Source organism: Delphinus delphis, chromosome X, assembly GCF_949987515.2.
Source record: "Delphinus delphis chromosome X, mDelDel1.2, whole genome shotgun sequence".
In the NCBI taxonomy this organism is placed as follows: Eukaryota; Metazoa; Chordata; class Mammalia; order Artiodactyla; family Delphinidae; genus Delphinus; species Delphinus delphis.
Window position 1 is genome coordinate 40,979,061 of NC_082704.1, and position 144,179 is coordinate 41,123,239.

Sequence of the window (144,179 nt, forward strand, 5' to 3'; positions counted from 1 at the left end):
TAAAATTATAGATGATACATTTCATAAAAATCACGTAGATGGTACTTAATGAGTAAAATGCAGCAAGTAAAAGATGGTGTTTACATTTGTGAGGGATTTAAATATTGCTTGAGAGATGGTTAAAGGGGTGATATATATATATTTTTTCTTATATAATAGCCATTTCTTTCCTCTCATTTCAGCACTTTCAGGTTTGCTCTACAAGACACTATGTCTGAGAGACAGCAACAACAAAAATGTTTTTATCCATCGAAGAAATATGGGACATACAAAAATGAAGGTAAAAAGGATTTCTATATTGTCATATTTTTAAGATAATATGCCACTTGAATCTCAAAGAATAGGGTAGTGTCTTAGCTTGTTCAGGCTGCTGTAGTAGAACACCATGGACCGGGTGGATTACAAATTACAAAAATTTATTCTTCACGGTTCTGGAGTCTGTGAAATCCAAAATCAAGGCACCAGTAGGTTCAGTGTCTGGTGAGAGCCTGCTTCCTGGTTCATAAAGGGCTGTCTTCACGCTGTATCTTCACATGGCAGAAAGGGCAAGGGAGCTCTCTGGGTCCTCTTTTATAAAGGCACTAATCCCATTCATGACGGCATCTCCCTCGTGACCTAATCACCTACCAAAGACTCTACCTGCAGATACTGTCACCTTGGAGACTAGGTTGGTACATAAACATTCAGTCTGTAGCAGGTAGTTTCCTCAAGCTATATGGGAAAGGAACATTTTTCCACAGACCACTGGAAGTACTAGTGTTCCTCAGAAAACCTTTTGGGAAAGCCTGTTCAAAGTAAATCTCTTCTGCCGCATTAATACCTTGTACCTTTGTTTACTAAGAAGAATGTATGCTTACTAATAATTAAAATCTGTTCTTCTCATTAAGAACTACTTATTGCTAACTCATTTTATCTTATGTCATTAGTCATTCTCTCTTTTGCTTAATCTTTCCACTTTTTCATTCTTTACATATAACCTCAATTTATGTTTCTGATATCATGACGGCAAGAAATAAGTGCATAAGTGCTAGTCATTAGGAAGTCTTAAAAATAAAATAAAATGCCCCACTCTTGAAAAGATGATACAACTTACCCGTAAGGATGAGTGGATGAAATAGCTCTCATTTTATACCAATTTTCCACACTTTTCAAAACTAGTTTGTTATTATTATTTAATCATTATAGCTGCCATTTTTGAGTTCCTGTTATATGTCAAGCACTGTGGCAACCTTGTCATACCAGTTTTCTCATTTAATCCTCAGAAAAATCCTGAGAGGATGTTATTTTAATTCACAGATAAGATACAAGAGTCAAGATAGGCTAGATTATGCTGTGGTAATAGACAGTCCCCGTATCTCAGGGGCTTATTCCTCACTTCGACTACATGTCCATGGCAGGTGCATGCCACTCACAGGATGGTGGACTTTGGGGGTCTGAGCCATTCTTACTGGAATGACTTGGAGACCCAAACTGACAGAGCAGCCATCATCTAGAAAGTTGTCAGTCTCTGTGCCTGAGGGGAAGAGGACCCTGCAAGGTCTCAATCCAACAAGCATATGTTCTGGCCCAGAAATAGCACATGTCACTCACAACCCATTTGCCAGAACCAGTCACATACACAGCCCTGTCCAAACAAAGGAGGTCAAGAAGTACAGCTCTTCCAGGTGGCCGGAACAGGGACAAATGGAAACACATGGCAAACAGCACTACCGCACGATGGAATTGAGACTCAGAGAGGTAAAATACTCGCCGAAAATCACATACGCAGTAAGTGACAGAGCTTCACTGGATTATTCTATCAAATACTTGACAAGTCGATGTCTGAGATTGCTTGTGTCTGAATCACCTTGATGAGGGAGGTCTCTAGCCCTGTTCAGGCACCCGACGTAGTTGGTCAGCCGGGGGACTGCGGTAGCTGTCATATAGCTCCCTTTTACGCTTTCCCCTCGGCAACGTTATTTCGGAAGGAATTTGGGTTCTTGCAAATGACTCTGACTCTTCCTATACACCGTACATAGACCACATGCCCTTACTGCTCCCTTTAAAATGTGAATTTTTCCCTTGCATTGCTGGATTTTCCTGAAAACGAGTTGGTTGCCCGGCATTCTCCAAAGGTCACCAATAAGGTTTCTCTTTGTTTTTGTTATTGTTGATGAGTGTCATTATGAACTCCTGGCTTTTGAACATGTTGGTGGGCTTCAAACCATCGTTATGTGGTGTTGAGCAGAGGAGTGAAATGATTTGACTTGCGCTCTGCTGCTGGGTTGAAAAGAGACAGGTAAGGGAGCCAGGATGAAAGCAGAGGGGCCAGCTGGACAGCAGTACAGTCCAGGAGGTAGCTGTTGGTATCTTGGCCAGGGTGGTGGTAATGAAGGTGGTGAGAAGTGGCTGGCTTCTGGACATACTTTGAGAGAGGGGCCGAGAGAATCTCCTGACCAGTTGGATGTGGAGTGTGGGAGAAAGAGAGCACGCCTGGCCCTCTCCGAGGTTTGGGGACTGAGCAAGTGGCATTTGTGGGTCAAATGCCCTATCTGTGTTTCCTTTCACTTCCAGTTCCACACAGGGAAAGTCCCAAGGTTGTGAGTAGCAGGATTGTCCTGACAGCGGGCCACACAGGGAAAGCAAGGGCTCCCCAGAGGAGTTCATGTGAGGCCTGGTCGTAATCACTCCATCGTGGAGTGATCAGCAGTGGGCGGATCTTTACTCATAAGCGTGCCCTGAGACAACATGGAATAGTTAATGTACAAAAGGCACAGCACACAAACCTAGAGAACCTTAAGTATTACAACCCAACGGAAGCTGGCTTCTAACAGTGTAATTACCATAATCCTCCCTCCCCACAAGCCACTAGTATGATTATCTGCTGGTTCACTGTTTCAGTGGAATGCATTAAAAATAAAATACCCTTAGTGAATCCACCCATGGGAGAGAGAATTGACACGATCTTATTTCTGCAGGTGCGGAAAAACTTCCAAATCTTTTGACATGGTGAATTAGATATGCTGGAGGGGAGAATTTGTGGGTGGAGGGGTGAACAGCAACACAACTGCTAGGAGTGAATACAAGGTGAGGTATACCCAGGACACTTTCTAAGCGTGGCTGTAGCTTCAGTATCCAGTACAGTAGATGTCAGAGTAAAGAAAATGAACAAGAGCCAAAGAGAGGCCTTACAGAATGGTGAAAGGATCAGTACACCAGGGAGACATAAAGATCCTAAATGTGTACGCACCAAACAATGGAGCCTCAAGGTACATGAAGCAAAAACTGATGGAGATGAAAGGAGAAAGTGCCAGATCTATAATTATAGTGGGGGCTTTCCACACCCACCTCCCCCTTAGCAAGTGACAGAATTGCTAGAGAGAAAATCAGCAAGGATATAGGAGACCTGAATAACACAGTAAACTAATGAGATCTGCATGACATAAATAGAACAGTCTGCGCAACAACAGCAGAGTACAGTTTATTTCTCCGAGGGTCTCTGTAACATTCACCAAGTTAGACCATCTCCTCGACCATCAGACAAACCTCAATAAATTCAGAAAGAATTGAGGGACTTCCCTGGTGGCGCAGTGGTTAAGAATCCGCCTGCCAGTGCAGGGAACACAGGTTCGAGCCCTGGTCAGGAAGATCCCACATGCCGCGGAGCAGCTAAGCCTGTGCGCCGCAACTATTGATCCTGCGCTCTAGAGCCCGCGTGCCACAACTACTGAAGCCCGCATGACTAGAGCCTGTGCTCCGCAATAAGATAAGCCGCCACAACAAGAAGCCCGTGCACCGCAACGAAGAGTAGCCCCCGCTGCCGCAAGTAGGGAAAGCCCATGTGCAGCAACAAAGACCCAATGCAGCCATAAATAAAGAAATAAATTTATTTAAAAAAAATAAAAATAAAAAAATGATTTCAAATCTCCCAGAGTGTGTTCCCTGGCCATGATGGAATCAAATTAGAAAACAGTAATGGAAAGCAAAAAGAAGAATCCCTAAACACTGGGAAATGGTGGTTGACACATCATTCCAGGTTATCATTCACACCCTTGTTATAGAAGGGCTGAAATTAGGAAGAGTTGCCTGCTGAGCTGAAAGGCATTTCAGGCTGGCCCAATAGAGAGCTCACTCTGGCTCTTTCAAACAGAGTATTGTTCAGGGCAAGGCTGGAGGGAGGGAGACAGTTCAGGAGGCCGTTACATCAGTGCCACCTGACATTAAAGCTCCAAGTGCACTGGCAAAGGAAGTCCAGCTAGCTTGCTGGTTGTTAGTGGAATCGGTTTGGCGGCTCCTTGGACTTGGGAAGCATGAGAGAGGTATTGGTGTGGTTGCTGGAAAGTCCTGAGAGAAGGCAAGATTTGGGGGCCTTCCTGGTATCTCTATGACTGGTGTCCAGTCTAACCCATGGATGCATACACCTCGGTTCTTTATCAGTCCTGCTCCACTGTTTTTTTTTTTTTTTTTTTTTTAAAAAAATTATTTTATTGAAGTATGGTTGATTTACAGTGTTGTGTTAATTTCTGCTGTACAGGAAAGTGATTCAGTTATACATATATATGCATTCTTTTTCATATTATTTTCCGTTATGGTTTATCACAGGATATTGAATATAGTTCTCTGTGGTATACAGTAGGACCTTGTTGTTTATCTATTCTCTATATAATAGTTTGCATCTGCTAATCCCACACTTCCAATCCATCCCTCCCCCAACCCCCTTGGCAACCACAAGTCTGTTCTCTATGTTTGTGAGTCCTCACAATGCTCCACTGTTTTAAAGGTTTCAGCGCAGTTGTCCTCTCCTGCCTCCTCCCTCTTTGTCCTCCTTGTCGTCCTCTTCCTCATCCTGCTCCTCCTCGATTCTTCCCCTGATAGTGCCATCTGTTGGATAAGGCTGTCCTCTCTGCACAGGCAGAAGAGTGTCCTTTCTGAGGCTTGTGGGACTGGTCCCTTAGGCCAGGTTGGCACTTTGCCTGCCCTACCATGCTGTTAGCCTAAGACATGGAATGTGGTAAGTGGACCACAGATGTGTCTGCAAACTTGTATTTTTGTTCCTCTTTTCAGAATACAGTGATGGTGGTAGACCACCTCAAGGAAGAAAGAAAGGCTGGAGTTCTTTCCCAGGTAATTCTGGCGAGAGGAGCCCTCATTATGAACACGATAGATGTGAGCCTCAGCCCTCACAGCTCAAGGAGGATGATGGAAACGTGGTGAAGAGGGATGTCCAGGAGGACCCCGAAGTAAGACAGTAAGTGGACAGGCAGCAGGGTTTGTGCACAGCAGCCCCTGGGACTATGCACCTCTCTCACTCTCCGTGGACTTGTTTTTCTTCTCTCACTGCAAATCTGAGGCATGCTAGAAGTGAAATAATGGTTGAGCAATCCTAATTGTAGTGCTGGTGTCAAAGACACGAGGGTGTACAGAAGACTTTCTTAGCACTTATGGCCACTCACCCGCCTTCTCTCCACATCCCCCTGCAGCTCTCCCTGTACCATCCCAGGCAACAAGAGAGGAGTGAGATGGCACAGTGAAGGCCACATGGATACGATTGTGGGGAGAAACAGAAAACCTCTGGAGAGGGAAATGGGGGAGAACACACAAGATGGAACCCCAGGGAGCTGGTTCAGGGTCACAGTGAGTATCCTGTAAAATGTATGGAACGTGCAGGAGAGAAAAGCCCCGGGGGAGTTTTGTTGGTCTCATGTAGAGATGCTGGTTTATTTCACTTGGGACAGTTTGTAATCTGTCCCTTTTACTAGCGGGAGTTAACAGTCTTGTTCATCTAAGGGCAGATTCAGAGAAGCAATGTAAAGGGAACAGGCTGACCGTGAGGAGAACGGAGGAGCCTGTCTCAAAGCAAAGATGGAAACTACTGCCAAGGATATGGAGCAACTCCACATTGGAGGTCTCAGCTTGGCAAGCTGAGTGTGGGAGACAGAGGGTCGAGCCTCTGGAGACCTTGTCTGAGGGGCAAGCAGTGTCTGCACCGGGTAGGATCTCCTGCAAATTTATAAAAGGAACATCATCACTGACACCTTGATTATGTGGAAGAGAGTTTGACTGGAGAGAAAGAGTATTTAGGAAATCCATATTACGCACACCCATAAGAAATCATGCCAGTGGTCCCTTCTTTACAAGCCCTTTCAAGCTCAGTAGAAGGCCGGAAAAGAACAGGAAAAGATTCGTCCTCCAGCCTAAATTCCCTGTTGTCTGTCCTCTCTCCCATCGCTTCTTTTCATCCTTAGATTCCTTATGGGATAAAGTATAACAGGACATGGCTAACGAACTCAATCCAGAGACATTGCAGTGTCCCCTTCACTCCAGTGGACGTAAGAGAGGATGCCGAAGCCAGACGCGTGGGCACAGGGAAGAGGGAGAGAGAGACTTGATTCAGCAGGGTCTGCCGACTTCTGAAACTATTGCTGTTGCATTCAATCCCTGTAGTTCCACTTTGTGAAAAATGGGGCTCGGTTCTTTGTGCAGGAAGCTAGCACTGCCTCTGCATTGATGGATGTCAGCTACAAGATTCGTGACGAGGAGAGCCGAAAGGTGTGTGTCGAGGGCGTTACGTGTACCTCATCCTGAGGAAGGAGTACAGGCCAGGGGCTGGTTGTCTTCTTTGGAACTAGAGTTCCTGGTGCTTACCCCACCTCTTCTTCCTGCAGATACCTGTCTTTGTCAGGCCCTCCGCTGTTCCCTACTCTGTGCGGTATAAGTTGAAGCCAGAAGAAATGGAGCAGCTAAAGGTAATGCAGATGCAAGGCATGTTGTGTGCCAATGCTCAGACCCACCTCTCCTTCCTCCAGACCCCCGTCCCCCTCGCCCCCGATTTCCCTGCCACCACCACAGCCTCAGAGCGGCTCTCTCCATCTCTCACTCTGCAGCTGACTTTTATCAAACGATTTGATGTCTCCAAGCTAGCTCTTGACCTTCAGAGGCTCTACGTTGACCCAGGTATGGCTGACAGCAGTAATTCTAGGGCGGGTGAGGGCAGAGGGGTCTTCCCGGAGGGAGACTTAGGGATGGTAACGTGGGGAGACGCAGGTGCTGGCCCCACACCCCACTCAGCCATCTGATTCCCTCCCCTCTCCTTCCTGAAGACTTGGTGGGCTATGATATTGATATATTTCTGAATCGAAGAAGCTGCATGACTGCCACCCTGCAGGTCATCGAAAAGAATTTCCCTGAGGTGAGGCTGTAGGCCCAGTGCTGGTATTAGGGTAGGGGCTGGAAGAGATGGGGAGGAGGGCAGATTTGTCTCCAAGGTCCTAGATAGTAACCTTCACTCTACCTCTTCTTGCCCCAAAGCTGTTGTCCTTGAACTTGAGCAACAACAAACTGTACCAGCTGAATGGCCTGTCTGACATTATACAGATGGCCCTCACGGTCAAGATCCTGAACCTCTCCAAAAATGAGGTGAGAAGAGGGAGCCAGGTCAAAGTTGGGTTGAGAGTGGGGGGGGCATGTTAGTGGCCATCAGAGTGATGACAGGAGGCAGGTGAAGGTACCTGTGTGGGAGGGAGGGGTCTGGGGGTGCAGGGATCCAGATGTCCCTCTTTCCCTGGGATTCCTTTTCCCACTTCCGCGCCATATTTCTCAGCTGACGTCTGTGTGGGAGTTGAGCAAGATGCAAGGGCTGAAGCTTGAAGAGCTGTGGCTGCAAGGGAACCCATTGTGTGACACCTTCCCAGACCAGTCCACCTATGTAAGGTCAGTGTGAACACCCTGTCACCCTTCTTGGTGACCTTCACCCATGGGTGCCTAGACTATCTGTGACAGTGCCCCTTTGCCAAAGGTGGCAGCCCTGGTCTTCTGGGAGGATCACAGGCCCCAACTTCTGCTCTCTCTGTGCCTATCACCGGTGAGGAGTTTCCTTCCCCTGACCTGCTCACCTCTGCAGGCGCTCTGGGGTCTGTTTCCAGCTCTCTGCGCCCAGCTATATTCCAGCAAGGCCTCCCAAGAGTGTGCCCCAGGAAGCAGGGCTTCTCCTCCTCACCAGGACCAGGAGCGACCAGCCTTGATCCAGATGCTGGCGCCCTGGACTGAGAAGGGTCCTCCTGTCCAGGGCTTCTTGCTGAGAGAAGCCTTCTTTCTTCGTGCTGAGATGGGGTTTGCCTCCCCCATTCTGAGAGGGGCCCTCTTCCCATTCCTCCAAAGGGATCACCCCTCCTCTCCCAGGTTGACATGGGGGCTTTCCTGCGCCATGCTGAGGGCTGAGGCCATGGGTGGCTGCTGTCATGACATCCATTCTGCTGGCCCAGTGCCAGGAGCTGGACCCTCCTTGGGAAGAAGCAGGGCTCCCTGAGTCAAGGGGCCAGACGTGGGCTTACGCCAGTGATCAGAGGGCTTCCTGAGGCAGGGGTGGAAGGCAGAGGGCAGAGGTGGTAGAGGAGACAGAAGGACAGGGCTCTCAAGGGCACTTCCCATCCCTCCCTGCACACATCACATCATCCCGCCTGGTCCTTCACAGGAGCCCTGGGCAGCCTGAGTCAGGTATGATTCCTCAGATAAAGAACCAACTCAGAGAGGTGCAGGGGTCATCGGGAGAGAAGACGGTGATCATCAGAGGGGGCCATGGATCCTCAACCCCATACTGAGCTGGGACCTGACCCTTTCCTCCTTCTGAGGAAGATCTGCCCCCATGGCTGCTCGGTTTCCCATGCCCAAGTCTGGCTGAGCTCACACAGGTGACAAAGTTTCAGCCAGCATCCAGTGGGCCCCCAGCCCAACATGTGCATATTTTGCATTCCTACCTGGTGTGTCTGGGCAATTCTGGGGCAGGTGAAGAGCCGCAACAAGTGTGCCGTTTCCCCTTTCTTCTCTCTTCTTCCCTGACCCTGACCACGGGAGAGCTTCCTTCCCTTCCCTTTTTTGTCTCTCTCTCCCCTGTCTCTGTGCCCCTATGTCTCTCTCATCTCTCCCTTCCTACCTTCACTCCCTTTCTGTCTTCATCACCTCCATCTGCCTCCCTGAGCACCACCTCACTCACCTCGCTGGCCCAGCATCCTGGGCCATCCCTGGGGGGTGTTGGGGTCTTGCCAGAGTGCTGGACCCCCAGTGAGGTAGCAGAGCCCCGGGCTCCCACTCCATCCCCTCTTCGCCCCACAGCCTTCAGTGGGGCCCTGGAGGAAGGAAGGGAGGAGAAGGAAGCCCTGCAGCATGGGTTTGAAATGCTGGTCCCTGTGGCACTGGAGAAGGGAGTCCGAGTAGTCTGGGTGGGAGCTACCCAGGCGAAGGAGAGGAAGGGAGGGAGGGAAGGAATATTAAAGTGAAGGTACTGAGAGAGATGAGGAGACAGTGCCTTTCAGACAGTAAGATGACAGATGCTCAGTACTCAACAGGCAAGTGGACTGAAAACCCCTAAAATCAGGAGCAGAGGTGGGCAAAGGGTGCTGCTGGATTGGCCAGAACACACTGATCTCTGTTTATGGTATTACTGTTTTAACTCAAAGGAAGCATTGCAACCTTGAACTATCAACCACCTCTTCTCTATTTTTGGTTTTGGACAGGGCCATCAGAGAATGTTTCCCGAAGTTGTTACGCCTGGTAAGTGCCTACGTAAATCATTGTCTCTTACGAATGTCGGTGGCCTCTGCACCTGCCCTCAAGCCCTTTGGGTCTTGCCTACATCACATATTAGCATCAGAACCTTAACCATTTTGGGGGACATGGACTCCTGAAAATGACATGGATATACTTGCTGGAAAAATACCCATAAATACACACATGCACACACACAAGTTGAATATAACACTAGAGACTTTCAGGACCTCATGATGAAGACATCCACTGTAAGCTTTCCCATGGAATTTCCAGGGCCCTTTCACACCTGACCTCTGACCATCACCCGCCTGGGCCCATCCTTTTCCCGGATCATCCAGGGCCACTCCCCTGGTCTCCACTCCTGACTTCCTCTTCCCTTCTCCAGGATGGCCAGGAGTTACCGTCACCAGTGACCGTTGACGTTGACACTCCCTACATAGTAAGGCCTTGCAAGGTGAGGAAGAGGATCAAACAACATTTGGGGCGTTGCAGGGAGGCTTTATCTACTGCATAGTCTCAAGTGCCATTTGATTCCAGGGAAGCTACTTTGGATCTGATGAGCTGAAGAGCCTAGTCCTGCAATTCCTGAAGCAGTAAGTATCTCTGGGAAGGTGAGCAAGGGGGGCAGGTCTAGGACAGGTGAGGCCACCTGAGCACAGGTCTGCTCCGGGGAGTTTTCAAGTCTCATTTGAGGTCCAGACCACAGAGATAGACTGTCTTCATTGCTTCTCCTTAGGTACTACTTGATCCATGACTATGGAGACAGACAGGTTCTCGCGGGTGCTTATCACGAGGAGGCCTGCTTCTCCCTGACGATTCCCTTCCACCCCGAGGACCCAGCCCCGTGAGTATCACAGCACAGGCTGTGCTCCTGGGCCATGTGGCTCCCCAGCAGACACAGGCCAGCTCCTGCAAACACCCACCACCCACTGTTGCTCTTTGTCTCCTAGAAGCAGCTTGTGCGAGTATTTCAAGGACAGCAGGAATATGAAGAAGCTCAAGGACCCCTGTGAGTGTGTGATGGGAAGACTGGGTGGGAAAGGGCGGTGAAGGGGTCAATCACAGGGCCCAGGGCGTGGCAGCCCCTGACCTTCGCTCGCTTCCCCTCCCCTCACAGACCTGCGGGTCCAGCTGCTGAAGCACACAAAACGTGTCATTGTGCACACCCTCTGTGTGTTGCCCAAGACTCAGCATGCCTTCAGCTCCTTCGTGGTAGACACGTGGTTCCAGACGGTGAGCGCCTGCTTCCTCCCTCGCGTGGGCCCAGGAAGCCACAGGTGGGTGGGAGGTGGAGGTGGTGACTGGGCGCCTGGGCTCTTCCCTTTCAGGAATCGATGCTCTGCTTCTCCGTCTGCGGAGTGTTCAAGGCAGGTGAGTGTGTGTAGACCCCCAGCGCAGATGGCCCACTGCTGCCTCCCCCTGGCCAGGCTCACACCCAGAACCACCCAGCGTCCCTGACCCCTTCCCTGCCCTTCGCTTTCTTTCCCCTTCCCTTCCCTACCCTCCCCTTGTATTCCCTTCTGTTCCCTCCCCTCCCCTCCCCTCCCCCCGCCTCCCCTTCCCCACTGTGTTCTCCTGCCCTCAGGCTTCCCACAGACAACCCAGGTCTGAGCTGTGTCCATGCCTGTCTGCCCTGCACACCCTGGGCGTTGGGGACACAGGCTGTGGATTTTGGTGGCTCTCATCCCAGATCCTTACTCTGAGAACTTGGGCCGTTACTGAACCTCTCAGTTTCCTCATTTGCAAAATAGGGTAGTAGTATCCACCTCTTGGGCGGCTGTGAAAAATGCATCCCGTGAACTTGTGTAGTGGTCGTCAGGGGCCCTGTCACTGGGTGCAGACTGCTCCTATAGTTGCGCTCCCCATACCCAACACCCTGGCCCCCGTGAACAACTGCCCTCTCAGCATGAGTGTCCAGTCACACCCTGACTGGGGACCGCTGTGTGAGCGTGTACAGCACGTGCAGCTGTAAGGGATACTGTTGTTTGTTTGCTGTTGAAGTGGAAGGAAGTTCTCAGGGCTGTTTGCGTGCATTCACCCGGACCTTCATCGCTACCCCTGCCCGCGACTGCAGGTGAGAGCCCTGTTGTGGGAGGGAATGCCCATCCCCGCCTGGGCTCAGGGGCGAGGGAATGTGGTGGCAAAGACCTTAGGTTTACTCAGTATTGTGGAAAGCCAGCAGGGGGATCCCAGGAGCAGTGTAGCCTAGTGGTTAAGAAGAGTATGGGCCTGGAATCGGCCTATGCGTTCACTCCTTGACCCAACACTCACTCGCTGTGTGACCTTGGTCAATTCCCATGACCTCTGTGTGACTCAGTGTCTTCTTCTGAGAATGGGGATCAGACTGTCCACCCCTTGCACTGTGGTAAAGGGTAAATGCGAAATTGCCCCTGGTTTGGGGATGAACCTATAAATCAAGTGAAGGTGGTAGACAGTCTCTCCAAAGGTGGGCTCTGTGGGGAGGGGCAGAGGTACCAGTCAAGGAACCTGGGAGACAGACACAGGAGGGACGTGGAAGGAATCTGGTTGCTGAGTGCCAGTGGGAGCAGAGTCAGTATTGGGGGTGTGGGTGTCCATCCATCAGTTGTCTGAGGCCCCATTTTTCCTTCAGTCTGTGCATCGTGAATGACGAGCTGTATGTGAGGGATGCCGACCCCAGCGAGACCCAGAGTGTGTTCTCCATCCCACTGCCTACACCCACCTCCAGCTCCATGCACCCCCTCTCCCAGCAGCAGCAGGACATCATGCAGGCATCCTCCACCCCATCTGAGATGAACCGCTAGTGGTCTCAGAAGTGAGTGCTGGGGTTGCATGGGGATAGGAGGGAGCTGGGAGGAGTAGAGGAGTGATTAATGGGAATTTTCAGGTAATTATTTTAAATCTATTTTTCCTTACAAACGTTTACTTGTGAGAAATACCCTAATTTCATACTAATACATTTCCATGTATTATAAAATACAGGTATCCTATCTTATATACTGTTTTGAAACTTCTTTTATTATTAGTGCCAGCATAGTTTCTTCTCAGTATATGTGAAGCTACATTATTTTTTCTAAGATCAATATATTAAACAATTGAATTCCAGGAAGCCATAAGCTATTATTGATAGGCATTTAGCTTTTCGCCTCTTTTTCAGCATTACATGCAGTGGCATCTGCTCATTCTGGTACATACATGTTGGTAAACTTGAAGGCTTGCTCTTGTAGCATAGATGTAGCAGTGAAGTTGTGTGGTCAAGTGTCTCCCGTTTAGTACTAAGGGAGGTCATCTATCCTCCCCCACTAGAGGCGCTTTCAGTACCATGACTAGACTATACCAGAACTAAAAATTTCTTTACTCATCAAAAAGTGAATTCTGAGAATTCAGAGATAAGAAGAAATAGACGTCTAGGGTTTCAGGAAGGTGAAGGTGGACAGAAGTCAGGTGCCCGGGGGTTGACACTCACGGCTGCTGGCTCTGCTGACATCCCAATTCTTTCTCTTTACTTTCTTCAGTCCAAGGACAAAATTCCACATGTGACCCTCATCCACTGACCTGGGATCTTGAGAACAAAACTCTGCAAATGAGCCTTTAGATGTCATTTTCATCCTCATCATATTTGTCACCTCTCTTCTCTTAACTGAAGCCATATCCATGACTAAGCTTGCAGTCCAGCTAATCAGGAAGCCAAAGTTTACCGTGTAGGCCTGCCCGTTGTTTTATATTTTTCCCACACATGATCCTTGTTTATCTTTATATTAAAGAGTAACATTGCACATCATATGTTGTGTGTCTTGGATTGCTCTTCCCCTGACCCAACCATGAGTTAGTGGGGCCAGGACCAAAAAGTCCCCTCTCCCACATCATCCCTGGCAGTCTCTAACATTTATATCCGACCTACACAGTGCTTGAAAATTATAGAGTAAGGACTCCATTCCTGGACAACCCTAAAATCCAAGCTTTGCCTCCCGATAACCTTCTCTCCACCACTTCAGTACTCACAAGTTGTGACCGTTCTGATGTTCACTTCTATAAGCAAACATAAGGTATTTAGCAAGTAAAGTACCATATTTACTCCAATAATTATGGATTTCTTAATCATTTAACAGGTCTAAAACTGTGTTAACATTTTTATTAGGTTCTTAGGTTCTGTACCTAAGACGATTTTCCCCACAACTCCTGTGTTGTTTTTTTAACTTTTTTATTTTGAAATAATTATCGATTTACCAAAAGTTGCAAAAAAATGTGTACAGAGGTCATGTATACCCATCACTCACCTTCTCCTAATGATAACACCTTGTATTACTTTAGTACAGTATCGAAACTAAGAAATGGACATTGGTACAATCCACTGAGCTTACCACAATTTCGCCATTTTACATGCACTCATTTGTGTGTTAGAACACTTGTGCATAATACTTATATATATAATTCCATGCACTTTTACCAGCAGTGTAGGTGTTCTAACTATCACCACAAACAAGATCAAAAACTGTTTCATCACCACACGTTTCCCTCATGTTAGCCTTTATAGCCACACCCACCTTCTTCCTGATCCCACATCCCTAAACTCTGTCAAACACTATTATAATTTCCTAAATGTCATAGAAATGGAATCATATAGTACACTACCTTTAGGAATGGATTCCTTTCACTCAGCATAATTCTCCTGAGATCCATCCAAGTTGTAAAGTGTGTCTATCGTCTGTTCCTTTTTATTGCTGAATAGGATTCCACGGTGTGAATGTACCACAGTTTGCTTACCCATTCCCCCGCTGAAAGACATCTGGGCTATTTCCACTTTTTAACTATTGTGAGTAAAACTGTGATGAACTTCATGTAAAGGTTTTTGTGTAAACATAAATTTTCATTTCTCTGGGTAAATTGCCCAGAGTGCAACTGCTGTATCATTTGGTAATCGCATGTTTCCTTTTGAAAAACCTGCCAAATTGTTTTCCAGACGGCCTGTACCATTTTGCATTGCCTTTGGCAATGTGTGAGTGACTCAGTTTATCCAGTGTTGCCTGCATTTGGTTTTGTCACTGTTTTTTTCAGCCGTTCTGATAGGTGGGTTTAACATTTCATTGTGCTTTTAATTTGCATTTGCATGATGGCTAAAGATGTTGAATAGCTCTTCCTAAGCCTGTTTGCCCTCTGTTCATGTCTTTCATCCATTTTATAATTGGATTAAGAGGCAAGAAGTTACCTCTAGAGAGCTGCCCTGGCTCTGGCTAACAGGCAGAGTAAGAGAATGTGATGCCCCTCGAGACTCACTTTTCTTGACAGGGAGGGCAGAAGTGGGGCTGAAGCTATTAAATGTTCCTCAAATTAGGACTGAACTTGGATATGGAACAGGATTAAGAGATGGGGGCATCTCTGGGTCCATCTGTGGAGATCTAGATAGGGCAGAAGAAGAAGGGGGATATGGGGTAGAGGAAAAACAGTGGAAGGAGGGAGATATGGGGGGATGCCTTCTAAACGATGCTAGATTCATCACTCTCAGCCTGCTCAATGGAGTGCAAAAACTATTCTCCTAGACGTGTGGTTTTCAACTCTGGATATCCATTAGGATCCCCTCGAATGCTCAGATTCAACCAACTGAATCAGAGCCTGTAGGGATAAGCCCAGTCATCAGTATCTTTAAGGTTCACCCCTGTTGATTCTAATGAGCTGTCAAAATTGAAAACCTTATCTGATGGTGTATTAGTTTGCTATGGCTGCCATAACAAGACACCACAGGCTGAGTAGCTTAAACAACAGAAATTTATTTCTCACAGTTTTAAAGGTTGGAAGTCCAAGATCCAGGTGTCCACAGGTTTGGTTTCTTCTGAGGCCTCTCGCCTTGGCTTGCAAATGGCCTCCTTCTTACTCCTTCTTCACATGGTTGTCCGTCTGTGCATACACACCCTGGTATCTCTTTACGTGTCCTAAACTCCTCTTATAAGGAAACCAATCATATTGGATTAGTGTCTACCCTAACGGCCTCATTTTAATTTAATCACCTCTTTAAAGGCCCTATCTTCAAACACAGTCACATTCTGAGGTACTGGGGGTTAAAGCTTCAACGTATGAATTTGGGTAGGACACAGTTCGGTCCACAACAGATGGTATGAGAAACACCATGGTCTGAGAATTTCATCTCCCTTTTAGCCACCTTCCTGGAACTACTATACAACACTTCTGCCATCACCTCATTAGGTAGAAGTCGGTCATGTGACCATTTTTGGCTGCAAAGGAGGCTATAAATGTGGTCTTTTACTGGAAACATTACTGTCCCAAATAAATTTGGGATTCTTTTATTACGAAAGAAGGAGAATAGGTATAGAACATATGGTACACTTTCACACCCAAGGCAGCTAGAAGCACCACCTCAATTATCATGTCCTTTCTACCCAGTTTTCCAACCACAGTTTTCATGGGTTCAAACAAAACTGCTGCTTCAGAGACACCTGAGCTCACTCTCCCATCCTCCCAAATCCCATGTCCCAGACTATGCCTGAGTCCTCACAACTTAGCATGCTAAATCTACGTCATTCACTCACTCACTCATTCATTCAACAAATATTTATTGGTTACCAGTGATATGTGAGGCACTGTGATAGGCACTGGAGATAAATCAGAGCACCTGACAGACAGGGCCATGGTTCTCATGGAGCTCACATTCTACAGGGGTTGATACACTCAAGATTTGAGAGCCATTAAGAAAATAATTTGGGAAAATGTGACAGAGAATGACTAGGGTGGGGAAGGCAAGGAAGGATTTTCAGAAGACGTAACTTAGATTTAATATTCAAATAACAAGAAGTACACAGTCAGCAGTGGGAAGATATAGGAGCTGAGCCCTCGAGGCAGAGGGACGAGCAAGATGAAAGGCCCTAAGATATGGGCAAGCTTGGCAGTTTTAGGGAACAGCTTGTATGCCAGTGTGTAGTGGGAGGACAGTGTTAGAAAATGAGGTGAGAATGGTAGGAGGGGCCCAATAACAGAAGGTCCTGTGGGCCATGGTAAGGACTCTGGGTTTTGTTCTTATTATGATGGAGCCATTGGGTGCTTTCTGAAATGAAGGGAAATTATTATCAAAATCTGCTTTATTAAAGCTCATTCTAAATGTTCCTTGGAGGACAGACTGAAATAGAGCAACTGTAAGATCAAGAGACAAGATTAGGAGGCTACTACACACATGACAGTGAGAGGTTACAGTCTCGTAGACTACAGTCGTAGCAATGGAAGGGGTGAGATGGGGTTTGAGATGAGATGTATCTTGGAAGTACTGAACTTGTTGATGAAGTCCACGTTTGTGGTAAGGGATAGAGGAATTAAGTGTGTCTCTTGGAATGTGGGTTTTTGCAGCTGGGTTAGGGCGGTTTTCTTCGACGGGGAAATGAATGGAGGACCAGCTTCGGTGCAATGCCAGGAAACTGACAGTTCTGTTTTGACCATGTCGTTTGTGGAGCCTACGAATAATCTCGGTGGGGAGCATGTGGTTGGATGTATAAGTCAGGAGATCTGAGAACATTCTTGGCTGTGGCAAAAAAAAAAAAAAACCCAAAACAAAACAAAAATCAAGCATGCAAGCAAACACATGAAAAACCCAATTGTACAGTTCAATCTGAAAATACAGGTTGATTCCACATATGAGCATGACACAGCTCCAGATTCTGGAAGGGATACAAAGACATATTAAAAGCCAACTTCACTGAGCTATAATTTATGTTCAACATAATGCATCCATCTTTTTTTTTTTTTTTTTTTTTTGGCTGTGCTGCGTGGCTTGCCCGATCTTAGTTCCCCAACCGGGGATCGAACCTGGGCCCCTTGCAGTGAGAGCACCGAGGCTTAACCACTGGACTTAGCTATAAGGCTAAGGCTCTGGCCTGCCAGGGGCTATGAACTGTCAGAGAAGAAAGATATATGTGTGGCATATAACTATCATTCATCCACTTACTCATTCATTCATGCACCTAGTGCATGTCAAGCTTAGTGCTAAGAAGGGAAGATAGGACCATGAACAAATTCAGACAATGTCTCTGTCTTCCTGAAGATTAGGAGTTGAAATAGAGAACTGCAAGTGGCTCTGGTTGCTAAATAGTAAGGGAGGTATTTGGTGAGATAATTGGGCCCCCAAAAGGTCTAACCCCAGTGCACAGACGCAACTCTTCCCCTTCTGCATGTCTCATAGACAATGCTGTGGCATGACCTAGAACATAGAGCTGTTAGAATAGAATGAGCCTGAACATTCTGTGCATAAATGGCTGAGGAAACAGCTTTCCAAACCTTCCACCCAGCAATCAGCCCTGATTATGTGCAGAAGTAGATCTCAATTTCATTTAATTCTCACAGTTGGAGTTGTATGACTAATTATTTTGTCTCTGTATCTAATTAAGAAGCTGAGGTTAAGAAGGGTCAAGTGTCTTGGAAGAAAATAGCAGATCTATTGATAATAGGAAAGGGTTAGATTTTAAGCTGTGAGCTGTTAACTAGTGTGGAATACTAGTTCCCATCCTTTAGGTCCAGGCTGAGGTAGTAGCAATGGAAATTTCTCAGTCAAATGCCTGGGATTCATTGGCCATTCGAGAATTTTAGGAACTGGAGAAGCTATAGGAAAATGAAAGCCTAACATACCATCCTCCTGCTTGCTCCGCATCATTGCTCCTGCCTCTGCTCTCTTGTTTTCTATGATAACGTCATCTTAACATTAGGTTTTGTTATTGACTGAACTGTGTTCTCCCAAAATTCATATCCTGAAGCCCTAACTACCAGTGCCTCAGAATGTGACTGGATTTGGAGATAGGGCCTTTAAAAGGTGATTAAGTGAATTTAAGGCTGTTAGGGGATACGTTAATCCCATCTGACTGGTGTGCTTATAAGAAGAGGAGTTTAGGACACACAGAGAGACAGCAGAAGTGTGTATACAAAGAGGGACAACCATGTGAAAAAGCAGCAAGAAGATGGCCATCTTCAAGCCAAGGAGAGAGGCCTTAGAAGAAATCACCCCTGCTCACACCTTGATCTTGTACTTCCAGCCTCCAGCACTGTGAGAAACAAATTTCTGTTGTTAAGCCACTTAGTCTGTGGTATTTTTGTTGTGGCAGTCTGAACAGTCTAATACAGGCATTATGAACGTGTTTCAGTAGGTCATGAAGCAGGTAGAGTAGACTGTCAGAAAGGATGAAAATAAAGTGATGGTAAAAAATACCAATGATCAGTAAAACTGAAAGAAACGTGGTTAATTTGTATCACTATCAGGCAAAATAGACATCAAGCAATTGCAACCAAGAAGGCTACTATCAAACCATAAAAGAAAATGTATTGAGAAGATTACAAATTCTGAACTTACATTCACCCGATAACATATCTTCAAAAACATATATAGCAGTAAGTAACAAAGCTACAAGTAACAGAAAGTAAAATCCACTTTTGTGTATACGATAAGGAAAGATACTTGCTTATATAACTGAGAGCCCAGAGGTAGAGGAGACTTTAGGTTCGTTGATCCAGTGGCTCAAAGATATAAAGACTCAGGCCCAATCTTGAACCAATGACTGTGGCTAGGGACACAGGATTATTGCGTGAGATCTAGAGTAACTCTGGTCTCACCCTTGGAACTAGCAGGCAAATTCCCCCCAACATGTGACTGTACGAGGGAGGAAATGCACTAATGAAAATTTGAGACCACTTAGGAAGATGAGGAATGTATATTGCATAGGTAAACAAAAATACCACCTTCCGGCACCATTTGAAAGCACAATTATCAATATGAGCATAATACCCACAGTACTCAAGCTCAAATGGTTTTCAACTACTATGCCTTTCCAGGTAACAAATACTTCTATTCAGGAAATACCTACATTGAATCAGTGAATAGGTAGTTACAAAGCACTAGAGCTCTCACCCCTGCAGTAAGTTTAGGAAGGACCACAAAGGCATCCATGGTAGCGTACTTAAATCTCTTTTTCTTTCTCAAATTTTTGGCAAAGCTTTTTCTTTACTATCGTACTTTGATATTATTGTGTCAGGATAGTTTGACACAATGGATTCTTTACAGTTACAATTTCATCAAGTATTACCATTCTGTACACATACAACACAGAGTTCATAAAGACATGAAAGATGAGAAGCAAGAAAATTGTCAACATTTATGATCAGCAACAATTTTCTTTAAAGAGCACCATTAAAATTCAATATGGAATATCTTTAAAAGCTTCAAGCTTTTAGAAGAAATTCAGTCTCATGAAAATGTAATAAAATTAAAGAACATCTTCTGTTAATGTACATATTTGTAAATATGCAAAAAGGAATATTCCTCTGGGAACACTAGCCCAAGAACCACCACAGCCCTGCCGCCTGGCATACCAGGACCCAGCCCATACACCTACAGGCTGGCACCAGCTCTGGGACACATTGGGCCCCTCAACCAGCTGCTCCTGGATCTGGCCCCACTCACCAGTGGGATGACGCCAGCTTTGGGACACCCCAGACCCCATACCCAGCCATGTCAGGAACTGGACCCACACACCAGCAAATCGACACTAGCTTCAGGACTCCAAGGCCCTGCAGCCAGAGACCCAGGAACCTGGCTCTGCCCACCAGCGAGCCAGCACTAGCTCCAGGACTCGCTGGGCCACAGCCCCACCCACTAGCAGGCCAACACCAGTTCCAAGACCCCTCAGCCAGCTGCCCTGGGATCCAGCCCCACTCAACAGTGGGCCAACACCAGCTTTTGGACACCCCCAAACCCGGCAGCCAGCCATGTGGAACTGGCCCTGCCCACCAGCAGGCTGACACTAGATACAGGACCTCTAGCCCCACCACCACCCACTGCAGAGCCTAGCACCACCCACCAGTGGGCCAGCGCTAATCCCGGGACTTCCTGGGGCACTGCAGCCAGCAGCCTCATGACCCAGCCTCACTCGCCAGTGGCCACCAGCCTCTGCACAAGGCAGGGCCTGGCAACCCGCTGGACCAGGGGCCAGCCACACCTACCACAACATCCACAGTAGTGTGCCGGTCACAACAGAAGGACACATGCAGCCCTAACAGGGGGCACCCTTAGAGCATATAGCTCTGGTGACCAGAGAGGAGAGCTTGGCTGGGACACACAGCACGTCTCCTACAAAAAGCCACTTCTCTACGGTTGGGAAATGGAGCCAACCTAACAGACACAGAGAAATAAAATAGCAAATTGGACAAAATGAGGCAACAGAGGAATCTATTCCAAACAAAGGAACATGATAAAACCCCAGAAGAAGAACAAAGTGAAGTGGAGATAGGCGATCTACCTGATAAAGAGTTCAGGGTAATGATCATGAAGATGTTCAAAGAACTCAGGAGATGATTGGATGAACAGAGTGAGAAGTTTTTAACAAAGATTTAGAAAATATGAAGAAGAACCACACAGAGAAGAATACAATAATGGAAATGAAAAATACACTACACGGAATCAACAGTAAATGAAATGATGCAGAGGAATGGACGAGCAAGCTGGAAGACTGAGTAGTAGAAATAACTGAAGCAGAATAGAAAAAAGAATAAAAGAGAAAAAGAAATAGGACAGTTTAAGAGACCTCTGGGACAACAGCAAGTGTACTAACATTTGCATTATAGGGGTCTGAGAAGGAGAAGAGAAAGAGAAAGAGAAAGGAGCAGAGAACATATTTGAAGACATGATAGCTGAAAACATCCCTAACCTGGGAAAGGAAAGAGATATCCAGGTTTAGTAAGCACAGAGAGTCCCAAACAGGGTCAAGCCAAAGGAGACCACACCAAGACACACTGTAGTTAAAATGGCAAAAATTAAAGATAAAGAGAGAATATTAAAAGCAGCAAGGGAAAAGCAACAAATAACATACAAGGGAACTTCCATAAGGCTATCAGAGCAACTGGAATGAATCCAACTGGATCACGGTGTATGATCTCTTTTTTCTCTTGGTGAGTCTGGCTAGAAGTTTGTCGATTTTGTTTGTCTTTTCAAAAATCTAGCCCTTGGTTTTATTGATCTTTTGTATTTTTATCTCTATTTTATTTCTTTCCCTCTGATCTTTCCCAAAGAACTGACTGGGAATTTTTTGATTCTTCTTTTTTAATTCTTTTTCTCTTTCTGTTTATTTGAGATTTTTCTTGTTCCTTGAGGAAGGCCTGAATCGCTATGTACTTCCCTCTGAGAACTGCTTTTGCTGCATCACAGATTTTGGAAGGTTGTGTTTTCACTGTCACTTGTCTTGAGGTATTTCCTGATTTCTTTTTTGATTTCATCATTGACCCACTGGTTTTCTAGTAGCATGTTGTTCAGTCTCCATGTATTCGTTCTTTTCCCAGTTTTCTTTCTGTGGTTGATTTCTAGTTTCATGTCATTTTGGTGATAAATGATGCTTGAAGTCATTTCTATCCTCTTAAATGTGTTGAGGTTTGTTTTTTGACCTAGTATGTGGCCTCTCCTAGAGATCATTCCTTGAACGCTTGAAAAGAATGTGTATTCTGTTTATGCGGGTGAGGTAGTGTCCTGTAGATATAAATTAAGTGTCATTTAGGGCCTCTGTTGCTGTGTTGATTTTCTGTCTGGAAGATGTGTCCATTGATGTGGGTGAGGTGCTAAAGTCTCCTAGTATCATAGTATTCCTGTTAATTTCTCCCTTTATGTTTGTAACTATTTGTTTTATATATTTAGGCGCTCCTATATTGGCTGTATATATGCCAACTAGTGTAATATCCTCTTCTTTATTGATCCCTTTATCATTATATAATGTCCTTCTTTGTCTTTATGTACTTTAAGTCTATTTTGTCAGATATGTGTATTGCTAACCCCGCTTTCTTGTTGTTTCCAGTTGCATGAAAGAGCCTTCCATCTGCTCACTTTCAATCTGTCTGTGTCTTGTGCTCTGAAGTGAGTCTCTTATAGGCAGCATATTGTAGGTTCTTGGTTTGTTTTTTTTTTTATCCATTCAGCCACTCTGTCTTTTGATGGGAGCATTTAGTCCACTGATATTTAAAGTAATTATTGATAAGTATGTACTTACTGCCATTTTAAACCTTGTTTCCCAGTTGACTTTGTAGTTCTCTGTATCTTTCACTTTGGCCATTTTAATTATGCTACGTCTTGGTGTCACTCTATTTGGGTTCTTCTTGTGTGGGTCCCTCTGTGCTTCCTGTACCTGGATATCAGTTTTCTTCTTTAGGGTTGGGAAGTTTTCAGCCATAATTTCTTCAAATACATTTTCTATCTCCTTTTCTCTCTCCTCTTCTTCTGGTACCCCTATTATGCATATGACTGTGCACATTATGCATATGATTATGCATATTACACATGCTTTATATTATCCTATATAAAGGATAATATAATGTTTCATATGTTTCTTATATAATGTTATTATATTCTCAGTTCTCTCAGGTCACAGTTCCCGATTGAGGGCTCCTGAACCCTGAGGTCACCTGCATCCTTCTACTCTGTGGCCTCCGCCAGCCAAGCCCCTGGAAGTCAGGTAGGGCCCCACAGCGGCGCGTTGCGTTACGTTACGTTACGTAGGTCGCGCAGTCACGTGACGCCATAAGGTCGCGACCGAGGGGGGCGCCCTTTCAGCGTGTGGAGAGCCTGCCGAATGGTCGGTAGCTCGGCTTAGCCTTCTGAGGAGTCAGACCGAGAGGTGAAGAAGACCTTTAGAATTAAGGTACTTGTCCTGGCTGAGGGGGAACTTTGATGAGGCTCTGGCTCCGATGCCAACCTTTCCACCGGCTTTCATATTCTGCCACGGTAGGCGGTAGATGGTAGGCGGTAGTCGGGTAGGAGGGGCGCCCGCCGGTACTAGAGGTTTACTCAGAATTGGCGGGACAGCAGGCGGCAGGCGTTCATGGGCTGCTCTCGGCAGCTAGGCTCGGGAAACTGGGTGGACCCCTCCCTTTCCCCTTCCTTCCCAACCCCCACATTAAAGCCCTACTCTTGCTTATCTCTCTTCCATATTCGTATTCACTGCCTGCCATGTGATGGCGTCCTCTGCGCTCCTCCAACCACGTTTGTTATTAGGGACACCAGAGAACTCCTAGATGCCAGTTCGTATCGATGATTTCAAATCTGATCTGAATTTCTGTCTCTTAATTTGTTCTGTAGAGAGAGGCAAGGAGAGAGACTTTTTTTAATTTGATATTTTTTCAGTAAAAGTGTGAAAGTAGCCAGCACCTTAAGGTTCAGAATTTGTTTTCTGTATTTGCTTTGCGGATCAGTAGCTTTTCGAAGTGCGTGGGGGGTAGGATGCCATAATCTTTTTCTGCTTGGACTCTCTAAACGGCTTAAATTGGTCCAGCCAGACACTATTGGCTTCTGATTTTCCTCCTGACTTTCTAACCATTCCTTGTTACATTCCTTGAAAGCTCTCCCCTTTCCTTCGTGTGGGGAAAAAAAACAGTGAATTTATTTAAGAAAACCATATTAAGTAAAATTATAGATGATACATTTCATAAAAATCACGTAGATGGTACTTAATGAGTAAAATGCAGCAAGTAAAAGATGGTGTTTACATTTGTGAGGGATTTAAATATTGCTTGAGAGATGGTTAAAGGGGTGATATATATATTTTTTCTTATATAATAGCCATTTCTTTCCTCTCATTTCAGCACTTTCAGGTTTGCTCTACAAGACACTATGTCTGAGAGACAGCAACAACAAAAATGTTTTTATCCATCGAAGAAATATGGGACATACAAAAATGAAGGTAAAAAGGATTTCTATATTGTCATATTTTTAAGATAATATGCCACTTGAATCTCAAAGAATAGGGTAGTGTCTTAGCTTGTTCAGGCTGCTGTAGTAGAACACCATGGACCGGGTGGATTACAAATTACAAAAATTTATTCTTCACGGTTCTGGAGTCTGTGAAATCCAAAATCAAGGCACCAGTAGGTTCAGTGTCTGGTGAGAGCCTGCTTCCTGGTTCATAAAGGGCTGTCTTCACGCTGTATCTTCACATGGCAGAAAGGGCAAGGGAGCTCTCTGGGTCCTCTTTTATAAAGGCACTAATCCCATTCATGACGGCATCTCCCTCGTGACCTAATCACCTACCAAAGACTCTACCTGCAGATACTGTCACCTTGGAGACTAGGTTGGTACATAAACATTCAGTCTGTAGCAGGTAGTTTCCTCAAGCTATATGGGAAAGGAACATTTTTCCACAGACCACTGGAAGTACTAGTGTTCCTCAGAAAACCTTTTGGGAAAGCCTGTTCAAAGTAAATCTCTTCTGCCGCATTAATACCTTGTACCTTTGTTTACTAAGAAGAATGTATGCTTACTAATAATTAAAATCTGTTCTTCTCATTAAGAAACTACTTATTGCTAACTCATTTTATCTTATGTCATTAGTCATTCTCTCTTTTGCTTAATCTTTCCACTTTTTCATTCTTTACATATAACCTCAATTTATGTTTCTGATATCATGACGGCAAGAAATAAGTGCATAAGTGCTAGTCATTAGGAAGTCTTAAAAATAAAATAAAATGCCCCACTCTTCTTTTTTCTTTTTTTTTTAACATCTTTATTGGGGTATAATTGCTTTACAACGGTGTGTTAGTTTCTGCTTTATAACAAAGTGAATCAATTATACATATACATATGTTCCCATATCTCTTCCCTCTTGCGTCTCCCTCCCTCCCACCCTCCCTATCCTACCCCTCCAGGCAGTCACAAAGCACTGAGCCGATATCCCTGTGCCATGCGGCTGCTTCCCACTACCTATCTACCTTACGTTTATTAGTGTATATATGTCCATGACTCTCTCTCGCCCCGTCACAGCTCACCTTTCCCCGTCCCCGTATCCTCAAGTCTGTTCTCCAGTAGGTCTGTGTCTTTATTCCTGTCTTACCCCTAGGTTCTTCATGACATTTTTTTAAATTCCATATATATGTGTTAGCATACGGTGTTTGTCTTTTTATTTCTGACTTACTTCACTATGTATGACAGACTCTAGGTCTATCCACCTCATTACAAATAGCTCAGTTTTGTTTCTTTTTAGGGCTGAGTAATATTCCACTGTATATATGTGCCACATCTTCTTTATCCATTCATCCGATGATGGGTACTTAGGTTGTTTCCTTCTGAGGGTTGTCTTTTGGTCTTGTTTATGGTTTCCTTTGCTGTGGAAAAGCTTTGAAGTTTCATTAGGTCCCATTTGTTTATTTCTGTTTTTACTTCCATTTCTCTAGGAGGTGGGTCAGAAAGGATCTTGCTTTGATTTATGTCATAGAGTATTCTGCCTATGTTTTCCTCTAAGAGTTTGATAGTTTCTGGCCTTACATTTAGTCTTTAATCCATTTTTAGCTTATTTTTGTGTATGGTGTTAGGGAGTGATCTAATCTCATACTTTTACATGTACCTCTCCAGTTTTCCCAGAACCACTTATTGAAGAGGCTGTCCTTTCTCCACTGTATATTCCTGCCACCTTTATCAAAGATAAGGTGTCCATATGTGCGTGGCTTTATCTCTGGGCTTTCTATCCTGTTCCATTGATCTATATATCTGTTTTTGTGCCAGTACCATACTGTCTTGATTATTCTAGCTTTGTAGTATAGTCTGAAGTCAGGGAGCCTGATTCCTCCAGCTCCGCTTTTTTGTTCTAGTTCTGTGAAAAATGCCAGTGGTTGTTTGATAGGGATTGCATTGAATCTGTAGATTGCTTTGGGTAGTAAAGTCATTTTCACAATGTTGATTCTTCCAATCCAAGAACATGGTATATCTCTCCATCTATTTGTATCATCTTTAATTTCTTTCATCAGTGCCTTATAATGTTCTGCATATAGGTCTTTTGTCTCCTTAGGTAGGTTTATTTCTAGATATTTTATTCTTTTTGTTGCAATGGTAAATGGGAGTGTTTTCTTGATTTCACTTTCAGATTTTTCATCATTAGTATATAGGAATGCCAGAGATTTCTGTGCATTAATTTTGTTTCTGGCTGCTTTACCAGATTCATTGATTAGTTCTAGTAGTTTTCTGGTAGCATCTTTAGAATTCTCTATGTATAGTGTCATGTCATCTGCAAACAGTGACAGCTTTACTTCTTCTTTTCCGATTTGGACTCCTTTTATTTCCTTTTCTTCTCTGATTGCTGTCGCTAAAACTTCCAAAACTATGTTGAATAAGAGTGGTGAGAGTGGGCAACCTTGTTTTGTTCCTGATCTTAGTGGAAATGCTTTCAGTTTTTCACCATTGAGGATGATGTTGAAAATGCCCCACTCTTGAAAATATGATACAACTTACCCGTAAGGATGAGTGGATGAAATAGCTCTCATTTTATACCAATTTTCCACACTTTTTCAAAACTAGTTTGTTATAATTATTTAATCATTATAGCTGCCATTTTTTGCGTTCCTGTTATATGTCAAGCACTGTGGCAACCTTGTCATACCAGTTTTCTCATTTAATCCTCAGAAAAATCCTGAGAGGATGTTATTTTAATTTACAGATAAGATACAAGAATCAAGATAGGCTAGATTATGCTGTGGTAATAGACAGTCCCTGCATCTCAGGGGATTATTCCTCACTTCGACTACATGTCCATGGCGGGTGCATACCCCTCACAGGATGGTGGACTTTGGGGGTCTGAGCCATTCTTACTGGAATGACTTGGAGACCCAAACTGACAGAGCAGCCATCATCTAGAAAGTTGTCAGTCTCTGTGCCTGAGGGGAAGAGGACCCTGCAAGGTCTCAATCCAACAAGCATATGTTCTGGCCCAGAAATAGCACATGTCACTCACAACCCATTTGCCAGAACCAGTCACATACACAGCCCTGTCCAAACAAAGGAGGTCAAGAAGTACAGCTCTTCCAGGTGGCCGGAACAGGGACAAATGGAAACACATGGCAAACAGCACTACCGCACGATGGAATTGAGACTCAGAGAGGTAAAATACTCGCCGAAAATCACATACGCAGTAAGTGACAGAGCTTCACTGGATTATTCTATCAAATACTTGACAAGTCGATGTCTGAGATTGCTTGTGTCTGAATCACCTTGATGAGGGAGGTCTCTAGCCCTGTTCAGGCACCCGACGTAGTTGGTCAGCCGGGGGACTGCGGTAGCTGTCATATAGCTCCCTTTTACGCTTTCCCCTCGGCAACGTTATTTCGGAAGGAATTTGGGTTCTTGCAAATGACTCTGACTCTTCCTATACACCGTACATAGACCACATGCCCTTACCGCTCCCTTTAAAATGTGAATTTTTCCCTTTCATTGCTGGATTTTCCTGAAAACGAGTTGGTTGCCCGGCATTCTCCAAAGATCACCAATAAGGTTCCTCTTTGTTGTTGTTATTGTTGATGAGTGTCATTATGAACTCCTGGCTTTTGAACATGTTGGTGGGCTTCAAACCATCGTTATGTGGTGTTGAGCAGAGGAGTGAAATGATTTGACTTGCGCTCTGCTGCTGGGTTGAAAAGAGACAGGTAAGGGAGCCAGGATGAAAGCAGAGGGGCCAGCTGGACAGCAGTACAGTCCAGGAGGTAGCTGTTGGTATCTTGGCCAGGGTGGTGGTAATGAAGGTGGTGAGAAGTGGCCGGCATCTGGACATACTTTGAGAGAGGGGCCGAGAGAATCTCCTGACCAGTTGGATGTGGAGTGTGGGAGAAAGAGAGCACGCCAGGCCCCCTCCGAGGTTTGGGGACTGAGCAAGTGGCATTTGTGGGTCAAATGCCCTATCTGTGTTTCCTTTCACTTCCAGTTCCACACAGGGAAAGTCCCAAGGTTGTGAGTAGCAGGATTGTCCTGACAGCGGGACACACAGGGAAAGCAAGGGCTCCCCAGAGGAGTTCATCTGAGGCCTGGTCATAATCACTCCATCGTGGAGTGATCAGCAGTGGGCGGATCTTTACTCATAAGCGTGCCCTGAGACAACATGGAATAGTTAATGTACAAAAGGCACAGCACACAAACCTAGAGAACCTTAAGTATTACAACCCAACGGAAGCTGGTTTCTAACAGTGTAATTACCATAATCCTCCCTCCCCACAAGCCACTAGTATGATTATCTGCTGGTTCACTGTTTCAGTGGAATGCGTTAAAAATAAAATACCCTTAGTGAATCCACCCATGGGAGAGAGAATTGACACGATCTTATTTCTGCAGGTGCGGAAAAACTTCCAAATCTTTTGACATGGTGAATTAGATATGCTGGAGGGGAGAATTTGTGGGTGGAGGGGTGAACAGCAACACAACTGCTAGGAGTGAATACAAGGTGAGGTATACCCAGGACACTTTCTAAGCGTGGCTGTAGCTTCAGTATCCAGTACAGTAGATGTCAGAGTAAAGAAAATGAACAAGAGCCAAAGAGAGGCCTTACAGAATGATGAAAGGATCAGGACACCAGGGAGACATAAAGTTCCTAAATGTGTACGCACCAAACAACAGAGCCTCAAGGTACACGAAGGAAAAACTGGTGGAGCCGAAAGGAGAAAGAGACAGGTCTATATTTATAGTGGGAGCTTTCCACACCCACCTCCCCCTTAGCAAGTGACAGAATTACTAGAGAGAAAATCAGCAAGGATATAGGAGACCTGATTAACACAGTAAACTAATGAGATCTGCATGACATAAATAGAACAGTCTGCGCAACAACAGCAGAATACAGTTTTTTTCCCCGAGGGTCTCTGTAACATTCACCAAGTTAGACCATCTCCTCGACCATCAGACAAGCGTCAGTAAATTCAGAAAGAATTGAGGGACTTCCCTGGTGGCGCAGTGGTTAAGAATCCACCTTCCAGTGCAGGGGACGCAGGTTTGAGTCCCGGTCAGGAAGATCCGACATGCCGCAGAGCAGCTAAGCCCGTGCGCTTGAACTACTGAGCTGCGCTCTAGAGCCCTCGAGCCGCAACTACTGAGCCCGCGTGCCACAGCTACTGAATCCCGCGTGCCTAGAGCCCAAGCTCCGCGACGAGAAGCCGCCGAAACGGGAAGCCCGTGCACCACAACGAAGAGTAGCCCCCGCTCGCCTCAAGTAGAGAAAGCCCGTGTGCAGCAAAGAAGACCCAACACTGCCATAAATAAAGAAATAAAATTATTTTAAAAAATAAAAAAGGAAGACTTGAAATCTCCCAGAGTGTGTTTCCTGGCCATGATGGAATCAAATTAGAAAACAGTAATAGAAAGCAAAAAGAAGAATCCCTAAACACTTGCAAATGCTGGTTGACACATCATTCCAGGTTATCATTCACACCCTTGTTAAAAAAGTGCTGAAATTAGGAAGAGTTGCCTGCTGAGCTGAAAGGCATTTCAGGCTGGCCCAATAGAGAGCTCACTCTGGCTCTTTCAAACAGAGTATTGTTCAGGGCAAGGCTGGAGGGAGGGAGACAGTTCAGGAGGCCGTTACATCAGTGCCACCTGACATTAAAGCTCCAAGTGCACTGGCAAAGGAAGTCCAGCTAGCTTGCTGGTTGTTAGTGGAATCGGTTTGGCGGCTCCTTGGACTTGGGAAGCATGAGAGAGGTATTGGTGTGGTTGCTGGAAAGTCCTGAGAGAAGGCAAGATTCGGGGGCCTTCCTGGTATCTCTATGACTGGTGTCCAGTCTAACCCATGGATGCATACACCTCGGTTCTTTATCAGTCCTGCTCCACTGTTTTAAAAGTTTCAGCGCAGTTGTCCTCTCCTGCCTCCTCTTTCTCCTCCCTCTTTGTCGTCCTCTTCCTCATCCTGCTCCTCCTCGATTCTTCCCCTGATAGTGCCATCTGTTGGATAAGGCTGTCCTCTCTGCACAGGCAGAAGAGTGTCCTTTCTGAGGCTTGTGGGACTGGTCCCTTAGGCCAGGTTGGCACTTTGCCTGCCCTACCATGCTGTTAGCCTAAGACATGGAATGTGGTAAGTGGACCACAGATGTGTCTGCAAACTTGTATTTTTGTTCCTCTTTTCAGAATACAGTGATGGTGGTAGACCACCTCAAGGAAGAAAGAAAGGCTGGAGTTCTTTCCCAGGTAATTCTGGCGAGAGGAGCCCTCATTATGAACACGATAGATGTGAGCCTCAGCCCTCACAGCTCAAGGAGGATGATGGAAACGTGGTGAAGAGGGATGTCCAGGAGGACCCCGAAGTAAGACAGTAAGTGGACAGGCAGCAGGGTTTGTGCACAGCAGCCCCTGGGACTATGCACCTCTCTCACGCTCCGTGGACTTGTTTTTCTTCTCTCACTGCAAATCTGAGGCATGCTAGAAGTGAAATAATGGTTGAGCAATCCTAATTGTAGTGCTGGTGTCAAAGACACGAGGGTGTACAGAAGACTTTCTTAGCACTTAAGGCCACTCACCGTCCTGCTCTCCACATCCCCCCTGCAGCTCTCCTTGTACCATCCGAGGCAACAAGAGAGGAGTGAGATGGCACAGTGAAGGCCACATGCATACTACTATGTGGAGAAACAGAAAACCTCTGGAGAGAGAAATGGGGGAGAACACACAAGATGGAACCCCAGGCAGCTGGTTCAGGGTCACAGTGAGTATCCTGGAAAATATATGGAATGTGCAGGAGAGAAAAGGTAGGGGGAGCTGTGTTGGTCTCATGTAGAGATGCTGGTTTCTTTCACTGGGGACAGTTTGTAATCTGTCCTTTTTACTACCAGGAGTTAACAGTCTTGTTCATCTAAGGGCAGGTTCAGAGAAGCAATGTAAAGGGAACAGGCTGACCGTGAGGAGAACGGAGGAGCCTGTCTCAAAGCAAAGATGGAAACTACTGCCAAGGATATGGAGTGACTCCACATTGGAGGTCTCAGTTTGGCAAGCTGAGTGTGGGAGACAGAGGGTCGAGCCTCTGGAGACCTTGTCTGAGGGGCAAGCAGTGTGTGCGCTGGGTAGGATCTCCTGCAAATTTATAAAAGGAACATCATCTCTGACACCTTGATTATGTGGAAGAGAGTTTGACTGGAGAGAAAGAGTACTTAGGAAATCCATATTACGCACACCCATAAGAAATCATGCCAGTGGTCCCTTCTTTACAAGCCCTTTCAAGCTCAGTAGAAGGCCGGGAAAGAACAGGAAAAGGTTCGTCCTCCAGCCTAAATTCCCTGTTGTCTGTCCTCTCTCCCATGCCTTCTTTTCATCCTTAGATTCCTTGTGGGATAAAGTATGACAAGACATGGCTAATGAAGTCAATCCAGAGCCATTGCAGTGTCCCCTTCACTCCAGTGGACGTAAGAGAGGATGCCGAAGCCAGACGCGTGGGCACAGGGAAGGGGGAGAGAGAGAGACCTGGTTCAGCAGGGTCTGTTGGCTTCTGATTCTATTGCTGTTGTATTCAATCCCTGTAGTTCCACTTTGTGAAAAATGGGGCTCGATTCTTTGTCCAGGAAGCTAGCACTGCCTGTGCATTGATGGATGTCAGCTACAAGATACATGACGAGGAGAGAGGAAAGGTGTGTGTTGAGGGCGTTACGTGTACCTCACCCTGAGGCTGGAGTACAGGCCAGGGGCTGGGTTTTTTTTTGTTTGTTTGTTTGTTTGTTTTGCGGTACGCGGGCCTCTCACCATTATGGCCTCTCCCGTCACGGAGCACAGGATCCATACGCCCAGGCGCAGCGGCCGCGGCTCACGGTCCCAGCCACTCCGCGGCACGTGGGATGCTCCCGAATCGGGGCACGAACCCGTGTCCCCTGCATCGGCAGGCGGACTCTCAACCACTGCGCCACCAGGGAAGCCCCTGGTTTTCTTCTTTGGAACTAGAGTTCCTGGTGCTTACCCCACCTCTTCTTGCTGTAGATACCTGTCTTTGTCAGGCCCTCCGCTGTTCCCTACTCTGTGCGGTATAAGTTGAAGCCGGAAGAAATGGAGCAGCTAAAGGTAATGCAGATGCAAGGCATGTTGTGTGCCAATGCTCAGACCCACCTCTCCTTCTTCCAGTCCCCCATCCCGCTCGCCCCCGATTTCCCTGCCACCACCACAGCCTCAGAGCGGCTCTCTCCATCTCTCTCTCCGCAGCTGACCTTGAGCAAACGATTTGATGTCTCCCAGCAAGCTCTTGTCCTCCAGAGGCTCCACCTTGACCCAGGTATGGCTGACAGCAGTAATTCTAGGGCGTGCGAGGGCACAGGGGTCTTCCTGGAGGGAGACTTAGGGATGGTAACGTGGGGAGGGGCTGGTGCTGGCCCCACACCCCACTCAGCCATCTGATTCCCTCCCCTCTCCTTCCTGAAGACTTAGTGGGCTATGATATTGATATATTTCTGAATCGAAGAAGCTGCATGACTGCCACCCTGCAGGTCATCGAAAAGAATTTCCCTGAGGTGAGGCTGTAGGCCCAGTGCTGGTATTAGGGTAGGGGGTGGAAGAGATGGGGAGGAGGGCAGATTTGTCTCCAAGGTCCTAGATAGTAACCTTCACTCTACCTCTTCTTGCCCCAAAGCTGTTGTCCTTGAACTTGAGCAACAACAAACTGTACCAGCTGAATGGCCTGTCTGACATTATACAGATGGCCCCCACGGTCAAGATCCTGAACCTCTCCAAAAATGAGGTGAGAAGAGGGAGCCAGGTCAAAGTTGGGTTGAGAGTAGGGGCGGGCATGTTATTGGCCATCAGAGTGATGACAGGAGGCAGATGAAGGTACCTGTGTGGGAGGGAGGGGTCTGGGGGTGCAGGGATCCAGATGTCCCTCTTTCCCTGGGATTCCTTTTCCCACTTCCGCGCCATATTTCTCAGCTGACGTCTATGTGGGAGTTGAGCAAGATGCAAGGGCTGAAGCTTGAAGAGCTGTGGCTGCAAGGGAACCCATTGTGTGACACCTTCCCAGACCAGTCCACCTATGTAAGGTCAGTGTGAACACCCTGTCACCCTTCTTGGTGACCTTCACCCATGGGAGCCTAGACTATCTGTGACAGTGCCCCTTTGCCAAAGGTGGCAGCCCTGGTCTTCTGGGAGGATCACAGGCCCCAACTTCTGCTCTCTCTGTGCCTATCACTGGTGAGGAGTTTCCTTCCCCTGACCTGCTCACCTCTGCAGGCGCTCTGGGGTCTGTTTCCAGCTCTCTGCGCCCAGCTATATTCCAGCAAGGCCTCCCAAGAGTGTGCCCCAGGAAGCAGGGCTTCTCCTCCTCACCAGGACCAGGAGCGACCAGCCTTGATCCAGATGCTGGCGCCCTGGACTGAGAAGGATCCTCCTGTCCAGGGCCTCTTGCTGAGAGAAGCCTTCCTTCTTCGTGCTGAGATGGGGTTTGCCTCCCCCGTTCTGAGAGGGGCCCTCTTCCCCTTCCTCCAAAGGGATCACCCCTCCTCTCCCAGGTTGACATGGGGGCTTTCCTGCGCCATGCTGAGGGCTGAGGCCATGGGTGGCTGCTGTCATGACATCCATTCTGCTGGCCCAATGCCAGGAGCTGGACCCTCCTGGGAGAAAGCAGGGCTCCTTGAGTCAAGGGGCCAGACGTGGGCCCCTGCCAGTGATCAGAGGGCTTCCTGAGGCAGGGGTGGAAGGCAGAGGGCAGAGGTGGTAGAGGAGAGAGAAGGACAGGCCTCTGAGGGGCACTTCCCATCCCTCCCTGCACACGTCACATCATCCCGCCTGGTCCTTCACAGGAGCCCTGGGCAGCCTGAGACAGGTATGATTCCTCAGATAAAGAACCAACTCAGAGAGGTGCAGGTGTCATCGGGAGAGAAGACAGTGATCATCAGAGGGGGCCACGGATCCTCAACCCCATACTGAGCTGGGACCTGACCCTTTCCTCCTTCTGAGGAAGATCTGCCCCCATGGCTGCTCGGTTTCCCATGCCCAAGTCTGGCTGAGCTCACACAGGTGACAAAGTTTCAGCCAGCATCCAGTGGGCCCCCAGCCCAACATGTGCATATTTTCCATTCCTACCTGGTGTGTCTGGGCGATTCTGGGGCAGGTGAAGAGCTGCAACAGGTGTGCCTTTTCCCCTTTCTTCTCTCTTCTTCCCTGACCCCGACCACTGGAGAGCTTCTTTTCCTTCCCTTTGTTTTCTCTCTCTCCCTTGTCTCTGTGCCCCTATGTCTCTCTCATCTCTCCTTTCCTACCTTCACTCCCTTTCTGTCTTCATCCCCTCCATCTCCCTCCCTGAGCCCCACCTCACTCACCTCACTGGCCCAGCATCCTGGGCCATCCCTGGGGGGTGTCGGGGTCTTGCCAGAGTGCTGGACCCCCAGTGAGGTAGCAGAGCCCCGGGCTCCCACTCCATCCCCTCTTCGCCCCACAGCATTCAGTGGGGCCCTGGAGGAAGGGAGGGAGGAGAAGGAAGCCCTGCAGCACGGGTTTGAAATGCTGGTCCCTGTGGCACTGGAGAAGGGAGTCCGAGTAGTCTGGGTGGGAGCTACCCAGGCGAAGGAGAGGAAGGGAGGGAGGGGAGGAATATTAAAGTGAAGGTACTGAGAGAGATGAGGAGACAGTGCCTTTCAGACAGTAAGATGACAGATGCTCAGTGCTCAACAGGCAAGTGGACCGAAAACCCTTAAAATCAGGAGCAGAGGTGGGCAAAGGGTGCTGCTGGATTGGCCAGAACACACTGATCTCTGTTTATGGTATTACTGTTTTAACTCAAAGGAAGCATTGCAACCTTGAACTATCAACCACCTCTTCTCTATTTTTGGTTTTGGACAGGCCATCAGAGAATGTTTCCCGAAGTTGTTACGCCTGGTAAGTGCCTACGTAAATCATTGTCTCTTACGAATGTCGGTGGCCTCTGCACCTGCCCTCAAGCCCTTTGGGTCTTGCCTACATCACATATTAGCATCAGAACCTTAACCATTTTGGGGGACATGGACTCCTGAAAATGACATGGATATACTTGCTGGAAAAATACCCATAAATACACACACGCACACACACAAGTTGAATATAACACTAGAGACTTTCAGGACCTCATGATGAAGACATCCACTGTAAGCTTTCCCATGGAATTTCCAGGGCCCTTTCACACCTGACCTCTGACCCTCACCCTCCAGGGCCCATCCTTTTCCCAGATCATCCAGGGCCACTCCCCTGGTCTCCACTCCTGACTTCCTCTTCCCTTCTCCAGGATGGCCAGGAGTTACCGTCACCAGTGACCGTTGATGTTGACACTCCCTACATAGTAAAGCCCTGCAAGGTGAGGAAAAGGATCAAACAACATTTGGGGTGTTGCAGGGAGGCTTTATCTATTGCATAGTCTCAAGTGCCATTTGATTCCAGGGAAGCTACTTTGGATCTGATGAGCTGAAGAGCCTAGTCCTGCAATTCCTGAAGCAGTAAGTATCTCTGGGAAGGTGAGCAAGGGGGGCAGGTCTAGGACAGGTGAGGCCACCTAAGCACAGGTCTGCTCAGGGGAGTTTTCAAGTCCATTTGAGGTCCAGACCACAGAGATAGACTGTCTTCATTGCTCCTCCTTAGGTACTACTTGATCCATGACTATGGAGACAGACAGGTTCTCGCGGGTGCTTATCACGAGGAGGCCTGCTTCTCCCTGACGATTCCCTTCCACCCCGAGGACCCAGCCCCGTGAGTATGACAGCACAGGCTGTGCTCCCGGGCCTTGTGGCCCCCCAGCAGACACAGGCCAGCTCCTGCAAACACCCACCACCCACTGTTGCTCTTTGTCTCCTAGAAGCAGCTTGTGCGAGTATTTCAAGGACAGCAGGAATATGAAGAAGCAGGAATATGAAGAACCCCTGTGAGTGTGTGATGGGAAGACTGGGTGGGGAAGGGCGGTGAAGGGGTCAATCATAGGGCCCAGGGCGTGGCAGCCCCTGACCTTCACTCGCTTCCCCTCCCCTCACAGACCTGCGGGTCCAGCTGCTGAAGCCCACAAAACGTGTCATTGTGCACACTCTCTGTGTGTTGCCCAAGACTCAACATGACTTCAGCTCCTTCTGATGGACAAGTGGTTCCAGATGGTGAGTGCCTGCTTCCTCCCTCGGGCGGGCCCAGGAAGCCGCAGGTGGATGGGAGGTGGATGTGGTGTCTGGGCACCTCAACTCTTCCCTTTCAGGGAACGATGCTCTGCTTCTCTGTCAACGGGCTGTTCAAGGAAGGTGAGTGTGTGTAGACCCCCCTCCCCAGATTCCCCACTGCTCCCTTCCCGTGGCCAGGCTCATTCCCTTAACCACCCAGCTTCTCTGACCCCTCCGTCGCCTTCCCTTCCCTTCCCTTCCCTTCCCTTCTCTTCCCTGACCCCTTCCCTTCCCTTCCTTGCCCTTCCCTTCCCTTACCTGCCTTTCCCCTCCTTTCCCCTCCCCTCCCTTCCCTCCCTTTCTCTTCCCTTCCCCTCCCTTCCCTTCCCTTCCCATCCCTTCATTTCCCTCCCCCTCCTCCCCCCTCCCTCCCCTCCCCTCCCCTCTATTCCCTCCCCTCCCCTCCCCTCCCTCCCCTTCCTCTCTGTGTTCTCCAACCCTCAGTCTTCCCACAGAACACCCAAGTCTGAGCTCTGTCCGTGCCTGTCTGCCCTCCACACCCTGGGTGTTGGCACACAGGCTGTGGAGTTTGGTGGCTCTCAACCCAAATACTTACTCTGAGAACTTGGGCCATTAATTAACCTCGCAGTTTCCGCATTTGCACAATGGGGTAGTAGTATCCACCTCTTGGGCAGCTGTGAAAAATGCACCCCGTGAACTTGTGTGGTGGTCGTCAGGGGCCCTGTCACTGGGCGCAGACTGCTCCTATATTTGCCCTCCCCATCCCGACACCCTGGCCCCCGTGAACAACTGCCCTCTCAGCATGAGTGTCCAGTCACACCCTGACTGGGGACCGCAGTGTGAGCGTGTACAGCACGTGCAGCTGTAAGGGGTACTGTTGTTTGTTTGCTGTTGAAGTGGAAGGAAGTTCTCAGGGCTGTTTGCGTGCCTTCACCCGGACCTTCACCGCTACCCCTGCCAGCTATTCCAGGTGAGAGCCCTGTTGTGGGTGGGAATGTCCATCCCAGCCTGGGCTCGGGGGCGTGGGAATGTGGTGGTGCAGATCTTAGGTTTACTCGGTATTGTGGAAAGCCAGCAGGGGGATCCCAAGAGCAGTGTAGCCTAGTGGTTAAGAAGAGCATGGGCTCTGGAATCGGCCTATGCATTATCTCCTTGACCTAACACTCACTCGCTCTGTGACCTTGGTCAAGTTGCATGACCTCTCTGTGACTCAGTGTCTCCTTCCAAGAATGGGGATCAGACTGTCCACCCCTTGGGGTGTGGTAAAGTGTAAATACAAAATTGCCCGTAGGTTGGGGATAAACCTATAAATCAAGTGAAGGTAGAAGACAGTCTCTCCAAAGGTGGGCTTTGTGGGGAGGGGCAGAGGTACCAGTCAAGGAACCGGGGAGACAGACACAGGAGGGACGTGGAAGGAATCTGGTTGCTGAGTGCCAGTGGGAGCAAGATTGTTGTTAGGGGTGTGGTGGTGTTCACCTGTCCAGTTATCTGAGTGACCATTTTTCCTTCAGTCTTTTCATCATGAATGATGAGCTGTTTGTATGGGATGTCAGCCCTAAAAAGAGCAAGAGCACATTCTCCATCCCAGTACCCACACCCTCCACCAGCTCCATGCCCAGTTTCTACTGGGAGCAGCAGCAAATGGTACAAGCTTTCTCCACTCAGTCTGGGATGAACCTCCAGTGGTCTCAGAAGTGAGTATTTTGTGTGCATGAGGATAAGAGAGAGCTGGGAGAATGAGGGAATTAAAAAGGGAACACACAGACAATTTGGAAAAATAAGTATTTGGATATTTTGCTTCCAGAAAAAAAGGAAGCTCATGAAAAACGTATCCTAATTTTATGATGATATATGTGAAGCATTTTAAAAATAATATTATGCTCAGATGACATGATCTTTTATATGGAAAATCCTAAGAAATTTGCTAAGATACTGTAAGAATACATAAACAAGTTCAGCAGAATCTCAGGATATAAGATCAATACACAAAAATCATTTGTATTTCTATGCACTTACAATGAAAAATCCTAAATTGAAATTAAGAAAACAATTTGGTTTATCGTAGAACCAAAAAGAATAAATACTTAGAAAGAAATGTAACTAAAGAAGTGAGAAACTTATACTTTAAAATCTTCAAAACGTTGGAATAACTTAAACAAAACCTCAAAAAAATGGAAGGACATTCTGTGTTTGTAGACTGGAAGACTTAATATTGTTAAGATGGTAATACTATTCAAAGTGGTCTACAGAGTCTACACCATATCTATCAAAGTCACTGTTGGCTCCTTTCCAGAAATTGATAAGGTGATTCTACAATTCACATGGAAATGCAATAGACTCAGAGTAGTCAAAGCAATATTGAAAGGGAATAAAGTTGAAAACTCACAAGTCCTGATCTTCACAATTTCAAAACTTACTACAAAGGTACTATAATCAAGACTGTATGACACTGACTTTTGATTGGTGAATGCAATAGAACTGAGAGTCGAGAATGAAACCCTGACACTTGTAGCCAATTAATTTTCAATAGGTGCCAAAATAATTAATGGAGAAAAAAATAGTCTTTTAAACAGGTGGTTCTGGGACACATGGGTATTAACATGCAAAAAAATAATAATTTTGACCCCTATCACACACCGTATACAAATATTGACTCAAAATGGATCAAAGGCCTAATGTAGAGTCTACAACTGTAAAAACCCTTACTGACTTTTTTCACTTAGTATGATAACCTCTAGGTCCATCCATGTTGCTGCAGCTGGCATTATTTCATTCTTTTTAATGGCTGAGTAATATTCCATTGTGTATATGTACCACACTTTCTTTATCCATTCCTCTGTTGATGGAAATTTAGGTTGCTTCCATGTCTTGGCTATTGTACATAGTGCTAAAATGAACATTGGGCTGCATGTATCTTTTCGAATTATGGTTTTCTCTGGATATATGCTCAGGAGTGGGATTGCTGGATCATACAGTACCTCCATTTTTAGTTTTTTTAAGGAACCTCCGTACTGTTCTCCATAGTGGCTGTATCAATTTACATTCCCACCAACAGTGTTGGACGGTTCCCTTTTCTCCACACCCTCTCCAGCATTTATTGTTTGTAGATGTTTTTAATGATGGCCATTCTGACCCGTGTGTGGTGACACCTCATTGTAGTTTTGATTTGCATTTCTCTAATAATTAGTTATGTTGAGCATCTTTTCATGTGCTTTTTGGCCATCTGTATGTCTTCTTTGGAGAAATGTCTATTTAGATCTTCTGCCCATTTTTTGATTGGGTAAGTGAAGTAAGACAGACAAATATCATATATCACTTATATGTGGAATATAATAAAAACAATACCAATGAACTTATTTACAAATCAGAAACAGACTCACAGTTCTCGAAATGAAACCTTATGGTTACCAAAGGGGAAATGTGGGGGGGAAGTGATAAATTAGGAGATTGGGATTAACATATACACACTACTATATATAAAATAGATAACTAATAAGGACCTACTGTATAGCACAAAGAATTCTACTCAATATTCTGTAATAACCTATATGGGAAAAGAATCTGAAAAAGAATGGAGTTATATATAACTGATTCACTTTGTTGTATAACTGAAACTAACACAACATTGTAAGTAAATTAACTCCAATAAAATATAAAAAAACACTTAGATGAAAACAGAGGTGTATATCTTCATGACCTTGAATTAGGCAACGGTTTCTTGTATATGACACCAAAAGCACAAGCAACCAAAGAAACAAGTAAATTGCTCTTCATCAAAAGTAAAAACTTCTGGGCTTCCCTGGTGGTGCAGCGGTTAAGAGTCCACCTGCCGATGCAGGGGACACAGGTTTGTGCCCCGGTCTGGGAAGATCCCACATGCTGCAGAGCGGCTGAGCCCATGAGCCATGGCTGCTGGGCCTGCATGTCCGGAGCCTGTGCTCTGCAACGGGAGAGGCCACAACAGTGAGAGGCCCGCGTACCACAAAAAAAAAAAAAAAAAAAAAAAGTAAAAACTTCTGTACATTAAAGGACACTATCAAGAAAGTGAAAATACAACCCACAAAATGGGAGAAAATATTTGCAAATCTCGTATCTGATAAGATCTACTATCTAGAATATTGAAGGATTTCACAACTCAACAATCAAAAGATTAATATCCCATTTAAAAATGGAGAAAGGATTTGAATAGATATTTCTCTAAAGATTGTATACAAGTGACCAACAAGCACATGAAAACGTGCTCAACATCATTAATCATTAGGAAAATACAAATCAGAACAACCACTTCACATACGCTAAGATGGCTTTAATCAATGAAACAAAAGATAAGCGTAGGTGAGGATGTGGAGAAATTAGAACTCTCATATATTACAGGTATCAAGGTTCAGTGGAGCACTCACTTTGGGAAAAAAATTTGGCAGTTCCTCAAAATGTTAAACACGGATTTACCAAATGACCCAGTAATCCTACTCCCAAGTATCTACCAGGAGAAATGAGAACATATGTTCACTCTAAAACTTGTTCAGGAACGTTCATAGCAGCATTATTGATAATAGCCGAAAAGTGGAAACAACCCAAATGTCCTTTAGCTGACACATGGATGAATAAATCTGGTACATCCATATAGTAGAATATTATTCACTCATAAAAATGTACAGTTCTGATATATGTCATAACATGATCAACCTTGAAAACATTATGCTAAGTGAAAAGCCAGTCACAAAAGTTGAATATAGTGTGAAATGTCCAGAATCGGCAAATCCACAGGGACCAAAAGCAGATTAGTGGTTGCCAGGTTCTGGGGGAAGGGGAGGAATAGGGAGTGATCACTAATGGTTAAGGAGTTTCTTTTCAAGGTGATAAAACTATTTTGGAATTAGATAGTTGTACAATCTTGTGGATATCCTAAAAAGCACTGACTTGTATTCTTTAAAATAGTGTGTACATTATATCTCAAAAAAAGATGGCTGGAAATTTGTACTTAAAAATGTTTCACTTAACGGCTATCATCAAAAAATCTACAGACAATAAATGCTGGAGAGGGTGTGGAGAAAAGAGAACACTCTTGCACTGTTGGTGGGAATGTAAATTGATACAGTCACTATGGAGAACAGTATGGAGGTTCCTTAAAAAACTACAAATAGAACTACCATATGACCCAGCAATCCCAGTACTGGGCATATACCCTGAGAAAACCATAATTCAAAAAGAGTCATGTACCACAATGTTCATTGCAGCTCTATTTACAATAGCCCAGAGATGGAAACAACCTAAGTGCCCATCATCGGATGAATGGATAAAGAAGATGTGGCACTTATATACAATGTAATATTACTCAGCCATAAAAAGAAACAAAATTGAGTTATTCGTAGTGAGGTGGATGGACCTAGAGTCTGTCATACAGAGTGAAGTAAGTCAGAAGGAGAAAAATAAATACCGTATGCTAACACATATATATGGAATCTAAAAAAAAAAAATGGTCATGAAGAACCTAGGGGTAAGACAGGAATAAAGACACAGACTTACTGGAGGACGGACTTGAGGATATGGGGAAGGGGAAGAGTGAGCTGTGACAAAGTGAGAGAGTGGCATGGACATATATACACTACCAAATGTAAAATCGATAGCTAGTGGGAAGCAGCCGCATAGCACAGGGAAATCAGCTCGGTGCTTTGTTACCACCCAGAGGGGTGGGATAGGGAGGGTGGGAGGGAGGGAGACGCAAGAGGGAAGAGATATGGGGATATATGTATAGGTATAACTGATTCACTTTGTTAGAAAGCAGAAACTAACACACCATTGTAAACAATTATATTCCAATAAAGATGTTAAAAAAAAAGACTAGTATGGAATCTAAAAGAAAAAGAAAGATTCTGACGAACCTAAGGGTAGGACAGGAATAAAGATGCAGACATAGAATGGACTTGAGGACACGGGGAGGGGGAAGGGAAAACAAAACAAAAACAAAAGCAAAAAAATTTTTCACTTGTTATTTTCTTGAACATCTTCCTTGATCAGTGTATATTAAGTTCCCTTGTTCTTTTGCACAGCTCTACTTTTGTGTTCTGAATTCTAGTGGGCATGAATGCTAGTGATAGATGGTTTGCTTTTCACTGGGTCTTTCTTCGTCATTACACATAGTGTTCATACTGGTACATGTGTCTCAGCAAGAAAGTGGCATAGATTTAGCGGTGTCATTGCATGGTCAGCGTGACTCTACTGTGGTACTAATGGAGATCACCTGTTGTTCTCCCACTGCAGGTACCTTCAGGACAACGAATGGAACTACACCAGAGCTGGTCAGGTCTTAAGTATGCTCAAGGTGAGGTCTGGGAATCAAGTGGGTTAAAGATGAATGTTTCTGGGCCTTCAGGGAGGCCAAGAAGGTGGAGGCCGGTGGCCTAAGAATGGAACTTGGGGAGCTGGCTCTTCTGACATCACGACTCCTTCTCTCCAGACCAAGTGCAAGATCCCAGAAGAGGCCTTCAAAGAAATCCCCTAAAAGGAGTGCTTGGATGCCGTCTTTGTCTTCATCCATATCATCATTGTTTCTCTTTTCTCCAGCCTCAGGCCATGCCCATGAACAGGGTTGGAGGCCTGGCCGACAAAGAATCCAGAGTTACCTTGTAGGCCAGGTAACATAGCCAACTGAAGGGTCAGTTGTTTCTGTATTTTCCACACTCACAATTGCTGTTTGTTTTCATAATAAAGAGTGATGTTGCATGTTGTATGTTGTGTGTTCTGCATTGCTGTTCCCTGCCCCAATCATGAGCCAGTGAGTCCAGGCCTGAAAGGCCTTGGTTGCCTTCCTGCCCGACCCCCATTGACCCTGGCAATCCCTAGCAGATATATCAGGCTTGACTCCATAGGTAGTTTGTCAATAAATTCTGATGAGAGGGGACGTGATATGCTTCCAGGGATTGGTTTTTGGAGGCAGAGTGACTCAGTCAAATGCTCTACCTAGACACTCTCAGAAACAGGCATATGACCCGGAACAACAGAGACTTTGCAAGGGATGCCGACTGGCTAGTGGAGGGCTTTGTAAGGAAGGAGGAAGATGAGGATGAACATGTTTTACTTCTTGTCCATAATCATTTCCAAAGACCATACCGTGAACAATTTCAAGATTTGCATACAGGTGAATGAGAAACAGGCCTTTTCACACCTCTCACCATGCTTCCATAAGGATTCTCATCCATCCACTGTACTGCCCCCTCTCCCTTTCTGAAGGTGCACTGTGGGAGGGATCTCACTTCAGTACCTTAGAGTAGGGGAGGGTCAGCCTGTCTGCCCATGCATTTCTCATGTGCTTGAGCCATTTAATTTCACTTCCAAACAAACAACAATAACATGGAATCTCACATTATGGTCAGTTCTGTGTGACCTTTCTCATAAATGCAATTAGCAGTAGAGAATTGCAGGCAAGAGTTGAAAGGGACACTTGCACAACTTATTTTCTGTACTTCTGTAATTTTTGCACTTTAGACAACAAGTGGGCATAATTTTTGAAATTAAAATAATAGCAGTACCAAATTTCAAGTTACAATCGTATAATTGAACACACAGGTGAGGTACCACCAGTTTACAAATTATGCCTCCATTTTTGGGTCTTGAATAAGTTATTTCCTATCACTTGCCACTTTTCAGTTCTTTATGTCATTTACATGAAGGATTCATATATTGGCTTGTGAATGTCTTTAAAAATATGAACTAAGGAGATGATTGCCATTACATAAGGAATAATTCCATGTTATTCCATGTAGTGCCTCAATGATCAGAGACAATCTTGGCATTCTCACCTAAAGAACTGAACAGAGATCACAGTGTATACTTCTCAGCTGCACTGTGAAGAATAGAGGTAGACTCAGATGTAAACCAACAATTGCATTGTCTGGCTCAATTCAGGCTCTCCAAGCTGTTTGAGTTCCCTCGTGGGCAGGGAAAATGGAACTCATCACATGGCCCCTCTACTTCTTCTCTCTACATCATCAGGCTTCCACATCCTTCACCTCCTTCCCTAGCCAGCTCAGATGCTGCCTTTGTCTTCCATTCACTTGTTCTCCTGCCAATTCCTTGCTTTCAATTCCCTTGCTCTCATGATCCTAGGCAAATGCTAACCCTGCAGCCTGACTCTCTCTCTGTCTCTGTCTCTCTTTTTAATCTCCAACTAACTTGTGTGCCTTCCCTCAGAATTGCTCTGGCTCCTGTGTGGTACTTTCCACTCCCAACACTTTGTCCCAGAACTTTTGTCTGAACTGATGCCCTTACCCCTGGGATCCCTGCTTGTACCCCCCACCCCCAGCCATACTACTGCTTATATTCCAAAATACGTATTCCATTTATCCTATTTACCTGATCATAAAGTTTTAATGGTATCATTCCCTGAATGATCACAGGATTTCCCTCCAGGCACTACTCCTTATGATCCTACCACCCTGTAACCCCTGTGCTGGAGAAAGCCAGTGTTTGGATGTGAACACTTCATTCCCTCAGTGGCCATATCGAAGGGAAGAAACCTCAGACCCATATCATGCAAGATTAGACATTGTACCTCACCCACACCAAAATAATATAAAGAAGGAAGAATTGGTGTTCAGCTGTTCTTAGCACCCTAACATGCATCAAAGAAAGGTGATGAAGTACTGGTAGGAGGGCGCACTTCCTAGGGGTTGAGGATGGTGAGTGTCTGTGGGAGGGCCTGAAATTCTGCAGCTGTAACAGGATCCCAGGTGTGATGGTTAATTTTATGTGTCAAATTGTCTAAACTGTGGTACCCAGATATTTGGTCAAACACTATTATGGATATTTCTGTGAAGGCATTTTGGGGATGAGATTAATATTTAAATCAGTAGACTCTGAGTAAAGTAAATGACTCTCTATAATATAGGTGGGTCTCATCCAATTGGTTGAAGGCTTGAATAGAAAAATGACTGACCTCCCCAGAGGGAGAGGGAATTTTGCCAGCAGACTGCCTTCAGACTCTTAACTGCAGCTCTTCCCTAGGTCTCCAGCCTGCCAGCCTACCCTGCAGATTTTGGACTAGCCAGGTTCCACAGTTGCATGAGCCAATTCCTTTTTAAAAAATGAACAACTAGATGCCAACAAATTGAACAACCTACAAGAAATAGGAAAATTCTTAGAAACAACCTACCAAGATTGAATCAAGAAGAAATAGAAAATCTGAACAGACTAATTACTAGTAAGGAGATTGAATTAGTAATAAAAAAATCTCCCAGGGCTTCCCTGGTGGCGCAGTGGTTGAGAGTCCGCCTGCCGATGCAGGGGACGTGGATTCGTGCCCCGGTCCGGGAGGATCCCACGTGCCGCGGAGCTGCTGGGCCCGTGAGCCATGGCCGCTGAGCCTGCACGTCCAGAGCCTGTGCTCCGCAACGGGAGAGGCCACAACAGTGAGGCCCGCATACGGCAAAAAAAAAAAAAAAAAAAAAATCTCCCAATGAAGAAAAGCCCAGGACTAGATGGCTTCACTGGTACATTTAAAGAATTAATGCCAATCCTTCTCAAACTCTTCCAAACAATTGAAGAGGAGGGAACATTCCAAAACCATTTTATGAAGCCAACATTATTACCCGATACCCAAACCAGAAAAGGACACTACAAAAAAAGAAAACTACAGGCCAATATCTCTGATGAATATAGTTGCAAAAACTCTCAACAAAACACTAACAAACTGAATTCAGCAACATACTTAAAGGATCATTCTTGTCTTTTTAACAATAGTCATTCTGACTATTCTGTGACATATCTCATTGTGGTTTGGATTTGCATTTCCCTGATGACTAGTGATGTTGAGCATCTTTTCACGTGCCTGTTGGTGAAGATGTGGAGAAAAGAGAGCCCTCATTCACTGTTAGTGGGGATGCAAATTAGTGCAGCCACTATGGGAAAAAGTATGGAGGTACCTAAAAATATTAAAAATAGAACTTCCACATGATCCAGCAATTCCACTACTGGGCATTTATCCAAAGAAAATGAAAACACACTAATTCAAAAATATATATGCACCTCAATGTTCATAGCAGCATTATTTTACAATAGCCAAGATATGAGAGCAACCTAAGTGCCCATCGACAGACGAATGGATAAAAACAATGTGGTGTGTGTGTGTGTGTGTGTGTGTGTGGGTGGGTGGGTGGGTGGGTGGGTGTGGGTGTGTATACACTATAGAATATTACTCAGCAATAAAAAAGAATGAAATATTGCCATCTGTGACAACATGGATGAATGTAGAGGGTATTATGCCTAGTGAAATAAGTCAGAAGGAGAAAGACAAATACTGTATGTTTTCACTTATATGTGGAATTTAAAAAATAGAAGAAATGAATAAATATAAAACAGAAGCAGACTCACAGATATGAAGAACAAACAGATGGTTGCCAGAGGGGAGAGGGGTGGGGGGAGGGCAAAGTGGGTGAAGGGGTTTAAAAGGTACAAGCTACCAATTATAAAATAAATAAGTTACAGGGATGTAATGTACAGCACAGAGAATATAGTCAATATTTTATAATAATTTTGTATGGTGTGTAATCTATAAAAATATTGAATATGTTTTACACCTGAAAGTAATATAATATTGTAAGTCAACTATACGTCAATGAAACATTCAAATAAAAATAAAGGATCAGGGGCTTCCCTGGTGGCACAGTGGTTAAGAATCTGCCTGCCAATGCAGGGGACATGTTCGAGCCTTGGTCTGGGAAGATCCCACATGCCGCAGAGCAACTAAGCCCATGAGCCACAACTACGGAAGCCCGCGTGCCTAGAGCCTGTGCTCCACAACAAGAGAAGCCACAACAATGAGAAGCCCGCGCACCATAACAAAGACACAACGCAGCCCAAAATAAATAAATTTATTTAAAAAATAAATAAATAAAATAAAAAAAATAAAGGATCAGTCATCATGATCAAGTGTGATTTATCCCTGAGATACAAGCATGATTCAATATATACAAATCAATAAATGTGATTCATCACGTTAATAGAATGAAAGAAAAAATCATACAATAATCTCAATGGACACAGAAAAATCATTTGACAAAATTCAACATCCATTCATTATTAAAAATTCTTAACAAATTAGGTATAGAAGGAATTACCTCAACATAATAAAGGCCATATATGAAAAGACCACAGGTAACATCATACTCAATGATGAAAGGCTGAGAGCTTTTTCTCAAAAGTCAGGAATAATACAAGGGTGCCCACTCTCACCACTCCTATTCAGCATAGTACTGGAAGTCCTAGCCAGATAAATTAGGTGTTAAAAAGAAATAAAATGCATCAGAATTAGAATGGAAAAAGTAAAATCGTCTCTATTTGCAGATGACAGGATTTTATACAGAGAAAATCCTAAAGACTGCCAAAAAAACTGTTCGATCTAATCAATGAATTTAGTAAAGTAACAGGGTACAAAATTAACATACAAAAATCATTAGCATTTCTAATGCAAATCAAACCAACAATGAGGTATCACCTCACAACGGTCAGAATGGCCATCATCAAAAAATCTAGAAACAATAAATGCTGGAGAAGTTGTGGAGAAAAGGGAACCCTCCTGCACTGTAGGTGGGAAGGTAAAATGATACAGCCACTTGGAGAACAGTATGGAGGTTCCTTAAAAAATGAAATATAGAACCACAATATGACCCAGGAATCCCACTACTGGTCATATACCCTGAGAAAACCATAATGCAAAAAGGGTCATGTACCACAGTGTTCATTGCAGCAGTAATTACAATAGCCAGGGCATGCAAGCCACCTAAATGTCCATCGACAAATGAATGGATAAAGAAGATGTGGCACATATGTACAATGGAATATTACTCAGCCATATAAAGGAGCGAAACTGAGTTATTTGTAGTGAGGTGGATGGACCTAGAGTCTGTCATACAGAGTGAAGTAAGTCAGAAAGAGAAAAACGAATACCATATGCTAATGCATATATATGGAATCTAAAATAATGGTACTGATGAACTTAGTGGCAGGGCAGGAATAAAGACACAGACATAGAGAATGAACTTGAGGACACAGGGAGGGAAGGGGAAGCTGGGACAAAGTGAGAGAGTAGCATTGACATATATACACTACCAAATATGAAATGGATGGCTAGTGGGAAGTTGCTGCATAGCTCAGGGAGATCAACTTGGTGCTTTGTGACTACCTAGAGGGGTGGAATAGGGAGGGTGGGAGGGAGGCTCAAGAGGGAGGGGATATGGGGATATATGTATACATATAGCTGATTCACTTTGTTTTACAGCAGGAACTAACACAACATTGTAAAGCAATTATACTCCAATAAAGATGTGAAAAAAATCTTTAGCATTTCTATACACAACAACAAATTATCTGAAAAAGAAAATAATCCATTTACATTAGCACCAAAAACAATAAAGTGCTTAGGAATAAATTTAATCAAGGAGGTGAAATATATCCCTACACTGAAAACTACAAAACATTGATGAAAGAAATCGAAGAAGACACAAATAATTGGAAAAGTCTCTCATGTTCATGGATTGGACGAATTAATATTGTTAAAATGTCTACACTACATGAAACTTTCTGTAGGTTCAATGCACCTATCAAACTTCTAATGGCATTTTTTACAGAAGTACAAAAAATAATCCTAAAACTTATATGGAACCACAAAAGAACCAGAATAACCAAAACAATCCTGAGAGAGAAGAATTAAGCAGGGGTATCACACGTCCTGATTTTAAGCTATATTATAAAGCTATAATAATCAAAACTGTATGGTACTGGCATAAAAACAAACACAAGACTAATGGAAAAAAATGCAGAGGCCAGAAATAAAACCAAGCATATATGGTTAACTAATATTTGACAGGGGAACCAGGAATACTCAATGAAAAACAGTCTCTTCAATAAATGGTGCTGGATTGGATATACACATGTAAAAGAATAAAACTAGATCCTTATCTTACACCACTAACAAAAATTAGCTTGAAATGCATTAAAGGCTTAAATGTAAGACCTAAACCACAAAATTCCTAGAAGAAAACTTAGGAAAAAATCTCCTTGACATGAGTCTTGGGAATGATATTTTGGATATGACAACTAAAGAACAAGCAACAATATAAAAAATAAACAAGTCACACTACACCAAACTAAAAAGCTTCTGCACAGCAAAAGCAATTATCAACAAAATGAAAAGGCAACCTATGGAATGAGAGAAATTTTTGCAAATCATATATGTAATAAGGGGTTAATATCCAAAATATATAAAGAACTCATACAACTCAACAACAGAAACAATCCAATTAAAAAATGGGCAAAGGACCTGATTAAACATTTTTCCAAAGAGGTCATACAGATGGCCAAGAGGTATGTGAAAATGTATTCAACATCACTAATCATTGGGGAAATGCAAATCAAAACCTCAATGAGATATCACCTCATGCCTGTTAGAATGGCTATCATCAAAAAGACGAGATAATAAATGCTGGTGAGAATGTGGAAAAAAGGGAACCCTTGTGCACTGTTAGTGGGGTGTAAATTGACACAGCTACTGTGGAAAATAGTATGGCGGTTCCTCAAGAAATTAAAAATAAAACTACCATGTGACCTAGTAATTCCAATTCTGGGAATATATCCATAGGAACAAAAATCACTATGTCAAAGAGATATCTGCATCTCCATATTCACTGCAGCATTATTTACAATAGCAAGTAGTAGAAACAACCTAAGTGTCCATCAACAGATGAATGAGAAAAGAAAATGTGTATATATACATATACAGTCGAATACTATTCAGCCTTAAAAAAAAGAAGGAAACCCTGCCATTTGCTATAACATGGATAGACATTGAGGGCATTATACTAAGTGAAATAAGTCAGACAGAGAAAGAAAAATAAGTATGATCTCATTTACATATGTAATCTAAGAAAACTCATAGAAAAAGAGACCAGATTTGTGGTTACCAGGCATGAGGTTTGAGGGTGGGGAGATTGGACGAAGGTGGTCAAAAGGTACAAACTTCCAGTTATAAGATTAATAAATACTGGGGATATCACGTAAAACATGATGACTGTATTTAAAACTGCTGTATAGTATATTGGGAAGTTGCGAAGAGAGTAGATTCTAAAAGTTCTCATCAAAAGGAAAACAACCCTTTTTTCTGTTTTTAATATCTGTAGGAGAGGATGGATTCTAAAGAAACTTACTGTGGTGATCATTTCACAATATATGTAAGTGGAATCATTATGCTGTACACCTTAAATTTATACAGTGCTGTATGTCACATGTCTCAATAAAACTGAAAGATAAGGAAATACACACACAGACACACACACACATGCTATTGGCTCTGTTTCTCTGGAGAACCCTGACTAATACAACACAGAGTGCTGAAGCTGCTATTCCATGGGTCATACTTTGAGTAGCAAGGAACTAGAGAATATCTGGCATGTGGGCAGACAGCCTCATCTATAATAATGCTAATTTCAGCACTGATTGTGAGAGCAAAACTGTAGGAAAGAACAAAATGTCCATCAACAGTGGTCCAAAAAAATACATTGTGATTCATTCTTACAGTGAAATATTATATAATAGTAAAAATGAATGCCCTGGACATATAGGATTTAGGCCATGTATACATCTGAAACCTGTATGTTAAAATCAAGTTATCAAATGGAAGATAAGGACACTTACAGTATGAAATACATACATATATATATATATATATATATATATGTACATACATATATATATGTACATCTGAGGGGGAAGGAAGGATGGTGCAATAAGGAGAGGGACTCAAAGCATTTGTCAGGTTTATTGCTTATAACCTGCATAGTATGGTACGTGTGTCCTTTTTATAGCTCTTTATACAGTTTTGTAATTTGATATATTTGATAAGTAACAAATCTTTAGGGGTTGAAAGTTTTTTTCATCGTAAATGTAATGGACATTCATTTTACCAAATGACTGAAATACAGTTCACTACAGAGATGAAAACATCAATAATCAGCAAACCCACCATCACTGGAAAAAAGAAACATTTTACTGAGTTCTGTTCCCTTATTTTTAATTTGCTTGCATATACGCAAATATATTGTATATACATTACATTGACATTTCATAGAACTGTGATGCTATACATACAGTTTTTATGTTATTACTGTCTTGTTGATTTTGTAATTACTATTAAATCACTTGGTATGGGGAAACGATTTAACTTTGATTTTTTAAAAAGACTTTATTATTTTAGAGCAGTTTCAGGTTCATGGCAAAATTGAGGGGAAGATGCAGAGATTTCCCTGCTCCCACACATGCATAGCCTTCCTTATTATCAACATCCCGCACCAGAGTTGTACATTTGTTACCGTTAATGAAACTATACTGACACATCATAATCACCCGAAGTCCATAGTTTACTTTAGGGTTCACTCTTGGTGTTGTACATTCTATGAGTTTGCAAAAATGTATAATGGCATGCATCCATCATTTTAACTTTGATTTTTATTGAACATTTATAGTTGTACATATCCAATTTCTTGAGCCACGCATCTTAATCCACACCCTTGGAAATGACACACTCATTTCATATTAAATAACGTATATATCTGGTCCTGCTCATGAGCCATGAGCTTTCGAGCCATAAGCTTTCTACAGTTTTTTTATTAAGATTTTATTTATTATTTATTTATTTTATTTATTATTTTTGGCTGCGTTGGGTTTTAGATGCGGCACGCGGGATCTTCGTTGAGGTATGTGGGATCTTTTCCTTGCGACGCGTGGGCTTCTCTCTAGTTGTGCTGTGTGGGTTTTCTCTTCTCTAGTACGTGGGTTTCACGGGGCATGAGCTCTGTAGTTTGCAACACGCAGGCGCTCTCATTGAGGTGCATAAGCTCAGTAGTTGTGGCGCGCAGGCTTAGTTGCCCCAGGGAATGTGGGATCTCAGTTCCCTGACAAAGGATTGAACCCATGTCCCCTGCATTTTAAGGCAGATTCTTTACCACTGGGCCACCAGGGAAGTCCCTTTACAGTTTTTCTCCCAACAGTGATGAAATTAACAGCACCACAGAACAATTACTTTTCCTGGCCATGCAACTCTCCCCCTGCAGGACTCTCCTTTTCGATGGCTGTAGGAGTAATGGTAATTACAATGAATACTGCAAACATGTATTCAGCACTGCAGGTGCTGCTCATTGCTCTGAGTGCTTTCAATGTAGTGCTTCATTTAATCTTCACCATAACCTTAAGGAGCAGATACCACCTCAATTCCCACCTAAGAGAAAAAGTGAGACTCAGAGAAAGGAAACTAACTGCTTACAAAAGATCGTGCATTCTGCAACTAAAGGCACCTAGGGTCAAACCCACGCCTTGAACCACAGTTTCTGTATTGATCATTCTTCTGTGTTAAAACTGAGGTCAACACAAGGTAAGGGACTCACCCGAGGTCCTGTGTTTTGGCATAGGCACAGGCCTGCTGAACCCAGTCTTCTGTCCAGGAGACCTTTTATTGATTTGTGCCCATATACGCTCTCTTCATCTGAGGCTCAGTTGGAAACTGCTGCTCCAATACCAAACCAGAAGGTAAAAGAAGAGGACAGAAAATCACCTGGAGTAAAAGCAAATTATTTTCTTTTCTTTCTCAAACTTCTCACGTAATTCATCCCACAACACAGAAATGACACCAAAAGCTCATGCATCAGGTAAATATCTCTAGTTTCTCTTCCTTGGCTACATTTCCAGGTGCTCTATGACAGATATGCTCTTTGGTTTATTTAAAAGTAGTCTCTTTCATGGGAGGGAGGAGCAGGTTGGGCAGTACTGTTTGTCCTAGTCATACAATGTGCCAAACATTTCTGTAGGTTTTCTCCTTTCGTCACACCAGGGCTCTGTGAGGAAGGATTCATTATTCCCATTTTATGAATGTTCAAGGATAGGTCCACAGAGAATGGTACTCTTCCAGGGTCACGCATCGAGTCAGGAGTAGAAACGGGGTACTCTCTCTTCCCCCCAATATATCCATTAGCTTCCCTTTTCAAGGATGGGCTTCCAAAGCTTAAGGACTGACTGTTTCAAACTCTCCTGGAATTGTGTCCATGGATACTTACTCAACATGATACTGATTATGGGATGAAACCTTTTACCAGGATGGTTGAGCTGGTCCCTGAAGAGTTAAGCAAGGCTGACGTGAAAGCAGAGCCATTGCTCTCTCTGGACGGTGACCTGAGAAAGGGTTACTGACATTTACACAAGGACTTTAATCAATAGGTACTTTATACTTTATCTAATTTAATCCTTACAGCTATTCAAGTTGCTGTTCATTGTTGACATAATTCAGATCAGGGTACAGGACTTATTGAAGTTAGGCAACTTTCCCCAGGGGAAAGAACTTTGTAAATTAATGCTCAGAAACTCAAAATCTGGAATTACACAAAGTGCCAATGTTTTACTGTTCTGTTATGTGGGCAGGCAGTCCAGAGGAAGCCTAAGTGTATAGTTAAGGGTTTCTCTTTAACATGAGCTTTACTGCTTTTATGTCTGAAGATATATATTATATATATATATATATGTGTGTGTGTGTGTGTGTGGTGTTGTGTGGTATATATCTGTATATATGCTATATATACACACTGTATATACATAAAAACACATAAAAGTACAATGTATATAAAAGGGTGGAAGAAAATATTTGCAACCTGTATTGCAGATATGGAGTTAATATCTTTGATCTCTTAACCAACAGAGAAATGAGCCAAAGATTACAACAGAGAATGTGCATTAAAAGCAATATAAATACCCAATGAAACACTTGAAAACATGCCCGAACCTATACTGATGAAATGCCAAAAGAGCTCTCATTCTAAGTAAAACGGGTAAATATCAACATAATATGCAGAGAGTGATCACAAGTTTGTAAAAGAATATGCTTTTATACTTGGATAAATATCTATACATTTTATTAAGATATATACTGGAAAAATCAACAGAATATGTATCAAATGATTAATAATGACTATCTTCTGGTTAGGGTGGGAGTTTGGACTAGAGTATTAATATCCTGATGTATTAATTTGGCAAAATGAATAAAATACCCAAAATGCTATTTTCAAATACTGGTGATGGAACAATCTTTTCAATAAAATAATGATTATCCCTATTCTTTTTTTTTTAAAGAAATTTTGCCTTTTTTAACATTTAATTAACTAATATATTTATTTATGGCTGTGTTGGCTCTTCATTTCTCTGCGAGGGCTCTCTCCAGTTGCTGCAAGTGGGGGCCACTCCTCATCACAGTGCGCGGGCCTCTCACTATCGCGGCCTCTCTTATTGCGGAGCACAGGCTCCAGACGCGCAGGCTCAGTAATTGTGGCTCACGGGGCTAGTTACTCCGCGGCATGCGGGATCCTCCCAGACCAGGGCTCGAACCCGTGTCCCCTGCATTGGTAGGCAGATTCTGAACCACTGCGCCACCAGGGAAGCCCGATTATCCCTATTCTGAAGTGACTATTTTTCCTTCCTCTTTCTTATTTTAAAATACATAATTCAATTTAAGAGCTACCGTATTTAAATGGCTACAACCCTGTGCTGAGAGAGCCGGACAGAACTGCCTAGGGTCACAGCAAAGAAGCTACAATGTGCACAGATGTAATGCCCCTAGAGCAGTGGCCAGGATACCAGAAGTAAGTGATGGGTGCCAGTATATGTCACCTCCCTGAAGGCAGAAGGGACCAGTTACAGCTCAATAGTAGTCCAGAGTGGATGGCAGAGAATATCCTTCTCAGGAGAATATCAATAAAGTGTCTGTGCAAGGAGGAAGTAGGCATATATAGGATCAGTGTTATGGGGGAGTGTCTATACCGGACACAACACATTTACAAACATAATTAATATGCCTGATGTATGAGGAAATATGACTAGTTGAAAGAGTCTTGTTCACACGTACCAACAGGTAATTCAAAGAAGAAAAATGAATGGCAATCAAACATAAGTAAAATTGCTCAACCACACCAAAAATGAAAGAAATGTAACAATGAGATACAGAACATAATGTAAAACATGATCTAAATTTTGAAGAACATACATTTTCATAAGAACGTACATATGTTATTTTCAAATAAACAATCTCACACAAACATATCTGGAGAATATTAAGAAATATATCAAATGGTTATCTTGAGGTGGGACATAGAGGTTGAAGAGGGGAGATACAAGATAATTCCTTTTATAGATGTATATTTCAGCAGTCTTTCCAGGGACTGGGGGGAACATGTACACTAATTTTTAGTAAGCAAAATAACTAAGATAAAACTATGACAGCATGAGATAAACCTGGTTGTGTTTTTATTTACAAAAGTAATGCTCAGCAGACCACAGAGACGGGCATGAGACATTAAGGCTGCTGCTGCTGCCACCAGGAAGCCTGTGTATGAGCACAGGTCACTATCCCCACCTCCCCTCCTGGGAGCCTGTGCAGTGCACCACAGCTAGGGTGATCCAGGGACAACTTCCCCGGGAGAATGCACAGCGGGCCTCAGGCTGGTGCAACATCCCACCGGCCTCTGCCGCCGCAGGCTTGCCCCGCATCATGCCCCTCCCTCCCCTGGGCCTGAGTGAGCCAGAGCCCCTGAATCAGCTGCACCTCTAACTCCGTCCTGTCAGCGAAGAACAGACGCCCTCCGGCGACCTACACGAAGAGACGGGGCCAAATCCAAAGCTGAGCCCCGGGAACTCTGCGAACAAAGAAGAGAAAGGGAAATCTCTCCCAGCAGCCTCAGGAGCAGCAGATTAAATCTCCACAATCAACTTGATGTACCCTGCATCTGTGGAATACCTGAATAGACAACAGATCATCCCAAATTGAGGAGGTGGACTTTGAGAGCAAGATTTATTATTTTTTCCCCTTTGTCTCTTTTTGTGAGTGTGTATGTGTATGCTTCTGTGTGAGATTTTGTCTGTATACCTTAGCTTTCACCATTTGTCCTAGGGTTCTAATTGTCCGTTTTTGTTGTTTTTTTCTTTGTACTTAAAAAATTTTTTTTCTTAGTAATTATTTCTTATTTTAATGACTTTATTTTATTTTATCTTACTTTATTTTCTTTTATCCTCTTTCTTTCTTTCTTTCTTTCTTTCTTTCTTTCTTTCTTTCTTTCTTTCTTTCTTTCTTTCTTTCTTTCTTTCTTTCTTTCTTTCCTTCCTTCTACTTTTTCTCCCTTTTATTCTGAGCCATGTGGATGAAAGGCTCTTGGTGCTGCAGCCAGCAGTCAGTGCTGTGCCTCTGAGGTGGGAGAGCCAACTTCAGGACACTGGTCCACAAGAGACCTCCCAGCTCCACGTAATATCAAATGGCGAAAATCTCCCAGAGATCTCCATCTCAACACCAGCACCCAGCTTTACTCCATGACCAGCAAGCTAAAGTGCTGGACATCCTATGCCAAACAAAAAGCAAGACAGGAACACAAAAACACCCATTAGGAGAGAGGCTGCCTAAAATCATAATAAGTCCACAGCACCCCAAAACACACGACCAGACGTGGACCTGCCTACCAGAAAGACAAGATCCAGCCTCATCCACCAGAACACAGGCACTAGTCCCCTCCACCAGGAAGCCTACACAACCCACTGAACCAACTTTAACCACTTGGGACAGACACCAAAAACAACGGGAACTACGAACCTGCAGCCTGCAAAAAGGAGACCCCAAACACAGTAAGATAAGCAAAATGAGAAGACAGAAGAACGCACAGAAGATGAAGGAGCAAGATAAAAACCTACCAGACCTAACAAATGAAGAGGAAATAGGCAGTCTACCCGAAAAACAATTCAGAATAATGATAGTAAAGATGATGCAAAATCTTGGAAATACAATAAACAAAATGCAATAAACATTTAACAAGGACCCAGGAGAACTAAAGATGAAACAAACAATGATGAACAGCACAATAAATGAAATTAAAAATACTCTGTAAGGGATCAATAGCAGAATAACTGAGGCAGAAGCATGGATAAGTGACCTGGAAGATAAAATAGTGGAAATAGCTACTGCAGAGCAGAATAAAGAAAAAATAATGAAAAGAACTGAGGACACTCTCAAGACCTCTGGGACAACATTAAATGCACCAACATTCGAATTATAGGGGTTCCAGAAGAAGAAGAGAAAAAGAAAGGGACTGAGAAAATATTTGAAGAGATTATAGTTTAAAAATTCCCTAATATGGGAAAGGAAATAGTTAATCAAGTCCAGGAAGCAAAGAGAGTCCCATACAGGATAAATCCAAGGAGAAATACGCCAAGACACATATTAATCAAACTGTCAAAAATTAAATACAAAGAAAACATTAAAAGCAGCAAGGGAAAAATAACACACAAGGGAATCCCCATAAGGTTAACAGCTGACCTTTCAGCAGAAACTGTGCAAGCCAGAAGGGACTGGCAGGACATATTTAAACTGATGAAGGAGAAAATAATACAACCAAGATTATTCTACCCAGCAAGGATCTCATTCAGATTTGATGGAGAAATTAAAACCTTTACAGAAAGCAAAAGCTGAGAGAATTCAGCACCACCAAACCAGCTTTACAACAAATGCTAAAGGAACTTCTCTAGGCAAGAAACACAACAGAAGGAAAAGACCTACAATAACGAACCCAAAACACTTAAGAAAATGGGAATAGGAACATACATGTCGATAATAACCTTAAATGTAAATGGATTAAATGCTCCCAACAAAAGACACAGACTGGCTGAATGGATACAAAAACAAGACCCATATATATGCTGTCTACAAGAGACCCACTTCAGACCTAGAGAAACATAAAGACTGAAAGTAAGGGGATGGAAAAAGATATTCCATGCAAATGGAAACCAAAAGAAAGATGGGGTAGCAATTCTCATATCAGACAAAATAGGCTTTAAATAAAGACTATTACAAGAGACAAAGAAGGACACTACATAATGATCAAGGAATCGATCCAAGAAGAAGATATAACAATTGTAAATATTTATGCACCCAACATAAGAGCAACTCAATACATAAGGCAAATACTAACAGCCATAACAGGAGAAATTGACAGTAACACATTCATAGTAGGGGACTTTAACACCCCACTTTCACCAATGGACAGATCATCCAAAATGGAAATAAATAAGGAAACACAAGCTTTAAATGATACATTAAACAAGATGGACTTAATTGATATTTATAGGACATGCCATCCAAAACAACAGAATACACATTTTTCTCAAGTGCTCATGGAACATACTCCAGGATAGATCATATCTTGGGTCATAAACCTAACCTTGGTAAATTTAAGAAAATTGAAATCGTATCAAGTATCTTTTCTGACCACAACACTATGAGACGAGATATCAATTACAGGAAAAGATCTGTAAAAAATACAAACACATGGAGGCTAAACAATACACTACTTAATAACGAAGTGATCACTGAAGAAATCAAAGAGGAAATCAAAAAATACATGGAAACAAATGACAATGGAGACACGACGACCCAAAATCTATGGGACGCAGCAAAATCAGTTCTAAGAGGGAAGTTTACAGCAATATAATCCTACCTTAAGAAACAGGAAACATCTCGAATAAACAACCTAACCTTGCACCTAAAGCAATTAGAGAAAAAAGAACAAAAAAAACCCAAAGTTAGCAGAAGGAAAGAAATCATAAAGATCAGATCAGAAATAAATGAAAAAGAAATAAAGGAAATGATAGCAAAGATCAATAAAGCTAAAAGCTGGTTCTTTGAGAAGATAAACAAAATTCATAAACCATTAGCCAGACTCATGAAGAAAAAAAGGGAGAAGACTCAAATCAATAGAATTAGAAATGAAAAAGGAGAAGTAACAACTGACACTGCAGAAATACAAAAGATCATGAGAGATTACTACAAGCAACTCTATGCCAATGAAATAGACAACCTGGAGGAAATGGACAAATTCTTCGAAATGCACAACCTGCCAAGACTGAATCAGGAAGAAATAAAAAATATGAACAGACCAATCACAAGCACTGAAATTGAAACTGTGATTAAAAATCTTCCAACAAATAAAAATGCAGGACCAGATGGCTTCACAGGCGAATTCTATCAAATATTTAGAGAAGAGTAACACCTATCCTTCTCAAACTCTTCCATAATATAGCAGAGGGAGGAACACTCCCAAACTCATTCTACGAGGCCACCATCACCCTGATACCACAACCAGACAAGGATGTCACAAAGAAAGAAAACTTCAGGCCAATATCACTGATACACATAGATGCAAAAATTCTCAACAAAATACTAGCAAACAGAATCCAAGAGCATATTAAAAGAATCAAACACCATGATCAAGTAGGGTTTATTCCAGGAATGCAAGGATTCTTCAATATATGCAAATCACTCAATGTGATACACCATATTAACAAACTGATGGAGAAAAACTATATGGTCATCTCAATAGATGCAGAGAAATCTTTCGACAAACTTCAACACCCATTTATAACAAAAACCCTGAAGAAAGTAGGCATAGAGGGAACTTTCCTCAACATAATAAAGGCCATATGACAAACCCACAGCCAACATCGTCCTCAATGGTGAAAAACTGAGAGCATTTCCACTAAGACCAGGAACAAGACAAGGTTGCCCACTCTCACCACTCTTATTCAACTTAGTTTTGGAAGCTTTAGCCACAGCAATCAGAGAAGAAAAGGAAATAAAATGAATCCAAATCGGAAAAGAAGAAGTAAAGCTGTCACTGTTTGCAGATGTCATGATACTATACATAGAGAATCCTAAAGATGCTACCAGAAACCTACTAGAGCTAATCAATGAATTTGGTAAAGTAGCAGGATACAAAATTAATGCACAGAAATCTCTGGCATTCCTATACACCAATGATGAAAAATATGAAAGTGAAATCAACAAAACACTCCCATTTACCACTGCAACAAAAAGAATAAAATATCTAGGAATAAACCTACCTAAGGAGACAAAAGACCTGTATGCAGAAAATTATAAGGCACTGATGAAAGAAATTAAAGATGATACAAAGAGATGGAGAGATATACCATGTTCTTGGATTGGAAGAATCAACATTGTGAAAATGACTCTACTACTCAAAGCAATCTACAGATTCAATGCAAGCCCTATCAAACAACCACTGGCATTTTTCACAAAACTAGAACAAAAAAATTTACAATTTGTATGGAAACCCAAAAGATCCCGAATAGCCAAAGCAATCTTGAGAACGAAAAGCGGAGCTGGAGGAATCAGGCTCCCTGTCTTCATACTATACTACAAAGCTACAGTAATCAATACAGTATGGTACTGGCACAAAAACAGAAATATAGATCAATGGAACAGGATAGAAAGCCCAGAGATAAACCCATGCACATATGGTGACCTTATCTTTGATAAAGGAGGCAGGAATATACAGTGCAGAAAGGACAGCATCTTCAATAAGTGGTGCTGGGAAAACTGGACAGGTACATGTAAAAGTATGAGATTAGAACACTCCCTAACACCATACACAAAAATAAGCTCAAAATGGATTAAAGACCTAAATATAAGGCCAAACACTATCAAACTCTTAGAGGAAAACATAGGCAGAACACTCTATGACATAAATCACAGCAAGATCCTTTTTGACCCACCTCCTAGAGAAATGGAAATAAAAACAAAAATAAACAAATGGGACCTAATGAAACTTCAAAGCTTTTGCACAACAAAGGAAACCATAAACAAGACCAAAAGACAACCCTCAGAAAGGGAGAAAATATTTGCAAATGAAGCAACTGACAAAGGATTAATCTCCAAAATTTACAAGCAGCTCATGCAGCTCAATTACAAAAAAAAATCAAACAACCCAATCCAAAAATGGGCAGAAGACGTAAATAGAGATTTCTCCAAAGAAGATATACAGACTGCCAACAAACACATGAAAGAATGCTCAACATCATTAATCATTAGAGAAATGCAAATCAAAGCTACAATGAGATATTATCTCACACCGGTCAGAATGGCCATCATCAAAAAATCTAGAAACAATAAATGCTGGAGAGGGTGTGGAGAAAAGGGAACACTCTTGCACTGCTGGTGGGAATGTGAATTGTTACAGCCACTATGGAGAACAGTCTGGAGGTTCCTTAAAAAACTACAAATAGAACTACCATGTGACCCAGCAATCCCAGTACTGGGCATACTCCCTGAGAAAACCATAATACAAAAAGTGTCATGTACCAAAATGTTCATTGCAGCTGTATTTACAATAGCCAGGAGATGGAAACTACCTAAGTGTCCATCATCAGGTGAATGGATAAAGAAGATGTGGCACATATATACAATGGAATGTTAGCCATAAAAAGAAATGAAATTGAGTTGTTTGTAGTGAGGTGGATGGACCTAGAGTCTGTCATACAGAGTGAAGTAAGTCAGAAAGAGAAAGAAAAATACCATATGCTAACACATGTATATGGAATCTAAGAAAAAAATGTCATGAAGAATCTAGGGGTAAGACGGGAATAAAGACACAGACCTACTAGAGAATGGACTTGAGGATATGGGAAGGGGGAAGGGTAAGCTGTGACAAAGTGAGAGAGTGGCATGGACATATATACAGTACAAAACGTAAAATAGAATGCTAGTGCGAGACAGCCGCATAGCACAGGGAGATCAGCTCGGTGCTTTGTGACCACCTAGTAGGGTGGGATAGAGCGTGTGGGAGGATGGGAGATGCAAGAGGGAAGAGATATGGGAACATATGTATATGTATTACTGATTCACTTTGTTATAAAGCAGTAACTGACACACCATTGTAAAGCAATTATACTTCAATAAAGATTAAAAAAAAAGTAATGCTCAGAGGAGTGGATAAAGAAGATGTACATATATACAGTGGAATATTGCTCAGCCATAAAAAAGAACGGAATAATGCCATTTGCAGCAATGTGGATAGACCTAGAGATTGTCATACTGAGTGAAGTCAGACAGGGAAAGACAAATATCGTATGATATTTCTTATATGTGGAATATAAAAAACATGGTACAAATGAAATTATTTACAAAACAGAAATAGAGGCACAGTTGTAGAAAACAAACTTATGGTTACCAGGCGGAAGGGGGTGGTGGAGGGATAAACTGGGAGATTGGGATTGGCATATACACACTATTATATATAAAATAGATAGCTAATAATGACCTACTCTATAGCACAGAGAACTCAGTACTCTGTAATGACCTATATGGGAAAAGAATCTTAAAAAGAGTGGATATATGTATATGTATAACCGATTCACTTTGCTGTATACCTGAAACGAACACAACATTGTAAATCAATTATACTCCAATAAAAAATTTAAAAAGTGATGCTGAAAAATATATATTTAGGACATTAAAATATGTTAAATATATTGTAAAGTTAAAAAGTTACACAGATTTATAACTACACACATACATGCACTTTTTTAATTTGAGAGAAGGGCCAAAGAAAACTTCCTGTCAAAGAAGTTAATATCCATGGGTTCTGTCTGCATCACCATTTAACATTTCCTTTGCCATATAAATCCCAGAAAGTTTCCTCCAGTGTGCTTTCACAGAGAAAGACCTGGGACTTGCCTGGTGGCGCAGTGGTTAGGAACCCGCCTGCCAATGCAGGGGACACGAGTTCGAGCGCTGCTCCTGGAAGATTCTACATGCCGTGGAGCAACTAAGCCCGTGTGGCACAACTACTGAGCTTGTGTGCCAAAACTACTGAAGGCCACACGTCTAGAGCCTGTGCTCCACAAGAAGAGAAGCCACCGCAATGAGAAGCCCGTGCACCGCAACTAAAAGTAGCCCCAGCTTACTGCAACTAGAGAAAGCCCGTGCGCAATGAAGACCCAACACAGCCAAAAATAAATAAATAAATAAATTTATTTAAAAGAAAAAGAAGAAAGAAAGAAAAAGTCCTCTTTCCCTGTCTCTCTTGTAGGCCTATTGCTAAAAAATGATGCCAAGCTGCAATTTTGGATTTGGTCACCAGATGGCACTGACCTCCAATTTTACTTTTATTTTCCAATGGAAAAAATAATCATCTGGCAAAATGAGCAAATTCTACTTTGAATGGAGGTTATGAAACTATGTAAAACAAAATCATGATTAATTCCTTAATTCAGCAATAAAAACATTTCAAAACACTCCTTCAAAACATTAACAATGAACTGTACTGATTTCTTCATTATAAAAATCAATGATATTGAAAGATTAAAAGATGTATGAAAGGGCTTCCCTGGTGGCGCAGTGGTTGAGAGTCCGCCTGCCGATGCAGGGGATACGGGTTCGTGCCCCGGTCTGGGAAGATCCCACATGCCGCGGAGCCGCTGGGCCCGTGAGCCATGGCCGCTGAGCCTGCGCGTCTGGAGCCTGTGCTCCGCAGCGGGAGAAGCCACAACAGTGAGAGGCCCGCGTACCGCAAAAAGAAAAAAAAATGTATGAAAAATTGGAAAGGAAATTATCCACATACACCTCAGAAAACACTTTATATGCCAGGAACCCTCTTGAACTAGGATACAGATATAAGTAAATGAAAACTATAGGATTGTGATTAAGCTTATGAAAAGATACCAACAATAAATATACAAATTAAAGTTTTGGTAATTTTATCCTTAGCTAAAAAAAAGGTAAATTGCATGATAATGTTTGCTGTAATCCCATTCCCACACACAAAAAATATGTGTACATCTGCTCATACATCTTGTACATCTGCATGTATTGTATACATATATATTTGAGAAAAGCATCTGCAGAATGTGTTCCACACTACTGACAAAGGGTATCTCAGCAGAGGGAAATGAGGTAGATATAGGATCATTTCATTTTCTACATATACATATCTTTATCTTTTGATTTCTACCAATTACAAACATACATTAGTTTTATAATTGAGTAAAATGAATGAGATACACTTTTGAAAACAGGAAAAAGACTTGTTATAATCCAATCTCAGAAACATTTCATATAAATCTCCTGGTCTGAAAAGGAATTCACAGTTAATTGTTGAATTAAAAAAAAGGATTACATGATGTATGAACAATATAATCCCAATTGTTGTTGATAATACACCTATGTGTATGTGTAAATACATATATAAAGCATTGTGTCTAAAAGGATATAACCAAAAATAGCCACGGACACACAGATATACATTCCCCCAGAGACCCTCACTCTGGCTGCTTTCTCTACATGAGGTAGGGGTGGAACATCCTGTGCAGAGCTCAAGAGAACCAGGCAGCATCTGATACTGTAAGGCCTGTCTGTGCCATTCAAGCTTCCAGCAAGCCCTGGTTGGTGGGTCAGACCAGAGACCCCTCCCTCCCAGAATCTTTACCTAGCCGCCTCCCAGAGATATTGAGAGATGTCGTTCTGGTTCTGACCAGCAGGTGGAGATCATCTCAATAGGTTACCTTTACTACAAAGAAAATGTATCAATTTTTGCAAAGAGAAACAAAGACGATGTGCAATTAATAGTCCTAAATATACTTGAAAATTTCATATATATATGAAACTGAAAGTGTATGTACAGTTTCACTTGTTGGTAATGATTCACAAAACTGAGTCTTTCACAACAATTAACTTATTCAGCACACCTACGTAGGGCACTGTTAGCTTGAGTCCTTTTGTCCATCCCACTCTTCTCTCTGATCCCCGGATTCTCATTTCCAACTACCTACAGGACGGGTTCACTTGGAGAAAGATGACTACAATTCCTTTCTACGTGAGTGGAGTCAGTGTGTGTGTGTTTCTGGTGTTAAACTGAAGAGTAAAGAATCAGATAGGATAACTCATTAAATAATAAAAAGACATGGCACAAATATTCTATCCTCTTCCAAACTCCATCAGGAAACATATACAACAACAAAAACAACAAAATAGCACCACAGCCCTTAAATGTGTGTACATTTCATGTCTTGTGGATAAATATACATATGCCCTTTATTATAGTTATGCTATTTATTTTACATCAGAATCTCCTCATTTATGGAAGGGAGGACTCTGGGACTAACATTTCTTACAGGCCTAGTATGTGCCAGATATTTTCTATAGTTCATCTGATCTTCATAAAAATTCTGCTAGCAGGATTTTTGCTGCTAAGCAATATCTATTTCTTTTGTTATTACTTTCCATTCATATGTCCATATGATAAAATATTACATATGTGCATGTAGTAATAAAGATGTAATTAACTATCTATGAAAACACTGCATTGATGCAAAGGGTGGAGACAAAGAAAAAGGTCACAGCCAACATCTATCACACTTCAGCAGTCACCAGTGCAGACAGCAACCTGGTGCCACAGGCTCAAGTAAGCCACCACTGACCCTGGCCTACAAACACCACCCTACAAACACCCATATAACCAAAACCTCATGAGGGAGAATAGTTGGATTGAGGGAAATGCCACCCTGAGATACTGTATAGTCTCAAGGGGACAGATGGAGGGTGCTGGACTAAGCAAAGCCAGGTGCAGTGGGAGCCAATGAGGACAGCCACACAAGTTATACAGAGATAAAAGCCCTATGTAGTTTTGCTCCTCTGAGTGCAGAGTGAGCAACTTTGGGCACTACTGTGCTAGAAGGTAATCAAATTGGAATTCTCTGTTTAGTGCTCAATGTATAAGTTCATATTTCAAGTAAAAAGTCTATTGCCTTTTCATTGTGGACATTTACCTCTTCACTATGAAGTAACACCCTGGGGGGAGACCTTCAAGATGGAAGAGGAGTAAGATGTGGAGATCACCTTCCTTCCCACAAATACATCAAAGATACATCTACATGTGGAAGAACTCCTACAGAACACCTACTGAATGCTGACAGAAGAACTCAGACGTCCAAAAAGGCAAGAAAATCCCCATATACCTGGGTAGGGGAAAAAAAAAAAACAGAGACAAAAGAATAGGGACGGGACCTGCACCTCTGGGAGAGAGCTGTGAAGGAGGAAAGTTTTCCACACACTAGAACCACCTTCACTGGTGAGGATGGGGAGTGCGGGAGTGAAGCTTCAGAGCCATGGGGGAGAGCGCAGCAACAGGGCTGCAGAGGGAAAAGTGGAGAGATTCCCACACAGAGGATCGGTGCCAACCAGCACTCATGAACCTGAGATGCTGATCTGCTCACCCAGTGGGGCGGGTGAGGGCTGGGAGCTGAGGCTCGGGCTTCGGAGGTCAGACCTCAGGGAGAGGACTACGGCTGGCTGTGAGAAGACTGCCTGAAAGGGGCTAGTGCACCACACCTAGCCCAGAGGGAGCCCAGGAAAAAGTCTGGACCTGCCAGAGAGGCAAGAGACCATTGTTTCCGGGTACACAAGGAGAGGGGATTCCTGCTCTGTGTGCCCACAGATGGCAAAGCACTGACTAAGTGAGGTCCAGAGACGGGCCTGAGCCACAGCTATCAGCTTGGATCCCAGATGGCCATGGACTGCTAATGCTGCCACCATTGCCAGCAAGAATCCTGTGTGCAAGTGCAGGTCACTACCCACACCCCCCTGGGAGCCTGTACAGCACGCCACTGCCAGGGTCCTGTGATCTAGGGACAACTTCCCCGGGAAACAACATGGCACACTTCAGGCTGTTGCAATGTCATGTTGGCCTCTGCTGCTGCAGGCTCACCCTGTATTCCAATTATGACTACCATACCCCTCCCTCTCCCCGGCCTGAGTGAGCAAGAAAGACCTAATGAGCCACTGCTTTAACCCCCTCCTGTCTGGGCAGGGAACAGACGCCTGAGCGTGGCCTACACTCAGAGGTGGAACCAAAATCCAAGCTGAACCCCAGGAGATGTGCGAACAAAGAAAAGAAAGGGAAATTTTTCCATGCAACCTCAGGAGCAGTGGATTAAATACTCACAGTCAATTTGATAAACCCTGCATCTGTGGAATACCTGAATAGACAAAGAATGTTCCCAAAATTGAGGCAGCAGACTTTGGGAGCAAATGTAGACTTGGGGTTTGCTTTCTGTGTCTGAATTGTTTTTAGTTTTAAGTTTATCTTAGTTTAGTTTTTAGTGCTTGCTATCACTGGTGGATTTGTTTATTGGTCTCATTGCTATCGTCCTCTTCTTTTATTAATATTTTTTTAACTTTTAAAATTTTGTTTTATTTTTTAATTTTTCAAATTTTTAATTTTTAATTTCTTTACCTTTTTCTCTTTTTGTGAGTGTTTGTGTGTATGTTTCTTTGTGTGATTTTGTCTGTTTAGTTTTGCTTTTACCATTGGTTTGGGGTTCTATCTGTTCAGTTTTCTTTTTCTTTTCTTCCTTTTCTTCCAAGACGTGCAGCTGGCAGGGTTTTGGTGCTCTGGCTGGTGTTGGGCCTGAGCCTCCAAGATGGGAGGGCTGAGTCTAGGATACTGGGCCACAAGAAAACAGCCAGCCCCATGTAATATCAATCAGTGACAGCTCTCCCATATATATCCATCTCAACACTAAGACCCAGCACCACCCAATGGCCAGTAAGCTCCAGTGCTGGATGCCCATGCCAAGCAACTAGCAAGACAGGAACACAACCACACCCATTAACAGACAGGCTGCCTAAAGTCAAACTAAGTTCATGGACACCCCCAAAAAAAACCCTGGACATGGCCCTGCCCAGCAGAAGGAAGAGAACAATCCTTAACCACCAGAACATAGGCACCAGTCCCCTCCATCAGGAAGCCCACACAAGCCACTGAACCAACCTCACCCACTGGGGGTATACACCAAGAATACCGGGAACTATGAACATGCAGCCTGCGAAAGGAGACCCCCAACACAGTAAGTTAAACAAAATGAGAAGACAGAGAAAAGCACAGCAGATGAAGTAGCAAGGTAAAAACCCACCAGACCAAACAAATGAAGAGGAAATAGGCAGTCTACCTGAAAAAGAATTCAGAGTAATGATAGTAAAGATGATCCAAAATCTTGGAAATAGAATGGAGAAAACACAAGAAACATTTAACAAGGACCTAGTAGAACTAAAGAGCAAACAAACAAAGATGAACAACACAATAAATGAATTAAAAAATATTCTAGAAGGAATCAATAGCAGAATAACTGAGGCAGAAGAACAGATAAGTGACCTGGAAGAGAGTAGTGGAAATAACTGCAGCAGAGCAGAATAAAGAAAAAAGAATGAAAATAATCGAGGACAGTGTCAGAGACTTCTGGGACAACATTAAATGCACCAACATTCGAATCATAGGGGTCCCAGAAGAAGAAGATGAAAAGAAAGGGACTGAGAAAATATTTGAAGAGATTATAGTTGAAAACTTCTTTAATATGGGAAAGGAAATAGTCAATCAAGTCCAGGAAGCACAGAGAGCCTGATACAGGATAAATCCAAAGAGAACCACACCAAGACACATATTAATCAAACTATCAAAAATTAAATACAAAGAAAAAATATTAAAAGCAGCAGGGAAAAGAAACAAATAAAATACAAGGAAACCCCCATAAGGTTAACAGCTGATGTTTCAGCAGAAATTCTGCAAGCCAGAAGAGAGTGGCAGGACATATTTAAAGTGATGAAAGGGAAAAGCCTACAACCAAGGTTACCCTACCCAGCAAGGATCTCATTCAGATTCGAAAGAAAAATTAAAAACTTTACAGACAAGCAAAAGTTAAGAGAATTCAGTACCACCAAACCAACTTTACAGCAAATGCTAAAGGAACTTCTTTAGGCAGGAAACACAAGAGAAGGAAAAGACCTACAATAACAAACTCAAAACAATTAAAAAGTGGTAATAGGAACATACATATCGATAACTACCTTAAATGTAAATGGATTAAATGCTCCAGCCAAAAGACACAGGCTCACTGAATGGATACAAAAACAAAACCATATGTATGCTGTCTACAAGAGACTCACTTAAGACATAGGAACACATACACACAGAAAGTGAGGGGATGGAAAAAGATATTCCAGGCAAATGGAAATCAAAAGAAAGCTGGAGTAACAATTCTCATATCAGACAAAATAGACTTTAAAATAAAGACAAGAGACAAAGAAGAATACTAAATAATGATCAACAGGTCATCCAAGAAGAAGATATAACAACTGTAAATATTTATGCAACCAACATAGGAGCACCTCAATACATAAGGCAAATGCTAACAGCCATAAAAGGGGAAATTGACAGTAACACAATCATAGTAGGGGACTTTAAGACCTCACTTTCACCAATGGACAGATCATCCAAAATGGAAATATATAAGGAAACACAAGCTTTAAATGACACATTAGACCAGATGTACTTAATTGATATTTATAGGACATTTCATCCAAAAACAACAGAACACACTTTCTTCTCAAGTGCACATGGAACATTCTCCAGGATAGATCATATCTTGGGTCACAAATCAAGCCTCAGTAAATTTAAGAAAATTGAAATCCTATCACGTATCTTTTCTGAACACAATGTTATGAGACTAGATATCAATTACAGTAAAAACACTGTAAAAATACAAACACATGAAGCCTAACCAATACATTACTAAATAACCAAGACATCACTGAAGATATCAAAGAGGAAATCAAAAAATACCTAGAGACAAATGGCAATGAAGACGCTATGACCCACAACCGACGGGATGCAGAAAAAGCAGTTCTAAGAGGGAAGATTATAGCAATACAATCCTACCTCAAGAAACATCTTAAATAAAAAACTTAACGTTACACCTAAAGCAATCAGAGACAAAAGAACAAAAAAAAAAAAAAACCCAAAGTTCACAGAAGGAAAGAAATCATAAAGATCAGATTAGAAATAAATGAAAAAAAGAAGGAAACAATAGCAAAGATCAATAAAACTAAAACCTGGTTCTTTGAGAAGATAAAATTGATAAACCATTAGCAGACTCATCAAGAAAAAAAGAGAGATGACTCAAACGAACAGAATTCAAAATGAAAAGGAGAAGTAACAACTGACACTGCAGAAATACAAAGGATCATGAGAGATAACTATAAGCAACTATATGCCAATAAAACAGACAACCTGGAAGAAATGGACAAATTCTTAGAACAGTACAATATTCCAAGACTGAACCAGGAAGAAATAGAAAATATGAACAGACCAATCACAAGCACTGAAATGGAAACTGTGATTAAAAATCTTCCAACAAACAAAAGCCCAGGACCACATGGCTTCACAGGTGAATTCCATCAAACATTTTGAGAAGACCTAACAGCTATCATTCTCAAACTCTTCCAAAATACAACAGAGGGAGGAACATTCCCAAATACATTCTATGAAGCCACCATCTCCATGATACCAAAACCAAAGATGTCCCCCAAAAAGTAAACTACAGGCCAATATCACTGATGAATATAGATGCAAAAATCCTCAACAAAATACTGGCAAACAGAATCCAATAGCACATTAAAAGGATCATACACCATGATCAAGTGGGTTTTATCCCAGGAATGCAAGGATTCTTCAATATACACAAATCAATCAACATAATACACTATATTAGCAAATTGAAGGATAAAAACCATATGATCATCTCAATAGATGCAGAAAAAGTTCTTGACAAAATTCAATGCTCATTTATGATAAAAACTCTCCAGAAAGTTGGCATAGAGGGAACTTACCTCAACATAATAAAGTCCATATATGACAAACCCACAGCCAACATCGTTCTCAATGGTGAAAAATTGAAACCATTTCCACTAAGATCCAGAACAAGACCAGGTTGCGCACTCTCACCACTATTATTCAACATAGTTTTGGAAGTTTTAGCCACAGCAATCAGAGAAGAAAAAGAAATAAAAGGAATCCAAATCATAAAAGAAGGAGTAAAACTGTCACTGTTTGCAGATGACATGATACTATACATAGAGAGTCCTAAAGATGCTACCAGAAAACTACTAGAACTAATCAATGAATTTGGTAAAGTAGCAGGATACAAAATTAATGCACAGAAATCTCTTGCATTCCTATACACTAACAACGAAAGTTCAGAAACAGAAGTTAAGGAAACACTCCCATTTACCATTGCAACAAAAAGAATAAAATACCTAGGAATAAACCTACCTAGGGAGAAAAAAGATCTGTATGCAGAAAAGTATAAGACACTGATGAAAGAAATTAAAGATGATACATACAGATGGAGAGATATACCATGTTCTTGGATTCGAAGAATCAACATTGTGAAAATGACTATACTACACAAAACAATCTATAGATTTAAAGCAATCCCTATCAAACTACCAACGGCATTTTCACAGAACTAGAAGAAAAAATTTCACAATTTGTATGGAAACACAAAAGACCCCAAAGAGCCAAAGCATTCTTGAGAAAGCAAAATGGAGCTGGAGGATCAAGCTCCCTGACTTCAGACTATACTACAAAGCTACAGTAATCAAGACAGTATGGTACTGGCACAAAAACAGAAATATAGATTAATGGAACAGGATAGAAAGCCCAGAGATAAACCAATGCACATATGGTCACCTTATCTTTGGTAAAGGAGGCAAGAGTATACAATGGAGAAAAAGCAGTCTCTTCAATAAGTGGTGCTAGGAAAACTGGACAGCTACCTGTAAAAGAATGAAATTGGAATACTCCCTAACACCATACACACCAATAAACTCAAAATGGATTAAATACCTAAATGTAAGGCCAAACACTATAAAACTCTTAGAGGAAAACATAGGAAGAACACTCTATGACATACCTCACAGCAAGATCATTTTTGACCCATCTCCTAGAGAAATGGAAATAAAACCAAAAATAAACAAATAGGACCTAATGAAACTTAAAAGCTTTTTCACAGCAAAGAAAATCATAAACAAGATGAAAAAACAAACCTCAGAATGGGAGAAAATATTTGCAAAACGAAGCAACTGACAAAGGATTAATCTCCACAATATACAAGCAGCTCATGCAGCTCAATATAAGAAAAGCAAACAACCCTATCCAAAAATGGGCAGAAGACCTAAATCGACATTTCTCCAAAGAAGATATACAGATTACCAACAAACACATGAAAGGATGCTGAACATCACTAATCATTAGAGAAATGCAAATCAAAACCACAATGAGGTATCACCTCACACTGGTCATAATGGCCATTATCAAAAACTCTAGAAACAACAAATGCTGGAGAGGGTGTGGAGAAAAGGGAACCCTCCCACACTGTTGGTGGGAAATGATTCAGCCCCTATGGATAACAGTATGGAGGTTCCTTAAAAAACTAAAAATAGGGCTTCCCTGGCGGCGCAGTGGTTGAGAGTCCGCCTGCCGATGCAGGGGATGCGGGTTCGTGCCCCAGTCCGGGAAGATCCTACATGCCGCAGAGCGGCTGGGCCCGTGAGCCATGGCCGCTGAGCCTGCGCGTCCGGAGCCTGTACTCTGCAATGGGAGAGGCCACAACAGTGAGAGGCCTGTGTACCGCAAAAAAAACCAAACAAACAAACAAAAAAAACTAAAAATAGAATTACCATATGACCCATCAATCCCAGTATTGGGCATATACCCTGAGTAAACCATAATTCAAAAAGAGTCATGTACCACAATGTTCCTCACAGCACTATTTACAATATCCAGAACGTGGAAGTAACCTAAGTGTCCATCGACAGATGAATGGATAAAGAAGTTTTGGCACATATATACATTGGAATATTACTCTGCCATAAGAAGAAGTCAAATTGAGTTATTTCTTCTGAGATGGATGGACCTAGAGTCTGTCATATAGAGTGAAGTAAGACAGAAACAAATACTGTATGCTAACACGTGTGTATGGAATCTAAAATAAATGGTCTGAGGAACCTAGGGGCAGGACAAGAATAGAGACGCAGACATAGCGAATGGACTTGAGGACATGGGGAGGGGGAAGGGTAATCTGGGACGAAGTGAGAGAGTGGCATGGACATATATACACTACCAAATGTAAAATGGATAGCCAGTGGAAAGCAGCTGCATAACACAGGGAAATCAGCTCGATGGTTTTTGAAGACCTAGAGGGTTGGGATAGGGAGGGCGGGAGGGAGGCTCAAGCAGGAGGGGATATGGGGATATATGTATACATATAGCTGATTCACTTTGTTATAAAGCAGAAACTAACACACCATTGTAAAGCAATTATACTCCAATAAAGATGTTAAAAGTGAAAAAAAAATAAGGTAACACCCTGCCCTCATGCCTTCTGCCAAATCATTTCTGTTTCCAGTGCATGAAAATGTACTGTCTCAATGGGAGAACAAGGATGCTTTGTATTCAGTCATATTTATTTTGAGAATTTAATAGAGAGTATTCAGAGTGAGACTATGTTTTTGTCAGACAGCCCTTAAATAAGAATGAAGGCAATCTAATTTTGTTCTCAGTTGGTGTGGTCTGAATTTATATTACCCACAAGCAAATATATTGTCATTCAATCTCATATTGGTGATTGCATTAAAATTAAAATATTTAATTCCAAGAAAAATCCTGCAGTAGGAAATTATGTTTTTCTATGCTTGCTGTGTAATTTTGACAATGAGATTTTTGAACTAGTGAATTTTTTTTCAGAGTCGAATGAAAAATAGGTTTCTTTTCTCTTGTAAACACTGTTCATGTATTAGCAGATAAAACTTTATAAATTAAGGTAAAAGGTGTCCTGAGTCTTTTGTATTAATAGGATTTAAAAAAATAGTATTCAAAGCTCAGCAAAGACTAGTGCTGACTTTCTGTAATCTAGACATCCGGTTGACATTTCTGGCTTCACTATGTGAACTTATAACTGAGATTTGCATGAATAAAAGGTTACTTATTTCTAGTCCTTTTTCTGTAACATCGTTTATGTTCTTGATTTCCTGATCTATGAAATGTGGATCATCACTCCTTGACAAAAAGGAGACTGTGGTCATTATACAAGAGCTTATAAAAGGAATCCTTGTACAACAAAAGAAAGTAATATTTACACCACTCATGGCATGTAAAAACTGAGAGCCATTCTTATTTTAGGAAGGCTCTTGGAGGTCAACCATAGTGTCCCCATTTTTCTCATTGAATAATATATTTACCCTTCATAGTTCTGAATTTTTGGTAAATGTTTTCATTAACCTCCATGATAACTCAAGCAATAAACTCTTCTCATCTCCTATTGTCTGGAAGAAGTATGTAATGTCAGCTTCTTTGTCTTTCTTTTCTTAATTTCATTCCTTCTTTTTCTACTTCTGATTGCTTAATTAACTTTTTAATCTAAAGATAATTGTGAAATACTAATCAAATACATCTTTAGTCTTGATTTTAGCTTATCTGGTTTTAGATATCATATTCCTTCAATTAATATTAGTTTACAACAGAGAATAAAAATTGGTGGTTCAAGGAATACAATTTTTTCCATATAATGTTTAATTTTTAAAATAGTTTCCAACATCTAAAAATTGGAAGATTTCATATATAAATGCAGTTCCTGGGCTTATCTTGAAAAATGAAGTTTGACCTCCTGGGGCCTACATTCTTACACTCCCTCAAGGAAACAAGTGGCTGGACCTGATAGTTTCCTCAACCCGTTCACCACAGTTCTTACCGCTCTCTATTGTATAACCTCCCCCCTCCACTGACACAGAATATTAGTTTCTATTTTACTGTTATTGCTATTGCTTTTCTGAAAAGAAAAATTGAAACATTTCTTGCATCCACTTAGTCAGTCAAAAATGGGGGACAAAAAGACCAAGAGCATTGTTCATTTTAAGAAAACTGGAGAGAGAGAATTTACCTGTGGAATCAAAGGCTTGTCCCAAGATTTATATATATATCTGTCTCTATTATTTACATTACCAATGTGGCCCCCATAGGCCTTTGAGTTTAGCCTTCCTGGAATTAAAAGTTTTCCATGTCACACCACTAATGTGCCACACAGCTTTTCTGAGGAGAGTATGATGCATATGCACATTGTAAAATCTTTAAATAAGTAAAGGATAAGTCTATTTGAAGCAACTTTTTAAATGACAGACTAGAGGAATGTTTGATAGGATATAATGAACCATCATTTGCCATATTTAGTGCTGTCATATTTTCTTATCAGAAAAAGGATTATATTCTTCCTGCTCACAGGTCACAAAGGGATTTTTGAGGATAATACATCATCTGAATTTATTAGATAAATTCAGTTCTGTGCCAAGTTACCTCTGGCCATGATATTTTCCTCTGACCCAATGAGTTAAGTTATGTGGGAATAACATTTCAATTGTGCCAACTCAGTTTTAGAGGTAGATACTGGTCTGCGTTAGAAACCTGTAAGACAAACTTTGTCTGTTTTAAGAATGGTTTGCTTTATGCCTTTATGAGAATTGCATTGCAAATATTCAACATAACTATAAGCACCTAAAAGCTTACAGAAATGAATTTAATGGACTTGGATTGTAGGTAACAGAAGTAATTCCTTCTGCCTTCTACTTTTGTAACTTTTATTTGTGGATCATGAGAAAGCATTAACTTAACTGCTAAATGCCTTCCCTTAAAATTTCAGGTATTTTATTTGTTCATATTCCCTGATGTTCCTTGCTTATATCCAGCTGTTTGGTAATACCATGTTTATTTCTTTGCCTATTGGTTTAATCAATTATGCACAGTTATTATCTGCCTTGGTTTAAAAATGAGCACATGATATGCAATTCCACTTCAGGGTGTATACACAAGAGAATTTAAAACAGGTGTTCAAATAAAAATGTATACATCAATGTTTAAAGCAACATTATTTATATTAGCCAAAAGGTGTAAAAACTCAAATGTCCATCAGTGGATGAATGGACAAATGAAATGTGGTATATCCATATAATGGAATATTATTCAGCCTTAAGAAGTACTGTTACATGCCCCAACATGGATGAAAGTTGAAAACATTATGCTAAATGAAAGAAACCAGAGGCAAAAGGTCACATATTGTATGATTCCATTTATATGACATGTTCCTAATAAGAAGAGTCATTGAGACAGAAATAGATTAGTGGCTGCTTAGGGCTGGTGGGAGAACAAGGGGCCAGAAGAGTGATAGCTAAATGTACAGGGTTTCTCTCTATGGTGATGAAAATGTTCTAAGATTGACTCTGATGATGGCTGCTTATATCTGTAAATATACTAAAAACCATTGAATTGTACACTTTAAATGGGAAAATTTTATGGTATGTGAATGATATCTCAATAAACTGTCACAAAAATGTAAAATTTAGAAGTGAACACATGAGCCCACTGGTTTTGATCACTGAACTTTCAATTCAAGTAGTACTTGGGTACACCATATTCAAGTTTTCAGATTGACTCCCTGTACAAATATAGCAGGGCAGAGATTTTTGTTTATTTTGTTTAACACTGTATCTTCTATGTCTAGCACAGTGCCAATGAATTCCCTTTCGAACACTGTGGGTAATTCTCTAACATTTAAAATCATTACCTGCTAAAATATAAGCTTCGGGCTGGCAAGGATTTATGTCTCTTTTCTTCACTGCTGATTCTCCCGACCTTTAAGAATGCCTGGTACAAAGATGGCACTCAACAAATATTTGTAAAATGAATGTACTGTTTTTTCTGTCCCCTGCTCAACGGAAAACTGTATCTAACACCCAGACAGGTAGTAAAATGGTGGGAGAGGACAGTAAATGAAAGAAAAGAATTGGCAATGAATAAATACAGATCATTCTAAGAAGAAATGGCAATCAAATGTGTAAAAATTTTTCACAGCTCCTAACAACCGAAGGAATTAAAGGAATGCAAAGTGCAGGCTGACTGCTCTGAGCACTTGCTGAAACTAAAGCTCAAGTCAGCACTACACCAAAATATTCAGTTCATGTCTCCCCTACAGAAACACACAAGCACAGCTGGAGAGACAAAAGACTTCATGCTTGGTGAAGATGGAAGTGCATTAAGAGTGGTCCAGAGAGCTGACTCTCCTGATAGGGGACTTGGTTGTCAAACATGTCATACATCTGCATCCTCTCCTCTATTCCTTACATTTGGAGTGTGTGTGTGTGTGTGTGTGTGTGTGTGTGTGTGTGTGTGTGTATTTATATGTCTGCTGTGGAGTGAATCAGATCCAGGTCTTGGAACCCCCCTTCAACCAGAACCTCTCATCTTACATCTGTTCATCAGGTAAGATTTAGTGTAAGAAAGGTTCACACCTGAGGTTTTCAAGAGAGTGCCTGCACATCGTTACCTTCAATGCCCAAAGGAGGAGACAGTGAAACATAAAGCTGATGTAAAAAAGTCAAAGAAAACTTGAAGATCCATCCCAAATCCAGGGCTTTTACATATAATTCAACTAGGGAATGAAAGGTGCAATGAACTAAGATGACACAGTTAATTAATCGGAGAGAGAAGTCTGGGACTTGATTCTCAGAAATAAATCGTATCCATTACCCTGCATGGTAAGTCAGGACGTTTATATCAACTGATTTATAACTGTAGGATTTACTGTTGAGGCTCCATGGCATTCAGAAAGGAATGTAGGACTGTCAGGCAGAAGGGTTTTAGTCTCAAATGTTTAACATTCAGTGGCTGTGTGATCCCAGACAAGATGATTCATTGATTTGTGTCTCAGTCCTTTTACCTAGGAAATGGAGGTGTTAATTCCCCACATCACAAGAACATAGAGGAAAAAACTGACAGCACTGATAAGGCAGAAGTCAGTGTCTGGCACACAATAAGCACTTGGAGTTCCCTCAGCTCCCAAGCAGGCAGAAACCATGTGCCCTATTTCTCGACTCCTCTTCGTCTTCCCTACACCTCAGACTTCTGTGGTCCTAACGGCCTTCCCCAGCACAATGACTAAACACGGAAAGGGCAACGATGTTCCTCCAAGAGGGAAACTCCCAAAGGAACCTAATGCCAGTGTGAATTTGGTTCCTCATTCTATTGCCAATGTTCTTGCTGACCTTAACATTAACCTCCAGATGAGGTGCCTCCCTTTGTTCAACCCCTGTGACCCCACTGAATATCAGAACCTTCCCCTCCACTAGGCAGCCTCAATGCCATTGCTTCAACAACCTACAGAATGGGAGAAAATATTTGCAAACTATGAAACCAACAAAGAATTAATTTTCAAAATATACCAACAGCCCATACAGCTCAATATCAAACAAACTATCCACCCAATAAAAAACTGGCAGAAGATCTAAATATACATTTCTTCAAAAAAGACATACAGATGGCCAAGGGGCACATGAAAAGCTGCTCAACATCACTAATTATTAGAGAAATGCAAATCAAAACTACAGTGTGGTATTACTTCAAACTGGTTAGAATGGGCATCTTCAGAAAATCTACAAACAATAAATGCTGGAGAGGGTGTGGAGAAAAGGGAACTAAAAATAGAACTACCGTATGACCCAGCAATCCCACTACTGGGCGTATACCCAGAGACAACCATAATTCAAAAAGACACATGCACCCCAATGTTCATTGCAGCACTATTTACAATAGCCAGGTCATGGAAACAACCTAAATGCCCATCAACAGACAAATGGATCAAGAAGATGTGGTACATATATACAATGTAAAATTACTCAGCCATAAAAAGGAATGAAATTGGGTCATTTGTAGATGGACCTAGAGACTGTCATACAGAGTGAAGTAAGTCAGAAAGAGAAAAACAAATATCATATTAACGCATATATGTGGAATCTAGAAAAATGGTACAGATGAACTGGTTTGCAAGGCAGAAATAGACACAGATGTAGAGCACATACGTATGAAGACCAAGGGAGGAAAGTGGGGGTGGGTGGGATGAATTGGAGATTGGGATTGACATATATACACTAATATGTATAAAATAGATAACTAATAAGAAAAATAAAGTAAGCCTAACTTACTTTTGCGCTGAGAGCTTTTGCTCACGCAAGCATAATCAAGCCACATGTTGGCGGCTTCATGGGGTAGGAGACATAACACAAAACCCAGGGCCTGCCTAGTAATAGCAAATATAAATAATATTTAAAAAAATAAGTAAATAAACATTGTCTACAGGAAATGCAATTTAAATATAAAGGTCAAATAGGCTGGAAGTAAAAGGAGAGAAAAGGATGTACCATTCAAACAGTAAGCATATGAAAACTGTAGTGGCTATACTAATATCAGATTTCTTTTTTTTTGCGGTACGTGGACTTCTCACTGTTGTGGCCTCTCCTGTTGTGGAGCACAGGCTCCGGACATGCAGGCTCAGCGGCCATGTCTCACGGGCCTAGCCACTCCGCGGCATGCGGGATCTTCCCGGACCAGGGCACGAACCCGTGTCCCCTGCATCGGCAGGCAGACTCTCAACCACTGCGCCACCAGGGAAGCCCTAATATCAGATTTTTGACTTGGTAGCTACAGGATTCTCTGTGTCTCTGCCTCAGAATATAATCATTAACAGAGTCCTTGCCTTTACGGAGCTTATGATATAATGGAGTGGGTAATAGACAGTAAACAAGAAGTAAAATATAGAGTATGTAAGATGGCATAGGTGCTTTGGAGAGGAGCAACAGGATAACGATTAAGATCAGGGAATTAGGAACCAAGATGATGAGTTTCAGTGAGTTCTGCCCCCATTACAGCTGTGTGACCTTAGGGAAGGTACTAAAAACTCTCAGGGCCTTCCTTTCCTCATCACATAGATGTAGGTAATAATAACAACAACAATAATATTGGTTATAATAATAGTACCTCCCTTGATGTGAGAAATAAATGTGTTAGTACATACAAAGCACTTAAAACAGTGTATGTCTAAGAGTGAGCATTACTTAAGTTTTTGCTATCATTTTTATTTTGGAAAAACTAATGAAGGGAGAGGGGATAGGGAGTGCCTGGGAGAGGGGGAGATGAATTTTTTAAGTAGTGTAGTCATAAAAGTCCTCACTGAAGAAGGCAACACATGAGCAAATACATATTTCTATATGGAGGATTATTGTGTGTTAGAGTAGAAACCAGTATAGAGCAAGTGATTCACTTAGTCTTTTATTTATTTATTTATATATATATATTTTTTCCACTTTAGGGGTAATTTATTTGTAGAGATTTAGTTTTTCCAAACATTAGTATTAATTGATCTTTTATATTTAAAACGTACCTCGTCATTTTTTATAACTTATTTCTCATCTAAGACATATGGACCACCCAAAAAAAGCAACTGAAAAAAACCCCACTCCCCTTATTTTAGGTTTTATCTGTGCCAGTTCTGCAAATAATTTTGTAAAGCTAACAAGGCTCCTATAATTCTATTAGGCATATAATATTTGTATTAAACCTCTCCACATTTAATAATGTCAAGATTCCATTGAAATGTTTAACTCTTACTTATTCTCGTGCCAATTCAATGCAAAACATGCAAACTTAAATAAATGGAGAGGAATTAAACTAACCTTTTTAAATACCATTTATATGCCAGGCATTCTTCTTGCCTGCAAATACTGTATTTCCTTCTTCCAACAACTCTGCAAGGTAAGGATTGTAACCCTAATTTATAAGTGAGAAAATAAAAGTTCAGAGTATTTGGTAAAACTAAAACTGTCTGACTTCAATGGGTGGTCTTTCTTATTACTTCAATATACTGTATTCCCAACAGCAGTAAAACACACTCCAAATTCCTTCACTAACTAGGAACATCAAACAAAATGACCCTGAAATATGTGTCTGAAACGTTTTGTGTTCACTAATCAGTGGTAGTGTCGAGCAATGGGTGAAATATGGTCTTTCAACCAAGGTAAACACTGGTTAAGAAACAGGATCTGCCTCTTACAAGATGTATGTATGATCTTATTTCCTCTTCTACAAAATGCAGGTAGTAATAACTAACTTGCAGTGTTTTTATGAAAATTGCCAACAATTTATTTTAATCATGTAACACTTTTCTTGAAACACTATGGTTTCAATAAATGCTATCTTTTAATATATTAGAAGAAATTATACCAGTTTCAACTGTACAAATTTTTATTTGTCCTATACTACTAATCTAATTTGTCTGGCTGCTAAAATGCAAAGGTGTTGTACAAATATGAAAGTAGTTAGATTTTAGTAATTCTAACTTTATCGAAGAAGTAATGCAAGGGGTCATTTTTTTCCCCAAGAACAGTTCTTCTTCCATTTTCTTTTTTTTCCCCTGCCTATTTGTTTGAAGTCAAAAGGATGGAGAACCGGTGAACTAATAACTCTGCTCTGTGTCCCTCTTCTTTAATTTATTAATTTCTCTTTTAGCTATTTTATAAAATCAGATTTCATGATATTTTGTTTAAATAAAGAGCTCCTTAGCCAACAGGCAAACAACAAACATACTCGTTTAAAAACCTTCCAGGCTTATGGATACATAAAATAAGGCCCAGGGAAAATGGCATACAAATGTAGAAACGACAGACCCAAGGTCATAACAGAATCAGGTCTAAGATGTACTTATGTCTAGGGAATTTCAGTGGTATTTTAGTCCAAATTTATCTATTTATTTATTTTTTAATTTGATTTTATTTATTTTTTAATACAGCACGTCCTTATTAGACATCAATTTTATACATGTAAAATCTATACATGTCAATCCCAATCGCCCAATTCATCACATCACTACACGCCCACCGCTTTCCCCCCTTGGTATCCAAACGTTTGTTCTCTACATCTGTGTCTCAGTTTCTGCCCTGCAAACCAGTTCATCAGTACCATTTTTCTAGGTTCCACATATATGCGTTAATACACGATATTTGTTTTTCTCTTTCTGACTTACTTCACTCTGTATGACAATATCTAGATCCATCCATGTTTCTACAAATGACCCAATTTCATTCCTTTTTATCATTGAGTAATATTCTATTTATATATGTACCACATCTTCTTTAACCATTCGTCTGTCGATGGGCATTTAAGTTGCTTCCATGACCTGGCTATGGTAAATAGTGCCACAATGAACATTGGGGTGCATGTGTCTTTTTGAATTATGGTTTTCTCTGGGTATATGCCCAGAAGTGGGATTGCTGGATCATATGGTAATTCTATTTTTAGCTTTTTAAGGAACCTCCATAGTGTTCTCCATAGTGGCTGTATCAATTTACATTGCCACCAACAGTGAAAGAGGGTTCCTTTTCTCCACACCCTCTCCAGCATTTATTGTTTGTAGATTTTCGGATGATGCCCATTCTAACTGGTGTGAGGTGATACCTCATTGTAGTTTCGATTTGCATTTCTCTAATAATTAGTGATGTTGAGCAGGTTTTCATGTGCTTCTTGGCCATCTGTATGTCTTCTTTGGAAACATGTCTATTTAGGTCTTCTGCCCATTTTTAGATTGGGTTGTTTGTCTTTTAAATATTGAGCTGCATGAGCTGTTTATATATTTTGGAGATTAATCCTTTTTCCATTGATTCATTGGCAAATATTTTCTCCCATTCAGAGGGTTGTCTTTTAGTCTTGTTTATGGTTTCCTTTGCTGTGCAAAAGCTTTTAAGTTTCATTAGGTCCCATTTGTTTATTTTTGTTTTTATTCCCATTACTCTAGGAGGTGGATCAAAAAAGATCTTGCTGTGATTTATGTCAAAGAGTGATCTTCCTATGTTTTCCTCTAAGAGTTTTATAGTGTCCGGTCTTACATTTAGGTCTCTAATCCATTTCGAGTTTATTGATGTGTATGGTGTTAGGGAGTGTTCTAATTTCATTCTTTTATATGTAGCTGTCCAGTTTTCCCAGCACCACTTATTGAAGAGACTGTCTTTTCTCTATTGAATATTCTTGCTTCCTTTGTCATAGATTAGTTGACCATAGGTGTGTGGGCTTATCTTTGGGCTTTCTATCTTGTTTCATTGACCTATGTTTCTGTTTTTGTTCCAGTATCATATTGTCTTGATTACTGTAGCTTTGTAGTATAGTCTGAAGTCAGGGAGTCTGATTCCTCCAGCTCTAGTTTTTTCCCTCAAGAATGCTTTGGCTATTCAGGGTCTTTTGTGTCTCCATACAAATTTTAAGATTTTTTGTTCTAGTTCCATAAAAAATGCCATTGGTAATTTGATAGGGATTGCACTGAACCTGTAGATTGCTTTGGGTAGTAGAGTCATTCTCACAATATTGATTCTTCCAATCCAAGAACCTGGTATATCTCTCCATCTGTTGGTATCTTCTTTAATTTCTTTCATCAGTGTCTTATGGTTTTCTGCATACAGGTCTTTTGTTTCCCTAGGTAGGTTTATTCTTAGGTATTTTATTCTTTTTCTTGCAATGGTAAATGGGAGTGTTTCCTTAATTTCACTTTCAGATTTTTCATCATTAATGTATAAGAATGCAAGAGATTTCTGTGCATTAATTTTGTATCCTGCAACTTTACCAAATTCATTGATTAGCTCTAGTAGTTTTCTGGTGGCATCATTAGGATTCTCCATGTATAGTATCATGGCATCTGCAAACACTGAGAGTTTTATATCCTCTTTTCTAATTTGTATTCCTTTTATTTCTTTTTCTTCTCTGATTTCCATGGCTAGGACTTCCAAAACTATGTTGAATAAGAGTTTTGAGAGTGGACATCCTTGTCTTGTTCCCGATCTTAGAGGAAATGCTTTCAGTTTTTCACCATTGAGAATGATGTTTACTGTGGGTTTGTCATGTATGGCCTTTATTATGTTGATGTAGATTCCATCTCTGCCCACTTCCTGGAGAGTTTTTATCATAAGTGGGTGTTGAATTTTGTCAAAAGCTTTTTCTGCATCTATTGAGATGATCATATGGTTTTTATTCTTCAATTTGTTAATATGGTTTATCACTTTGATTGATTTACATACATTGTAGAATCATTGTATCCCTGGGATAAATCCCACTTGATCATGGTGTATGATCCTTTTAATACGTTGTTGGATTCTGTTTGCTAGTATTTTCTTGAGGATTTCTCCATCTATATTCATCATTGATATTGGTCTGTAATTTCCTTTTCTTGTAGTATCTTTGTCTGATTTTGGTATCATGGTGATGGTGGCCTCATAGAATGAGATTGGCAGTGTTCCTTCCTCTGCAATTTTTTGGAAGAGTTTGAGAAGGATGGGTGGTAGCTCTTCTGTAAATGTTTGATAGAATTCACCTGTGAAGCCATCTGGTCCTGGAGTTTTGTTTGTTGGAAGATTTTTAATCACAGGTCAATTTCATTACTTGTGATTGGTCTGTTCATATTTTCTGTTTCTTCCTGGTTCACTCTTGGAAGGTTATACCTTTCTAAGAATTTGTCCGTTTCTTCCAGGTTGCCCATTTTATTAGCATAGAGTTGCTTGTAGTAGTCTCTTAGGATGCTTTGTATTTCTGCAGTTTCTGTTGTAACTTCTCGTTTTTCATTTCTAATTTTGTTGAGTTGAGTCCTCTCCCTCTTTTTCTTGATGAGTCTGGCTAATGGTTTATCAATTTTGTTTCTCTCCTCAAAGAACCAGCTTTTAGTTTTACTGATCTTTGCTATTGTTTTCTTTGTTTCTATTTCATTGATTTCTGCTCTGATCTTTATGATTTCTTTTCTTCTGCTACCTTTGAGTTTTGTTTGTTCTTCTTTCTCTAGCTCCTTTAGGTGTAATGTTAGATTGTTTATTTGAGACTTTTCTTCTTTCTTGAGGTAGGTTTGTATAGCTATAAACTTCCCTCTTAAAACCACTTTTGCTGCATCCCATAGATTTTGGATTGTCGTGTTTTCATTGTCATTTGTCTCTCGATATTTTCTGATTTCCTCTTTGATTTCTTTAGTTATCTCTTGGTTATTTAGTAAACATATTGTTTAGCCTCCATATGTTTGTGTTGTTTGCCCTGTAAATCATATCTAATCTCATTGCGATCAGAAAAGATGCTTGATATGATTTCAATTTTCTTAAATTTAGTGAGGCTTGATTTGTCACCCAAGATGTGATCTACCCTGGAGAATGTTCCGTGTGCACTTGAGAAGTGTAATCTGCTGTTTTTGGATGGCATATCCTATAAATATCAATTAAATGTATCTGGTCTATTGTGTCATTTAAAGCTTCTGTTTCCTTATTTATTTTCATTTTGGATCATCTGTCCATTGGTGTAAGTGAGGTGTTAAAATCCCCCACTATTATTGTGTTACTGTCGATTTCCTCTTTTATAGCTCTTAGCAGTTGCCTTATGTATTGAGGTGCTCCTCTGTTGGGTGCATACATATTTATAATTGTTATATCTTCTTCTTGGAATGATCCCTTGATCATTATGTTGTGTCCTTCCTTGTCTCTTATGACATTCTTTATTTTAAAGTCTATTTTATCTGATATGAGTATTGCTACTCCATCTTTCTTTTGATTTCCGTTTGCCTGGAATATCTTTTTCCATCCCCTCAGTTTCAGTTGGTATGTGTCCCTAGGTCTGAAGTGGGTCTCTTGTAGACAGCATATAAATGGGTCTCATTTTGTATCCATTCAGCAAGCCTGTGTCTTTTGGTTGGAGCATTTAATCCATTTACGTTTAAGGTAATTATCGATATGTATGTTCCTATGACCATTTTCTGAATTGTTTTGGGTTTGCTTTATAGGTCCTTTTCTTCTCTTGTGTTTCCCACTTAGAGAAGTTCCTTTAGCATCTGTTGTAGAGCAGGTTTGGTGGTGCTGAATTCGCTTAGCTTTTGCTTGTCTGTAAAGCTTTTGATTTCTGCATTGATCTGAATGAGGGCTTTCACGGGTAGAGTAATCTGAGTTGTAGGTTCTTCCCTTTCATCACTTTAAGTATATCATGCCACTCCCTTCTGGCTTGTAGAGTTTCTGCTGAGAAATCAGCTGTTAACCTTATGGGAGTTCCCTTGTATGTTATTTGTCATTTTTCCCTTGCTGCTTTCAATAGTTTTTCTCTGTCTTTAATTTTTGCCAATTTGATCCCTATGTGTCTCGGCATGTTTCTCCTTGGGTTTATCCTGTATGGGACTCTCTGTGCTTCCTGGACTTGGGTGGCTATTTCCTTTGCCATGTTTTGGAAGTTTTTGACTATAATCTCTTCAAATATTTTCTTGGGTCCTTTCTCTCTCTCTTCTCCTTCTGGGACCCCTATAACGCGAATGTTGTTGCGTTTAATGTTGTCCCAGAGGTCTCTTAAGCTGTCTTCTTTTCTTTTCATTCTTTTTTCTTTATTCTGTTCTGCAGTAGTGAATTCCACCATTCTGTCTTCCAGGTCACTTATCCGTTCTTTTGCCTCAGTTATTCGGCTATTGATTCCTTCTAGTGTAGCTTTCATTTCAGTTATTGTATTGTTCATCTCTGTTTATTTGTTCTTTAATTCTTCTAGGTCTTTGTTAAACTTTTCTTGCATCTTCTCAATCTTTGCCTCCATTCTTTTTCTGAGGTCCTGGATCATCTTCACTATCATAATTCTGAATTCTTTTTCTGGAAGGTTGCCTATCTCCACTTCATTTAGTTGTTTTTCTGGGGTTTTATATTTTTCCTTCATCTGGTACTTAGCCCTCTGCCTTTTCATCTTGTCTATCTTTCTGTGAATGTGGCTTTTGTTCCACAGGCTGCAGGATTGTAGTTCTTCTTGCTTCTGCTCTCTGCCCTCTGGTGGATGAGGCTATCTAAGAGGCTTGTTTAAGTTTCCTGATGGGAGAGACTGGTGGTGGGTAGAGCTGACTGTTGCTCTTCTAGGCAGAGATCAGTAAAACTTTAATCTGCTTGACTGCTGATGGGTGGGGCTGGCTTCCCTCTCTGTTGGTTGTTTGGCCTGAGGCAACTCAACAGTGGAGCCTACCTGGGCTGTTTGGTGGAGCTAATGGTGGAGTCTGGGAAGGCTCACACCAAGGAGTACTTCCCAGAACTTCTGCTGTCAGTGTCCTTGTCCCACGGTGAGCCACAGCCACTGCCTGCCTTTGCAGGAGACCCTCCAACACTAGCAGGTAGGTCTGGTTAAGTCTCCCCTGGGGTCACTGATCCTTCCCCTGGGTCCTGATGTGCACACTACTTTGTGTGTGCCTTGCAAGAGTGGAGTCTCTGTTTCCCCCAGTCCTGTCAACATCCTGCAATCAAATCCCACTAGGCTTCAAAGTCCGCTTCTCTAGGAATTCCACCTTCCGTTGCCCAACTCCCAGGTTGGGAACCTAACGTGGGCTTCAGAACCTTCACTTCAGTGGGTGGACTTCTGTGGTATAAGTGTTCTCCAGTCTGTGAGTCACCCACCCATCAGTTATGGGATTTGATTTTACTCTGGTTGTGCCCCTCCTACCATCTCATTGTGGCTTCCCCTTTGTCTTTGGATGTGGGGTATCTTTTTGGGTGTTTTCCAATGTCTTCTTGTCAATGATTGTCCAGCAGCTAGTTGTGATTCTGGTGTTCTTGCAAGAGGGAGTGAGAGCACGTCCTTCTACTCCAATATCTTGGCTCCTAATCTCTATTTATTTATTTTTTAATTGAAGTATATTTGCTGTACAATATTATGTGTTACATGTGTACAGTATAGTGATTCACAATTTTTAAAGGTTATACTGCATTTATAGTTATTATATAATATTGGCTATATTTCTTGTGTTGTACAATATATTCTTGTAGCTTAATTATTTTACACCTAATTGTTTGTACTTCTTAATCTCTTACCACTATATTGCCCCTCTCTCCTTCCCTCTTCTCACTGGTAACCACCAGTTTGTTCTCTATATCTGTGAGTCTGTTTCTTTTTTGTTATATTCACTAGCTTGTTGTATTCTTTAGATTCCATATATAAGTGATATCATACAGTGTTTTTCTCTGTCTGACTTATTTCATTTAGCATAACGCCCTCCAAATCCATCCATGTTGCTGCAAATGGCAACATTTCATTTTTTTGTATGGCTGAGTGGTATTCCATCGTATATATATACCACGTCTTCTTTATCCATTCATCTGTTGATGAACACTTAGGTTGCTTCCCTATCTTGACAATTATAAATAATTCTGGTATGAATATTGAGGTGCATGTATCTTTTCAAATTAGTGTTTTTTGCTTTTTTCAGATATATACCCAGGAATGGAATTGCTGGGTTATTTGGTAGTTCTAGTTTTTAGTGTTTTTGAGAAACCTCCATACTGTTATCTACAGTGGCTGCACCAATTTACATTCCCACCAACAGTGTAGGAGGGTTCCCTTTTCTCCACATCCACACCAACATTTGTTACTTGTGTTCTTTTTGATGGTAGTCATTCTGAAAGGTGTGAGGTGATATCTCATTGTGGTTTGATTTGCATTTCCCTAATGATTAGTGATGTTGAGCATCTTTTCATGTGCCTGTTTGCCATCAGCATTTCCTCTTTGGAAAAATGTCTATTCAGTTCTTCTGCCTATTTTTATTTGGGTTCTTTGTTTTTTTGATATTGAGTTGTATGAGCTGTTTATATATGTTAGATAGTAACCCCTTATCAGTCATACCATTTGCAAATATTTTCTCCCATTCAGTAGGTTGTCTTTTCATTTTGTCGATGGTTTCCTTTGCTGGTCAAAATCTTTTAAGTTTAACTAGGTCCCATTTGTTTATTTTTGCTTTTATTTCCTTGGCTTTAGGAAATGAATCCAAAAAATCATATTGCTGCAATTTATATCAAGGAGTATACTGTCTATGTTTTCCTCTAGGGGTTTTATAGTATCTGGTCTTGCATTTAGGTCTTTAATCCATTTTGATTTTATATTTGTATATGGTATCAGAAAATGTTCTACTCACACTCTTTTGCATGTAGCTGTCTAGTTTTCCCAGCACCACTCATTGAAAAGACTGTCTTTTCTCCATTGTATATTTGTCTCCTTTGTCATAGATTAATTGTCATGAAAAAATATATATATACATACATTTAATATGCATGCATAGATACACACACGTATATAGAGAGAATTTAAAAACAGAGGTTACAGAAAGTTTTAAAAAATATATACCTGTATGCAGGCATTTATGTATGTGTCTTCTATATATATATACATTTTTTTAACATTACTCCCCTATCTCTTTTTCTCTCTATCACACACACACACACACACACACACACACACACACACACATACACACAAAGGCAGATTTTTATATCCTGGAGGATGATGAAGAAGACTTCCTGTCATATCATTTAATGTCCTTGGGCTCTGTCTGAATTACTTTATCTTCTTAGTAAACTTCTAGAAAGTTCCTTCTGACACGGCTACTCCTTCCCTACTAAATTATGTCCAATCCACCATTCTGGATCTTATCACTAGATGACACTAATCTCCAATTTCTGATTTTCTCCAATAGAAAATATTATTTGAAAAAATGAAACAAATACCTATTAACAATCATCTACTTTGCATTGTGAGTGGTGTCAGTGTATGTAAAACAAAATCATGATCAAATTCCTTTATTCAACAGTTTTCTTCTCTATGGTTCCATGACGTTAAACATAGTAATATTATCACACTCTGCTGTAAGGACTGGTGGATATTACAGGCCTGGGGTAAGAGTAAAGAGGGCAGAAGAGGTTCAGATAATTCTACAATTGTGCCATTAAGTTTCACATAGTTTTTTGGACATGTCCAACTGTGGGTTGTGTATTTCCACACAGGATTTTCTCAAGAGTGAACCAAGTCATAGAGTATTTCCTGGCTCTTATAACTGGTTATGGTCTCAGATAAGCTCTGTGATCCCCTCATCCCCTGGCTAATGTCTCTTTACCCCTCAGGTCTCAGTTTAAGCATCACTTGCTGTGGGAAGCCTTCTCAGACACACCATCATAGTTTGATTATTGTTAGTCATCTAGGAGCTCCTCCAGCTCACCATTTTCAGATACATTGTTTTTTCATTTGAAAGGGGTCCAATGAGAGTGAGTTCAAAATTCCTCATGGGTTGTGGCTTCACACAATGGACTGAAGACTCTAGAACTTTCAAATGTCTTATATGAAGCTTTGTCCCAGGATTCGGCTCTTCCACTTTTGAGGGGGATGCTGGGGACACAGATCAGATCAGCAGTGGAAGCCCAGAGTTGTTCTGCAGACAACTGTGGCATGCACTTCAGATAAGCTGTGGAAGTTGTTGATGGATGCTTCCTCCTCTGAAAGATCCCATGAGAGTTCTGAAATGACAGTCTGTGACTTTTAGCAGATACATTTTTACCTGACAAAGTACATATGAGGTAGAATTACAGGTTTGAAAGTTTTAAAACTATTGATGTTGTGGAATTTTTTTTATTTAAATAAATTTGGAAAAGAGGAAAAACTAAAGAAGCAAGCCAAATTCTCTATTAGGCTCTGGTTAGATATGATCATTCTTTATATTCTTACTAATTGTGTGCCTAATATGACAGTGACTTATCTTTTAATCTACAAGATCCACATGGTGTTTTCCTCTTTAAAGATGAGGAAGCTGAGCCTCACATCCCAGGCCTGACCAAGGCCAAAACACCTGCATGACTTTCATTGCCTTGTGATTTCATCAAATGCCAACAAGAACCCTCTGAGGGAGGGTCCTCTCCTCAACCACTGGCTGGAGAACCTGAGGCTCAGGGAGCTCAGTGCCCTCCACAATGGAGCTGATGGCTTTCTGACTCCAAAGCCCTTACTCTTCCCATTGAGAATACTGTTATGTGTTTTGTTTCTGACCATAGCAAGAGTTCACACTCAGTTTAGACAATGTGTAAAATATTTCCAGGGATGGAGTGGTAAATATAAATAACCAGCAAACCCTACAACCCACTGACAGTTAACTTTTTGTGTTCCCTTCCTGACGCTTAAACATTATTTAAAATATAATTTCAATTTATTGTGATGATTTGTGGCAACTCTATGTTTTCATTGCTATAGTACTAAATCATATTACATGGATATTGATTTTAATACATAAGGAAAACAATATATCATTTCTCTTTGAAAATGAACTAACTATTACAAAAATATCACTGGCAAAACCTGGCAGACACATTCAAGGAACATAGTTCCTTGTTTCTTAAAGAGCTTCATTTTAAAGCAAATTACAATTAAATTCTGTATAACAGCATGTTTGCTTATAGGCAATGCAAACTCCAGAGTATATAAATTGAAGCCAAAATTAAGTCACCTTCATACATGTTCATAAGACTCTTGAGAGAAGTACTTAGATGGGCCTAAATTGTTGAGCTACCAAGACCCAGTTTATTTATTTATTTATTTTTATATCTTTACTGGAGTATAATTGTTTTACAATGTTGTGTTAGTTTCTGCTGTACAACAAAGTGAACCAGCTATATGTATACATATATCCCCATATTCCCTCCCTCTTGACCCTCCCTTCCACATTCCCTATCCCACCCCTCTAGATCATCACAAAGCATCAAGCTGATCTCCTTGTGCTCTGCAACAGCTTCCCACTAGCCATCCATTTTACATTTGCCAAGACCCAGTTTAAATAACATTCATTACTTTCTCAAAACAAATATGGCCGGATACAGAGCAATCCCTGTGCTCCCATCAAGACAATCCATTTTCAGGAGATAGGAAAAGTACAGACGTGAATGTGCACAATGGAGAGGAAATTGACTTTCTACTGGCAAATGTATGATATACTCATACTTTAATATATTGCGTACTATCCTGAACATGAGAAGAAAATAGCTGAAAACTTGATTCATGACAATCTACACCTGTAGAAACCCCAGGTGTGTGTGATAGGGCACTGTGTGAGAATAAATAGCCACACCTCACTTCCTCCACACCGATCCTCGGCCTTAACTGGTTACAGCAATCTAGGATCCTCCTCATGTCTCACTTCCTTACACAAAAAACCACACTCCTCACCCCTGGATGAGTTATGTCCCTTCCCCTGTGCTGGCCTTATCTGTAAAAGAGGTTAGCGCCAAATCTCAGTGGTTAAGAGCCTGAACAAGGGAGTGAGGATGGAATCATGCATAGTGGTGAAGCATGAATGGACTATAACTACAGGTATGAGCACACAGAGCATCTCAAAAACATAAGGTGAGGTGCGAATAGCAAGAGAGATAAGGACACCTACATTATCAGATCCATTCTGCTAAGCGATGTAGTCACTGCTAATGAAAGTATAAAGTAAAGAATGGGAATCATAGAAACCAATTTCAACTTCTGGGAAATGGGAAAGTACAATAAGAGAAAAGTATACAGTGGGCTTCCAAAGTAATTACAGCTATAAATTTCCCTCTTAAAGTATTTCAGCTGCATTGCATACTTTTTGGTATGTTGTGGTTTTGTTGTCATTCATCTCAGAGTGCACGTGGAATACTCTCCAGAATAGACCATATGTTAGGCCACAGTACAAGCCTCAATAGCTTTAAAAAGAGCAAAAGCTAAGAAAGCATCTTATCTGACGCAATGGCATGAAACAAAAAAATCAATAACATAGAGAAAATTCAAAAAATCACAAATATGGAAATTAAACAATGTATACTTAAACCACTAATGGTCAAAGAAGAAATCACAAGAGAAATTACAAAATACTTTGGAATAAAAATAAAAACAGCATACCAAAACTTATGGATGAAGTTAAAACAGTGGCCAGAGGGAAATTTATAGCTATAAATGCTTACATTAAAAAAGAAAAGGATTTCAAATCAGTAACTTATATTTATACCTTAAGGAAATAGAAAAAGAAGTACAAACTAAACCCAAATCTAGCAGAAGAAAGAAATAGTAAATATTAGAGCAGAGATAAGTGAATAGAGAATAGAAAAACAATATAGAGAATTGACAAAACCAAAAGTTGGTTCTTTGAAAAGATCAACAAAATTGATAAATCCTTAATTATAATGACAAAAGAGAGAAGCTTCGAATAACTGAAGTCACTAATGATAGGGCATTCCTACTGACCTTACAGAAATAGAAAAGTATAATAGAATACTATGAACAATGATATGCCAACAAATTGTATAATCTAAGTGAAATGGACAAATTCCTAGAAAAACACAAATGATCACAACTTAAAAAGAAAAGAAAATCTCAACAAAGCTATAACAAGTAAAGAAATTGAATCAATAATCTAAAATCTCTGAAAAAAGAAAAGCCCAGGACCTTCATTAATGATTTTTACCAAACATTTAAAAAGGAATCAACACCAATCCTTCTAAAACTCTTCCAAAAAATAGAAGAGGAGAGAGTACTCCCTAACTCATTCTCTGAAGCCAATACTCCTCTTATACCACAAGAAAAATATAAACTAGTCTCCCTTTTGAATATAGATGCAAAAATCCTGAAGGAAACACTAGTAAACTGAATCCAAGGGCATGGTAAAAAGATTTTACACTATGACCAAGTGGAATCTATCCCATGAATGCAAGGGTGATTTAACATAAGAAAATCAATAAATGTACTGTATCACATTTATAGAAAAAAAGGGGAAAAAACACCTGATCATTTCAATGGATGCAGAAAAAGCATCTGACAAAATGGGACACCCTTTCAAGATAAAAGCACTCAGAAAACTAGGAATAGAAGGGCACTTTCCAAACATGATAAAGGGCATTTCTAAGATCAGTAAGAAGACAGGGATGCCTGCTTTCACTACTGCTATTCAACATAGTACTGAAAGTTCTAGTCAGAGCGATCAGGAAAGAAAAGAAATAAAAGACATGCAAACTGGAAAGGAAGAGTTAAAACTATTTCTACTAACAGGTGATGTGGTCCTATATGCAGAAAATCCCAAAGAATCCACCAAAGACTACTCTGGCAAGTTTCAGAGTACAAGATCAACACAAAAAAAATCAGCTGTGTTTCTGTACAGTAAAAATGGACAATTGAAAAGGAAATTAAGAAAACAAGTTTATTTACAATAACATCCAAAGTAACAACATACCTAGAAATAAATTTAACCAAGGAGGTGAAAGACATGTACAATGAAAACTACAAAATATTGCTGAAAAAATTAAAGAAGGCCTAAATGAATGGAAAGACAGTCCTTCCTTGTTCATACTTAGAAAATTTAATATTGTTAAGATAAAAATACTACTCAAAGCAAACTGTAAAAAAAAAAAACTTAATGGCAATGACTAAATAATAATAAGTTAAAGTACAATTTCCAGAGAAGTAGAATTAAACCAAGGATTTAAAAGGGGAAAAAATGCCTGAAAGAATCCAAAAGTTTTCAGGAAAGTAGAAAAAAATAGGAGCATAGAAAAGGCAGGAAAATAGAAAGAACAAATTAAAATTGTATAAATAAATCCAAATGTATAAGAAATCATTCTAAATATAAATAAACTAACCCAACCAGTTTTTAAAAAACATATCTGATTGATTTTTTTAAAGTCTAGGTGCATGCGATTTATAAGAGACACGCCTAAAACGTAATGGTACAGAAGGGAAAAAATAATTCCAGATATACGGAGTTAACAAGATTTACAACTGAAATATAACAGCATAGAACTGTTGAAAGTAAGTGGACAGAAAAAGATATGCCAGGCTAATACTGAACAAAAGAAACCTGATGTAGCTATATTATTGTCAGGAAAAAAAGTTTTTAAGGCAAAAAGCATTATTAAGGATAATCAGGGTCAGTACAAAATGATGAAAGGTATAATTCTCCTGGAAGGCATCACAGTTATATACTTTTATGCCTCCTAATAACACAGCTTCAAAGCCCACAAAGCAAAAATTGCAAAGAGAAATTGACAAATCTACCATTACAGTGAGAGTTCTTAACATACCTCTCTCAGTAACTGATAGATCAAGCCGGCCAAAAAAAAACAAAAAAAAAACAATAGAACAGTAAAGATATAAAAGACTTGAAAAACAAAATTAACAAGGTTGATCTAATGGACTTAGGATTCTACACCAACAATAATTAGAGAAATCAAGTTCTTTTCAAGCATTTTGTAAATGAAACTATTATAAAAATGGACATTATACTTGTCCATAAAATAAGTCTCGAAAATTTACAAGCTGATTCTTAACTGTATTAGGAAGAGCAAAAGTGCCAGGAATAGCAAAGAAAATTCTGAAGTCAAAAACAAGGTAGGGAGACTTGCTCTACTGGACACCATGACCTATTAGAAATCTATAGTAATTAGGACAGTATGATGTAGGCACAGGGACAAACAAATAGGCTTGTCAGATAAAATACAGGAAGCCCAGTTAAACTGGAATTTCAGATAAACAATGGGTATATGTGTTATGTGCTAAATCTGGCAATCCTATAAATAAATAAATCATTGGAATCTAAGAAAGAGCCTGGACACAGAACCATCCAGGTATAGAACCTCAATCTATGACAGAGGTAGCAGATCAGGTCAGTCGGAAGAGATGGGATATTCAATAAGTGGTATTGGGACAATCGTTTATTTATATGTAAAAGTAAAATAAAATAAAATTGCATCTGTATCTCACACTAACCAAAATCCAATCCCAAGTGGATTAAAGATTAAATGTGAAAAACAAACTTGAAACACTTAGAATTAAATATAGAAATTAACTTTTTGACATTGGAGTAGGAAAACTTTCTAAGACCCAAAGAGTACAAACCATAAAGCAAATGACTGATAATTAAAGTATAATAAAGATAAAACTTCTGTGTATCAAAACATGCATTTTAAAGCCCAGGAAAAGGCAAACCTCAAACTAGAAAAACATATCTGCAACAAATTCATGTATAATATGTAATGCATTGTATGAATCAATAAGAAAAAGGTACCACACAGTCTATGTAAGGTTCTAGAAAATTCAAATATCTTGACCATTCTGAATTTTGGGTGGCTTCTACTCTTCATCCTGTAGGTCTGGTCACGAATGGACTTCTAGAAGGCCCTTAAGCTTCTTAGACTGAAGAGGGATGGAAAGTGAAGCAGTGTGAAACTACTTTCTCTGAATGGCTGCTATGAGTGGTAGAAATTCCTTCATATGGGTCAGAGGCAACATGATGCCCCACTTCTTTCTTTTAAGCAAGAAACAGTTTTGTTTAGAATTTTAAAGTCTTGTAAAAACAGAACCAGTCAAATGCTTTTACCTGTAGGCCTGCAGAAGCAGATGTGAAGTATCACCCAACAGGGTCTTGGCAAGTGATGGACACTTTCAGATTTTACTTTATATGTTCACTTACTTTTTAAATTGTTAAAGGCACATATATTAAACAATATTATCTTCTTATAATTCACACAATATAAACAAAAATGGCTTTATTTTGTGTTTCAAAGCTCTCTCATTTGTCTTTCCTCTGGACCACTCTGCTCCCTCCTTTTTGAAGGTGCATTTTGTGATGCGTCTCACTTTAGCACATTTAGCTGCTTGGTCTCTACATTTTAGGAAGAGGAAAACATGGTACTCTATGTCCATGCACATTGGGAAATTTATTTCATTTAAAAACAAGCAATAACAATTAATCTCATATGAGGGTCAATTCTGTATGGTGGAGTTTAGCAGTACAGAGTAATAAGGAAATATAGAGTCAGGGAGACTTTTATATTTTACTTTACACATGTCTATATTGTTGGCATTTAACAGAACAAGTAATATTTTATTATTAAAATAATGCTGTGAAAAGGAAATGAAAGTGAAAATTCTGGAACTAAAGTTTTAGCCTCTTGAACTTACCTTTCTCGTATCCTCCCTCAGTTTTCTTTTATTCAACTAGAATTTTAATGCCCAGCCAAAACCATGTTAATGTTATGTCAACGTTACCTCAATAAAAGAAAAAAAATTTTAAAACACATTTATTTCCTACCTTTAGTAATCTTTCCATGCCTTTTATAGGCAAGACCTTTACCAGGTTTTGCTTATTTCCAACATCCTGGCACTTTCCATTTGTTTCTGTATGTACATGTCCTGCAGTAAGAAAACTCCATATATAGTAGTGTGGATTCTATTAAGTAGGAAGCATGAAGGAGTAAATCCCATTACTTAGCAATGCAACTGCACGCATCTTTCAAAAAGAACACCCTCCAACATCTCACCCCACTCCCAATCAACCCTGGCCCCTGACCAGAGGTATTAACTAAATCTTTAAAAATTATTCTGTAAGTAACACATGGAAGGGAGGCAGAGCAACGTAAGGTGGAGTGTCAGGCAAGTGAGAATTTTAGATAACAAAATGTGAATGGATTAAAGTGATCCTGATGATAGACTCCATCTTCTTAATATTTATTTACAGCTGAGGAAAATGTGGCACACAGATATGCATTGACTTGCCCAAGGTGCACAGAACCACTGCACAGGAGGGAACAGACTAGCACCTAGCTATCAGAAACGAATATGAATATTTCTACCATATCACACAAAAAAGACAATAGGAGAAGAAAACATTACCTGATTTATACAAGTCTGATTTACCACTTAATTTTTTAAATTATACCAATTATATTTTCTGATATCAGAAAAACATAGGCTTCAATCTCAATTTTCAACAGAATAGATGCATGGCCCTACACAAATTGCTGCATTTCACCCATTCTAAGACACACTTTTTTTTTCATCTCAGTCACTGGTATTTTATAACAGCAAGCATTCTGTCTTTCTTAGTAGTGCCTAAAGTAGCATGTGTCTTAAAAGCGATGACATCTTAAATTCAATGAAACATAGTTCTTCACCTGTTAGAGCCTCAGTTTCCTCCTTTAGAGATTAGAGCTGAAAACATCCCCTTCACAAAACTGTTATGAGGATTAAGGGAGGTAAAACTATATATGGCAGGAATCCCAGTGCCAGGCACAGAGTAGGCACCCATAATTCCCTTGGTTCCCTGGGGGTGGGAGGCATGGACCAGGAACCCATCATCTTACCCTTCTACTTTCTCCTCGTGCATCACCCCACTTAAATCTGTCACTCTTTCCCCATTCAGCTTATAGTGCATGGCCCATCACTTCAACAGTTTCATTTCAGTAATCTTCAACTCTCCTGTTCCTTGATCCTTCTGCCTCAATCACAGGGTAAATCTCTGTAATAGAGTTCTGTGCAGATTGTCCTGCAGGACAAGTTCCTGCAAGAGGAATTTGTGGGTTGAAGTGCATAAGCTCCTTTTTAAATGATTGGGTCTCTGTGGAGAAAGAGGAATTCTCACCCATCTTTGGTGGCAGTGGGAACTGGTGTTGAACATTTAAAATCTGCATTTGGCAGTGCCATATGCTTTGGCTGAAAATTTTCACTCTCAGGAATTTATCCCATGGAAAATCTTACACAAATTGCAAAAAGATATGCATAATCACCATAACTGTACCATTGTTTCAAATAGGAAATTCCTGAAGCAAGTTTTGCTGTAAGATAAATTCCTCAGGGCAGAATGACAGGATCAAGGCTTTGCAGGATAGAAAATATTTAATTAAATAGGAGAAAGTAAGAATTACTTAAAGAAAATAAAAATTACCATTAATTCTTCTGCCACCAGTCAGAAAAAAAACACCTCTTTATTTTCTATTACTGGTAGGTGTAATATTCATGGATATAGGTACCTGGGGGAGTGCCTACCATGACACTATGTTTGACAGCTAACATCATATATAATATCTCCAGATCAATATTATCAGTACATTTAAAGATGAGGAAACTGAGGTTCTGAAGGCTGAAGAAACTTGTAGGAATAAATAGCAGAGTTGGAATGGGATCCCAGGTATACTTGAGAATAAAGCACAACACAATAATCTATAGTCTGACAATTCTATCAAATTACTTAGATAAACCTATAAAGAAAGGATTACTTTCCTTCTTTTCAGAATGGGAAAACTGAAGCTCAGAGAGATTAAGTAGTGGGTTGGCCAAAAAATTCATTAGGGTTTTTCCCAGCCATCTTACAGAAAAACCCAAACAAACTTTTGGCCAACCAATACCTTACCTTCGGGTCACTCCCCAGTAATGAGCAGAGCCAAGGTGAGAACACAAAGTGTGTATGACCCCAAAGCTTTTTTCTCTTTCCAACCCCTCATACTGCCTTGTGTTCCTTAACTATAAAAGCTTTTAGGCCTTCTTTCTGACTATAAAAGTAATTCATGTTCACTCAGGATATTATCAAAAGTATAGAGAAGTATAAAAAGATACAAATAACCTCCAATCTCACTCTCACTGATAAAGAGCATTCATGGTTTCCTGCATCCCTTTGCAACCAGAAACATCCACATATATGCACAAATATTTATAGCTGCACATACTTTTATGTAACTAGAATCACATTAGATGTACATGTGGTACTGTGTATGAATATTTTAGCCTTCACATCATATCATATGGCATGTGGATAAGATCTCCCTTTCCTTTGCAGTGAACAGTTTACCAATTATCCAGAACCAATTCTTAGTCTATGAATTCTCAAGCAATTGAAAAAGCAAAATTTATCGGATACTTAATATTTCTGTGCACTTGGTTCTACTTCTTATTTTTCTATTCTGTCCTATTAAAATATATGTCAGATCTTTCACCAAGATTGAAGTGTTTTAATACTGCATCTTTGGGGGACCTTCAAGATGGCTGAGGAGTAAGAGGTGGAGATCAACTTCATCCCCACAAATACATCAAAGATACATCTACATGTTGAACAACTCCTACAGAACACCTACTGAACACTGGCAGAAGACCTCAGACTTCTCGAAAGGCATGAAACTCCCCACGTACCTCGGTAGGGCCAAAGAAAAGAGACAAAGAATAGGGACAGAACCTGCACCTCTGTGAGGGAGCTGTGAAGGAGGAAAAGTTTCCATGCACTAGGAAACCCCTTCCCTGGTGGAGACGGGGGGGTGGCAGGGGGGAAGCTTCAGAGCCACGGAGGAGAGTGCAGCAACAGAGGTGCAGAGGGAAAAGCAGAGAGATTCCCACACAGAGGATCGGTGCCGACCAGCACTCAACAGCCTGAGAGGCTTATCAGCTCACCAGCCAGGGCGGGTAGGGGCTGGGAGCTGAAGCTCGGGCTTCGGAGGTCAGACCCCAGGGAGGGGACTGGGGTGGGTTGGGTGAACACAGCCTGAAGAGGGCTAGTGCACCACAGTTAGCCGGGAGGGAGAACACGAAAAACTCTGGACTTGCCTAAGAGGCAAGAGACCATTGTATTGGGGTGCACGAGGAGAGGGGATTCAGAGCACCGCCTAAAGGAACTCCAGAGACAGGCACAAGCTGCAGCTATCTGCGCGGACACCAGAGATGGGCATGAAACACTAAGGCTGCTGTTGCAGCCACCAAGAGGCCTGTGAGCAAGCACTGGTCACTATCCACACCTCCCCTCCCGGGAGCCTGTGGAGCCCGCCACTGCCAGGGTCCCACGATCCAGGGACAACTTCACCGGGAGAACACACGGCACTCCTCAGGCTGGTGCAACGTCACGCCGGCCTCTGCCAATGCAGGCTCGCCCCGCATTCCATACCCCTCCCTCCCCCCGGCCTGAGTGAGCCACAGCCCCCTAATCACCCACTACTTTAACCCCATCCTGTCTGAGTGAAGAAAAGACACCCTCCGGAGACCTACACATAGAGGCAGGGCCATATCCAAACCTGAACACGAGGAGCTGTGTGAACAAAGAAGAGAAAGGGAAATTTTTCCAGCAGCCTCAGGAGCAGTGGATTAAATCTCCACAATCAACTTGATGTACCCTGCATCGGTGGAACACATGAATAGACAACAAATCATCCCAGAATTGAGGTGGTGGACTTTGGGAGCAACTGTAGACTTGGGTTTGGCTTTCTGCATCTAATTTGTTTCTGGTTTTACGTTTTTCTTAGTTTAGTATTTAGAGCTTATTATCATTGGTAGATTTGTTTATTGATTTGGTTGCTCTCTTCCTTTTGCATATATATATATTCTTTCCTTCTGCTCTTTTTGTGAGTGTGTATGTGTATGCTTCTTTGTGTGATTTGTATGTATAGCTTTGCTTTTAACATTCGTCCTAGGATTCTTTTTTTTTTCTATAGTTTTTAGTGCTTGTTATCATTAGTGGATTTGTTTTTTCGTTTGGTTACTCTCTTCTTTCTTTCTTTCTTTATTCTTAATTATTTTTTAATTTTTTAAATTTAATAATATTTTTTATCTTTTATTTTAATAATTTTATTTTTTTTACTTATTTTTTTCTTTTTTTTCTCTCTTTTCTTCTGAGCCATGTCGCTCAAAGGGTCTTGGTGCTCCAGCCAGGTGTCAGGCCCGAGCCTCTGAGGTGGGAGAGCAAAGTTCAGGACATTGGTCCACCAGAGACCTCCTGGCTCCATGTAATATCAAACAGTGAAAGATCTCCCAGAGATCTCTGTCTCAACACTAAGACTCAACTCCACTCGATAGCCAGCAAGCTACAGTGCAGGACACCCTATGCCAAACAAGGAGACAGGAACACAACCCCACTCCTTAGCACAGAGGCTGCCTAAAATCATAATAAGGTCACAAACACCCCAAAACACACCACCAGACATGGTCCTGCCCACCAGAAAGACAAGATCCAGCCTCATACACCAGAACACAGGCACCAGTCCCCTCCACCAGGGATAACCTGGATAACATAACCCACTGAACTAATCCTACCCACTGGGGGCAGACACCAAAAACAATGGGAACAACGAACCTGCAGCCTGCAAAATGGAGACCCCTAACAGAGTAAGCTAAGCAAAAGGAGAAGACAGAGAAATACACAGCAGATGAAGGAGCAAGGTAAAAACCTACCAGACCAAACAAATAAAGAGGAAATAGGCAGTCTACCTGAAAAATAATTCAGAGTAAGGATAGTAAAGATGATCCAAAACCTTGGAAATAGAATGGAGAACATAGAAGAAACTTTTAACAAGGACATAGAAGAACTGAAGAGCAAACAAAGAATGATGAACAACACAATAAATGAAATTAAAAATTCTCTAGAAGGAATCAAGAGCAGAATAACTGAGGCAGAAGAATGGATAAGTGACCTGGAAGATAAAAGAGTGGAAGTAACTACCACAGAGCAGAATAAACAGAAAAGAATGAAAAGAATTGAGAACAGTCTCAGAGACCTCTGGGACAACATTAAATGCAACAACATTCAAATTATAAGGGTCCCAGAAGAAGAAGAGGGAAAAAAAAGGGACTGAGAAAATATTTGAAGAGATTATAGTTGAAAATTTCACTAATACGGGAAATGAAATAATCAACTCCAGGAAGCGCAGAGAGTGTCATACAGGATAAATCCAAGGAGAAACATGCCAAGACATATATTAATCAAACTATCAAAAATGAAATATAAACAAAAATATTAAAAGCAGCAAGGGAAATGCAACAAATAACATACAAGGGAATCCCCATAAGGTTAACAGCTGATCTTTCAGCAGAAACTCTGCAAGCCAGAAGGGAGTGGCAAGGCATATTTAAAGTGATAAAAGGGAAGAACCTACAACCAAGATTACTCTACCCATCAAGGATCTCATTCAGATTTGACGGAGAAATTAAAACCTTTACAGACAAGCAAAAACTAAGAGAATTCAGCACCCCTAAACCAGCTTTACAATAAATGCTAAAGAAACTTCTCTAGGCAGGAAACACAAGATAAGGGAAAGACCTACAATAACACACCCAAAACAATTTAAAAAATGGTAATAAGAACATACATACTGATAATTACCTTAAAAGTAAATGGATTAAATGTTCCAACAAAAAGACAAAGACTGGCTGAATAGATACAAAAACAAGACCCATATACATGTTGTCTACAAGAGACGCACTTCAGGTACCCATACAGACTAGGTATCCATACAGACTGAAAGTGAGAGGGTGGAAAAAGGTATTCCATACAAATGGAAATCAAAAGAAAGCTGGATTAACAATTCTCATAACAGACAAAAGAGACTTTAAAATAAACATTATTACAAGAGACAAAGAAGGACAGTATGTAATGATTAAGGGATCAATCCAAGAAGACGATATAACAATTGTAAATATTTATGCACCCAACATAGGAGCACCTCAATACATAAGGCAAATGCTAACAGCCATAAAGGGGAAATCAACAGTAACAAAATACTAATAGAAGACTTTAACATCCCACTATCACCAATGGACGGATCACCCAAAATGAAAATAAATTAGGAAACACAAGCTTTAAGTGATACATTAAACAAGATGGACTTAATTGATATTGATAAGACATTCCATCCAAAAAGCAACAGAATACACTTTCTTCTCAAGTGCTCATGGAACATTCTCCAGGACAGATCATATCTTGGGTCACAAATCAAGCCACGGTAAATTTAAGAAAATTGAAATCATATCAAGTATCTTTTCCAACCACAATGCTATGAAACTAGGTATCAATTACAGGAAAAAATCTGAAAAAATACAAACATATGGAGGATAAACAATACATTATTAAATAACCAAGAGATCACTGAAGAAATCAAAGAGGAAATCAAAAAATACCTAGAGACAAATGACAATGAAAACACGACCACCCAAAATCTATGGGATGCAGCAAAAGCAGTTCTAAGAGGGAAGTTTATAGCAACGCAATCCTACCTCAAGAAACAAGAAACATCTCAAATAAACAACCTAACCTTACACCTTAAGCTATTAGAGAAAGAAGAACAAAAAAACCTCAGAGTTAGCAGAAGGAAAGAAATCATAAAGATCAGATCAGAAATTAATGAAAAAGAAATGAAGAAAACAATAGCAAAGATCAATAAAAATAAAAGCTGGTTCTTTGAGAAGATAAACAAAATTGTTAAACCATTAGCCAGACTCATCAAGAAAAAAAGGGATAAGACTGAAATCAACAGAATTACAGATGAAAATGGAGAAGTAACAACTGACACTGCAGATATACAAAGGATAATGAGAGATTACTACAAGCAACTGTATGCCAATAAAATGGACAACCTGGAAGAAACGGACAAATTCTTAGAAAAGCACAACCTTCGGAGACTGAACCAGGAAGAAATAGAAAATATAAACAGGCCAATCACAAGCACTGAAATTGAAACTGTGATTAAAAATCTTTCAGCAACCAAAGCCCGGGACCAGATGGCTTCACAGGCGAATTCTACCAAACATTTAGAGAAGAGCTAACACCTATCCTTCTCAAACTCCCATAAAATGTAACAGAGGGAGGAACACTTCCAAACTCATTCTACGAGGCCACCACCACCCTGATACGAAAACCAGGCAGGATGTCACACAAAAAAAGAAAACTACAGGCCAATATCACTGATGAACATAGATGCAAAAATCCTCAACAATATCCTAGCAAACAGAATCCAACAGCACATTAAAAGGATGATACACCATGATCAAGTGACATTTATCACAGGGATGCAAGGATTCTTCAATATACACAAATCAATCAGTGTGATACACCATATTAACAAATTGAAGAAGTAAAACCATATGATCATCTCAATAAATGCAGAAAAAGCTTTTGACAGAATTCAACACCCATTTATGATAAAAACTCTCCAGAAAGGGGTGATAGAGGGAACCTACCGCAACATAATAAAGGCCATATATGACAAACCCACAGTAAACATCATTCTCAATGGTGAAAAACTGAAAGCATTTCCTCTAAGATCAGGAAGAATACAAGGATATCCACTCTCACCACTGTTATTCAATATAGTTTTGGAAGTCCTAACCATGCCAATCAGAGAAGAAAAGAAATAAAAGGAATACAAATTGGACAAAAATAAGTAAAACTTCCACTGTTTGCAGATGACATGGTACTACACATAGAGAATCCTAAAGATGCCACCAGAAAACTACTAGAGCTAATCAATGAATTTGGTAAAGTTGCAGGATACAAAATTAATGCACAGAAATCTCTTGCATTCCTATATAGTAATGATGAAAAATCTGAAAGAGAAATTAAGGAAATATTCCCACTTACCATTGCAAGAAAAAGAATAAAATACCTAGGAATAAACCTACCTAGGGAAACAAAAAACCTGTATGGAGAAAACTATAAGACACTGATGAAAGAAATTAAAGATGATACCAACAGATGGAGAGGTATACCATGTTCTTGGATTGGAAGAATCAATATTGTGAAAATGACTCTACTACCCAAAGCAATCTACAGATTCATTGCAATCCCTATCAAATTACCAATGGCATTTTTTACAGAACTAAAACAAAAAATCTTAAAATTTGTGTAGAGACACAAAAGACCCCGAATAGCCAAAGCAGTCTTGAAGGAAAAAAACGGAGCTGGAGGAATCAGACTCCCTGACTTCAGACTAGACTACAAATCTACAGTAGTCAAGACAATATGGTACTGACACAAAAACAGAAATATACATCAATGGAACAGGATAGAAAGCCCAGAGATAAACCCACGCACCTATCGTCAACTAATCTATGACAAAGGAGGCAAGGATTTACAATGGAGAAAAGACAGTCTCTTCAATAAGTGGTGCTGGGAAAACTGGACAGCTACATGTAAAAGAATGAAATTAGAACACTCCCTAACACCATACACAAAAGTAAACTCAAAATGGATTACAGACTTAAATGTAAGACTGAACACTGTCAAACTCTTAGAGGAAAACATAGGAAGAACACTCTTTGACATAAATCACAAGGACATAAAGCAAGATCTTTTTTGATCCACCTCCTAGAGTAATGGAAATGAAAACAGAAATAAACAAATGGGACCTAATGAAACTTAAAAGCTTTTGCAAAGAAAAAGAAACTACAAACAAGACAAAAAGACAACCCTCAGAATGGAAGAAAATATTTGCAAATGAATCAATGGGCAAAGGATTAATCTCCAAAATATATAAACAGCTCATGTAGGTCAATATTAAAAAATAAACAACCCAATCCAAAAATGGGCAGAAGACCTAAATAGACATTTCTCCAAAGAGGACTTACAGATGGCCAAGAAGCACTTGAAAACCTGCTCAACATCACTAATTATTAGAGAAATGCAAATCAAAACTACAAGAGGTACCACCTCACACCTGTTAGAATTGGCATCTTCAGAAAATCTACAAATAAAAAATGCTGGAGTGAGTATGGAGAAAAGGGAACCCTCTTGCACTGTTGGTGTGAATGTAAATTGATACAGCCACTATGGAGAACACTATGGTGCTTCCTTAAAAAACTAAAAATAGAACTACCATATGACCCAGCAATCCCACTACTGTGCATATACCCTGAGAAAACCATAATTAAAAGAGAGTCTTGTACCACAATGTTCATTGTACCTCTATTTACAGTAGCCAGGACATGGAAGAAACCTAAGTTTACATCGACAGATGAATGGATAAAGAAGATGTGGCACATATATACAATGGAATAATCCTCAACCATAAAAAGAAACGAAATTGAATTATTTGTAGTCAGGTGGATGGACCTATAATCTGTCATACAGAGTGAAGTAAGTCAGAAAGAGAAAAATATGTACTGTATGGTAACACATATATTCGGAATCTAAAAAAAAAAAAAAGGTTATGAAGAACCTAAGGGCAGGACAGGAATAAAGACGCAGACATAGAGAATGAACTTGATGATATGGGGAGGGGGAAGGGTAAGCTGCGATGAAGTGAGAGAGTGGTATGGACATATATACGCTACCAAATGTAAAATAGATAGCTAATGGGAAGCAGCCGCATAGCACAGGGAGATCAGCTCGGTGTTTTGTGACCACCTAGAGGGGTGGGATAGGGAGGATGGGAGGCAGACACAAGAGGGAGGAGATATGGTGATATATGTATATGTATAGCTGATTCACTTTGTTATACAGCAGAAACTAACACACCATGCTAAATTAATTATACTCTAATAAAGATGTTAAAAAAATCCTGCGTCTCCATGGAATCTTGTCATCTAAGGTGATACTCTACATCCCTCCTCAGCCACAAGCCCTTTATCCTTCTTCTGATTGGCTTGAGAAGGCTAATAATAAAAGAATATGAAGATAAAATTTATGACGCACTTAGTGCCAGACATTTTACTAAATGCTTTACATGCACTTTCTCATTTAATTTTCAGTACAACCTAAAGAGCTGTTGCCATTGTAATAGCCATTTGAAAGACTGTTTTAATGGAGCTCAGAATAGTTAAGAAATTTGCCAAATATAATGTAACCTGAAAATAATAGTACCCAGGGTCCAAACCCCTATCCATAGTTATATTTTGTGTGACCCCATATTAGAGATGAGGACGACACAGGGAAAATGACTCATGTAAGGTCCTGAGCTCCGGTATTATGCTTGATTCCTCTGTACTGTCTCCTTTTTCCAGGGCTTAGTGGAAAACAGTTTCTTTGGATGTTCAAATAGAAAGTGAAGTAACAGGGACAGGAAATCACATGGAATAAAAGGAAACAGTGCAATGACTGTCTTTCCTTTCCCTAACTTCCTCAGATCCCACAGCACAGAAATGGCACTCAACTTCATACATTATGTAAATATTTAAACATTTCATTTCTTGTTGCTACATTTCCAAATGTTCTCTCCGACAATTCTGCTCTTTGTTTTATGTCAGTCCGTTTTATGGTGGAGAGGAGTCACGGTGGGCAAACAAATATTTGTTGAAGTCGCATACAATGTGCAAATATTTCTTTTAAGTTTTCTCATTTTCCCCACACAACATCTCTGTGGAAAAGGTATTAATTTTTTCACATTTTACAGCAGATGAATTCAGGTTCAGAGGGAGTAAAAAATTTTCCAGAGCCACACATCTGGTAAGAGGCAGGAATAAGGTTCCAGCTCTTGCCCGCTCCACAATGTACAGAAAGCAGCAGCCGCCCTTTTAGAAGATGGGCTTCCAGGGCTGGAGAAATGGTTGGGTCACACTCCCTGCAATAGTCCCGCGGGTACTCACTCACCACCCCACCGTGTGAGGAATATGACAGAGGAGATGAAGTTCCACCCCTTGTGCCAAGAGACTTGGATGTTGGGCCATATCCATTGGCTTATCCCTGAAGCGGTGAGTTGGAGTCTGCCAGAGGCTCAGGTTTTTAAACACTGGAAAGGTGACCTGGGAAACGGAAATGAACATTCAATATCATAGTAATTTCATATCTCATCTCCTTTAATCCTGAAAATAAACATTCAAGTTAGAGATTACTATCCTCTTCCTAACCTACAGCTCAAGCCAGAATTTTCAGGTCAGTAATATTGTAAATTACAGACCAGGCACTCTAAGCCTGGAATTGTACTAAAACCCAAGCTTTTCCCACTGCATCCTGTGGCCTCATGGGCTTTGAATGCTCCCTCCATCTAATCTCCCAGAAGACTGCCAATTACTCCACCCCAGTGTATTCTTCAAACATTTATAATTAACCATATTGTTTTTAATAATAAAAATCAATATGATTTTAAAACATTTGTGTTATAAAAAATAAAATGAACTATAAAATGGGAAGGAACTTTGTTCACATATATTACAAACATTGAGTTAATATTCATGTTTTATCAGAAGGTGACCATACAGCTTGATATGCTCCCAATTTATGTCTATTGTTGAATAGTGCACCTTTCACTCTCAAAAGTGCCCAGTTCAAACAATAAATTATATGGTCATCCTCATTATAAATAATCCTTTTTAGTAAGAAACGGGTAAACGGTAACTAGCAGTTTTCATAAAAAGCAATATAAGTGCCCAACAAACCTATGAAAAGATAACGCAAACACAATAATGAAAGAAATACAAGTTAAAACCTTAAGATTTCATACGTGAAAAAAAGAGCTGCAGATTAGCGTGTTGTCCCCCTTTTTTTCCTGAAGAATAGATATGCATAGCTGTATATTTATATAGTGCATATATATATGTATTTTGTGTATATCTTTGCACAGAAGTACTTATATATGCTAGTACACTGTATAGGGATAAAAACCTTAGCAGAATGTATTAGCACTCTATTAAGAATGTTTATCTTAGGAAGGTAAACCGCAGTTTCATTTCTATTTATACATTTCTCTATGATTTGATGTCCTTAATACACAAATCTAATGATCTGATTCACACAACTAATGTTATAGAAATATTCACTTGGAACAGTATTGACTATTAAGCATAAAAGCAGATTATACACTGTGTGTACAATATGATTCCATTTATTATTGATAATACTCCTATGTTTATGAGTAAGCACATGTTATAAAGCAAATGTGTCTAAAAGCTATGACCTCAAATACAAAATATGCACGCACACACACCCACAGATACACATTCCCTCACGGACCGTCACTTTGGCTACTTTCTCTACATGGGATAGGGGTGGAGCTTCCTGTGGGGAGCTCAGAGAACCAGGCAGCAACTGATTCTGCAGGAAGACCTGTCTGTGCCATTCAAACCTCCAACAATCCCTGTTTAGTGGGTCAGACCAGAGGCCCCTCCCTCCCCAAATCCTTACTTAGCCGCCTCCTCGAGATATTGGGAGATGTCGTTCTGGTTCTGACCAGCAGGTAGCGGTCATCTCAATAGGCTACCTCCGCTGCCGTAGAAAAGCATCAATTTCCATAAGGAGAAACAGTAATTGCTGTGACATTAATAACAGGTTACGAAACTGTATGTACACTATGATTCAAAATATGTTTTAAAAATTATCATGGATAGGAAAAGATCAAAAGAGTGTAATTCTTTTTTATTTCTTGATGATGACTCCTGAATCTGTACTTCTCTCATTAATTCATTCATTCTGGAAATATTTATTCAAAGGAACAGACACTTTCGTCTGAGTTGTGTTAAATTTCTGTACAAGATTTCCTCTGGATAGAGTCGTAGCTTGGTGGATTATCTGGCTAAGCTGTATGTTTTACTTCTCCTTCTGCTTTTTGTCTACCTACTTATCTTCCCAAGCTGGGTTTTTGATCCACAATTTTGTGGAACTTTGTGGTCACCTTTATTAGAAGGGTTGCCATTTGGATATAGCTGACTAAGACTCAAAAAACCTTACTGAAGAGTCAGTCTGATGTAACTAAATTGGACAAATATTTATTGAGATCTAACCATGATCTGGGCATAGTGAATTCTCATAAAAGGGAGAGTTTCTATGTAGTCCTTTCTGAGAGAAGAGAGTGGTTGACTTCTGGGAGAGTTTTGGGCTTATCTCACTCCTGGGAGGGTGACCCATTCAATTTAGAATCCCTGTTGTACTTTATCCCCAGTGTCCTCTCTGAAAAGGGGACCATTTTTCTGCTTCAAGTCAGAGTTCCCTTCTCAAGGGCACAGGAAGTTCTAGGGGGTGGGGGTGGAGGGAGGTAAAAACAAATAACATTATACATACGCTTCTTATGTTCCATGTGCTTCCCTGTCTTCTTATTTTACTTACTGGATGTTAACATCAGAAAATCATTTTTTGTCCTTTAAAAAGCAAGCCTCTCATAGGAACAAAGCCAGTACTTTGGCTTCTAGAGAGTCCACTTAGGTCAGGAAACCTCTCTGGATCCTTAACCCAGACTTAACCCAGTAACTCTCTAACAACTTTGGGTAAATCCCTTCATCTCTTTATAACCTCACCTATCTGAATTTCACCTACCCTGCCTCTCACCCACACAAGATTTTTCAGGAGAAAAATGAGATGTATATTATAATCAAGTGTCTGAGACGATAGGGAATCAATGTATAGTAGCTTGGAGCTAATTACTGCTAATGGCACAGGCCTTGGACTCATTGCCCCAGGTATCATTCCCACTTTAGGAGAAAGATATGAAAGTGCTTTAAAGGCTCCTGAATTAGTTTTAGGTTATTTTTTTACTGCAAAATAGAACCCAGTTAAGCACTGTGTTCAGAGTTCACTTAAGTCCCCATGAAACTGCAGTATGTCCTTTGCTTTTAGATACACCATCTAGCTGCTCTCTCACATTATCTATGGTGTCCTCTTCTTCTAAACTGGAGAGCCCTTTTCCATACTCAAATGATAATGGAGTAATGAGGTGTACCTCTGTCCTTTCTCATCAACATCAGAATTTAAAATACAGACCAGGATTGCTCTTCAAAATAGACCTCCAGTTCCATGAATCATACACCTGCACAATGACATTATCATTGACCAAGACTCTGGCAACTGGCTTCACAACTAGTTTATGATCCTCAAAATAACACTAAGGTCTAGTGGTATATATACACAATGGAATATTACTCAGTCATGAAAAAGAATGAAATGATGCCATTTGCAGCAACAAGGATGGAGCTAGAGATTATCATACTAAGTGAAGTAAGTCAGACAAAGACAAATATCACATGATATTGTTTATGTACATTCAACACACAGAAAACAGCTTGTTTTAAACTGAATCACAAAATCAATAATGTAAAATATATGCATTGATATTGAAAGGTGTTTACAATATACTCTTCAAAGGGGAAAAATCTAATTACAAACTATGTGGTAAGATCCTATTATTTCAAAATAAATCAATGTATGTGTAAAGTATAATATGTTAAAATATATAACTGCAAATATTTACACACACATGTGCACACACACACACACATAATTTCCTCCAAAGTTGGGGCTGGGGCTCTGGTTCCTCCTCTCTCAAGTCTGAGGCAGTTGCTGTGTTCCTTAGCAATATTCTTGCTCCAGGAGACTTCCAGAAAGCTCTGTCTGGTTGATGGAGAATAGGCAATTCCCTCATTCCTCAACTTCCTACTTTATGATATCCAAACTGCAACTGTCATTAATGTCAATAGTTATTTTTCTGAATTTTAATGAAAGGAAAAAATGACTGATAATTAAAATCAATATTTTAAAAATCAGATTAGAGTGGAGATATATAATACAATCCCAATCCATTTCAAAAGATAAATACAGATGGAAACACCATGAAGAGATAAACAGCTTCATTTTCTGCTGTCTCCAAAAATCTGTCATTCGTTTATTCATTCATTCATTCATCTTTCCATTTATCACATAGTGTTTGAACGTCTCCAGTGTGCCAGCCACTGCCAGCCTAAATCTCTGCTTCCTGATTTCCTTTCTCCTGAGCTGCAGAACTGTAATAGTCTACACTACACTATACCTGTCTAGTGTTAGTGTTTACCTCTACACATGTGACCAGGCTCAGACATTGTAGCCCACCAGCATAAACCAAAGAATCTCGGAACCCTGGAAGAGGAAGGGAGTAGAGTAGAGATATCCTGATGCTTTGAGCATTTCAGCTACTCATCCATTCACTTTTTTACATACTAATGATTTGTATCTTTCTCCTGATTGGAGCTCACTGCTAATATAGTGTAGAAAGAGTTAAAGATGAGACAATTCTTGGGAAGTCTCATTCTTGGTTTCTCTCATGGACATGAACTGCAGAGTTCAGGCACTTTCTACAATTGCGTTGTTAAGTTTCACACAGTTTTCCGGACATGCCCAACTACTGGGTAGTGGATTTCCACACATGATTTCCCCAGGGATGAACCAGGTCAGAGAGTATTTCCTGACTATTATATCTGGCTAAGGTCTCAGATTAGCCTTGCCCTTTCTTTACCCAGCTAATGCCTTCTTATCCCTCAGGTTCCAACTTAAACATCACTTCCTGTAGGAAGCCTCCCCAACACACCCAAGACCAGTCAGGTACTTGTGCTATCTTCTCTGTTCCCACAGCACTCTGACTTTCCCTATCAGAGCAGCTACAACACTTCATCATTTTAGCAGGCTTTAGACTGTAAGTTCAAATAGTGTAAGGACGATGTCTGTGTTTTGTTTTCACCATTGTAATGTGTTACACCTCTAAGGCTTCATGTCTATATTTTTACTTAAGTTCAAAAGTAATGTGGATTCTTAGTGATGATTTTTGCTATACCAAAGAGTGTCCTCACTCTTTTGCAGTTTCATTATAATTTAATTTGATTTAGGTCATACCAAACAAGTTTCTGCATGCTGTTAAAATTACAGAAGTTTGTGTACTTATACTAATGAAAGCATTGCAATTTTTTGTTGATAGGCCTTCATTCTTTAATTTTATATTTTATCTCATAACACCTATCCATGAAAGAAAAAATTAATACAAAAAAATAAAAATAACATAAATCTTTCATAATCCTACCACACAGCTAATACATTTTTCTTATAATAAACAATGGTGAGATGAAAGCCATCCAGTCACTTTCTGTTGCTAAATAAGGTATTTCACATTTGCATTTAGAATAGATCTAGCTCATTCATAAGTTTGTCCTCTTTGTGCCTCTGAAACCCATATGGGTACGTTTAGGCTTTTGTGAATAAACCTGGATGTTGTGAGTATGTGTTTGTGTGTTCTTAGAACACTTATGTATGTTTCCATATACCCCTTCCTTGATAGATATCCTTTGTGTTCTTTTTATCCTTCAATAAATTTACTTTTGTGGTAAAACACAAAACTAGGTATTTAGGTTGATGAATGTTATTGTTTCCAAACAGTTGTGAACATCCTTAACTATTTCCTTAGGGTACATTTCAAGACATGGAATAGCTGCCTCAAATGGTATACACATGCTTAATTTAATTCCTCACCTGCCACCCAGAAAAGTTGTACCAATTTAAAGTCCATAAACTGGAATTAAGTGGAAAAAAAGCCTCAGGGAAGTAAGGAGCATGGCTGTACTGATGTCCTGTTAGAAAATGCCGACCTTAGATTCCACTGAGCAGCTGCTTTAAGGCCACAATAACAGTAAATACTCCTCAGAGCGGTCAGTACTGAGCAGTAATAGTAAACATAGCACATCGTGAAACAGCATGGGGGTAGATAATGGCAAGAGCACAGAACTTGGAGTCAGTAGCCCTGAATTACAGTTGTAGTTTGATGAAAAATATTAAAAACTGGTTTAAAATCCTTGTATTATCATTATTATGAAACAAATTGTACCCCCCAGGCCAGTACCACATTTAGCCAGAGTTAATCGAAGTTCTCATTGAACCAATGTGTTGATCCCTCCCACCACAGCTCCTCAGCAGAAGGAAACTGCTCTGCCACTGATCACAAGAGTTTTCTGAGAGGATCCTGCTCTCCTATTACCTAAACACTCATTGCCAAAGATTCTTTATAAAGAGAAAGATGCTTGAACTTTGCAAGATGTTGCAGATGCCTGCATAGCACCTCTCTTGAAACTGAAAAGTTTGTACTTTCATGTTTTGGAGTCCAACACATAGAAGGGCTTAAACAAATGACTTGGACAGAAATTGCTGATTTTGGTGATGGATTGGCCTTGTCCCGAAGAGAAACCTCTGAATAGTAAAAGGTTTATATAAGTGTCAGATGACTGAGGTATAAAGCAATTCTAGACACCCTGCCTTAGACCCTGAAAAGAGAGAGCCATTCATTTTTCTACTTGAATGTAAGCTCTTCTTTCTCTTTTTCAGCAGATATAGTTTGGCATGGCAGAGACCCTTGGAAACAGTATGACTCAGCCAGATGCTGCAGAAAGAGGCCTGAAAAAGCAGGTTTGTTCCATTGAATTAAATGAGAATTTTCAAAGGGTAGACAGGCATTATTACATAATACAATTTGGTCATAAGGGCTAGACTTTCACATTTTACTTCAGACACTCCTAGAATTGAAATTTTTAGTGATTACCATCAATATTTTTTCACAATTTAACTACCATAAATTTGTAATTTGTAATTAAAAATAAAGTTTTAAATGATCAAAATTTGAAATAAGAGGGGAAATAAGGAGAAAAAAGCATTAACATGATAAACTGGGTTTTACAGCAGTCTTCTCTAACCTTTATTTCAAGCAAAATTTCAGTGTCCAGAAAAATACTATTTTATACTCTTTCATTTTCTTTGTTTTTCCAGAGATACACTTTGTATTAAGCTCTCTCCATTTATGGAACTCTGAATAAGTGAATTATGAACTGGTTATCATTATAACTTAAAGAGATTCCTTTTAAAGAGCAACAAACCCCTAATTTAATCTGCTGTTCAGTTATTGTCCATTATCCTAATATCAAAAAGAGGCACAAAACCATAAGCTTATGTGGAAGGTCCACTGAAATAATACATCAGTGGATGTGAAAAGGATAAGGCCCCTTGATCAATCCAGCTCCCTTATTTTTTTATTTTTATTTATTTTTTTAATATATTTATTTATTTATTTTTGCTGTGTTGGGTCTTCGTTTCTGTGCGAGGGCTTTCTCTAGTTGCGGAGAGCGGGGGCCACTCTTCATCGCGGTGCGCGGGCCTCTCACTATCGCGGCCTCTCTTGTTGTGGAGCACAGGCTCCAGACGCGCAGGCTCAGTAGTTGTGGCACACGGGCCCAGTTGCTCCGCGGCATGTGGGATCTTCCCGGACCAGGGCTCGAACCCGTGTCCCCTACTTTGGCAGGCAGATTCTCAACCACTGCGCCACAAGGGAAGTCCCCAGCTCCCTTATTTTTATGGTTGAGGAAACAGAAGCTAAGAGAGGCTCAGTGACTGGATGATAGAGCTGATTTGTAGATGAGAAAGGACTAAGTATCAGAAATGGAAAACAGCACGTCAAATGATTCTGAACAATGGACATGTATTTTCCACTGTCCCTGTGGTAGACAAACAAGTTACCTTCAATTTCCCACCACCACAAATATATCCTTATACATATTCCCTTACTTAACTATGTAAAAACTGACTCTGAGATATATATCCATGAGCAGAATTGCTGGATCATTGACCATGTGTACCCTTGCTATGACTAAGCACTTCTATACAATATATTGATCTCCAGAATGAGTGCACCAGTATGTACTTCTACCAGCTGTTTGTGAGGGTCCCCATAAACCCCCAGCACCACTTGGCATTATCCACCATTCTAATTTTTGCCTGTCTATGGGGTAAATGATATTTCTTTGCTGTTTAATTGTAAACTACTAATGAATTTGATTGCTAAATACTTAAAATACATACTGTATAATTTGGCTATATTTCTGGGTTTTTTTTTACTATTATTAATGTTATTATTATTTACCACTAAGCTGTATATTAGTTTTTGCATCAGTACCATGGTGGGTTTTTTTTTGTTTTCAGTACGCGGGCCTCTCACTGCTGTGGCCTCTCCCGTTGTGGAGCACAGGCTCCGGACGCGCAGGCTCAGCGGCCATGGTTCACGGGCCCAGCCACTCCGCGGCATGTGGGATCTTCCCGGACAGGGGCACGAACCCGTATCCCCTGCATCGGCAGGCGGACTCTCAACCACTGTGCCACCAGGGAAGCCCATGGTGGGTTTTTTAATTTCATATTTTATAGCATGAGAGAAGGATCAAAAGTTATGTTTTTTAATGAAAGATTTACCAACTGACCCAATACCACTATCAGAATAATCCATGTTGCTCACTGATGAGAAATGCCAAGTTTATCACATTCAAAACCTTCTTAAGACTGAACTTTTATTCTGTTCCATTAAATTTTTTTTAGATTTTTCCATCAGTCTTATTCTGTTTTAATATTGTTGCTTCACAAAACATTTTAGTAGCTAAAAAGTAACATTTCCCCCATTATTTGCTCTCTGGAAAGTCAGGAATAGCAACAACAACAACAATAAATATAGCTAACATTTATTGAGCATTTGTAATGTATCTGACAATTTACTTACACTATAACACTTAATCCTCAATTACAAATAAGGGTGTAGATACTATTCTTATCCCCATTTGAAAGATGAGAAACTTGAGGTATAGAAGACTCAACTGGTTTGATGTGGAACCTAGTCTCAAACCCAGGCCTTACCACAACACATTCATACTCCTAACCACTGTTATATTAAAATGAACTGTATAAAATTGCCAAATTTGAGCATTTCTAACCAAGAAAAATGTCAATTTCTTATTGATCAACCTAATATATGGTATTTTGTATTTTTAAAATGAGGCCATCTGAGAAGAAGAAATGTGCCCATGGTCCAGTAATTGGTAACGGGTCAGCTCTCTGGATCCCTGGTCTTCTACTCCAGTCTTCTAACCAGGAGAGTCATTACTGTCATTTATTTCTTGAACTCAAGAGGAAACTATTTCTCTGATGACCCACTAGAAGGTAATTTAAGAGAAAGTAAAGGAAATGGCATAATGGTTATTTTTCCCTTTGCCAATTTCATCAGGTAATCCATCCTACAACTCAGAAATGACACTGAAGCTCACAGATTATTAAAAATGCATTGACATTTCACTTGTTGCTGTTACACTTTCAAATATTTCTCTATAATAATTTTGCTATTTAATTTATGTTAAAATCATATCTTTAATGGGAGAGAAAAGGCAAGGAGGCAGGAGTAATACTTGTTCAAAGTCTACTATGTCCTAGACAATACTAAAGGTGTCACAGTTTTCACCTTGCATTAGCTCACTCTGTGAGTGTACAGTGTATTATGTTTATTAAAAATATCATTTCACAACATAAAATAGACTATTTTATTTACAAAAAGCATTTTTGGAAACAGCTTGTACAGAATTATCCCAATTCTGTTTTCAATCACATATTTAAAAATGAGATGGTCATTTACTTTTATTTGCTAATTTGATGATGACTAACAAATATACACTTCTTTCTCTCTCTTTCTTTTATTCATTCAACAAATATTTACTTTACACCTAGTAAGTTTAAGGCACTGCTAGACCAAATCATATCTTCACTACAGGCCTTTTCTTCAGCTTTCCAGACCCTGCTACCTACAGTAACATAATGCATACTCACATGTAAGACCAGGCATGGATACTTTATCAAGCCAATTCAAATGATACAGTCCTTGAGTTCTGAAAGTTTACTGTCTAAGTAGTAGTAGCAGTGGAAAAGCCTAGGGTTTGGAAATTGGCAAACATGGGTTAAAATTCCTGTTCTGCCACTTATTTAAGGTGTGGAAACTTGAAAATTTCACTTAGCATCCACAAGATTTAACTTCCTGATCTATACAAGGGGATTGTTATCTGTGTTTCAAAAGAAAGTCTATAAAGAAAAAAAGAAGAAGAAGAAAGCCTGTGAATGCACTGCGCCCAACAATTCTGTCTGGAAATTCAACATGTTAAATTTTTTTACTCCATCTCTTCCCTTTCTTAGCAGAAATGACTCTGCAATAATTTCAATTGCATAACTATACCATAGAAAACATCCAGAAATGTCACAGTGAAAAGAAAATTAAACGTGTTTACATTATGAATGTGATCCAATACAATTTCTATGTAATACAACAAGTTGCTGATGATAGAGTTCAATCATTGTGCATTTCCTAACACATTTGACCTTGTGGATTAGCATGATGCATATGTATGGCTTGGGATGTTCTAGTGTTCTTTGAGTCTCAGAATGTTAAGCTATAACAGAAACATAATGCATAAGGTTTACTCTGCATAAGGGACACAAGAACAAGAGTCAGAAGCTCTGTCTGGGTCTCAGTTCCTAAGCAATACCTGATGACGTGACAAAATACTCTTTTTTTTAATTTTTATTTTTTATTGAAGTATAGCTGATTTACAGTGTTGTGTTAGTTTCCGGTACACAGCAAAAGTGATTCAGTTATACATATATATATTCTTTACCATATCCTTTTCCATTATGGTTTATTATAGGATATTGGATATAGTTCCCTGTGATGTACAGTAGGATCTTGTTGTTTATCTATTTTATATACATTTTATTATATATATTGTAATATATGATTTGCAAGTCCCAAACTCTTAATTTATCCATCCTCCACACCCTTTCCCCTTTGGTAACCATAAGTTTGTTTCTATGTCTATGAGTCAGTTTTTGTTTTGTAACTAAGTTTATTTATATCATATTTTAAATTCTACATATAAATGATATCATATGGTATTTGTATTTTTCTAACATACTTCACTTAGTATAATAATCTCTATGCCCATCCATGTTGCTGCAAATGGCATTATTTCATTATTTTTATGGCTGAGAAATATTCCATTGTATATATGTACCGTATCTTCTTTATCTGTTCATCTGCTGATGGACATTTAGGTTGCCTCCATGTTTTGGCTATTGTGAACAGGGGTGCTATGAACATAGGGATGCATATATCTTTTTGAATTATAGTTTTGTCCAGGTATATGCCCAGGAGAGTGATTGTGGACTATGTGGTAATTTTATTTTCAGTTTTCTGAGGAACTTCCATAATGTTCTCCATACTGGCTGTACCAGTTTACATTCCTGCCTGCCAACAGTGTAGGAGGGTTCCTTTTACTCCATATCCTCTCCAGCATTTGCTATTTGTAGGCGTTTTAAAGATGGCCATTCTGCAATGAACATTGTGGTACATGACTCTTTTTGAATTATGGTTTTCTCAGGGTATATGCCCAGTACTGGGATTGCTGCGTCGTATGGTAGTTCTATTTTTAGTTTTTTAAGGAACCTCCATATTGTTCTCCATAGTGGCTGTATCAATTTACATTCCCAGCAACAGTGCAAGACAGTTCCCTTTTCTCCACACCCTCTCCAGCATTTATTGTTTCTAGATTTTTTGATGATGGCCATTCCGACTGGTGTGAGGTGCTACCTCATTGTATTTTTGATTTGCATTACTCTAATGATTAGTGATGTTAAGCATAATTTCATGTGTTTGTTGGCAATCTACATATCTTCTTTGGAGAAATGTCTATTTAAGTCTCCTTTCCATTTTTGGATTGGGCTGTTTATTTCTTTGATATTGAGCTGCATGAGCTGTTTGTAAATTGTGGAGATTAATCCTTTGTCAGTTGCTTTTTTAGCAAATATTTTCCCCCATTCTGAGGATTGTCTTATTCTCTTATGTTTTCCTTTGCTGTGCAAAAGCTTTTAGGCTTCATTATGTTCCATTTGTTTATTTTTGGTTTTATTTCGATTTCTCTAGGATGTGGGTCGAAAAGGATCTTGCTGTGATTTATGTCATACAGTGTTCGGCCTACGGTTTCCTCTAAGAGTTTTATAGTGTCTGGCCTCATATTTAGGTCTTTAATCCATTTTGAGTTTATTTTTGTGTATGGCATTAGGGAGTGTTCTAATTTCATTCTTTTACATGTAGCTGTCCAGTTTTCCCAGCACCTCTTATTGAAGAGACTGTCTTTTCTCCATTGTATATTCTTGCCTCCTTTATCAAAGATAAGGTGACCATATGTGCGTGGGTTAATGTCTTGGCTTTCTATCCTGTTCCATTGATCTATATTTCTGTTTTTGTGCCAGTAACATACTCTCTTGATTACTGCAGCTTTGTAGTATAGTCTGAAGTCAGGCAGCCTTATTTCTCCAGCTCCATTTTTCTTTCTCAAGATTGCTTTGGCTATTTGGGGTCTTTTGTGTTTCCATAAAAATTGTGAAATTTTTTGTTCTAGTTCTGTGAAAAATGCCATTGTTAATTTGATAGGGATTGCATTGAATCTGTAGATTGCTTTGTGTAGTACAGTCATTTTCACAATGTTGATTCTTCCAATCCAAGAACATGGTATATCTTTCCATCTGTTTGTATCAATTTTAATTGCTTTCATCAGTGTCTTATAGTTTTCTGCATGCAGGTATTTTCTCTCTGTAGGTAGGTTTATTCCTAGCTATTTTATTCTTTTTGTTGCAGTGATAAATGGGAGTGTTTCCTTAATTTCTATTTCAGATTTTTCATCATTACTGTATAGGAATGCAAGAGATTACTGTGCATTAGTTTTGTATCCTGCTACTTTACCAAATTCATTGATTAGCTCTAGTAGTTTTCTGGTAGCATCTTTAAGATTATCTATGTATAGTATCATGTCATCAGCAAACAGTGACAGCTTTACTTCTTTTCCGATTTGGATTCCTTTTCTTTCTTTTCCTTCTCTGACTACTGTGGCTAAAACTTCCAAAACTATGTGAATAATAGCGGTGAGAGTGGATAACCTTGTCTTCTTCCTGATCATAAAGGAAATAGTTTCAGTTTTTCACCATTGAGAATGATGCTGGCTGTGGGTTTTTCATATATGGCATTTATTATGTTGAGGTAAGTTCCCTCTATGCCTACTTTCTGGAAGGTTTTTGTCATAAATGGCTGTTGAATCTTGTTGAAAGCTTTTTCTGCATCTATTGAGATGATCATACGGTTTTTAACCTTCAGTTTGTTAATATGGTCTATCACATTGATTGATTTGCGTATATTGAAGAGTCCTTGCATTCCTGTGATAAATCCCACTTGAACATGGTGTATGATCACATTAATGTGCTGTTGGATTCTGTTTGCTAGTATTTTGTTGAGGATTTTTGCATCTATGTTCATCAGTGATATTGGCCTGTATATTTCTTTTTTTTGTAACATCTTTGTCTGGTTTTGGTATCAGCGTGAGGGTTGCCTCATAGAATGAGTTTGGGAGTGTTCCTCCCTCTGCTATATTTTGGAAGAGTTTAAGAAGTATATGTGTTAGTTCTTTTTTAAATGTTTGATAGAATTCACCTGTGAAGCCATGTAGTCCTGGACTTTTGTTTGTTGGAAGATTTTTAATCACAGTTTCAATTTCAGTGCTTGTGATTTGTCTGTTTATATTTTCTGTTTCTTCCTGGTTCAGTCTGGGAAGTTTATCCATTTCTTCCAGGTTGTCCATTTTATTCGCATATATTTGCTTGTAGTAGTACTTCATGATCTTTTGTATTTCTAGGGTGTCAGTTGTTACTTCTCCTTTTTCATTTCTAATTTTGTTGATTTGAGTCTTCTCCCTTGTTTTCCTGATGTGTCTTGCTAAAGGATTATCAATTCTGTTTATCGTCTAAAAGAACCAGCTTTTAGTTTTATTGATCTTTATTGTCGTTTCCTTCACTTCATTTTCATTTATTTCTGATCTGATCTTTATGATTTCTTTTCTTCTGCTCTCTTTGGGGGCTTTTTGTTCTTCTTTCTCTAATTGCTTTAGGTGTAAGGTTAGGTTGCTTATTTGAGATGTTTCTTGTTTCTTGAGGTAGGATTGTATTGCTATAAATTTCCCTCTTAGAACTTTGTTTGCTGCATCCCATAGGTTTTGGGCCATCGTGTTTCATTGTCATTTGTTTCTAGGTATTTTTTGATTCCTTCTTTGATTTCTTCAGTGATCTCTTGGTTATTAAGTAATGTATTGTTTAGCATCCCTGTGTTTGTATTTTCATAGTTTTTTTCCCTGTAATTGATATCTAGTCTCAAAGGGTTGTCATCAGAAAAGATACTTCATACGATTTCAATTTTCTTACATTTACGAAGGCTTGATTTTTGACCCAAGATATGATCTATCCTGGAGAATGTTCCATGAGCACTTGAGAAGAAAGTGTATTCTGTTGTTTTTGGATGGAATGTCCTATAAATATCAATTAAGTCCATCTTGTTTAATGTATCACTTAAAGCTTGTGTTTCCTTAGTTATTTTCATTTTGAATGATCCACCCATTGTTGCAAGTGGGGTGTTAATGTCCCATACTATTATTGTGTTACTGTCATTTTCCCCTTTTATGGTTGTTAGCATTTGCCTTATGTATTGAGGTGCTCCTATGTTGGGTATATAAATATTTTAAACTGTTATATCGTCTTCTTGGATTGATCCCTTGATCATTATGTAGTGTCCTTCTTTGTCTCTTGTAATAGTCTTTTTTTAAGTCTATTTTGTCTGTTATGAGAATTGCTACTCCAGCTTTCTTTTGATTTCTATTTGCATGGAATATATTTTTCCATCCCCTCACTTTCAGTCTGTATGTGTCCCAAGGTCTGAAGTGGGTCTCTTGTAGACAGCATATATACAGGTCTTGTTTTTGTATCCATTCAGCCAATCTATGTATCTTGGTAGGAGCATTTAATCCATTTACATTTAAGGTAATTATCAATATATATGTTCCTATTACAATTTTCTTAATTGTTTTAGGTTCGTTATTCTAGATCATTTCCTTCTCTTGTGTTTCCTACCTAGAGAAGTTCCTTTAACATATGTTCTAAAGCTGTTTTGGTGGTGCTGAATTCTCTTATCTTTTGCTTGTCTGTAAAAGTTTTAATTTCTCCGTCATATCTGAATAAGATCCTCACTGGGTAGAGTAATCTTTGTTGTAGGTTTTACCCTTTCATCACTTTAAATGTGTCCTGCCACTCCCTTCTGGCTTGCAGAGTTTCTGCTGAAAGATCAGCTGTTAACCTTATTGGGATTCCCTTGTATGTTATTTGTTGAATTTCCCTTGCTGCTTTTAATATTTTTTCTTTGTATTTAGTTTTTGATAGTTTGATTAATATGTGTCTTGGCGTGTTTCTCCTTGGATTTATCCTGTATGGGACTCTCTGCACTTACTGGACTTTACTATTTCCTTTCCCATATTAAGGAATTTTTCAACTATAATCTCTTCAAATATTTTCTCAGTCCCTTTCTTTTCCTCTTCTTCTTCTGGGTCCCCTATGATTCGAATGTTTGTGCATTTATTGTTGTCCCAGAGGTCTCTGAGACTGTTCCTCAATTCTTTTCATTCTTTTTTCTTTATTCTGTGGTAGTTATTTCCACTATTTTTATCTTCCCGGTTGCTTATTCGTTCTTCTGCCTCAGTTCTTCCGCTATTGATACCTTCTAGAGAATTTTAAATTTTATTTAGTGCGTTTTTCACCATTTTTTTGTTCTTAATTCTTCTAGGTCCTTTTTAAATGTTACTTGTATTTTGTCCATTTCATATCCAAGATTTTGCATCATCTATGCTATCATTACTCTGAATTCTTTTCCAGGTAGAATGCCTATTTCCTCTTCATTTGTTTGGTCTTGTGAGTTTTTACCTTGCTCCTTCATCTGCTGTGCATTTTTCTGTCTTCTCATTTTGCTTGACTTACTGTCATTTGGGGTCTCCTTTTCACAGCCTGCTCGTTCATGATTCCCATTGTTTTTGGTGTTTGCCTCCAGTGGGTAAGGTTGGTTCAGTGGGTTGTATAGGCTTCCTGGTGGAGGGGACCGGTTCCTGTGGTTTGGTGAATGAGGCTGGATCTTGTCTTTCTGGTGCACAGGATCACATCCAGCGGTGTGTTTTGGGGTGTCTGTGACCTTATTATGATTTTACATAGCCTCTCTCCTAGTGCGTCGGGTGTGTTCCTGTCTTGCTAGTTGTTTGGCGTAGGGTGTCCATCACTGTAGCTTGCTGGTTATTGAGTGGAGCTGGATCTTAGTGTTGAGATGGAGATCTCTGGGAGAGCTTTCATTGTTTGATATTACATGGAGCAAGAAGGTCTCTAGTGGACCAATGTCCTGAACTCGGCTCTCCCACCTCAGAGGCTCAAGCCTGACACCAGGCTGGGGCACCAAGACCCTTTCAGCCATATGGCGCAGAAGAAAAGGGAGAAAAAAAAAGAAATATTCGAAAAAATAATAAAATAAAATAAAGTTGTTAAAATAAAAAATTAAAATTATATTAAAATGAAAATTAAAAATATTAATAAAAAAGAAGAGAGCAACAAAACGAAAAAACAAATCCACCAATGATAACAACCACTAAAAACTATAGTTAAAAAGAAAAGAACCCTAGGACGAATGGTAAAAGCAAAGCTATACAGACAAATCACACAAAGAAGCATACACATACACACTCACAAAAAGAGCAAAAGGAAAGAAAATAACTAAATATATATATATATATATATATATATATGGAAGAGAGCGACCAAATCAATAAACAAATCTACGAATGATAATAAGCTCTAAATACCAAACTAAGATAAACATAAAATGAGAAACAAATTAGATGCAGAAAGCAAAACACAAGTCTACAGTTGCTCCCAAAGTCCACCGCCTCAATTTTGGGATGATTCATTGTCTATTCAGGTATTCCATAGATGCAGGGTACATCAGGTTGATTGTGGAGATTTAATCCACTGCTCCTGAGGTTGCTGGGAGAAATTTCCCTTTCTCTTCTTTGTTCGCACAGCTCCTGGGGTTCAGCTTTGGATATGACCCCTCCTCTCCATGTAGGTCGCCTTATGGCACCTTTTCCCCACCCTGACAGGACGGGCTTAAAGTAGCAGCTGACTGGGGGCTCTGGCTCACTCAGGTCGGGGTATGGAGGGGTACGTAATGTGGGGCAAGCCTGCGGCAGCAGTGCCTAGTGTGACATTGCACCAGCCTGAGGCATGCCATGTGTTCTTCCAGATAAGTTGTCCCTGGATCACAGGACCCTGGCAGTGGCAGGCTGCACAGCCTCCCGGGAGAGGAAGTGTGGATAGTGACTTCTGCTTGCACACAGGCTTCTTAGTGCCTGCAGCAGCAGCCTTAGAGTCTCATGCCCGTCTCTGCTGTCCACGCTGATAGCCGTGGCTCGCACTTGTCTCTGGAGCTCTAAATCCCCTCTCCTCATGCACCCCGAAAACAATGGTCTCTTGCCTCTTAGGCAGTTCCAGGTTTTTTCCTGGACTCCCTCCCGGCTAGCTGTGGTGCACTAGCCCCTTCTGGCTGTGTTCATGTAGCCAACCCCAGTCCTCTCCCTGGGATCTGATCTCCAAAGCCCGAGCCTCAGCTCCCAGCCCCCGCCCGCCCCAGGGGGTGAACAGACAAGCCTCTCAGGCTGTTGCGTGATGGTCAGCACCGATTCTCTGTGCAGGAATCTCTCTGATTGGCCCTCTGTACCCTTGTTGCTGCACTCTCTTCTGTGGCTCCGAAGCTTACCCCTCACCCACCCCCCATCCCCACCAGTGAAGGTGCTTCCTAGTGTGTGGAAACTTTTCCTCCTTCACAACGCCCTCCCAGAGGTGTTAGGTCCCATCCCTATTCTTTTGTCTCTGTTTTTTCTTTTGCCCTGCCCAGGTACTTGGGGATTTTCTTGCCTTTTGGGAAATCTGAGGTCTTCTGCCAGTGTTCAGTAGGTGTTCTGTAGGAGCTGTTCCACATGTAGATGTATTTCTGATGTATTTGTGGGGAGGAAGGTGATCTCCACATTTTACTCCTCTGCCATTTGAAGGTCCCTCAGACAAAATACTCTTAAACATTCATAAATGTTGTGGAGATCAATGAGATTCCCATTTTTGCAAGCAGTCTGAGTTCTCATAATGGAAGGAAGAAGTTCTCTTATGTGCAAGGAATCAATTTGAGAAGAATTATCTGTAAGAAAATTGAAACTCAAAAGAGTTGTCACCCAATAAATGTATTCTATTAATTTTATATTTTAAATGCCTCTTGTGTTTGGCAAGGAGTCTGGTAGAATTCGGAGACCACTCAAAACACATGAAACCTGCCCATTAGGGAACAAGCTAAAGGAACTATAATTATGATAAATTCTTTACATTGCCAACTCATTTAATTATATCAGCAAGCCTCTCAGATAAATTGTTCTGGAAGAAGGATTGTTTGGAGACAGTAGTGTTCTATAAGTACACATATACAAACATACATGTGTTGTTTGTATCTCTTCTCCTGTCTATAGCTATTTTCTACATGCCTTTCTGAACTTTCATTGCTGCCCTCTTGTTGGGGATTCTCTTTTTATCTCTAAATGTGAGCCTTTATCAAATGGTTTAAGCTCGCTTTTAGATGAATGTGAACTGGGTTCTCTGACAGTTCTGGCTACACTGACCCTGATGCCAGACCTTTGCTAACAGAGGAGTGGATCTGCTGAATGTTAATGGATGTTATTGCGACTGTCTGGAACAACTGTACATTCCATTCTAGATATGTAGTCATGACAACGAGGTGTTCAAACAACCAATATTCAGAATCCTTCCTGTCTATTAAAATGATATGGTATATTTTTCTTATTTTAAGATTTATTTCCTTTTCTTCTGCCTCCCTTCTTTCCTGTAACAAATTGAATTGTATCAGTAGCTCAAGTACAGCCTTTTTCACTGGATTTTGTAGTGAGGGTCTGTTGGTGATTATGGAATACTGCAGCACCCCTTAGACATTGATCAAATTCTCCCTTCCAAAATGAAAGAAATCAATTCAGGATATGAAATAATCAGAGAGAAAGAGGCCATTTTATTCCTTTCTGTTTCAAAATCACGGGACAATTCTTACCACTCTTCATAAAAATACAAACACAGGGCATCCCTGGTGGCGCAGTGGTTGGGAGTCTGCCTGCTGATGCAGGGGACGCGGGTTCGTGCCCCGGTCCGGGAGGATCCCACATGCCGTGGAGCGGCTGGGCCTGTGGGCCATGGCCGCTGAGCCTGCGTGTCCGGAGCCTGTGCTCTGCAGCCGGAGAGGCCACGGCAGTGAGAGGCCCGCGTACCGCAAAAAAAAAAAAAAAAAATACAAACACAAACAAAAAGCAATCATTAGGTCCCATTTGTTTATTTTTGTTTTTATTTCCATTACTCTAGGAGGTGGGTCAGAAAGGATCTTGCTTTGATTTATGTCATAGAGTGTTCTGCCTATGTTTTCCTCTAAGAGTTTGATAGTTTCTGGCCTTACATTTAGGTCTTTAATCCATTTTGAGCTTATTTTTGTGTATGGTGTTAGGGAGTGATCTAATCTCATACTTTTACATGTACCTGTCCAGTTTTCCCAGCACCACTTATTGAAGAGGCTGTCCTTTCTCCATTGTACATTACTGCCACCTTTATCAAAGATAAGGTGTCCATATGTGCATGGGTTTATCTCTGGGCTTTCTATCCTGTTCCATTGATCTATCTTTCTGTTTTTGTGCCAGTACCATACCGTCTTGATGACTGTAGAGGAAACCATAAACAAGACCAAAAGACAACCCTCAGAATGGGAGAAAATATTTGCACATGAAGCAACCGACAAAGGATTAATCTCCAAAATTTACAAGCAGCTCATGCAGCTCAATAAGAAGAAAACAAAAAACCCAATCCAAAAATGGGCAGAAGACCTAAATAGACATTTCTCCAAAGAAGATATACAGACTGCCAACAAACACATGAAAGAATGCTCAACATCATTAATCATTAGAGAATGCAAATCAACACTACAATGAGATATCATCTCACACCAGTCAGAATGGCCATCATCAAAAAATCTAGAAACAATAAATGCTGGAGAGGGTGTGGAGAAAAGGGAACACTCTTGCACTGCTGGTGGGAATGTGAATTGGTTCAGCCACTACGGAGAACAGTATGGAGGTTCCTTAAAAAACTACAAATAGAACTACCATATGACCCAGCAATCCCACTGCTGGGCATATACCCTGAGAAAACCAAAATTCAAAAAGAGTCATGTACCAAAATGTTCATTGCAGCTCTATTTACAATAGCCCGGAGATGGAAACAACCTAAGTGCCCGTCATCGGATGAATGGATAAAGAAGATGTGGCACATATATACAATGGAATATTACTCAGCCATAAAAAGAAACGAAATTGAGCTATTTGTAATGAGGTGGATAGACCTAGAGTCTGTCATACAGAGTGAAGTAAGTCAGAAAGAAAAAGACAAATACCGTATGCTAACACATATATATGGAATTTAAGAAAAAAATGTCATGAAGAACCTAGCGGTAAAGCAGGAATAAAGACGCAGACCTCCTAGAGAACGGACTTGAGGTTATGGGGAGGGGGAAGGGTGAGCTGTGACAGGGCGAGAGAGAGTCATGGGCATATACACACTAACAAACGCAGTAAGGTAGATAGCTAGTGGGAAGCAGCCGCATGGCACAGGGATATTGGCTCGGTGCTTTGTGACAGCCTGGAGGGGTGGGATGGGGAGGGTGGGAGGGAGGGAGACGCAACAGGGAAGACATATGGGAACATATGTTTATGTATGACTGATTCACTTTGTTATAAAGCAGAAACTAACACACCATTGTAAAGCAATTATACCCCAATAAAGATGTTAAAAAAAAGACAAAAAAAAAAAGCAATCAGAAGGCACTGTGTGCATACGTTAGGCTCTAAAAGTAATTAACTATGTGGTAGCATCTCTATGCAACCCCCTGTTTTAAAATTTTTTGAATTATAGTCTGAAGCTTGTGTCTCTCTTTTCTGAGAGGCCCCTGTATAGGAAAGGCCCTTTCATGGGGTGGGCCAGAGAGTCACGGTTAATCAGATCTTGAGCCTTCAAAAACATATAATCTCATTAGCACTTCTGAAAGCTTCAGAGAGGAAGACTCCAGGAATCTGCCTCTTAGTGTCCTGCATTGGAAAGCTCCATTTTTCTACCTGCCAGAATCATTCTCTCAGGATGAGTCCACCCTTCTACCCATCCTAGCCTTCATCCAACCAGCCATCCCTGAGCTGGGTCATTGTGTTGTGGATAAAGAGGTGAATAAGGTAGACCCATGTGTTTGAGGAATGTATTTTCATAGTTAAGTAAAGAAAATAAAAAAGTAAACACACCTTCACAGTAAGGTGAGGCTTATATAGAGACCATTATTAATTTCTGTGGGGTCTCCAAAAACAATACCTAACCCAACCAGAGATGGGAGAAGAAAGTCACTGAAGTCTTCTCAGAAGAGGAGGAGAACACATGGCACACCTCAGGCTGTTGCAACGTGACACTGGCCTCTGCTGCCACAGTCTCACCCTGCATTGCGTACCCTTCCCTCCCCACGACCTGAGTAGGAGAGAGCCACTTAATAAGCCGATATTTTAACCCCCTCCTGTCTGGGTGAAGAACAGATGCCAGAGGGCAACCTACATGCAGGGGGGCCAAATCCAAAGCTGAACCCCAGGAGCTGTGGGGAAAAGGAAGAGAAAGGGAAATTTCTCTGTGCAGCCTCAGGAGCAGTGGATTAAATCTCCATAATCAACTTGATGTACCCTGCATCTGTGGAATACCTGAATAGACAATGAATCATCCCAAAACTGATGCAGTGGCCTTTGGGAGCAACTGTAGACTTGGGGTTTGCTGTATGCAAGTGACTAGTTTCTGATATATATATATATATATATATATATATATATATATATATATATATATATATATATATATATATCTTAGTTTAACGTTTAGTGATTGCTATCATGGGTGGATTTGTTTCTTGATTTGGTTGCTCTCTTCTTCATTTTTTATTAATATTTTTATTTTTTATTTTAGTAATTTTTTTAAGTTTTTACTTTAATAACTTTATTTTATTTTTTTTCTATTCTTTCTTTTTTTCTCCCTTTTCTTCTGAGCCGTGTGGCTGAAAGGATCTTGGTGCTCCAGCCAGGTGTCAGGCCTGAGCCTCTGAGGTGGGAGAGTCGAGTTCAGGACATTGGTCCACCAGAGACCTCCTGGCTCCACATAATATCAAACGATGAAAGCTCTCCCAGATATTTCCATCTCAATGCTAAGACCCAGCCTCCACTCAATGACCAGCAAGCTACAGTGCTGGACACCCTATGCCAAACAACTAATAAGACAGGAGCACAAGCCCACCCATTAGGAGAGAGGCTATGTAAAATCATAATAAGGTCACAAACACCCCAAAACACACCACCGGACGTGATTCTGCCTGCCAGAAAGACAAGATCTAGCCTCATTAACCAAAGCACAGACACCACATCCCTCCACCAGGAAGCCTACAAAACCCACTGAACCAACCTTTCCCCCTGGAGGCAGACACCAAAAACAAAGAAATTATGAAGCTGCAGCCTGCAAAAAGGAGACCCCAAACACAGTAAGTCAAGCAAAATAGGAAGACAGATAAATGCACAGCAGATGAAGGAGCAAGATAAAAACGCACAAGACCAAACAAATGAAGAGGAAATAGGCAGTCTACCTGAAAAAGAATTCAGAGTAATGATAGTAAAGATGATCCAAAATCTTGGATATGGAATGGAGAAAATAAAAGAAGCATTTAAAAAGGACCTAGAAGAATTAAGAGCAAACAAACAATGATAAACAGCACAATAAATAAAATTAAAAATTCTCTAGAAGGAATCAATAGCAGAATAACTGAGGCAGAAGAACAAATAAGTGACCTGGAAGATAAAATAGTGGAAATAACTAACACAGAGCAGAATAAAGGAAAAAGAATGAAAAGAATTGAGGACATTTGGTAGTGTATATATGACCATGCCACTCTCTCACTATGTCCCAGCTTACACATTCCCTTCCCTGTGTCCTCAAGTCCATTCTCCAGTAGGTCTGCATCTTTATTCCCATCCTGCCCCTAGGTTCTTCGTGACTTTTTTTTTAGATTCCATATATATGTGTTAACATACGGTAATTATTTTCCTCTTTCTGACTTACTTCACGCTGTATGACAGACTCTACCTCCAACCACCTCATTGCAAATAACTCAATTTCGTTTCTTTTTAGGGCTAATATTCCACTGTATATATGTGACACATCTGCTTTATTCATTCATCTGTCGATGGACACTTAGCTTTTCTCCATGTCGTGGCTATAGGAAATAGACTGCAGTGAACATTGTCATACATGACTCTTTTTGAATTATGGTTTTCTCAGGGTATATGCCCAGTAGTGGGATTGATGGGTCGATAGCTAGAGGGAAGCAGCCACATAGCACAGGGAGATCAACTCAGTGCTTTGTGACCCCCCTAGAGATTTGGGCTAGGGAGGGTGGGAGGGAGACATAAGAAGGAGGAGATGTGGGGACATATGTATATATAAGGCTGATTCACTTTGTTATAAAGCAGAAACTAACACACTATTGTAATGCACTTATACTCCAATAGAGATGTTAAAAAGAAAGAAAGAAAGAAAGAAAGAAAGAAAGAAAGAAAGAAAGAAAGAAAGAAAGAAAGAAAATACATGGTATTTAAAAAAATAATAATAAAAAAGATTTAAAAAAAGAATTCAGGACAGTCTAAGAGACCTCTGCATCAACATTAAACGCACCAACATTCGAATCATAGGGGTTGCAGAAGAAGAAGAGGAAAAAAAAGGGACTGAGAAAATACTTGAAGAGATTATAGTTGAAAACTTCCCTAATATGGGAAAAGAAATAGTCAATAAAGTCCAGTAAGTGCAGAGAGTCCCATACAGGATAAATCCAAGGAGAAACATACCAAAACACATATTAATCAAATTATCAAAAATTAAATATAAAGAAGAAATATATATAAATATAAAAGAAAAAATATTAAAAGCAGCAAGGGAAAGCAGCACATAACATACAAGGAAATCCCCAGAAGGTTAACAGCTGATCTTTCAGCAGAAACTCTGCAAGCCAGAAGGGACTGGCAGGACATATTTAAAGTTATGAAGGAGAAAAACCTGCAACCAAGATTACACTACCCAGCAAGGATCACATTCAGATTTGATGGAGAAATTAAAACCTTTACAGATAATCAAAAGCTAAGTGAATTCAGCACCACAAAAACGAGCATCAGAACCTATGCTAAAGGAACTTCTTTAGGCAGGAAACACAAGAGAAGGAAAAGACCTACAACAAAAAACCTGAAGCAATTAAGAAAATGATAAGAGGAACATACATATTGATAATTACCTTAAATGTAAATGGATTAAATGCTCCAGCCAAGAGACATAGACTGGCTGATGGATACAAAAACAAGACCCATATATATGCTGTCTACAAGAGACCCACTTCAGACTTAGGGACACATACAGACTGAAAGTGAGAGGATGGAAACAGATATTCCATGCAATGGAAATCAAAAGAAAGCTGGATTAACAATTCCCATATCAGACAAAAGAGACTTTAAAACAAAGACTATTACAAGCGACAAAGTAGGACACTACATAATGATCAAGGGATCAATCCAAGAATAAGATAAAACAATTGCAAATATTTATGCACCCAACATAGGATCACTTCAATACATAAGGCAAATACTAACAGCCATAAAAGGGGAAATCGACAGTAACACATTCATAGTAGGGGACTTAAACACCCCACTTTCACCCATGGACAGATTATCCAAAATTAAAATAAATAAGGAAACACAAACTTTAAATGATACATTAAACAAGATGGACTTAATTGATATTTATAGGACATTCCATCTAAAAACAACAGGATACACTTTCTTCTCAAGTGCTCATGGAACATTCTACAGGATAGATCATATCTTGGGTCACAAATCAAGCCTAGGTAAATGTAAGAAAATTCAAATCGTATCAAGTATCTTTTCTGCCACAACACTATTAGACTAGATATCAATTAAAGGAAAAAAATCTGTAAAAACACAAACACATGGAGGCTAAACAATACACTACTAAATAACCAAAAGATCATTGAAGAAATCAAAAGCAAATCAAAAAATACCTAGAAAAAATGACAATGAAAACACCACGACCCAAAACCTATGGAATGCAGCAAAAGCAGTTCAAAGAGGAAGGTTTACTGTTATACAATCCACCCTCAAAAAACAAGAAACTTCTCAAATAAACAACCTAACCTTACACCTAAAGCAATTAGAGAAAGAAGAACAAAAATAAAAACCCCCAAAATTAGAAGAAGGAAAGAAATCATAAAGATCAGATCAGAAATAAATGAAAAAGAAATAAAGGAAATGATAGCAAAGATCAATAAAACTAAAAGGTGGTTCTTTTAGAAGGTAAACTAATTTGATAAACCTTTAGCCAGACTCATCAGGAAAAAAAGGGAGTAGAATCAAATCAACAGAATTAGAAATGAAAATGGAGAAGTAACAACTGACACCGCAGAAATACAAATCATCATGAGAGATTACTACAAGCAGATATATGGGAATAAAATGGACAATGTTGAAGAAATGGACAAATTCTTAAAAAAGCACAACCTTCCAAAACTGCACCAGGAAGAATAGAAAAAATAAACAGACCAATCACAAGCACTGAAATTGAAACTCTGATTAAAAATCTTCAAACAGAAGTCCAGGACTAGATGGCTTTACAGGTGAATTCTATCAATCTTTTAGAGAAGATTTAACACCTATCCTTCTCAAACTCTTCCAAAATATAGCAGAGGGAGGAACACTCCCAAACCCGTTCTATGAGGCAACTCTCACCCTGATACCAAAACCAGACAAAGATGTTACAAAAAAAGAAATCTACAGGCCAATAACACTGATGAACATAGATGCAAAAATCCTCAACAAAATACTAGCAAACAGAATCCAAGAGCACATTAATATGATCATACACCAGGATCAAGTGAAGTTTATTCCAGGAATGCAAGGATTCTTCAATGTACACAAATCAATCAATGTGATAGACCATATTAACAAACTGAAGGATAAAAACCATATGATCATCTCAATAGATGCAGAAAAAGCTTTCGACAAAATTCAACACCCATTTATGATAAAAACCCTCCAGAAAGTAGGCATAGAGGGAACTTACTCAATACGATAAAGACCATATATGAGAAACCCACAGCCAACATCATTCTCAGTGAAACCATTTCCTTTAAGATCAGGAACAAGACAAGGTTATCCACTCTCACCACTATTATTCACATAGTTCAGGAAGTTTTAGCTACAGGAGTCAGAGAAGAAAAAGAAAGAAAGGAATCCATATCAGAAGAGAAGAAGTAAAGCTGTCACTGTTTGCAGATGACATGATACGATACATAGAGGATCCTAAGGATATTACCAGAAAACTACTAGAGCTAATCAATGAATTTGATAAAGTAGCAGGATACAAAATTAATGCACAGAAATCTCTTGTATTCCTATATACTAATGATGAAAATTCTGAATCAAAAATTAAGGAAACACTCCCATTTACCATTGCAACAAGAAGAATAAAATACCTAGGAATAAACCTACCTACAGAGAGAAAATACTTCTATGCAGAAAACTATAAGACATGGATGAAAGCAATTAAAATTGATACAAACAGATGGAGAGATATACCATATCCTTGGATTGGAAGAATCAACATTGTGAAAATGATTGTACTACACAAAGCAATCTACAGATTCAATACAATCCCTATCAAATTAACAATGGCATTTTTCACAGAACTAGATCAAAAATTTTCACAATTTTTATGGAAACACAAAAGACTCCGAAGAGCCAAAGCAATCTTGAGAAAGAAAAATGGAGCTGGAGGAATAAGGCTCCCTGACTTCAGACTATACTACAAAGCTGCAGTAATCAAGAGAGTATGTTACTGGCACAAAAACAGAAATATAGATCAATGGAACAGGATAGAAAGCCAAGAGATTAACCCACGCACATATGGTCACCTTATCTTTGATAAAGGAGGCAAGAATATACAATGGAGAAAAGACAGTCTCTTCAGTAAGAGGTGCTGGGAAAACTGGACAGCTACATGTAAAAGAATGAAATTAGAACACTCCCTAATGCCATACACAAAAATAAACTCAAAATGGATTAAAGACCTAAAAATAAGGACAGACACTATAAAACTCGTAGAGGAAAACATAGGCCGAACACTGTATGACATAAATCACAGCAAGATCCTTTTCGAGCCACATCCTAGAAAAATCGAAATAAAAACAAAAATAAACAAATGGAACCTAATGAAACGTAAAAGCTTTTACACAGCAAAGGAAAACATAAGAGAATAAGACAATCCTCAGAATGGGAGAAAATATTTGCTAAAAAAGCAGCTGACAAAGGATTAATCTTCACAAGTTGCAAACAGCTCATGTAGCTCAATATTGAAAAACAAACAGCCCAATCCAGAAATGGGCAGGAGACCTAAATAGACATTTATCCAAAGAAGATATACAGATTGCCAACAAACACAGGAAACGATGCTCAATATCACTAATAATTAGAGAAATGCAAATCATATCTACAATGGGGCTTCCCTGGTGGCACAGTGGTTGAGAGTCTGCCTGCTGATGCAGCGGACATGGGTTCATGCCCGATCCAGAAGATCCCACATGCCACGGAGAGGCTGGGCCCATAAGCCATGGACGCTGAGCCTGCACATCCGGAGCCTGTGCTCCACAACGGGAGAGGCCACAACAGTGAGAGACCCGTGTACCGCAAAAAAAGAAAGAAACAAACAAACAAACAAATAAAACTACAATGAAGTATCACCTCACACCAGTCAGAATGGCCATCATCAAAAAATCTACAAATAGAACTACCATATGACCCAGCAATCCCACTACTGGGAATATACCCTGAGAAAACCATAGTTCAAAAAGAGTCATGTACCAAAATGTTCATTGCAGCTCCATTTACAATAGGCAGGAGATGGAAACAACCTAAGTGTCCATCAATGGATGAATGGATAAAGAAGATGTGGCACATATATACAATGGAATATTACTCAGCCATAAAAATAAATGAAATTGAGCTATTTATAATGAGGTGGATGGACCTAGAGTCTGTCATGCAGAGTGAAGTAAGTCAGAAAGAGAAAGACAAATACTGTATGCTAACACATATATATGGAATTTAAGAAAAAAATATCATGAAGAACCTAGGGGTAAGACAGGAATACAGACACAGACCTACTAGAGAATGGACTTGAGGATATGGGGAGGGGGAAGAGTAAGCTGTGAGAAAGTGAGAGAGTGGCATGGACATATATACACTACCAAATGTAAAATAGATAGCTAGTGGGAAGCAGCCACATAGCACAGGGAAATCAGCTCGGTGCTTTGTGACCACCTAGAGGGGTGGGATAGGGAGGATGGGAGGGAGGGAGGTGCAAGAGGGAAGAGATATGGGAACATATGTATATGTATAACTGATTCACTTTGTTATAAGGCAGAAACTAACACACCATTGTAAAGCAATTATATTCCAATAAAGATGTAAAAAAAAAAACTAAAAATAGAACTACCGTATGACCCAGCAATCCAACTACTGTGCATATACCCTGAGAAAACCATAATTTAAACAGAGTCATGTACCACAATGTTCATTGCAGCTCTATTTACAATAGTCAGCCATGGAAGCAACCTAAGTTTTTACATTGACAGATGAATGGATAAAGAAGATGTGGCACATATATACAATGGAATATTACTCAGCCATAAAAAGAAATGAAATTGAGTTATTTGTAGTGAGGTGGATGGACCTAGAGTCTGTCATACAGAGTGAAGTAAGTCAGAAAGAGAAAAACAAATACTGTATGCTAACACATATATATGGAGCCAAAAATAAAAGTTTATGAAGAACCTAGCGGCAGGACAGGAGTAAAGATGCAGACGTAGGGAATGGACTTGAGGATACAGGGAGGGGTACAGGTAAGCTGGGACGAAGTGAGAGAGTGACATGGACTTATATATACTACCAAATGTAAAATAGATAGCTAGTGGGAAGCAGCCTCATAACACAGGGAGATCAGCTCAGTGCTTTGTGACCACCTAGAGGAGTGGGATGGGAGGGTGGGAGGGAGATGCAAGAGGGAGGAGATATGAGGATGTATGTATATGTATAGCTGATTCACTTTGTTATAAAGCAGAAACTAACACACCATTGTAAAGCAATTTTACTCCAATAAAGATGTTAAAAAAATAGAAGGAAAGAAAGCACATAAAATTGGTGTTTCTGCTATACTAAAAGGCCCAGAAAGACTATGGGAGCAGAAAGCTACAGTGATAGCTCTGCCAGGCAGGATGCTGGAGAGAGGGTCAGGAGAGTTGCCTGGGTCCCATGACTGTAAGCATCATGATGAGAGGACCTTGGCTGAGTCACTTTCCCTTTGCCAGCTTAGATTGATCACTAGATACTGCTGATTAGACAAGATACCAGTAGATACTGATCACCAGAATAAAATTGAGGAACCTACCCAGACATTGTGGAGTGTTGTGGAAACCTATGAATCCTAAGCTGGGCAAGCACTCTTGGTCCTCAGCTGGGAAAATCTGTTAAGGCCAAGGAATTATTTTATCAGAAAGTAATTTGCAGGAATAACAGAAAAGAACACATTAGTTGCTCAAATGGCAATTATTTATGAAATGTCAACAAACACTTGTAAAACACAAATGACACCTGGATGGGCTTCCGGGAAGATGAGGGAAGAGTAAGACGCGGAGATCACCTTCCTCCCCACAGATACATCAGAAATACATCTACACGTGGAACTGCTCCTACAGAACACCTACTGAACACTGGCAGAAGACCTCAGACCTCCCAAAAGGCAAGAAACTCCCCACGTACCTGGGTAGGGCAAAAGAAAAAAGTATAAACAGAGACAAAAGGATAGGGACAGGACCTGCACCAGTGGGAGGCAGCTGTGAAGGAGGAAAGGTTTCCACACGCTACGAAGCCCCTTCGTGGGCAGAGACTGCATGCAGGTGGTAGAAGGGGAAAGCTTCAGAGCACAGCAACAGGTGTGCGGAGAGCAAGGCGGAGACATTCCCGCACAGTGGATCGGTGCCGACCTGCACTCACCAGCCAGAGAGGCTTGTCTGCTCACCCGCCGGGGTGGGCGGGGCTGGGAGCTGAGGCTCGGGCTTCGCTCAGAGCACCGGGAGAGGACTGGGGTTGGCAGCGTGAACACAGCCTGCAGGGAGTTAGTGCACCACGGCTAGCCGGGAGGGAATCCAAGGAAAAGTCTGGACCTGCCAAAGAGGCAAGAGACTTTTTCTTCTCTCTTTGTTTCCTGGTGCGCGAGGAGAGGGGATTAAGAGCGCTGCTTAAAGGAGCTCCAGAGACGGGCACGAGCCGCGGCTAAAAGTGCGGACCCCAGAGACGGGCATGAGATGCTAAGGCTGCTGCTGCCGCCACCAAGAAGCCTGTGGGCGAGCACAGGTCACTATCCACACCCACTTCAGGGAGCCTGTACAGCCCGCCACTGCCAGGGTCCTGGGATCCAGGGACAACTACCCCGGGAGAACGCACGGCGCACCTCAGGCTGGTGCAACGTCATGCCAGCCTCTGCTGCCACAGGCTCGCCCCGCACTCCATACTCCTCCCTTCCCCTGGCCTGAGTGAGCCAGAGACCCCGAAGAAGCTGCACCTTTAACCCCGTCCTGTCTGAGCGAAGAACAGATGCCTCCGGCGACCTAAACATAGAGGTGGGGCCTAATCCAAAGCTGAGCCCCAGGAGCTGTGAGAACAAAGAAGAGAAATCTCTCCCAGCAGCCTCAGAAGCAGCGGATTAAAGCTCCACAATCAACTTGATGTACCCTGCATCTGTGGAATACATGAATAGACAACGAATCATCCCAAATTGAGAAGGTGGACTTTGAGAGCAAGATTTATGATTTTTGCCCCTTTTCCTCTTTTTGTGAGTGTGTATGTGTATGCTTCTGTGTGAGATTTTGTCTGTATAGCTTTGCTTCCACCATTTGTCCTAGGGTTCTATCCGTCCGTTTTTTTTATTGTTGTTGTTTTTATTTTGTTTTTTTAATAATTATTTTTTATTTTAATAACTTTATTTTACTTTATCTTCCTTTCTTTTTTTCCTTCCTTCCATCCTTCCTTCCATCCTCCCTCCCTCCCTCTCTTCCTCCCTCCCTCCCTTCTTTCTTTCTTTCTACTTCTACTAATTCTTTCTTTCTACTTTTTCTCCCTTTTATTCTGAGCCATGGGGATGAAAGGCTCTTGGTGCTGCAGCCAGGGGTCAGTGCTGTGCCTCTGAGGTGGGAGAGCCAACTTCAGGACACTGGTCCACAAGACACCTCCCAGCTCCACATAATATCAAATGGCAAAAATATCCCAGAGACCTCATCTCAACACCAGCAGCCAGCTTAACTCAATGACCAGCAAGCTACAGTGCTGGACACCCTATGCCAAACAACTAGCAAGACAGGAACACAACAACACCCATTAGCAGAGAGGCTGCCTAAAATCATAATAAGTCCACAGACACCCCAAAACACACCAACAAACGTGGACTTGCCCACCAGAAAGACAAGATCCAGCCTCATCCACCACAACACAGGCATTAGTCCCCTCCACCAGGAAGCCTACACAACCCACTGAACCAACCTTAGCCACTGGGAACAGACACCAAAACTAACGGGTACTACGAACCTGCAGCCTGCAAAAAGGAGACCCCAAACACACTAAGATAAGCAAAATGAGAAGACAGAAAAACACACAGCAGTTGAAGGAGCAAGATAAAAACCCACCAGACCTAACAAATGAAGAGGAAATAGGCAGTCTACCTGAGAAAGAATTCAGAATAATGATAGTAAAGATGATCCAAAATCTTGGAAATAGAATAGACAAAATGCAATAAACATTTAACAAGGACCTAGAAGAACTAAGCATGAAACAAGCATCGATGAACAACACAATAAATGAAATTAAAAATACTCTGTAAGGGATCAATAGCAGAATAACTGAGGGAGAAGAACAATAAGGGACCTGGAAGATAAAATAGTGGAAATAACTACTGCAGAGCAGAATAAAGAAAAAAGAATGAAAAGAACTGAGGACAGTCTCAGAGACCTCTGGGGCAACATTAAACGCACCAACGTTCAAATTATAGGGGTTCCAGAAGAAGAAGAGAAAAAGAAAGGGACTGAGAAAATATTTGAAGAGATTATAGTTGAAAACTTCCCTAATATGGGAAAGGAAATAGTTAATCAAGTCCAGGAAGCACAGAGAGTCCCATACAGGATAAATCCAAGGAGAAATACGCCAAGACACATATTAATCAAACTGTCAAAAATTAAATACAAAGAAAACATATTAAAAGCAGCAAGGGAAAAACAACAAATAACACACAAGGGAATCCCCATAAGGTTAACAGCTGATCTTTCAGCAGAAACTCTGCAAGCCAGAAGGGAGTGGCAGGACATATTGAAAGTGTTGAAGGAGAAAAACCTGCAACCAAGATTACTCTACCCAGCAAGGATCTCATTCAGATTTGATGGAGAAATTAAAACCTTTACAGACAAGCAAAAGCTGAGAGAGTTCAGCACCACCAAACCAGCTTTACAACAACTGCTAAAGGAACTTCTCTAGGCAAGAAACACAAGAGAAGGAAAAGACCTACAATAACAAACCCAAGATAATTAAGAAAATGGGAATAGGAACATACATATTGATAATTACCTTAAATGTAAATGGACTAAATGCTCCCACCAAAAGACACAGATTGGCTGAATGGATACAAAAACAAGACCCATATATATGCTGTCTACAAGAGACCCACTTCAGACCTAGAGACACATACAGACTGAAAGTAAGGAGATGGAAAAAGATATTCCATGCAAATGGAAACCAAAAGAAAGCTGGAGTAGCAATTCTCATATAAGAGAAAATAGACTTTAAAATAAAGACTATTAGAAGAGACAAAGAAGGACACTACATAATGATCAAGGGATCGATCCAAGAATAAGATATCACAATTGTAAATATTTATTCACCCAACATAGGAGCACCTCAATACATAAGGCAAATAGTAACAGCCATAAAAGGGGAAATCAACAGCAACAAATAAATAGTAGGAGACTTTAACACCCCAGTTTCGCCAATGGACAGATCATCCAAAATAAAAATAAATAAGGAAAAAGAAGCTTTAAATGATACATTAAACAAGATGGACTTAATTGATATTTATAGGACATTTCATCCAAAAACAACAGAATACACATTTTTCTCCAGTGCTCATGGAACATCCTCCAGGATAGATCATATCTTGGGTCACAAATCAAGCCTTGGTAAATTTAAGAAAATTGAAATCGTATCAAGTATCTTTTCCAACCACAACACTATGAGACTAGATATCAGTTACAGGAAAAGATCTGTAAAAAATACAAACACATGGAGGCTAAACAATACAGTACTTAATAACAAAGTGATCACTGAAAAAATCAAAGAGGAAATCAAAAAATACCTGGAAACAAATGACAATGAAAACACGACGACCCAAAACCTATGGGATGCAGCAAAAGCAGTTCAAAGAGGGAAGTTTATAGCAATACAATCCTATCTTAAGAAACAGGAAACATCTCAAATAAACAACCTAACCTTGCACCTAAAGCAATTAAAGAAAGAAGAACAAAAATCCCCAATGTTAGCAGAAGGAAAGAAATCATAAAAATTATATCAGAAATAAATGAAGGAAACGACAGCAAAGATCAATAAAACTAAAAGCTGGTTCTTTGAGAAGATAAACAAAATTGTTAAACCATTAGACAGACTCATCAAGAAAAAAAGGGCGAAGACTCAAATCAATAGAATTAGAAATGAAAAAGGATAAGTAACAACTGACACTGCAGAAATACAAAGCATCATGAGAGATTACTGCAAGCAGCTCTATGCCAATAAAATGGAAAACCTGGAAGAAACGGACAAATTCTTAGAAATGCACAACCTGCCAAGACTGAATCAGGAAGAAATAGAAAATATGAACAGACCAATCACAAGCACTGAAATTGAAACTCTGATTAAAAATCTTCCAACAAACAAAAATGCAGGACCAGATGGCTTCACAGCTGAATTCTATCAAACATTTAGAGAAGAGCTAACACCTATCCTTCTCAAACTCTTCCAAAATATAGCAGAGAGAGGAACACTCCCAAACTCATTCTACGAGGCCACCATCACCCTGATACCAAAACCAGACAAGGATGTCACAAAGAAAGAAAAATACAGGCCAATATCACTGATACACATAGATGCAAAAATCCTCAACAAAATACTAGCAAACAGAATCCAACAGCACATTAAAAGGATCATACACTATGATCAAGTGGGGTTTATTCCAGGAATGCAAGGGTTCTTCAATATACGCAAATCTATCAATGTGATACACCATATTATCAAACTGAAGGAGAAAAATCGTATGATCATCTCAACAGATGCAGAGAAAGCTTTTGACAAAATTCAACACCCATTTATGCTAAAAACCCTGCAGAAAGTAGGCATAGAGGGAACTTTCCTCAACATAATAAAGGCCATATATGACAAACTCACAGCCAACATCGTCCGCAATGGTGAAAAACTGAAAGCATTTCCACTAAGATCAGGAACAAGACAAGGTTGCCCACTCTCACCACTCTTATTCAACATAGTTTTGGAAATTTTAGCCACAGCAATCAGAGAAGAAAGGAAATAAAAGGAATCCAAATCGGAAAAGAAGAAATAAAGCTGTCACTGTTTGCAGATGTCATGATACTATACATAGAGAATCCTAAAGATGCTACCAGAAAACTACTAGAGCTAATCAATGAACTTGGTAAAGTAGCAGGATACAAAATTAATGCACAGAAATTTCTAGCATTCCTATACACTAATGATGAAAAGTCTGAAAGTGAAATCAAGAAAACACTCCCAGTTACCATTGCAACAAAAAGAATAAAATATCTAGGAATAAACCTACCTAAGGAGACAAAAGACCTGTATGCAGAAAATTATAAGACACTGGTGAAAGAAATTAAAGATGATACAAATAGATGGAGAGATATACCATGTTCTTGGATTGGAAGAATCAACATTGTGAAAATGACTCTACTACCCAAAGCAATCTACATATTCAATGCAATCCCTATCAAACTATCACTGGCATTTTTCACAGAACTAGATCAAAAAATTTCACAATTTGTAGGGAAACAGACAAGCCCCCAAATAGCCAAAGCAGTCTTGAAGGAAAAAAACGGAGCTGGAGGAATTAGGCTCCCTGACTTCAGACTATACTACAAAGCTACAGTAATCAAGACAGTATGGTACTGGCACAAAAAGAGAAAGATAGCTCAATGGAACAGGATAGAAAGCCCAGAGATAAACCCACGCACGTATGGTCACCTTATCTTTGATAAAGGAGGCAGGAGTGTACAGTGGAGAAAGGACAGCCTCTTCAATAATTGGTGCTGGGAAAACTGGACAGGTACATGTAAAAGTATGTGATTAGATCACTCCCTAACCCCGCACACAAAAATAAGCTCAAAATGGGTTAAAGACCTAAATGTAAGGCCAGAAACTATCAAACTCTTAGAGGAAAACATAAGCAGAATACTCTATGACATAAATCACAGCAAGATCCTTTTTGACCCACCTCCTAGAGAAATGGAAATAAAAACAAAAATAAACAAATGGGACCTAATGAAACTTCAAAGCTTTTGCACAGCAAAAGAAACCATAAACAAGACCAAAAGACAACCCTCAGAATGGGAGAAAATATTTGCAAATGAAGCAACTGACAAAGGATTAATCTCCAAAATTTAGAAGCAGCTCATGCAGCTCAATAACAAAAAAACAAACAACCCAATCCAAAAGTGGGCAGAAGCCCTAAATAGACATTTCTCCAAAGAAGATATACAGATTGCCAACAAACACATGAAAGAATGCTCAACATCATTAATCATGAGAGAAATGCAAATCAATACTACAATGAGATATCATCTCACACCAGTCAGAATGGCCATCATCAGAAAATCTAGAAAAAATAAAAGCTGGAGAGGGTATGGAGAAAAGGGAACACTCTTGCACTGCTGGTGGGAATGTGAATTGGTACAGCCACTATGGAGAACAGTCTGGAAGTTCCTTAAAAAACTACAAATAGAACTACCATGTGACCCAGCAATCCCACTACAGGGCATTTACCCTGAGAAAACCATAATTCAAAAAGAGTCATGTGCCAAAATGTTCATTGCAGCT

At 40.4% G+C, this 144,179-nt stretch overlaps 2 protein-coding genes across 2 annotated transcripts; both read left to right on the forward strand.

Moving 5' to 3' along the window:
• Nucleotides 1-5,562: 5,562 nt before the first annotated feature.
• Nucleotides 5,563-12,305, forward strand: LOC132418849 (nuclear RNA export factor 2-like). Its single transcript, XM_060002898.2, has 17 exons — nt 5,563-5,613; nt 6,225-6,308; nt 6,424-6,534; nt 6,645-6,725; nt 6,864-6,933; nt 7,080-7,168; nt 7,288-7,395; nt 7,580-7,689; nt 9,489-9,525; nt 9,908-9,976; nt 10,060-10,115; nt 10,259-10,366; nt 10,473-10,531; nt 10,640-10,755; nt 10,851-10,893; nt 11,524-11,596; nt 12,134-12,305. The coding sequence occupies exons 1-17, from the start codon at nt 5,563-5,565 to the stop codon at nt 12,303-12,305; spliced, it is 1,437 nt and encodes a 478-aa protein (XP_059858881.2).
• Nucleotides 12,306-30,414: 18,109 nt separating this feature from the next.
• LOC132418120 (nuclear RNA export factor 2-like) lies at nt 30,415-42,847 on the forward strand. Its single transcript, XM_060002009.1, is given in 21 exon segments — nt 30,415-30,566; nt 30,800-30,953; nt 31,564-31,647; nt 31,765-31,875; nt 32,213-32,293; nt 32,432-32,501; nt 32,648-32,736; nt 32,856-32,963; nt 33,149-33,262; nt 35,057-35,092; nt 35,475-35,543; nt 35,627-35,682; nt 35,825-35,932; nt 36,039-36,112; nt 36,213-36,299; nt 36,302-36,327; nt 36,423-36,465; nt 37,243-37,315; nt 37,857-38,039; nt 42,607-42,667; nt 42,803-42,847. Coding segments are annotated over 20 exon segments (1,614 nt in total). The 5' UTR covers nt 30,415-30,566; nt 30,800-30,857.
• Nucleotides 42,848-144,179: the final 101,332 nt, after the last annotated feature.

What these genes read in the sequence shown, in the direction of transcription:
- LOC132418849 (XM_060002898.2), top strand. Translation starts at nt 5,563, where the DNA reads ATGGGGGAGAACACACAAGATGGAACCCCAGGGAGCTGGTTCAGGGTC. An exon ending in GGAGCTGGTTCAGGGTCACA is followed by an intron (nt 5,614 to 6,224) that starts GTGAGTATCCTG and finishes TTTCATCCTTAG; the next exon opens with ATTCCTTATGGGATAAAGTA. An exon ending in TGAACCTCTCCAAAAATGAG is followed by an intron (nt 7,396 to 7,579) that starts GTGAGAAGAGGG and finishes CATATTTCTCAG; the next exon opens with CTGACGTCTGTGTGGGAGTT.